The sequence below is a fragment of the Miniopterus schreibersii genome (genome assembly GCF_964146895.1).
Source record: "Miniopterus schreibersii genome assembly, chromosome: 18".
Classification (NCBI taxonomy): Eukaryota; Metazoa; Chordata; class Mammalia; order Chiroptera; family Miniopteridae; genus Miniopterus; species Miniopterus schreibersii.
In genome coordinates, this window is record NC_138121.1 from 25,937,884 (window position 1) to 26,080,730 (window position 142,847).

The window sequence follows — 142,847 nt, forward strand, 5'->3', positions numbered from 1 at the left end:
AGAGCTTCTGAGGCCTACAGGGCTAGATTTGCTTTCCTGCCTCTTTGATCATATGCAGCTTAAAGCGATGCACTTTTGTGCCTGTCAGCTTTCCAGTGAATGCCCACCCTTCACACCTGAGATTAGTGAGTGGGCCCTTCTAGGGTATGATGCAGTGACATGAAATTTATTCTGTTTTTGTAAAGGTATTAATTAACTTTGCAATGAGTAAACATTGATTTTCTAGGAAGACATCCCTGTTTCTATGGCTTCAAGTGTTCCCTGCCACTGAGGGGCCCTACCTCCCAGTGAGAGAAGCAAAGATTCCCACGGAGCTCTCCGCCCAGGGCTCGTAACCTGGAGCATGTCCATGGGTGTTGGCACCAGTGACTCACAGCAGCATCCTCTGTGGCCAGCCTTGGGGTCCTCCTGCTTGTCGCCTCCCTCAGCATCTCCTATGGCTTTTCTGTCTCCCCTCTCCTCTTTGGGACATCGCTTCTCCTTTGGTTTAGGGCTTGGCATGTATTCTTTTTAAGATGTTCACAGTGGCTAAGACATAGGGCTTCCTACAGCCCTGGCTGGTGTGGCTCAGTTGGTTGGAGCGTTGTCCCATGGACCAAAAGGTTGTGGGTTTGATTCCCAGTCAGGGCACATACCCAATGTTAGACAGACATGAGCAGAGCAAGGACAATGGGCCAGGTACAGAAACTCACCAGGGCAGAAAGCCCCAGATGTCTAGCAAGGGGCAAAACTGGGAAAACAAGAACCTTGTCCCCAGGGTAACCTATGCTCCCCTAGCATATCGCGCTGGTCATGCAGTTTAGACTTCCTGAGTGTTTCCTCCCTAAAGATAACATCTAGGCCTCAGTTGTATTTCAGCTCCAGGCCCAGATAAGCAGCAAAACCATACAAATGACACAGTGGCAGACTTAGGACCAGCTGCATTGACTCAGGACCCCTGCCCTGGCACCGACCAATCAGTGGAGCCCATGACCCTGAAAGAGCACACCTGGAAAGCTGATGAATAGTCTATTGAGACACTCCCCTGAGACCTCCTGTAAGATTTCCAGGACAAAGGACCCAGTGCACACTCTCCCACAGGGGAGCATGCTAGCGCCATTCCCTTCCCCCTTTCTTCTAAGGGACCCCACAAGACTTGCAACCAGGGGAACAGTGGGCAGCAGCAGCTTGTCCTGGGGTTACCCCCTGAACCTGTCTCCAAGGCCCTTCTCTCTCTGACTTCTCAGTGAGCCAAAGCAGCCCAGCCTGGGCTCTCCTGTTGCTTCTATGCCCTTCCGTGTTTCACTGTCCTAATTGTATTTTTGCTGCCATCATGGACCCAATACCCTTTGACTCAGTGCCATGTAGCCCTTCCCTTTGGGTATCCTCATCTCCCATCCCCTTTTCCTTAAATAAATTCAATTTTTCTTCATTCACTTTCTGAGATGGCTGTTTAGCCTGCCTGTGCACCACCAACCTTAACCTTTAACCCAAGTTGTGGCACCTGCTGGAGGCAACTGATCAATGTTTCTCTTACATTGATGTTTCTCTACCCCCCCAAAAAAATCAATTTTAAAAAATGTGTAAGCCCTAGCCAGTTTGGCTCAGTGGTTAGAGCATCGGCCCAAGGACTAAAGGGTCCCGGGTTTGATCCCAGCCAAGGGCACATGCCTCAGTTGGAGGCTCGATCCCCTGCCCGGTCAGGGTGCACGTAGGAGGCAACCGGTCTATGTGTCTCTCTCACATCGATGTCTCTCTCTCTCTTTCCCCCTTCCACTCTGAAAACCAATGGAAAAAATATCCTTGGGTGAGGATTAAAAATAAATAAAAATTTTAAAAAGAAAGTTTAAAATTACAAAACGGCTTCCTACAGACCAGCCCACTTCTGAGCTCTTTACAGGCATTTGGCCCTCCCAGCGCCACGAGCACTTTGCACAGAGTGCAGCTGGGGAACGGGCGCCGGCTTCAGTCGGCTGGAGGGCCTCACGCCACTGTGTGCAGTTGCTCACCCTGCGTCCCTGCGCCTGCCTGCTCGCCACGTTCAGCTCCTGGTAAACTGGAATGGCAGACGGGCTGGTGGGTATTCAGAGAAACGAAGGGAAAATCTGGATGAACCCTCAGTGCTTGTAGCGTTCTTAAACCAAAAACAACAAAGTAATGAAATGATTAAAAACTGGGCGCAGAGGCCACACAGCCTGTGTTCCAAACTCACTCTGCACCAGTCAGCCACGTGGCCTGGGGGAGGTAGCCCAGTGTCTGGGAAATGGCTGGGGCCTGCCACTCCAGTTGGGACAGGTTTAGGCAAGATAATGGGTGTGATCTGTTAGTACAGTGTTGGGGCCCAGTGAGCCCTGGAAATTGGTGGATCCTTTGGTGTCATCACAGGGCCTGGGGTTAGGGCCTCGTTTGTGGTAACTCCCCTTTTGAATTTCCACCTTTTACTTGCCTTGACCTTTGACCTTGCTTGCCTGTTCCCTCATTTGAATTCTTGGCATCTTGTTAGTTCTGGATGTTTCTGTGCAATTTGGACAGCTGGGCTTTGTCTCCTGCCTAGTCGGGGGCCAACAGAGTAGAGAGATGTTTGCTGCTGGCTGACTTTCCACTAAAAATAGGTGTGTCTGGGTAGTGGACAGCCCTGTCAAGGACCGCCGCCGGGAGCCATCCTGAATAGCTCAGTGGAAAAGTTCATTGCTCCCACTGTCTTCCTTTGATTCAGACGCACAACCGAGGGCTGGCCGCACACACATACCTTGTATTTTTCTGTCACTACCCTTCTTCACAGCTATAATGGGAATTTTATTAAAAACTAAAAGCCACCAGTGCACAGGACAAACAAACCAGTCGAAGACTGGTCCAACCTAAGATTTGTATCCAATGGAAGATTTGGAGCAGCCTAAGATTTGTTTTGAAAGAAATAGAAATACAAAACTTCAACTCACCCACATTACAACTAAGAACGAAGCTTATACTTCATTTAATAAATACAGCAAAGAACTTAACGCTGTGCTTTAATTCTGTTTCATGACCAGTTACGGGCACAGAAAGGGTGAGGCTGCGGGAAGGTAAAGGAGATGGAGGAGAAAGGGAGGGACGGGGCCCAGAGGAGAGCTTCGGTCCAACCTGGTCCTCCCAGGGAGGCAGCACAAACCGTGACAAGGCATCGGTGCACCAGGCTGGTCGTGGGCGCCACCAGCCACTGAGCACCTTCCTTAGCACTAACCCTCTAATCTCTACGGAGTAGTTGTATCTCTTCTGGAAACAGTATACTCTGCAGTTTTGAAGGTCTCAGTAACTTCGATACGGTTTGCGTGTTAGAAATTCATTTTGGAAATTTGGAGCTGTCCGTCTCCTTGGCCCGCTCAATGCTCACAGGCTGGCGGGTTGCCTTACCTCTTGGGTTAAGTCCCCAGTGCTTGAAGGTTGCACTGTAAACCCACGTTGATGCCGAGTTCTGAGTCTTGTCCTTCTGAAACCAAATCTACTTCAGTGTTTTGTTCCTGCTAGTCCTAAAAGCTACAGTATATAATATGGATCAAAGGGCAAATAAAATTCACTGGAAAAAATAGGGTAAATAGACAGTTCTCCATGGCTTGGCTCAGAGCCTCAGAGCTCACTCTTCCTGGCGCCACTGCAAGATATCGTGGCAGGGTCTGGCCAGGGCGTCACTTCCATGCAGTCCTGGATGGAGTTAAGTCGTGGCTCAGAACTTGAGCACAAGCCAGCTGACCTCCTGGCCCACTGAGCGGGTGACCCACTGGGTCTTTGAACACCCCGCAATGCTGACCCCCTCCCTACCCCCCAGCAGGTTTGCGGTCGATTGAGCAAGAAGTGGTGGACCTGGACCTGCCCCGTTTTCATGGAAATGATGAGCTCTCAGAGCTGGAGGTGCCAGAGCACTAAAACCCGGGGTAGGCGGGGGCCGTAAACTCTAGATGCTGTGTGCTCTCGCTCTCGCTGTGACGGCAGTGGTTTGGAAAATACTGTGAAAAAGCAAAGCGGCTACCATGAGTCTGCATGTTCATATGGTTCATATTTGACTTGGAAGACCTGAAAACCAAACCCTTTAATTTCCCTTGAGTCAAAGTGATACATTGACTAAAATGTCTCGTCCCACTAAAGTGGGAGCCACGGCGAGCAGATGATGTAAAACAACCGGGAGCCATGACTGTGCTGGAGCTCGGGGCTGGGCTTGGGCTCAGGGGCGGAGGTTCGACTTACATACGGCAAAGTGCGCAAATCCTAACTGTTCAGCTCAGTAGGTTTTGCATATTTACACATGTATGTAAATGTATAGAACATTTCCAGCACCCTGGGGGCCCCCTGAGCTCCCTCCCTATCACTACCCCCATCCCTGAGGGTGACCAGTACCTGGCATCTATTACACATCAGTTTCTCACCCTCAGCACCGTGGACGTCTAGGGCCAATAGTTCCATGTGCTGAGGGCTGTTCTGTGCATTGTAGGATGTTAGCAGCATCCTTGGCCTCGACCCGCTGGATGCTGGTTGCACCCCCCCATCCAGTTGTGACAACCCAAAATGACTCCATACATTGACAAATGTCTCCTGGGAGACCAAACCACCCCTGGTTCAGAACCACTGCCATAGATCATTTTGACTGTGTGGGACTTCGGATGAATGACACCATGCAGGATGCACTCTGCATATCTTTCACGCAGCGTTATTTCTCTGGAATTCACCCACGTGGTGATTTGTCCCGGTAGTTTTTCTTTTTCATTGCCGAGTGGTATTCCATTATATGAATAGACTACAGTGTATTGATGTGTTGTTTTGTTGATGGACACTGTCATTTCCAGTTGGAGGTATTATGATTGTAAAGCTATGAAAGTTCTTCCGCTTGTCTTCAGTGCACGTGTGCCCTTGAAAACTCTGTCACACAGTTTTCCAAAGTAGCTGTACCTGTTTCCATTCCCACGAGCCAGGGGAGGGGATACCGTCATGGAGCTCTGCTCAGGAGTGTAAACGCACTGCAGGATGAATGCAGTCCTGTTGATGTTCTCCAAGTCACAAGAAGGGGATGCAAGCTCACAGAAATATATCCAGAGTTTGCCAGTTTTAATAGTGTATCCACTAATAAATTATTCTCAAAATGATAAAACTCAACAGCTGATTAATCTCACAGCTCCACCTTTCATAGTTCAGAACTATGTAAATCCCTTTTCTTCCCCATTAGCATTTATTAAATTCCAGGCAGGTAACATTGCATCTTTGCACAGTATCTTCCTAATCCTCACCAGAATCTTGGGGGGGGGGGGCGTGATTGGTCCCTCATTTATAAACAAGAAAACCGAAACTTAGCTAGTAGTTTGCAAAGTCACCATGTTTTATCCACCATGGCATACATCCCCTCTCCCCTAATTTGCTCCCATTTTTACAACGTCTGTGAGATGTGCAGAAACTGGTGCCCACATTTTCTGGAGGAAGTTTGTGTGAGTGACAGGTGCATGGGGCAGGAACCGTGATCCTGGTCTCCCGGTCGCGCCCTCTGGCCTGCCACTCCTCACCTGCTGCCCAGCAAGGGCTACGCAGCCCCAATCAGGGCCTGAAGCTTTACCTGCTGATTCATCTCGCAGCTCCCCCTTTCATTTCAGTCACGTATTTGCCGCCTTGAAACCAATTCCCAGAGCCCAGGACAGAAAAACAAAGTAAATACTCTTGTCCAAAACATTACCATGGTTGTCTCTGTAGGTTGGTGGTTTTTCCAATTTTCTTATTTGTGTATTCCAAGTTTTCTACAATGGGCATTTTTTATTTTCTATATTTTAGAAGTATTTTCTCCTCTGTGTCTTCCCTGCTTGGTAGTGCCAGCCTAAGGTAGCTGCTGTAGCCCCCACCAAGGGGGCTCCCTAAGGCCCACCGTTTGGTCATGTAGCAGCTGAAGGAATGGGCTTATCTTGATTCCAATAACTGGGGGACACGTCTGCCGAGCCTGTTCCCTCTTGGAATTCAAATGCCGGTTTGAGAATGTGAGATTCAGTTGCATGCAACCGAAACGCAAGCATCTAATTCCAATTTTAAAATACAGAGAGCGCAACCCACCGTGGCATCGTGCGTCATTCCATCGGGGTGAGCTCATCACAGACAGATCCTAAACCTAAGGTTTAAATTATCTTTTAAATATGTACGGGTTTCCAACTTCTGGGAAAATATGCCTGGGAAAAATGACTTTGGGGTTTCATCAAACACTTGGGAAATAATCTGAAAATATTTTTCCAAACCCTGAATAGTTCCAGCCTGAATCCTAATTGATACTTAATAACTATGTCTATAGGGACTTGCTCAGTCTGCTTTTATTGCTGTACATAGTAAAGGAGACCTCTCTCTGTGCTGAGTTTATACTGGTGCAAGTGGGTATCACCAGTAACCATGCTCCGTCCAATCTGTCTCCACCATCACAAAACAGCCTTTTCTATTTTCCCCTCGCGGAAATACTTGCCCCAAGTCCGCTATTAATCTTTATCAGAATCAGATCTCGGGGCAATTTCAAGTGTATTTATTCATTCATTAGACCGTTATTGAGCATCGACTCAGTGCCAGGTGTTTCTTATAGTTGCAGGCAGATCAAAAATGAAAGGAGGCGAGAATTTTGACAACTCCAACCGAGTTCACAGTCCATTGGAGGGAGCAGGACCCGGGTACAGGAATAATGTGAGTGCTTGAGTTACAGAACAAACAAAACATAGACGTCATGCGCAAGTTTTGTTAGATTTATACCTAAGTATTTCATCCTGGGGGAGCTGTTGTAACCAGTATTATTTTTCAATTTTCAGTTATCAATTGCTTATTGCCTGTAGATAGAAATATGATTGACTTCTGTATGTTGACCTTGTATCCTGAGACCTGGCTAAATTCATTATTGCTATAAGCTGCTTTTACAGGCTCCTTAAGATTTTCTACACAGACAATGATTTATGCAAATAAGGACAGTACTCTTTCTTCCTTTTCAGTCCTAATGCCTATAAATTCTTTGTCTTGCAACATTTCACTGGCTGGGTATTTCAATAAAACGTGGTATTGGAATGGTAAGAATGTATACACTTGCCTTGTTTCTGATCCTAAGGGAAGGCATTTGGTTTCGCACCATTAAGTAGAATGCTAGCTGTGGAATTTTTATAGCTATCCTCTATCACATGAAGAAATTTCCCTTCTCGGTTTTTCGTTTTTGTTTCCTCTTTATCCAAGGACATATTTTTATTGATTTTAGAGAGAGAGGGAGGGAGAGAAGCATCGATGTGAGAGGGAAACGTCTATCAGTTGCCTCCCGCACACACCGCTTCTGGGGATCGAACCCACAACCTAGGTATGTGCCCTGGCCGGGGAATTGAACCTGAAACCTTTGGTGTATGGGAAGATGCTCCAGCCAACTGAGCCACCGAGCCAGGGCGCTTCTAATCTCAGTTTTTTTGAGAGTTTTTATCATGAATGGTGTGGACTTTGGTCACATGTTTTTCCGTACCAATTAATTCGATCATGTTTTTTTCTTCTTTTATTCTATTAATACGGTGGATGCTGGTGATTGATTTCTTGAATACTCCACCAGCCTTGCATTCCTGGGGTAAACTCCATTTAGACCTGGTGTATTTTTTTATAGAGAGCTGGATTCAATTTGCTAGCACTTGTTGAGGATTTTCGGGCCTATGTTCATGTTGTACTCTGGTCCGTACACATTTCTTGTATCGTCTTCATATGGTTTGGGTCTCAGAATAATACTGGCCTCAGAAAATGAATTGGTAAGTATTCCACCCCCCTTTTATTTTCTGAGAGACACTGTGTAGGGTTGATGTTATCTCTTCTTTAGATATTCGGAAGAATTCACCAGCAAAACTATCTGGGCCTGAGGATTTTGGGTGTGTGTGTGGGGGGGAGGGGGCTGGTTTTAAAATATAAGTTCAGTTTCTTTCATAGATAAAGGACTGTGGGACCATCTCTTTCATCTTGGGTGAATTTTGGTCATCTGGCTTTTCAGGAATAGTTCTAATTCAGTAAGTTGTCGAGTTTATGTGTGTAGAGATGCTCAGAGCATTCCCTCATTACCCTTCTAGTGTCTGCGTGGGCTGTCTCTGGTGACAGCTCCCTCTCAGTTTTGCTTGTCAAATTTTATTGCTCTTTTTAAAGTTCCAGATTCTTGTTTCATTGACTTTTCTCTGTTTTTCTGTTTTCAGTGTCATTGATTTTTGCCTTTCATCTTTATTATTTCCTTTCTTCTGCTTGTTTTGGGTTTATTTTAATCTTACGTGAAAGACTAAGGTTGGTGGTGCACAGGCAGGCTAAATAGCCATCTCAGACAGTGAATAAAGAAAAATTGAATTTATTTAAGGAAAAGGGGATGGGAGATGGGGATACCCAAAGGGAAGGGCTACAGAGCACTGAGTCAAAGGGTATTGGGTCCATGATGGCAGGAAAAATACATTCAAGACAGTGAAACAAGGAAGGGCGTAGAAGCAACAGGAGAGGCCAGGCTGGGCTGCTTTGGCTCACTGGGAAGTCAGAGAAAAGGGGGCCTTGGAGACAGGTTCAGATGCTTAGCCAGGCCAAGCTGCCACTGCCCATTGCTCCCCTGGTTGCAAGTCTCATGGGGACTTCTCGGAGGGAAAAGGGGGAAGGGTCAGGGAAGTGTCTCAATAGACTATTCATCAGCTTTCCAGGTGTGCTCTTTCAGGATCATGGGCTCCACTGATTGGTCGGTGCCAGGGCAGGGGTCCTGAGTCAATGCAGCTGGTCCTGAGGCCACCACTGTGTCACTTGTCTGGCTTTGCTGCTTATCTGGGCCTGGAGCTGAAATACAACTGAGGCCTAGATGTTATCTTTCGGGAGGAAATGCTCAGGGGATCTAAACTGCATGACCAGCGATATGCTAGGGGAGCATAGGTTACCCTGGGGACAAGGTTCTTGTTTTCCCAGTTTTGCCCCTTGCTAGGCATCTGGGGTTTCCTGCCCTGGTGAGTCTCCGTACCCGGGTTTCTGTACCTGGCCCACCTAACGTTATGATTCTGGGTTCACAAAGTGGGATTGTGGGTTAAGGTGTAATCGAGAGATACCTTTTCTTCTTTTAATGTTTTTCAAGTGCTGTCAATTTCCCTCAAACCATGGCTTCAGCTGCATCTCGCCGATTTTGATAGTTGGTATTTTCATGGTCAGTTCAAAACCATTTTTGAAAATTGTTTGAGACTCTCATGCACGTGCAGCTCAGAGATGAGCCTGGGAGTGTGGATGCCACTCCCCGGGGTCACTTTCTTGAGCGCCTCCCCCTCCTCATCTTCCCTAATGGGTCCTCCTTCCCCCTTCAGTGGCCAGAGGGTAGGGCCCTGGTGCCCTGCCCTGTTCTCCCCGCCACCATCTGCCTTGAGGACCAAGTGGTGGAGGACAGTGGGGAAAAGCGACAGGGACCCACTCGTTCTTGGGGCCCCACATTTTCTGATCAGAAAAGAGTGTGTTCATCTTTGGAGTTTCAGGCGCCTGCCCAACTTATCTCCCTGCTGCGTCTGCATGGGGCTGGCACGGGAGCAAGTGGAAAACACAGCGAAGGGAAAATAACCCAGGGCATCCCCCACTCTGACTCTTCAGAATCTCCCCTTAGTGTTACCTGGTCCAGAAGCGGGTCTTGTTGGAGCTCGCTCTGCCTCGCTTGGTGCACAGTTCCTACCTGGCTGCCTGTGACTCCAGGCCAGGAGACAGTGGCGGGCGGCAGCTCAGCAGCACTGCCCGGGTGCCCTGTTCCTGCCTGCCTGTCTGCCCCCATGTACTCCTCAGAGTTCAGGAGCTGCTCCCTGCAAGCCTTCGGGGTTGTAGCTGCACTCAGTGGGCGAGCCAGGAAGGGCCGTGCTCTTCCATCTGGAGAACCCACACCTGTGCAGGTTTATTTTTTATTTTTTTTATGTATCTTCATTGATTTCAGAGAGAGGAAGGGAGAGGGAGAGAGAGAGAAACACCAATGATGAGAGTCATTGATCGGCTGCCTCCTGCACGCCCCCCTGCTGAGGATTGAGCCTGCAACCGGGGCATGTGTCCTGACCTCTATCTCCTGGATCACATAGGTCAGTGCTCAGCTGCGCCACACCAGGGGCCGCAGGTTTATTTTTAATAACAATAACCTGTGGGAGCCCGTGGATCTCTCAGCGCATCCTGGCGTCAATCACATTTAAACTGCCAAAGCCATTTTTCTTTACAAAAGTGCAAGTTTCCACCCTGACTTCAGCTTTTCTGGGCTCACATGTGTTCCTCAGCTTGACTCCACATTTTGCGTGTTGAGCTGAGTTTTGTTCTGCTCCTCACTGGAAAAGTGGAGACGGTCCGAGTGGGAGAGTTCTCAGGGAGCTCGTCAAGTCCTGTCCTTTTACAAATGGAGAAACCAAGGTGCAAGGAGGAAAAGGGTGGCAGAGCTGAGCGTCTCACCTGGATCTCCTTCCTCCCAGGGCCGAGCTGGTATGAGAGTGGGCAGTGGGGTGCGTGAACCCCAGCTGACCCGAAGGACTCTTTGAAGGGTGCTTGGGGTCTTGGCTCATGGCAAAGAATGTGACTCATCTAGGGAGGGAGTGTGCTTGGGTCAAGTGCACACAGCCAAGAGTCTATATTTTAAAAACGAATAATTAGAGCTACCATTTATTTAACACTGACCGTTAAACACCAGTTACTAAGCACTTCGTAATCCTTTCATTTCTCTCTCCACGGCCCTATGAGCTAGATCATGCTTACCACCTGCATTTATAGATGAGTGAGGCCCAGAGAAGGGAAGTGACTTTCCCGAGAGCACACAACAAGGAAGTGGTATGGCAAAGATTTGAACCCAGGCCCATTTTACAGTGTGTTTTAGCCGGAATAAACTGAAAAATACAATTCTGAAGACACGCCTTCCAGGTAATGATGTGCTTTCGGAATTCCAGTCTCCTGCTGATCACAACTTCTCCAACAAATAACCAGCCGGCCAGTCACTGTGTCAGCCGGTGCTCCTCACAGGGACCTCATCAAGTGGCGAAGTAGTCAGTGCTCACTCAGATGACTTTAACTTATTGGCGGGAAGTGTTAGCAAAGAACAGTTACCCTTGAAACATTTGTACGTTTATGGTGTTCTGTTTTGATTAAGAATTCTGGGAAGCCGGAGCCGTCTTTCTGCGAAGAGAGCTGCCATTTCCCTGCCAAAGCTGGCTCCTTGTACAGATGGAGCAAGATCACGTCACCCGTGGGGACTTTATGACCTTCTCTTCCGCTGCCCTGTTCCAGTCTGGGTCAGTGAAACTGACTCAGAGGTCCGAATTCTTGCCTCTTCCTTAGGGCTTGTGAGGAGGTGGAATCTCCCCAACTTCTTCCTCATTTCGATTAATCTCAGAAACAGGCCACAGTGGGGCTGCCCTGGGACCCCATTCAGACCGTGGGTTACACCGAAACCGTGTCATCCCTGTCGTGGCTGGCACACTCGCATAGCTGCAAGCGGCCGATTTGGTAGTGGTCTTCAGTTAATAAACAGGTAGCAACAGGCTCGTCTGCCTTCAATTCGCAATGAGGACAGACCATTCGGCTACAGGTGTGCACTTTTGTTGTTGTTAATCTTTGCCCAATGATATTTTTCCCCCTTGATTTTTAGTGAGAGTCGGAGAGAGGGAGGGAGGGAGGAAGAGAGAGAGAGAGAATCATCGATGTGACAGAGACACATCGATTGGTTGTGATCAGTTGGCTCCCACCCATGCCCCAACCGGGGCCTGGAGTTGACCCCCAACCCAGGTGTGTGCCCTTGACCGGTAATCAAACCTGAGACCCTTTGGTTCGAGGGCCGATGCTCTGCCACTTAGCCACATCGGCCAGGGCGGGAGTCCACTGTTTAACAGGTATGTTCCTTCTGCTCCAAGTTCCCAGGATGCCTGGCTCTTTCAAGTCACTTGGCAGCCACTGTCCTACTTTGACGGTGCCTTAAGCTGGGGAAAGGGCTGGGCAGCTCCTCCTCTCTGCTCTACAGGATTCCCCGTCAGATGCTTCTCCCTCATGCCTTTGTACCTTTTCAAAAACAATTGACCCTCTATGTGTGGGTCTATTTCTAGACTCTATATTCTGTTTTATTGATCTGTTTGTCTCTCTTGATAACAGTACCACAGGATCTTGTTATTTTATAAAAGCAACCTTAAACAGGAATGTAAATCTAACTACTTTTTTTTTTTCCAAATTTTGTTTTGTCTATTTTATATTCTTTGTATTTCCATTTGTATTTTAGGACCTGCTTGTTAATTTCTACCAAAAAAAAAAAAAAAAAAGATTGCTGGGGATTTTGATTAAGGTTGCATTTGACATATAGATCAATTTGGAGAGATCCTCAAATTATGGTTCATGAATACAGTGTATTTTCTCTATTTATTTAGGTCTGTAATTGCTTTCAGCAACATTTGTAGTTTTTAATGTATAGGCCTTTCTCATCTTCTGTCAGAGTAAACCTATGTATTTCAAATTTTGTATGCTGTTGTAAATAATATTTTTTAAATTTCACTTTTTACTTTTTAGTGTATAGAAACACAATTGATTTTTGTATTTGACCTTGTATCTTGCAGTCTTGCTACACTTGTTAGTTCAAGTGTAGCATTTCATAGATTTTGTAGATTCCATAGGATTTTCTACATAGGTGATCATGTTGTCCGTAAATAAGGAGTTTTACTTCTCTCTTTCCAATTTGGATGCCTTTTACTTCTTTTTCTTGCCTTATTACACTAGCTAGCACCTCCATTACAGTGTTGAATAGTAGTGGTGAACTGGACATGCTGACCTGGTTCCAGATGTTAGGTGGAAACATTGAGTCTTTTACTGTTTATTATGATATTAGATGTAGACTTCTATAAGTGCCCTTTATTATGCTGAGATGGTTTCCTTCTATTTGTAGTTTACTGAGAGTTTCTATCATGCTGAATGTCAAATTTTGTCAAATGCTCAATCTATTGAAATGATCACCTGATTTTTCTTCTTTAGTTTGTTGATATGAATTACATTGATAGATTTTAATAAGTCTTTAACTTGGGATGATTTTAGATTTTACAGAAAAGTTGAAAGAGTGCAGCGAGTCCCACTGTACTTTTTGGATTATAATCCAATGCTATATAATTTGGCTTTTCACATCATTTCAGCTTTAGTCATAATGTCTTTGAGATTGTTCCTGGGTCCCTTTTGGACATGCCCTTACCCTCCCTACCCCCCCCCCCCCTTTCTGCCACTGCAGTATGCTCTAAGCTCAGCTTGTTTTTTCTCTATCCCAGCCATAGAATTAACCATTTCTCCAAGGAGCCCTGGTTCCTTTTATTGGAGAATGGTATATGGAAACCTAGGTCTGGGTGCTGGGAGGGCTCTTGTTCTATATTGCTGGATGTGGTTTGCTAATATTTTGCCGAGGTTTTTCAAACCTATTCTTATGCGAGACATTGGTCTGCAGTATTCTTTTTTTCTTGTAATATCCTTCTCTAGTTTTGGTATCAAGGTAATGCTGCCTTCATAAATGAGTTGGGAAGTGATTCTTCCCCTTGTGTCTTCTGACAGAGTTGGTATTAGAATTGGTATGATTTCTTCCTCAAAGGTTTTGTTTAATTTAGCAGTGAGCCATGAGAGTCATGAGTTTTCTTTATAGAAAGGGTTTTAACTACGAACTTAGTTGCTTTAAGCACTAGGGGACTATTAAGGTTATCTATTTCTTAAATGATCTTTGGTAGTTTGGTCTTTCAAGGAATTCATTCATCTCATCTAAGCTATCAAGTTTATTGGCATAAAATTGTCCACATGATTCTCTTACTATCCTTTTAATGTTTTTAGGATCTCTAGTAATGTTCTGTCTTTCCTTACATTGGTCTTTCTTTTCACTTAAAAAAAAAATCTTTTCACATTTTATCTTAATTAGTCTGAATAGAAATGTATCCATTTTATTGAGATTTTCAAAGAACCAGCTTTTGGCTTTATTGGTTTTCTCTATTATTATTTTGCTTTCAATTTCATAAATGTTATTTCATTTTTTTCTTACTCTAAATTTAACTTTGTCTTCATTTTCTAGTTTTATAAGGTAGAAACTACGATAATTAATTTGAGACCTTTTTTTACATATAAATATTTAACATCAATTTCAAAGTGCTGTTTTACTTGCTTGCCACAAATTTTCACGTGTTATGTTTTAATTTTCATTCAGTTAATATACTTTATATTTTCTCTTATGATTTCTTCATTGACCCATTAGTTAATTTCCAAGTGTTTGGAGATTTAAAAGATTTTTTTATTGATTTTTTTTTTTTAAATTTCATTGCAGTCACGCAACATATTTGGTAAGATTTCGGTCTTTTAAAATTTGTTGAGATACAGATTTTGAGGTAGATTATGATCTATCTTAGTGAATACTTTATGTTCTCAAAAAATGTGCATCTGCTATGATATGTGGAATGTTCTTAAAATGTTAATTAGGGTTGATTAGTTGGTAACTGTTTAAGCTTTCTATAATCTTTCTATTTTCTGTCTACTTGTTCCATCAATTAGCACAAGAGGAGTATTGAAATTTCTAACTATGGCTTGGATTGATCTATTTTTCCTTTCCGTTGTGTATGTTTTTGCTTTATGTATTTTAAAGGTCTATTATTTGGCACATGCACATTTAGGAATTTTATATATTCTTGATGAATTGGCCTTTTTATCATTATGATAAGTTCCTCTTTATCCCTGGAAATGTTCCTTGTTCTGAAGTCTACTTTGGTACTAATATCAACACTATAGCTTTCTTTTGATTTGTGTGTGTTGGATGGTATACATTTTTCCATCCCTTTACCTTTAACCTATCTATATTTTTATATCTAAGACAGTTGAGCCTTGCCTTTTTATACCATCTGACAACCTCTGCTTTTGAGTGTTTAGGCCAATTTCATTTAATATCAATATAGCTGAGTTAAAACCTAGCATTTTGCTATTTGTTTTCAATTTTTCTTATCTCTTCTTTGTTGTGTGTGTCCCCCCCCCCCCCCCATTTTTCTTGTCTTCTTTTAGATTAATTGCACAGCTTGTCTTGTCACGGGAAAGGAACTGGGACTGAGGCAGTTCTGCCCCAGCACAGTCTGGAATGTGTGGGTTTTTGACTTTGTGCAGGAAAGATTTCATGATACAAGTCCAGGTGATTTTGAGTGTACATTTATTAAAGCTGGGGACAGGGAAACAAAGGGAGGGCTTAAGATAGAAGAGGCAAGATCATAGCAACAGGAGTGAGCCTAGGGGAGGCTGCCTTGGCCCTTTAGAAAGAAAGTCCCAGATGCAGAAGAAGTGAGCCAGCTGGGCTGCATGGACTCAGAAAACAAGTTACAAAGGCAAAAAGAGGGCCCTTGGAGACAGGTTCAGGGGGTTAACCTGGGGTGAGCTTCTGCTGCGTGCTGCTCCCCTGGTTGCAAGTCTCCTGGGAACCTTTAGAACTTAGGAGAAAGAAAACAAAGATACATGCCTGAGGAAAGAAGGGGGACGGAGGTGTGGTGTGCTCAAGAGAGTGCACACTGGGTCCTTTGTCTTAAAGGTTTTTAACCTGTTTTCTAAAGGCAGGAATTTTAGAGGAGATCTCAGGGGAGGATCTCAATAGAATATCTGTCAGCTTTCCAGGTGTGTCCTTTCATATGCTCATTCATCAAAATGACCATATAGGGTCAGGGTCATTCTCAGTTTCACCTCCAAAGAATGTAACTGAAGAGGGACTGGGACTGAGGCGGGCCTGCCCCAGCATGGTCTGGAATGTGTAAACTATTTGCTCCTAAGTGTCCTTGGTTAGGGAAGATAAGACCTTGTGATTTATTATCTGGCTGTAAATTGCTCAGCTCTTGAACTATCTGTCTCAGTTTTCCTCATTCCACTTGTCAAGGAATTTTCCTAGCTTCTTAGTATCCTGCCTTAATCTGATTCCAGTTTATCTTTATTATTTGCTTGCAGGTATTTAAAAAGTGAAAATTTCCTTAGGGATGTATAGAAAGTAGAGGTTTTTCCTAAAATAATGAGAGCAATCACAGGATGACTCGTTAAGGAAAAGGTCTATCTCTGTTTACCATTAGGAAGGAGAATAAACCTACACCAGAAGCTGAGTGCAATTTATTCCCAAAGTTCACAATTGTGTTGTTTATTATTTGAATCATCAAAGGAGTAACGTGGAGAGTCCTAAAAATTTGGGAGAAATGAGGTAATGGGCTAAAAGCCCAGCCATCTGGAATGACGTGCTCACCTCTGCTCCCCTTTCCTATGGTTCCCCTTTCTTCCCTCATGCTAAGCTTCTCTCTCTGGAGATGCATATTTCCTGCCAAAGGACACCTCCCTTTAACTAGGATTTCCAGTTATCTTTGTTAAGTACAGTTCTTGGGTTAGCTTGCATGTCTCTCCAGTATACCAATTTTAGGTAGTATTTTGTTGGGGGGCTAACAGTGTGCAAGGCACTATCCTCAGAGCCTTACCTCCATTCGTTCATTCATTCCTCCCCATGACACTGTGAAGTTCACATTATTATTAGCTCTACTTTATTTTTTAAAAATTTATCTTTATTGTTGAAAGTATTACAGATGTCCCTCTTTTCTCTCCCAATTAGCCCCACTTTATAGTCGATGAAACTGAAGCTTGGGCCTTTAAGGAAGCTGCTGGAATTCAAGCTGGGCTGCCCAGCGATCAGAACCCATGCTCTCAACCCCTAAGCTGTCCCAGAGAAGTCTGACATGCTTGAATCTACTATTTCTGTCTTTTCTTCCCCGTGGCTGAAGTGAACGTACATTTTTGCACAAGACCTTCTGAAACATCTTCCCCTTCAGATGAGACAGAAGGAATGAGACATTGTCTGTGTCTAATAGATGCTCCTCATAAAATGAGGTGGTGAAAACATTGTAACAGTTAGCTATTGCCACAGTGATGCTGAGTAACAAACCACCTATAACTGACTCCCATGTTTGCAGGTCAGCTGGAGGTGAGGGGGGTGGGTGTGAGGGTTACCTGATTTATGCCAGGTTCAGCTGGGCTGGCCTCCAAGCTGCAGGTTGGGTCCAATTCTATTCTTCACATCTCCGTTCTGTGCCCAGTCCTCTGAGTGTGACCTGGCCATGGCAAAAGCCCATTGGCCAAACCCAGTCACATGTCCAAAGTCAAGAGGTAGGAAGTACTCTCTGCCCGCCAGGAGGCCGTGGGAAGCCCCAAGGCCATTGGACGTAGAACAGTCTTCTAGCAGAGTGAAGAATTGGGACCAATAATTCAATTTAGCACATCCATTTTGACAAGTGAATAAATTAATTTGCATGATAAATGCAAGAATCAAGGAAACGAGATGCTGCTAATGAAGACAGAGATATAAGCAACTATGACCTGCCAACCACACATCATCTCAGAGGAGGCAGCGTTTGTTCTGGGTCTTGAAAGGTGGGGTGGAGTTCCCCAGATTTGGGGGCAGGGGTAGAGGATGTGCAAAGGCCCAGGGGCACAAAAGGCTCCTGTGAGTTCAGAGGGCAGTGAGGCTGACACATAAGGTGGGTGGGGCAGGGAGTTGGGGGCAGGAGAGGGAGCTGACCCCAGAAAGCAGCCAGTAATGAAGCTAATGAGGTGTCTTGGCCAAGCTTGCATTTTCAGATGATTTTTCTGGCTGCAAAGTGGAGAGCAGAGAGTAGGCACAATAGTAACTATCATTTGTAGGTTTTAAAGTAAGTAAGCACTTAAGATGCCTAATTGCATTTGAATCTCACAACCACCTATTGAAATAAGTGTTATTTTTAGCATACAGATCAATGCATTTTTTTAAATATTGAAGTATTTCCTCATTGGTCAAGCTTGATGAGCTGGAGGTTTCAATGTGCTCTCCTGTGGGGGAAGGGAAGGGTCCAGAGCAACCTTAGCATGTTTCATGATTCCATTAATGGGACATTCTAGAACTGGCAAGGCAAAGCAGGGGGAGGGGGAGTGGGAGGTGTGTGGAAAGTGAGGGAGGAGTGAGGGTCCACCGGGGAGGGTGTGAGGTGGTGGAAACATTCTATAGAGTGATTGTGGCTGAGCCGGTGCAGATGTCTGTCAGAGCTCATGAGGCCATGTGTACTTTATCGTATAAAAAGTCCACCAGCCACCGGAAGGCTGATTTAAAAACGGCTCTGAAGCCTCCTGCTGGTGAGGTCGGGTCAGTGTGGGTGTCATTAGTCAATGGAAGAGGGTTGTGTTTTTACAACACATGTATGTGCTTTGCTCTTGGATTTCAGGGTATGTGACCTTTTCCCGTATCTGTCCTAGGGGCACTAGGGATGCTTGGCAAGAGCTAAGCAAAAGGGGAGTTCGAGTTTAGCTTTGAGAGTTCTTATTGAGGTGATAGCCCAAAGTACAAAAGGGTTTTCTAAATTCCTTTAGCTCTTAATTATGCATCAAGAGTTAAGCCTATTGTACTTGACCTTCAAGCCGATTATCAGCCAGAGGGGAAGTAAAATTCAGTGCTTCATGAAAGGGGCATCCTTGCAACACAAGAAGGCAGGAAATCCTTCCATCCCAGCTCCAGCCTGGTGAGGGGGTTGATGGAGATTAAAGAGGTGTGTGTAGGGGAACATTTCCTGCGCTGCCCCCTTGCATCTGAATCCTGGAGTTGAGGGAGGGAGCGGAAGGGCTGAGAGCCACCCCCCAATGCCATGTGGAGGGGAGACCCCCATGCATGGTCCAGCTCCAATGTGGGTGGCACAGAAGCCCAGGCTGCTGGTGTGGGCTCGTTAGGAGAGAAAGACCAGAGTGAGCCTGAGCTTGATATGGGGGTGGGATGGGGGCCACTGAAATGATGTTTCCAAGCACTGACCCCCAGAACCTGTGACTGTGACCTTGTCTGGAAAAACATTCTGCAGATGTGACCAAGTAGCAGACCTCAAGACGAATCATCTTGGTTTACCTGGGTGATTTCTAAATGCAATGACAAGTGTCCTTATAAGAAGAGGAGAAGGCCATGTGAGGACTGAGGCCTCGAGGAATGCCTAGCGCCACCAGGAGCTGAAAGAGGCAGGAAGGATTTCCCCCCAAACCCTTTGGAGGGAGTGTGGCCCTGCCGACACCTTGATTTTGGACTTCAGGTCTCTACAGCTCAGAGAAAATAAATTCCTGTTGTCTTAAGACCCCAGTTTGTGGTCATTTGGAAACTAATTTTGGTTCCTGTGTCTTGTAAAGGGATCTGGGGTACAGTGGGTTCCCCTCACCTAGCAAAAATCATGCAGACCTTAAACTTTCCTCCCCATTACGAGGCATCTTAGGAAGGGGAGAGTGGACGGAGACACAGCCGTGGGAGGCTCCAGACGGCATATGCGTGGGCTAGTGACCTGAGACTTTTCAAATGAGCAGAGATGATGTCAAGTGAGAAACTGAGACACTGCTTATTGTCAAGTTTAAGTGAAGCACCGCTCCCCCCACCACCTCCCAACCGCCCTGTTACAGAAAAGAAACAGACATCCCTGAGTAGATGTGGGTGTAAAAGGTAGCTGCTGTCCGTGGAAATGAGAAATGCCTGCAGGAGGAGGACAGCTCAGGGGGACACCAGGATGCGTTGGGCTCCCCTGATGGTGGCAAGACAGCTGCTGCCCCCAAGGACACTGCAGGGTCAGAGCACTGGAGGTGCCCTGACGGCCGCTCAAGTTGAAATACCCTCCCGAGGGGACACGTGTGGACCCCAGACCATGCATTCTGAGACTGGCTACTGTCCAATTTGTGCATCTGGAAAGTGTTACTTGATTGCTTGAAAAATAATCAGGATGAACCCAGGGCATTTCTGGTAAAGAGGCTGTAAGGAGGGGCCTCTTGGAGCCAGATGACTCAGGGCTGTGCCGAGCGCTGTGTGGTCTGTGAGCCCCGGCTGCCTGGAAGCGTCCAAGCGCTTTGTCTGATTCACAGCGGTTTCCCCTTTGAGGGGCAGCGCGGGAGCCTGTGGCCCAGCTCTGTAGCCACCCCCATGCCCTTTTGCAGAGACAACTAATCGTGGATCCGTGGTAGTGCCCTGGGACTGATGTAACAAGTGAAACAACCTTAGAGGTTCAAGGAGAGAATACATTGCTTTGCCTTTTTCTAATTTTTTAAAATAGACTTTTAGAGAGAGAGGAAGGGAGAGGGAGAGAGGAAAAGAAACATCGATGTGAGAGAGAGACATCTATTGGCTGCCTCCTGCACAACCCCTGCTGGGGATCGAGCCTGCGACCTGGGCATGTGCCCTGACCAGGAATGGAAACGTCAGCCTTTCGGTGCACGGAACAATGCCCAACCAACTGAGCCACACCAGCCAAGGCTCTGCCTTTTTCAGCTTCTAGGGGCCACCTGCATTTGTTGGCTCGTCACCTGTTCCTACATCGTCAAAGTGCATCACTCCAACCTCTGCTTCTGTCATCATATCACCTTCTCTGACTCTGGTCCCCCCCCCCGCCTTCCTCTTATAAGGACCCTTGTGATCACATGGGACCCAGAAGATAATTCAGGGTAATATCCTCATTTCAAGATCCTTAACTTAATCACATTAGCAGAGTCCCTTTTACAATGCATAGAAGGTTGAATAGTGTCTTCCCCCAAGTTCATGTCCACTTGGACCCTCAGAAAGTGACCTTATTTGGAAATAGGGTCTTTATAGTTGTAATCAAGTTCATGTCATACTGGATTAGGGGGGGTCCTAATTAGCCACTGGTATCTTTGTAGAAAGAGGGAAATTTGCACACAGACACCCAGGGAAGATAGTCAAGTAAAGACAGGGGCAGAGATTGAAGTGATGTGGCCGCAAGCCAAGGAATGCCAACAATGCTGGCAACCACCGGAGGCCGAGAGAGGCATGGAGCCAATTCTTTTCTAGAGCCTTCGGAGGGAGCAAGGCCCTGTTGACTCCTAGATTTTGGAATTCCGGCCTCTAGAGCTGTGAGAGCATAAGTTTCTGTTGTGTTAAGCCACCCCATTTGTGCCCTAGGAAACTAATGTATTATGTGAAGTTCCAGGGATTAGGATGTGGACATCTATGGGGGCTGTTATTCAGCTTACCCCCATGAGGGAAAACCATCCTGGGAGGACTGGAAGTACTGGAGACTGTGATGTGGGAGGAGGCCTGGTTGGGGCTTTGAACCCCAGCCCAACACCTAGCTGTGTACACAGCACAGGGGGAGGTTGGACAGCCCCTCTGGGCTTCAGTTTCTTCACCAGTGAGGGGAACAAAAATAGCACATACCCCTGCAGAAAGCCTGAGGGTTGGCTGGGAAAGCTACATGGGCTTGGCATATTGTAAGTTTTTATTGAACAGATATTGAATGAGTGCCAGGAGGCCCATTTTGGCCCTTGAGGAAAGGAAATGGTTGCCTCTCCGGAGGTGACAAAGCAGGGGTGGAACTGAGGTCAGTGCGAATTTCCAACCAAAGGCGTGGAGAAGGCGGAGGCAGCCCTGGGGCTGAGCTGCTAGGAAGCTGTATCAGCTTGCTAGGGCTGCCATAACTAAGCATGGGGGGCTCGAATTAGAGATTTGTCTTCCTGTTCTAGAGATAAGAAGTCCAAGATACAAATGTCTGCAGGGTTGGTTCTTCTGAGGCCTCTCTCCTTGGCCTGTAGCCCACCGTTTTGTGGCTGTGTCCTTACATGGTCTTCCCTGGGTGCATATCTGTGTCCTAATCTCTTCTTATATGGACACCAGTTGTATTGGATTAGTACTCAACCTGATAACCTCATTTGACCTTAATCACCTTTTTTAAAGACCTTTTTACAAATACGGTCATATTCTGAGGTGTTGGGGGTTAGGACTTCAAAACAGGAATTTGGGGGACACCATTCAGCCCATGACAGACGTACAGAAGTACAGAATATTCTCAGGATTTTTCACTAGACAGTTAGCTGTTTGGAGGGCAATGCATGGCCTTCTCTCCCTGACAAGGTTTATCGTTACATGCCCAGATCTGTTAGTTAGCCTTCGCTGTGGAACAAAGTATCCCAAACTGTAGGGGCTTCAAACAGCGGCTGTTATTCTCATGGTCTCTGGGGTGGCAGCCTGGTGGTCCCTCTGTGGTCTTGCCAGGGCTCACTCATGCAGCTTTACTAGGGCTGAGGGTCCAGGCTGCCCCAGGCAGTTGGTGTGACTGTCAGCTCACGCATCATAGTTTGCCGCCATGTGTCCTCTTGTCCTCCACTAGGCTAGACTAAGCTTCTCTACAGCATCTTGTCTCTGGATTTGAGAGAGTGAGAGCAGAAACTGCAGACCTCTTGAGTCCCAAGCTTGGAACAGGTGCCCCATCACTTCTACCATAATCTATTGGCCAAAGCAAATCAAATGACCAACCCAGGTACAAGAAGGCAGAGAAATAGATTCCACCTCTTGACAAGACAAGGGGCAAAGTCACATTGCAAAAGGGTGGGGACACAGAGGATTCACTGGGAGCCATTATCAGAATGATTTACCACATTGTTATTACTCCTCTGAAAAGACATTTTCGGCCTTGGCTTGGGTTGAAAGCAGGACCCAGTGAGAAACAGACCCCAGTCACTCAGTGGAACACAATGATCTGGAGTATGTGCATGCAAAATGAGGCCATTCTTGCAATTGTCCCGGGTCAAAGCACCCGCTAAGACTTGCACATCTACAGGTTTCATGAATTCACTTATTCACAGCCAGAGCCTGCCAATGACTCCGGGAGGTCTGTCTTCTATTAGGGACCAGTATTGCCTATTTAACAGGAACACTGAAGCCACCCCATGGTTTGAAAACAAACATCTCCATTTATCTTGGTTTACTCAAGAAGGAAGACACGGTCCTGGTGTGCTCTATTTAATAGGTCACTGGGTATTTATGACTTTTGTTGCTGTTGTTGAGCAGTTTCTTGGGAGCTGGAGAGGATTCTGTTCCAGTCAGCAAACACTTGGTGAGCGCGGCTGTGTGCCCAGCACTGACGTAAAAACAAGGAACTGATTGATCGTTCCTGTTCCTATTACCTGTGGCTGCACAAGAAATCACCCCAAAATTTATTGGCTTAGCACAACAGCAATGATTTCTTTTGCTCGCATATCAGCTGGGTCTGGAGGACCCATTCCGGATGGCGCACTCTCATAACTGCAAGTTGGTGCTGGCTGTTGGCTCCTCTCCACGCGGCAGCTTGGGCTTCCTCACAGCATGGTGGTGGGCTTCCAAGAGCAAGTGTCCCAAGAGGAAGAAGTGGGATCTGCCAGTTTCTTAAGGCCTCGCCCAGTGTCACTTCCACCATATTCTTGGCCATGCAGTTCAGAGTCAAAGGAATAGTGTCTTCCCAAAGCTCATTTCCACCTGGAACCTCCGAATGTGTCCTTATTTGGAAATAGGGACTTGAAGATGGAATAAGTTAAGATGAGGTCATACTGAATCAGGGTGGCCCCTAATCCAGTGTGACTGGTGTCCCTATAATAAGAGGATGCAGGAACGGATCAGAAGATGGAAGAGGCAGCAAGGATCCTCTCTATAGGCTCCAGAGGGTATTGTGAGAACAAATTTGTGTTGTGTTTGGCCCCCCAGTTTGTGGTGATTGGCTCCAACAGCTCCAGGGCACTAATACTCTCATTTACCCTGATTTTCAAACTTGGAGTACAAACGATACCTATTTGGTTGCTTTCTGGGTGGGGGTGATTAGGGAGAGTGTCCCTAGGTGGTAATGCTTGTCAGGGACAGTATTTATAGAGACAGGAGAGGGGAGAACTTGGAGAACAAAGACGGAAGTGACGATACAGAATTCTCAACAGTTAACTCCTCTACTACAACAGCACTGTGAGGTGGGCCTGGCATTATTCCCATCTTACAGAGGAAGAGACTGAGGGGCAGAGAAGTCAAGGCGCTTGTCCACGGTCTCAGCCAGGTAGTGATGGAGCTTGGATTCAAGGCCCAACGGGATCTGGAAGCTCGGTGCCATGAGGAGATGTGTGAGGGTCCCTCTCCAGCAGAACAGGTGGGCGCTGTGATACCCTTGCTGGGGGCTGGAGGGGCGACCAGTTTGCATTCTGCCAGGCCTCCCCTCTCCCAGGCTGGCATGGAGGGGTACAGTTCATGCCCTAGAACATCTTCCCAGGCTGACAGAAAGGTTTAGAATCTCCTGGAAACACCATGCCCTGGGTGTGAAACCCAGGGCCCAGCCTTCTCTGGAAAAGCCCGATTGTCATCCAGGGAGAAAACGATCACTGTGGCAGCATTTGCCAAAAGAGCTGGATTTTCTGAGGAATTCCCAGCCATGGTCATCAGTGCCCTGTGACTCCTATGCTCGGTTATTGGAGAAAGGAGAGGGGGCAGAAACCCTGGTGATGGTGGGAACCCAGGCATGTTTGGGCGTGGGTTTGGGCTGTTCTGGGTTAATGATTTCAAAGAGTGTGAGTAAGGAGTCTCTTATGAAATTGTGAAATGGAGAATCCCCATTTTGTTTTTATTATTATTGATTTTTTAGAGAGAGAAGAAGCGCGAGAGAGAAACACCAACGTGAGAGAGAAACATCTATCAGCTGCCTCCTGAGTACCCCCTACTGGGGATCGAGCGCAAAACTTAAGCATGTGCCCCGACTGGGAATTGAACTGGTGACCTTTTGATGCATGGGATGACCTCAAACAGCTGAACCACACCGGCCAGGGTGGAGCCTCCCATTTTTTAAAGATATAATCATGCTTCCATTTTGCCATTTCCCCCCCCAAAATGAAGAGGTGCCAGATTCAAAGGAGAGAAAACTAAGAAACAATAACAAAGCATTTTTTATCTGACATCAGATCCGGGGCAGGATTAGCTACTATGAGGAACAAAAACCACACCCCTCCTTCCCACCTAAATAGGGGTAGAAATTTATTTCTCGTTTACATAAAATAAGTCTGATCTAGGTAGTGGGACTGATATAAAGACCTCCAGTGTCACGAACTTAGGTGCCAACATTTATGGCTTCTGTTCCCAAGGTGCCTCGTGGTTCAAGGTGGCTGCTGCATTCCAGCCGTCATACCCTTATTCCACGCAGGAAGGAAGAAGGAGAACAACGGGAGGCGAATCCCTCGCATCCTTTAGGAAGACTTCCTTGAAGCCACGCACAACTCTTTGGCTGAAATGTAGCTCAGTGGACAGGAGAAGCTACGAGCCAGTCTGTCCGGGAAGTATAGTCTTGTAGCTGAGTGACGAAGAGGTACTCAATTAGAATTCAAGAATCTGTCTGTTCTTAAAGAAAAGAGATAAGGTATCAGGAGGCAACTTGAGCAATCAGTGCCACTGCCGGGGAGTTTTGTGCCAGAAGGGATCTAGCACTGCGATGGAGGATCGGGAAGCTGGCATTACTGTCCCGGGCGGGCACAACCGTGTAGTCCCAGGTGTTGATGATTTGGCATCACTTTTTATAAACGTTCCCTTGGCTGAGTAGGAAGGATTTGCAAGCATCCCAGGATAATTGTTTATACTTCAAAGCCATAGAAGCATTTCCATCCCAAGTCCTGTGACAAGCTCCCTGAGTGTCCCAGTACTTTCTAACCAGAGAATTCAACAGGATACCCTTCTGACCACCCCATGGCCTCAACAGGTATCCCTCACTAGGTGACAGCTCACAGTTGGAATTCAGGCCTCGAATGGATTCAGAGAGAGAGAGGTACAGACCTGTATCAGACCTATTAACATCTAATAAACAAATCACAAAATTGTTCCAATCTCAGGTTTTGGAGTCTACTGGGTTCACACCCTCTGTAACCTTTGCTGTGCGATCCTGGGTAACTTATGCGTGTGAACCTCAGTTTTCTTCTTGGTGTGATGGGGGTGCAATAGATTCCACCTTGCAGCACTGGCATGAGGAAGGGATGCAGGATTCCTGTCGAGTGCTCAGTAGACGATAGACTTGGAGTCCCTAGGTCCCTCCTGCGTGCTCGGGGTTCACCAGGGTGCCGAGAGGAAGGGAGCTGTTCTGGGGGCTACGGATGACCATCCTTTTTAGTGCCAGGAGCTGTCTCAAAAACATTCATTCCAGCTCTCCACCACAGGCCACCCTCCCCACGGATGCCCACGATGTGGAAGGCTTGCCTTTGGCGGGGTCCCAGCTCTCTCCCTCCAGGTTAAAGTCCGCATTGCTAAGCGGGCTTCACTCAGGGCTCTCACCTCCCGCTCTGACCTCTGCTTGCACACGGGGGTTCAGGCTTCCAGTCTTTGCATTTGCTGCCCTTTGCCTAGAGAGCCCAGGCCTGCCTCCTGAGCTTTCGTCTAGATCCATCTCTTTCGTCTGGCTCTCTGCCTAGCCCCCTTTCCTTGGGGCGGCTGCTCCAACCGCTCACAGGCTCCTGCTGCCCTGGCCCCTGGGTGAGCCGGGTGAGCCCATCCTGAGGCCCCGTTCCCCTCCCACAGGTTTGTGGCAATGGCTGGGTATCTTGCGTTGGGTTCCCCACAACAGACTCTTAGACAGGATGTTGAGTGCAAGTAGTTTTTTGGGGGAGATGATCCCAGAAAATACCAGGAGACGGGTAAGGAGTCAATAAAGAATGGCTGTGACCAGCTACCACTGTGGTCCCTGCAGTGTAGTCTCGGGGAGCCAGTGTTTTCTCGCCTGAGAGGTGAGGGAGCTGGGGTATCTGTACTGCAGTTCTTATTAAATTACTGGGGGACGCCCTAGCTGGTTTTGCTCAGTGGTTAGGGCATCGGCCTGCAGACTGAAGGGTCCCTGGTTCAATTCCAGCCAAGGGCACGCACCTCAGTTGCAGGCTCGGCCCCTTTCGGGGTGCATGTGGGATGCAACCACTCGGTGTCTCTCTCTCACATCGATGTTTCTCTCTTTCTCCCTTCCACTCTCTCTGAAAAGCAATGGGAAAAATATCGGGCAAGGATTAAAAAATAATAATAAAAATTTTGGGGAGGGAATGCTGCTCCAAGGGGTGTAATTCCATGTTGATTTGACCTGCCAGGAACTCCCGTGCCCAGAAGAAGCTCTGAGGCAAAGGAACGCTTGTGCTGGCAGCTGGAAGTGAGGCTGGCATGCACCGAGGTCGTCATGGTTGGAGGACCAGGACGGGGCATGATGGCATCTGCCAGGGTGGGCATGTGGCCTGAGCCAGGCCAGTCATGTCTTTCCCTGGGATTTTATTCCTCAATTTGTAGCCAGCTGGGAGGTGCCAGCCTGTTGAGCCACAGAGCTGGCAGGGTTGAATCGGAGCCACCAGCGGCCACCTCCTCTACTTCTCGGAGAAACAGGAGGGAGCCCGGCAGAGCCGGAGAGGAGCCGGGAGGTCAGGGGAGGGGAAGGAGGGCGGGTGACCATCTCACTTGAGGTCCGGGACCCAGGCGTGCCTGCAGCTCCTCTCCTGGCTTCCCACTTACAGAAGCCAAGGCATTGCCTCTTTTTCCCCTTCAGCCCGTCCTAGTTAAGTTTCTGTAACAAACAACAAAAGAACCCTGGTTCATGCACTGGCCCTGCATCAGCCTGGGCCTCAGCCCGCCCCTCGGTCCAGACACCGCCTCTCCTGGGCTCCTCGGAGGCCTCTAGGTGTCTCTGTTATTGCACTTAGCGCAGAGGACGGGATTCGTCGTTCACCCAGGGGCCCTCCATTAAAGGCTTTGTCTCATGTCTGCCTTAGTCGTCTCTTTTTTCCAGAATGCCCTGTCCAAAGAAAGTCTTCAGTAAATGCCACCAAATAGAATAAAAAATGAACTCCAGCATTCATTTATTTTAAAAAATCTATTTACATTTTCTGTTTGCATTACTTCTTGTTGGGTAACTTGAGTTGGACAAATTTGCTCTTCACTGTTGGATGAAGAATTCCTTTAATTTGCCCTAAACTACCTCTCTCAAACTTTAAGGGGGCGCCCATCATATTCTGGGACTTGGTGTCCATTTTTCCTACATGAGTCATATTTTTTATATAGTTAAATAATCCCACAGCTAAGCCTTAGCTTACCAAACCCTCCTTGTAAAAAGCCTTCCTCTCTTTATATGGCTGTTTAGACCTTATCAGTTCTCTCCTATTTTTCTCCTATACTTGTCCGCATATTCTGTGGCATGTAGTAGATGCTCGTTAAATATCCAGTGGATAGATGAATGAATGCACATGTATCCCAGGAGAATAGAGTGACTCCTGGGAGCTTCTCCCCAGTCCTCAGGGTCCTTGTCTTAGTTTTGGTTCCCAGAAGCAGACCCTGACCTGAGGATGTCAGGGCAGGTGGTGTATTTGAGACGTGCAAGGATATAGAGAACGGGGGTGGGTTACTGAGATAGGACGAGAAGGAACCTGATAAACTTTGCTTCATTAAGCCAGCTACCACGTGGCTGACTAGAGCATTTTTCTGGGAAACACCCACCTCTGAAGCTTTTCAGCTGAGAGATGGGACCTAGGTTTTTATACCCCCAACCCTGTTAGCTGTTGTTAGCTGATGCCCCAGAGGGTGTTAAATCCTAGGCACTTTGGGGCCACCATGCTTGTGGGCTAAGTGGGTTCAGACAGCTCAGGGGCAAGTCAGGTGGGTGGGCACAGAAATGGTTGGGGATTCTAGGGACATGAATGGGACACTGATAAAGTTTGCTTCAGCCTTACAGGTTGACTTTTTACCTCAAGCTACTGTCCCCCTGAATCCTGGGCCTTTTGCTGGCTGTACCCACAGACTTTTTGCTGTGGATCACCCCCATCCACCTGGCCTCTGGGCATGTCCGCCCAGCGTACAGTGCCTCACCATCACGTTCATGTCGCTTTGGTCTCATTTGATTGACCAGGGGCAGACCTCTCTTCTCACAGGGCCCATTAGATTCTCTTGTTAGGAAGTTAGAACTGGGATACGGCTGGGCACAGCCTGAGCCGATGCCCGCAACAAGGGAGATGTGAGCCCTCCTGCTGGTGGGACGGTCATGTCCACAGGGAATAGGCGAGGCCTGGTTGCAGGGTGAGAAGGAAGGGGCCTCTATATTGAGAGGGAAAATATACATGGTACTGCCAGGATGCCAGGCACCCTTCCAGGACTAATTCTAGTTCTTCTTTGATTTTATTTTATATTTTATTATTTTATTTTAATTTTTCTCTTCCTCTTGGTTCCTCTTTCTAAGCCATGCCCATCGCAAAATGATGCCTCCGTATCTCCTTGGCTCAAATTCTTAATGGTCTTTGGCGCCAAATTGAGGCTTAGTGACACTCTGCAGCTGCTGAGTGGGCGTGTCAGGAACAAACAAGGATGTGGAACTCCCTGGCCAAGGCTCTTGATGTCCAGTTTAAGAGACTCCAGTGAAAACAAGTGGTGAAGATGTTGGTGTGAGTTCAAGATCCTTCGGCCCTGTGACAACCGCACTGATAGGAAAGGAAGACCTTGGTCTTTGTGTCAAATGATTCAACCTTCGGACCACCTGACGCAGCCCCACCATTCTGTGCTCACGACATGTGTGGTCCTACCATTGGCCCACCTTGGTTCTGAGAGAGCAATTGACAGAGGGGTGGAACTTCTCCAGAATGTCATGACCAGGCCCACATGTTTCTTTTTTCAGGTTGGGCTTCATTACGGTTCTTCAGAAGGACCTTTTCCCTTGTCTCAAACTCTCCATTACTTAACTCCTGCCTGGATAGCACACAGGATCCTTTGCCGGGATTTCCAAGGATATCCGTGGCTGGTCGTTTGCCACAAAGACTCTTGGGTGCATCTTGGTCCTTTCCCATTCAGGACCTCCCAGGAGCTGATGTTGCCCATGACACACCATCTTATTCAAAGGGAAATGTTAATTTTTGGAAATTTTTTTGAAATCTAAGATTACATAATGATGGAAAAGTTGATCAAAGTTAAACTTTTCTGTCTCTTTACTCTGTTGGCTCTATTAACAATAAAATTAACTAATATGTGCTATGTGCAAGTGTTATTCTAATTTTTCTAATTATTTTCTATATATAAACTATTTAATATTTTAATAACAGCCCTAGGGGAGAAAGAGGCCATTGTCATCACCTCCATTTTATAGATGGGGAGCTAAGCACAAGGCCAACAGCTTGGAAGTGGAGGAGCCAGGAATGGAACCCAGCCTGGCTGGTTCCAGACAATGGCACCAACCAGCAAGCTACTGACTCATTCTGCCCCTAGGGTCATCAGCCTGGGAGGCAGTTGTCATTCAGAGAGGTCAGGTCACTTGAACAGCTGGTGTCTGGTGGAGTTAGGATTCAAACTCACTGGTTCAGACCAGGAGTGAAGAAAGTCTGGCCCTTGGGCCATATACTGCTGGTGAAATCCTTTGGTCTGGCCCTGCCAAGGCAACTGCAGGTGGGGCTCAAAATTCAATAAATCTTGGAGCTTTTTTCATAGCTAATTTTAAGCTGATAATTTTGTATGGCCCTTAGAATGATGTTATAAATATCCAATGGCCCTTGGCAGAAAAAAGGTTCCCCACCCCTGGTCTAGATGCAAACATGGTGCTTCTTCCACTGGACTAACTTAGCCCCCTATGAAGGATGAATTGTCTTTCATTGAGTGCTCGGGGCCAGGCACTGAGCTATGCATTTTTACGTATCTTTTTTGTAAAAAAATATGTATTTTTTTTATTTCAGAGAGAGGAAGGGAGAGGGGGAGAGAGAGAGATAGAAACATCAATGATGAGAGAGTAATTGATCGGCTGCCTCCTGCATGCCCCCCAGTGGGGATTGAGCCCGCAACCTCAGCATGTGCCCTGACTGGAAATTGAACCGGGATCTCCTGGATCATAGGTGGATGCTCAATCACTGAGCCATGCCGGCCGGACTGTTTTTACATATCTTGTCTGCAAATTCTTTCATCTCTACCTGTTGAGAAGTGTGTTCTATGTCCTTTCTTCTTGACCCTAGGAAGATTCTGTGATTTGACCAAGGGTATCGCAGAGTGAGACTATGACTTCCAATGACAGGTCATAAAAGGTCATGCACCTTCTGCCTGGTTTTCTTGGGAGGCTTGCTCTGGGTGAAGTAAAAAGTCTGGCTGCCCTGAGACTGTCTTCCTGGAAAGGCCACATGGAGGCACTTCAGTTGACAGCCCCAGCTGAGCTCCCACCACATGGGTGAACCAGCTTGGGTGTCCAGCTCAGTCCAGCCTTCAGATGCCTGCAGCCCCAGCCAACACCTGACTGCAACCACATGAGAGACCTCCAAGGAAGGTCCTCCAACCGGGCCTGTCTCAGATACCTGATCTACGAAATCATGAGCAAAATAGAGTGGTTGTTTGAAGCCACTGTTTTGGGATAATTTGTTACACAGCAGTAGTAACCATAACATCCCATTTGGGAAATGTTAGCCCAATGGGTTCACACTACAGCAAACCTGAATACCCTAATCCCTTCAGGTCACCTGGTTTTAGAGGCCAAGGTCATGGGCTCTGGGCTTGGACTGCCTGAGTTGGAGTCCTAAGCCCATCACTCAGTAGCCAAGTGACCCTGGGCAAGTATCTTCATCTGCCTGAGACTCAGTTTTCCCATCTATAAAACAAGGCCAACAATAGCTCATTGGGTTGTGAGAGGTTCATAGGCCGATGCTGGTGAACCCCCAAGTACAGCGCCTGGCATACGTAAGTGCTCGCTGGAAGTCAGCAGGCAGGTGGGCACAGTCAGATGCTAGGCCAGGGAGGCTCAGTGGGGTAGACAGAAGCAGTGGGGCAGGTAAGGAGAAGACCACAGAAGGAGAGGAAAGCAGAGACTGAGGGAGAGGAGGGGAAGAGGATCTGGAAGGTTCTGTTGTGTGCAGGGTGCTGGAGCAGTGGCTGCCGGTCAGTGGGAATTGGGAGCCTGTCTGGGCACCGACATTGTTTAGGTGCCCTCAGGTAGCAGCTCTGCCAACAGTGCCCTGGAATGCTTGGGCCAAGAAGAGTGTCTGATGACCTATCCTGGATCAGCAAGGGGCCTGCAGAGTTGCCATAAAAAGCATCATTAAGGAGGTGGAGGTCGGGGCAAGAGCTGTGAACATTTCAGTATTAACAACCCTCACCCCCCACACAGATGCTGGGCCCATTAGAAATTAGACTCTGTGTAGCTTTCCTTCCCTTCTGCTGGACTGGGGACCCAGTTTATTCCACTTTCCTGTACCCAAGGTTTAATGGTACACAAAGTGGTGGTAGCTTAGTGGGCAAGGGCATGAGTTCAAATCCTGGTTCCTCCACTCAGGAGCTGTGTGTACTGGGGAAAGCTACTTACACTCTCTGTGCCCAGTTTCCTGATCATTACAGGACCAGCCTCAGAGGATTGTTGTGGGTGGACAGGATGCTGTGTATGGGGCTGGGTATCTGAGAGGCATCTGTAATACAAGGATTGCCCTTTGTCAAAGTGGGGACTGTTGTTCTGGAACAAGGTGGATCACCCCTAAATACATCAATGCTTGGAACAAAGCCCAGTACATAGGTGCTTCATAAGTATTTAAATCTTGATCAAGAGTTTCTGGCTTTCTGAATCCATGTCACATATGCCCCACCAGTCACCCAGGGATCTTCTTCCCTCATCCCTGCCCCAGGTGCTCTCCACCTTGATTGCCCTAGATGCTCTGACCCGCCTGGGTGCCCCAGGCCCTGAGGTCCCAGAGGGGTCTTGCCTGATCCCGCTCACCACTGCCCAGCACAGGGCCTGGTGCAGAGTGATTCAGCGGGAGTGGGTGAAGGAATGAGCGATGAATGAGCTGATTCCGATGCCTTCATGCAGCGGGAGGACAGGCTCCTCCTTGGCGCACAGTAGGGCCACACTATATGCCTAAGTAGGAAACACAGGAAGCCCTTTAGCTCCTCCAGTCTTGTTTCTTCACCTACCAGCAAGGGCCTTGGGCTTACATGTTTCAAAGGCTGTTTCTTCTGGCTCTAAATGGTTTTGTTACCGATACTCAGTGCCTGTGGGCAAAATGTAGTAAGAGCAAGGTTTGAACTTGTGCAGCTGCCCACCAAGCTACGGGACTCTCTTCTCCAGGCCTCAGTTGCCCGGTCTGTGAAATGGGATCGTTTCCGTCTCATTGGATTCTGGTGAACGTATATTTGGATAGTGAAGGTAAAGGCGCTTAGCCTGGCATGGACACATGTTTTCACTGCTCTCATCCACAGTGTCCAGTGTCATCTCCTAGTCGTCCTTTCTTCATCCATACATTGGGAAGAGAGAACGAGAGGGAGGGAGGGAGGGAAAGAGATCGAGAGAGAGAGGGACAGAGAGAGGGACAGAGACATTGATATGAAGTCAGGATGGCATGAGCGAAGCTTTCTGCCCATGTGCAGAGGATGGAGATAAATTTAGCAAGCGTGTATTCTGCGCCACAGTTTACGGAGCCCACGCCCTTCCCGATTTTATGTCGTACAATCCCGGGAGGTCACCTCCCTATTGCCATTTTCCAGCTGAGCCGCAGAGGGACTGGACTTGGTAAATTTGCAAACCCCCGGTGGAAAGTGCCTGGCACCGCGCCGGGTGCCTAGTAAGCGCTCAAGGGAACCGATACTTTTATGGTCACGATGAGGAAACAGCGCGTCGTCTTCTCACCCGGAGTTCATAGGATGCGGGTGGTCCTGGGCGCTCGGGGGCTCGCGGGGCGGGGCGGGGCCTGAGGGGCGGGGCGGGGCCGGGGCCGCTACCCTGCCGCCCTATCAGCTCCCGCGCCCCCCGGGGGCGTGGCCTCCGGGCTACTGACAACATATAAGAAGCGGAGCGCGGGGCCGGGGATCCACTGCCGCGCTCGGCCGCCGGGTTCTCAGGTTCTCGCTCGCGCTGCGGCCGGTCCGTCCCGAGTCCCGCTGTGCTCGCGCCGCCGCCGCCGCCGCCGCCGCCGCCGCCTCTGCACGACGCAGGAGACCCCTACGGGCCGGTGATTGGAGCCTCTGCGGCGGTAAGTGTGACTTAGACTCCTTTCCTCTCTGCCAGCCTTGGTCCATGCCCGTCATCTCCCAGGAGTGGAAGTAGCCAGGGCAGATGCCCGCTCTTAGGGCTCGCTGTGCGCAAGCACCAAACGGAGCGCCTCCCCGCGTCCCAGAACCGGGCTCAGCCGCTTGCCGCTGGAGAAACTGAGGCACGTCCAGGGCAAGTCAGTTGCCCAAGACCACAGGCAGGACGGGAGGGAGCCGGGACGCAGAGGCGGGCTGAGTGCAGACCCGGGCTCCTGGAGGCTGCGTGCTCCTTGCCCGCCCGCGCGATCCCCTAGCATCTGCTGCCTTCCTGTGCGGGCACCGGGCGTCCGTCAGTGGAAAGCCCATAGTGTGGATGTGGCAGGAGTTTGAATGTGCCTACCCACATGAGGATGGCTGGGGGTGATGCCAACGGTGTGCGCATCTTGCTCCAACAGTTTACAGGACCACGTCCTATCTTTATGTTGTTTCATTTGCAACAAACCTCACAGTAGCCTTCCTCTTCTCATATTTCAGATGAAGACGCGGGGGGATTAGGGAGGCGAAGTGAGTTGTCCAGGCAGGGCCAGGGCTGAAATCCAGCTCTATCTGCGTCCAAAGCTCCAGAGGGCCGCGGGATGTGTCCAGGCCTGGGGCATGTCAGAGTTCTTGCAGGTTCAGGAGCGGGTTCCTGGGTATCTTCAGCCAGAGTGGGCACCTGCATAAACTCCTTGCGTGGAGAGAATTCTGCTGGGAGCTGAGGGCTTGGTTCTGCCGTCCTGGGGCGATGGGCTGCCCTAGATGGATAGAACCAGAGCCAGCGCCTCATGTGGGGCAGACCCAGAGACTCCCTTGCCAAGTGCTAGGCTAGTAGACAGGCCAGAAAGGGCTTAGCTGATGCCTACTCATTGAAGTCTGACTTGAATTGGGCATCTTTTAGCCAAAAGGTAGATTGCTGCTCTGGTCGAGAGAAGCAACTGGAGGGCCTGTGCAAATACCCAACTTGCCTTGCAACCTAGAGTGGGTTTGTGAGTTTTTACCTTGAGCATCTGGGCCCCTCGGATTATGGAAGAATAGGGTGAGCTACCTTTCCCAGCTGGGTCAGGGCATCTAGGGTCTAGACTTTGACAGGTGAGAGACCAGGGTCCTGCAGAAAAAGATGAGGGGCAGGTGGCCTTCCCCAAATAGTCTGAGAGGGGACTTTCCAGGGCTTTGCGTTTTGTGCACCTGCTTTTCTGCTTCTGCCTCTGATCTGGCTGTTTCCACATGGGGGAGGAGCAGAAGGTGTGGGAGCTGTACAACTGGTGTGGCAGGTATGAGACCCTGGGCCATGCACTTAACCTGAATTATCATCTCTGCGGCACACCTGGGCAGCAGGCCTCTTGATCCCCATTTCACAGATGGGAAAACCGAGGCTCAAAGAGGTGCATGCCAAGGTCCCCTAGCTGGTGTGCCATGCTGTCACCTGCTGTCACCTCCAGGTCTGTCTGGCTGCAGACCCTACACTTAATTGCTGGGTCCTGCCTAGCCCCTAACTCCATCCCCTGGGCCTGACCTTCATACAAGGCGTTGTTACGTCTGAGGTGTTGTTTTGCCTGGGAGGGGGTCCAGGTAAAACCGCTGTCAGCAGAGCTGATCACAGGCCCCAGGACCCCGACAGTGCACCCTAGCAAGAGGATGGAGAGGGCCAGTTTGCTTTTTACAGAGCCTCTTAGGATGTAGGAGTTGGGATAATAAGAATAACACGTATAATCACACCAGCCCGACATTTACCCAGCACTCCGGGCCAGCCATGCCCAGGGTTTTTTTTACATGGATGATCTCACTGACTATTTTATGAGGTGGGCACCGGCCCATCCCCCTTTTTACAAGTAGGAAATTGGAAGCTTGGAGCGGTTAAGGCATGTACCCAGCATGACAGAGCCAAGGCAGAGGAGAGCTGCCATCCTGGCTGGGGCCTGCCGCAGATCCTGGAAGAAAGTGCTCATCCAGTGCTGAGCCCCTCGGCTGTCACGGCAGAGTTCGCTGCTAGTCAAGGCCTCTCCTACCACATGGGATCGAGGTCCCTGGCCTGGGTTAGGGGTGGGTCTGGAAAGGGGATGCACTGACACAAGGGGGCTTGGACTCCACTCTGCCGGCAGGTACTGGTATCAATGCAGGGAGCCCGGCCCCAGGACTCAGATCAATACTGGCTCCCAAGGTCCTGCTTCCAGACTGGAGAGAAGAGCTGGCTGGCTAGGGGCAGGAATGGAGCCCCTGCACAAAAGCATGAGGCCTCTGAGAGCCCCCACATGCCGTTCCTCCCTCAAAGACCCCACGTTAGTTCTCTAGCCTTAAGTCAGTTGCATTTGAAAACTGGCTTTTAGAGGCAGGACCCCCAACGCTGACCCCTCTGGCCTGTGGGAGTTGGAACATTTCTTTTCTCTGTCACCAGTGTAATTTACTATGTATGGGAGGTGCCTCTGTGTCTGCTTGCTCCCAACCTAGGAGGCTTTTTTTTTTCTTTTTTCTTTTGCAAACTCACTAGTTTTTGATCAGTCCCAGATGTGCAAAACCCAGCATCGCTCAAAGGGGCTGATGGCTTGTCAAGAAAGGAAACTACAACACAGGCGTCATTTCATTTCATCTTCAGCTCATTGAGCTGAATAGATTCTCAGACCTTCCTGGGACAGGGATCTGGAGCCCCTCATAAAGTCCTAAATGAAACATGCTTTGTTCTGGAGCAGGGAGGCTCGATCAGGTCTGGGAGGCGGTTGGTAGCGCCAGCCATGCCCTTTTTTCTTTTCTTTCCTTCCTTCTTTCTTTTTTTCTCTTTCTTTCTTTCCTTGAATAAAAAATTGTTTTATTGTGGTAAAATATACATAAACACAAAATTTACCATTTTAACTATTTTAAAGTGGACAGTGCAGTGATAGTACATTCGAAATGTTGTGTAACCATCACCACAGTCTAATTCCAGAACAAAGGAGGCCCCATAGCCATTATTAGCAGTCACTCCGCTTTCTTTCCTCCCTAGCCCCTGGCAACTACTAGTCTACCTTCTGTTTCTACGGATTTACTATTCTTGACATTTCACATAAATGGAATCGTACATATGTGGCTTTCTGTGACTGGCTTCTTTCACTTGGTATGACGTTGTCATGGTTCCCCATGTTGTAGCGTGTCAGTGCTCCATTCCTTTTTTACGGGTGAGTAATATTCCTCCGTGTGCATAGACCACATTTGGCTTATCCATTCTTCCACCAGTGGAAGTCTGGGATGTTTCCACATTTTGGTTATTGTGAATGATGCTGCTATTAACATTTGTGTACATGTTTTTCTTTAAAAGCCTATTTTCGATTGTTTGGGCCTACACCCAGGAGTGGAATTACCGGGGTCACATTAACCTATTGAGGAACCATGTTCTCTTTTCTTGACTCCCTTCTTGAAGAAGCATCAGCTCAGGTCATCTCATGTCAGAATTGGTCAAGGTCCTGTGCATAGGTGCAGGGAAATCTGGCATCTGAGTGTTTTGGGGGAGGTGCTGGCATTCCACCCAGGATCACAGTAGCAACTGGCTTTGTACCCCAGTCTGTGCAACTGTGGGCACTCGCAGACAGACACCCCCCTTTCAAGGCTGAGGGCAGATTGTCTCTCGCGGTTCAGCCTGAAGGAGATTTATCTTCTCCGTTGTCTCAAGTGCTGTGTCAGCTTAGACAGAAACCACAGATTCAGGGGGAAAAGGAGAGGATTATGCAACTTCTGGGTCATCATTTTAAAAATATTATAAATTATGAAATGCCACATTTTCAATAGGAATTTCTGGAATGCGTCCCATTGTGAGTGCAGAATGGCAATATCCCGGCAGGAAAAATAATTGAGCTTCCATTTCTTTAATATGTTTTTAAAAAAATTGATTTTAGAGAGAGGGAGAGGGAGAGAGGAAGAGAGAGAAACATCGATGTGAGAGAGAAACATCGATCTGTTCCCTCTCACACGCACCCCAACCGGGGACGAAACCCACAACCTGGGCATGTGCCCTGACCAGGAATCGAGCCAGTGACCTTTCCATGCACGAGACGATGCTCAGCCCACTGAGCCACACTGGCCAGGGCTTGAGCTTCCATTTCACTTGCAGTCAAATAGTTTTCTGGAATTGACCTGCCCTAGCGTTCTTTCCGACTGGAAAAAACCTACCCAGAGCCCTCTAGGAGTGGCTGCTGGCATCCAGCTGGCATCTGCTGAGACTGACTTGATAAGAGGCGGAGAAATCCTAGATCAAAGAGGTAGCATCCTCTGGCAGGGAGAGGTGATAGTGGGTGGGAGTGTTGTCGAGGGTGCACCAAGTGTGTGTGTGCGCAAAGGCCCTGAGGCAGGAAGGGGCCTGGCACCCATGGAGAAAGGCAAGAAGTTCCCTGTGGCTGGAGTTCAGGGTCAGATTCAGGAGCAGTAAGGTCTGCCTTGCAGGTGGGGTGAGCTCTGCTGAGTTAGGATCCCCTGCTATGGGCTGCGGGGCATAGGAGTGTAACAGGGTGATGTTTTTCACTTGAGAACAGATCATCGTGAAATGAGTAGCGTCTCCCAAATTGTGGGGAGCCCATCCGTGCTGATCCTCTAGGTAACTGAGCGTTGGCACAGACCCAGTAGCAAAGCTCACCAATCCAGGAGCTGTGCCTTCCTCCTTCTGCTTATAGCGAGGCCCATGTTTCAGGTGGTCCCTCAGTCCCTAATGCCCGCCCCCCATCTCCCTTTACAACAAAGAGAGCATTCTCTACTACAGAGTCTCTGGCCAGTAGCGGGGCCCAGCTGGGAGGTCCTCACTTTGCTCTGTTTTCATTGTGCTTAGTTTTATTTCTGCTTCCATTCAAGGCAGAAGCCATCAAGTTCCCTGCAAATGGTGGTGATGGGAAGTTACCTTTGATAAGTAAAAATTTCTGAACCCTCAAAGTGGGCCAACTTGAATAAAAATAAAAATATGTACTCATACAAGCGGATGGTGAAGCCAGACAAGATTGGGGAGGGGGTGTGCCAAGGATTGAAGTTTGGCAAATCCTGGATTAAGCCGGGACGTGAGGAGATTGGAGAGGCTGTTATAATCTGGAGCAGTGGTTCTCAAAGTGGGGTCCCACTCAAGCTGGGGTGGGGTACAGCAGCACCTGGAAACTCATTAAAATGCAGATTCTCGGGCCCCTCCCCAGATCTCCTAAATCAGAAGCTATGGGGGTGGGACTGGCAATCTGTGTTTTAATGAGGCTGCCAACACTTTCTGGTATAGACTCAAATGTGAGACCTACTGCCCTAGAAAGCCCATGAAGACTTTGCCCTGGGGCCGGGCATAGATAGGATGGTGGGGGGGACTGGTTAGTGGGTAGATGGGAAGCTGTGTGTGTGGAAGGTTCTGCTTACAGGACTTGGTGTGGCCAGAGAGAAGTCACATGGCGAGAATGCAGTGAGTGGCTTGGGAGCTACAGTGACTGCCAGACTCAAAGCCCCTTGAAAACAAGTTGTTGGAGTATCTCTGAGTCTTTTTCCTGGAAGAATGCTCCACTTGTTGGCACTCCTGCTCTGGGGCCTGAGCACGTGCCCTGAGGATTCCAGCATCTTCCCTCTGAGCATATTTAGTGTCCCTGTGTGTCCAGGAGCTCGCGAAGGACATTTGTTTGTAACCCCGAAACGTCCCCTCTGGAAAAATGAGTTGTTTCCAGGATGACATTTAAAATATATCTGCCCGTACATGTATTATCCCCTCTCTCCTCCTGCCCCAAACCGGCTTCCAACACAGCCAGTCTGTTCTCCCGGGCAGAAGCACCAGGCTGCTGAAAACTCTGTTTATTCCCAGAAACCTTCAAGACCTGGGCTTCGCTGGGACTGGAGATATTTTCAGCTTTGGCATTGCTGGACAAAGTGCCCTCTCAGACGTGGGATGAACTGGGCCCTGTCTGGGAGAGGTGGTGTCTGGTCCAAGTGGGAGGCCCGGGCCAGCCGCAGGGCTTTATCTGGGCTCCGACAAGTAAGTTCACTTTGAAGCGCTGTCCTGCTGGAGACCAGACTCCAGACTTGTCTCAGCTCTGACTCCTGGGGAGAGTCCTTCAGGATTCTCTCTTGCATAACGGTGTTCCCTTCGCAGCCACTCTGGCATGGTCCATCCTTCACACAGAAGCCAGAGAGAGGGCTGCACCCTCAGACCAGTGGATGAACTTTTTCCAAGTGCATATGTGCGCAGTAGGACCCCAGACCAAGCTGCAGGCCTGACCAGTCCCCCTGCCCCCTCCATGGTAACCATTTATGGACTCCTAATGGCATGGGTTGGCTTGCCTGCTTTTGAACTCTACATAAACGGCACCATGCGTGTTTAATCACTGGAATCTGGCTTCTTTTGTTCAGCGTTACATCTGCGAGCTTTGTCTACCTCGTTGCATGCTCACTGGCTTTCAAAGCATAAACCAGACCCTAGCGCTGTCAGCTTCATCCCCCCACTGCCACGTTTGTCTTTGCTTTTAGAGTAAGATCGAGACTCCTTGTCGTGGCCTTCAAGGCCCCTGGCCACCTGTCCCTACCTGCCTCTGTGACCCCATTTGTCCCTCTTTCCACTGGCTTTGCACCTGTCCTGGGTCATGCTGAGACAATGACCGCCCCTAAGCCTCTGTCCTCACTGTTCCTGCTGCCTGGAGTTCCCTCTCCTTGAGATCTCGGCAGGACCCCACTGTTCGTCCTGGCCAGGGTGGTCCCTCCCCAACCTCTGCTCAATTCCCCATCCCATTCCCAGGGCAGCTTTCCTCATGCCTTTTGTCTTTATGTAGTTGCTGCTGTGTCCCCTCCCCTTCCCAAGAGTGGAATGTCTTGTTCCCTTGCATATCTCAAGGACTCCGTGGCCACCCGAGGGTTGGCCCTGGGGATTTTCGTCCACAGAGCCGTGTGGAAACTCCGTAGCCTGATGCTATAGAATGCCTGAGCTTGTGTCTTTGAACTTGTTTCATACCCAGTGGCCATGACACACCCTGGCAGATGCCACCCAGTGCCAGTGAATCATGCATTTCAGGGTTGGGCCAGGTGCTGCCAGCCCTGAAGCCTGGGGCAGAGGTGATCTGGGTGCCTGAATTCACCCAGGAGGACAAGGGGAAGAAACAGTCATTAACCATCGCTAGGTCGTAGGACTTTGCTGCTGGGTTTTTAAGAACCACTATTTTAGTAATCTTCGCATCCTTCCTCATCCAGCCGTGGGGGAAATTCGGGGTCTCATTGTGCTCATGAGGAATTGGAGGTAAAGGGTCCTTCCGGGCAGCTCTATGTGGTGGAGTCAGGATTCGAACCTGGGTCCGACCCAATGTCCATGCTTTTCCACGCGCCTCTGCCAGTCCTCGATGTCTTGTCCCTTGGAGATGGCGGCTTCCTGCTGTTTATCTGAAGCTTTGCTGAGAGCGTTGCTCCCAAGGAAACAACCTCACACCTGCAAGAAAAGAGAAAGGGGCCCCAGGAGTGTGGCTGGGTAATTTAAGACCATATTAATTTATTATCCAGTCACTTTAGAGTGCCTTCTCTGATACATTCTCTTGGCTTTTGTTGAATGCACCTGGTTTTTAGTTGTTGTTTTTTTGCACGAAGTAGATTAAGTGTCTGTTGAATGAGGTTTTCTTCTGTTTTTGTCCAGAGTTTTGTATATTCTCTGTGTAGTACTTAAAAAAACTGAATGGGTTTATATATTGTACTTGTTCTATATATAAAACTATATATATATATATATATATATATATATATATATATATATCTCCCATAAGGACTTATCTTTTGCCAAGAGGACAGGGGAAAGAAAGTGCCTGTGGGTGGGGGTTTCTTAGCCGAGTGGACTGCTGGCCCTCCGTCCTTGGTTGTGGGGAACCCAGGGGGCCCTGCTTCCTCCCTGCCCAGCCCTAATCCTGTGGAGCAGGGTTTAAGGAAAACCAACCAGATCGCCTGCTCCTCCCCCCAGTGTCTGGTACTGACCCAGACGCTCTTCCTGAGAGGTTCTGCCCAGGGCTGGGATCTGCCCAAGACGTGCCTGCTGGGGAGTCCTTCCCTCCTCCCAGCCACCGCTTCATTCCTGGGATTTCTGGGTGGTTTGTGGTACGGCTCTGGCCTCGCTCATACGTCGAGTTCTTTGTGCCTTTGGGGTTAGCTGCTGTCCTATGGGTGGGGTGTCTCACTGAATGTGTCTGGCTGACATGGGGCTGGAGGTCAGCACTGCCCTGACATTTTGGGGAGCCACTGCCTGGATGAGCCAGGCTCGGTAAGCAGATGGAGTGTGAGAGATGCATGGGCACTGGGCACCGCCCACAGGCATTCTGTGTGCTGGCGGGCAAGTTGCTTATCCGTTTTGAGTCTCAGTCTCCCCATCTGTGTGAGAGGGCTCATAATCACAGTGACCCCATTAGTCTGTGGAGAGCATGAATATGAGATGCTGGGACTAGAAGCCAGCTGCTTCATCCACCCTCATCAGGCCTTGGCCGGGTTATTGGTGATGACTGTTCATGGAGCATTGACTCCCCGTTGGGGTTTGAAGTTGAACAAGGCTCAGTGCCAGCCAGTGGTGTGCTGGGGCCGGCTCCCTAGATAAAGTTTCAGAAAGATCATGAGCCAGTTAAACAACCATCATTAAACGTTGAATTATATAAACTTACAGTTAAGTAAGTCATTTAAAACAAAGGTAATAAATACTCAAAACTCATCATGTCCTAATTTTTTACTTCACTTCACTATTATCTCTGCTCTCGATGTTATTGGCATGCTAGTACAAGCCTTTCCAGAAACCCCATGTTCAGTACCTCATGTTGCTTTCTTGAAATCGGCCATGGTGGGAGTATTTATACCAGGGCAATTGACAAACACTACAAGTCCAGCACACCACTGATTTCAGCCTTCAAAAAAGCACATAGTCTAGGTGGAGAGACAAATAGTATGAACAGATGCAGTGCAGGCTGGTGAGTTCTGGGACATCCAGGGGCCACTTCATTCAGCTAAGACTGAGCCCTGCAAGGAGACAAAGCTCCATGGCAGCTGTGGCATCTGAACTGGGTTGTTGTCATCAGCATGATGGGTCCTGACCAGTTGGTCAGCATTAATGCCATAGACCTTATTGGCGACATCTTGACACCTGCTTCCCCAGAAGGTGGGGAAAATTGGCTGCGGCTCAAGGCATATGCAGAGTCAAGTGTGTTTTAAATTTAGGGGAGGTTCTCCCCTCTGCCCCACAACCATCAGACATTTAACAGGATGTTTTAAAGTTAGACTTTGCCTCAAGGCAGAGGTGGGGCTCTGAAATACTTCACTGCACTCCTCATTATTAATGCCAGCCTTCCAAGAATCCCTCCAAACAGTGCGTCTATGGGGCACTGAGCAGCAGAATCGTATTATAAGAGCTAACACTGTTGGCTGTGTACTTCATAGCTGACATGGCCATGTTCATTCTCTCCTTCATTCCTCACTCCATAGCTCATCCCTGGACCCTAACCTGCCCTGCCCCCGGCCCAGGCTGGGCAGATTAATCCCTGCTCATTGGCAAAGAACTCAGCTGAAGAGTTGCTGCCTCCCTGAAGCCTCCTGAAGTTTAATCACACCTGTAGGCCTGCTGGTCTTGTTCACCGATGTCTGACAAGTCTTATAATTCCCCTCTACCTTATAGATGCGGACACTGGAGCCCAGAGAAGCTTCATGCCATGTCCAAGGTCACACAGCTAATGAGGGGCAGTGCCAGACATTGAACCCAGGTCTCTGGTCCCCGAGATCCCAAGCTTCAGGCCACATGAAGAAGCCAACCTCATGTGTATTGTTTATATGGCTCTTCTGATCTTGGGAGGAGGAGAGCCACAAATCCATTCCATAAATATTTATTGACCATCAACTTGGCAGACATTGGTGGTTCATCTGTAAATAAGCCGACAGGTCTGTAGGCTCGAGATTAAGCAGTGACCCTGGAGTTGAGTCTTAAGCAAGGAGCAGGAATTAATCTGCCTAGCCTGGGCCGGCGGAGGGGGCCGGTTGGGGGTCATAGAATGAGCTGTGGGAACAGCATGTGCAAAAGCAGAGAGCTTGGCACAGCCTCGGAGCTGACGGCTGACAGGCTCAGTCCTAAGATTCATCTTCCTGGCAGACTTTCCTAAACACAGACAAAGGCAGTGGGCTAGATGACGCATCAGACCTAAACAAATCATGTTCCTTTTCTCTCGCTCTCTCCTGAGGACTGAATTGGTGGTGGCATCGCCCAGGAGGTCACCACCAAGGAGACCTCTTACTAGATTGGGAACACGAGGATCTGTGGACTTCTGTGTACCCACAGAGCCTTGGCCAGGCTGGAGGGGGTGTTGCAATGTGTTGAAAGTTCTCCAGGCTTTCAGAAAGCTTGATTTGAAGTCTTGGTTCCACTAGCTACACAACCTCCCAAATACCAGGCAGTGTCTCCTGGACTGAGTTGTATTTTCTGTAAAATGGGTGGAAAACAGCCATCTCCCTGGCAGAGAGCAGATGCTCTTGCAAGCTTCAGGCCACACTGCAGGAATTTGACTCCCATGGCTTTCACTCGCCAGGCTTGGGTCTCCTTGTTGACCCTGGGGTTTGAAAGCCTTGTTGGTCTCTCCCCACCTCTCCAGTGGCCTGATTTCTGGTATGTTCCCTTGAGACTTCGGTGTCTTTATCGTATCTGTGGTCTGCTTAATCATGCCCGCAGATCTCTGGGCTTGCTTTTGCAACTTTGGCGGAGTTAGAACAACTTCTTCCGGAGAGCATTCCTGCTGTATTGCAGAGCAGGTCTCAAGTTGTTGGTATGAGGCCAGGGTGAGTGAGAGCTGAAGAGGGCTTCTCTAGAAAATGCCTTTGGAGGTGCCTGCCGCTCACACCACTTTGGCAACCCTAGGAGAATTGGGGGCTTGGGGTGGGACAGGGGTACAGAGCCAAAGAGTGTGGGCCTCACTGTCCAGGTACCAAAGTGTGAGCTCCTTCAGGATGGTAGGGAAACAGCTGGGACCTCAGCAGCTAGAGTGCTCTACAGAGAGTACCCATCAATGCCTGGGGTCAGAGGTCAGCTGGTGACATTTGAATCAAAAGAGCATCGGCAGATGGAGGTTGGCAGTGTGTCAAGTCCAATGATAGGGGCATGTTTTGGTGAAATGTCACCATGATGTAAAGGTTTCAGTCCCCTGGGGGGTGACGCATTGGTGCCTTCTCATCAACAGCGCCACTATCTGACTTGGGGGGGGCAGGCCTCAACTCCACTGAGCCCAGCAGTCTGCCCAGGAGGCAGAGGGGGGTAAGGAGGGTTGAAGAGGGAGATGGGATTGTTGGTGGAGGCTCCTCTGCTGCCTGGGTGGTGACAGGAAATCCATGAGGTGGCAGTAAGAAAGGACTCTGGGGTCAGATGGAGCTGTGTTCCAATGCCGGTTTTCTGCTGGTTAGTTGTATCATCTTGCGTGGATTCTTTAAACACCAGAGGCCTCAGTCTCCTCATCTGTAAAATGGGATAGTGGAACCCAAACTCTGAGTCATTGGGAGGTGAATTTAGAAATTCAACATCTGGCACACAATAGGTCTCCCTCAGTGTAATCCCCCTGCCAGCCTCCCTGGAGGGAGCATGTCCTCATCATTGGAAAGCTCCAATCAGCCTTGGACAGTGTATATGTCTCATTTGTAAAAAGTTTTTTGTTGGTTTTTTTTTTAAATTGTAAATGGAAAAGGGACTGAAGTGCTTTGGCCCTAAGTTCTGATTGAGCTGTTTGGGCAGCAGAGGCCAAATGGTAAGAACAAGCCAAGGGTGCTGGCATTGCCTGTGAAGTGAGCTGTCACTGCCAGGTTCCAGCTGAATCCTTGCCTCGGCCTCCTGATTTGCCTCTCTGTTCCCACCTTGCTTCCTTCCATATAGCGGCCAGCAGGATATTTGGAGCATGATCCTTCCATCCACTTATCTGATGCACATACCAGTTTGGTGGCACTGCCATAACCAAGGACCTCAGACTGGGTGGTTTAAAGAATAGACCTTTACTGCCTCCCAGTTCTGGAGGCTGGAAGTCTGAGATCAAGGTGTCAGCAGAGCTGGTTCCTTCTGAGGCCTCTCTCCTTGGCTTGTAGATAGCCATCTTCTCCCTGTGTCCTCTGTGTGTGTCTGTGTCCTAATCTCCTCTTCTTATAAGGACACCCGTTGTATTGGATTAGGGCCCACCTTGACGACCTCATTTAACTTAATCACATCTTTAAAGGCCCAATCTCCAAATACAGTCACATTCTGAGATGCTGGGGGTTGGGGCTTCTACATTTGAATTTAGGAGAGACACAACCCAGCCTAGAACCCTGTGCTTATTGCCCTGTGCCAGCACCATGCTGGACTCTGGGAATGCAGGCATGAGTGAGACATCAGCCCTGTTATGGGTACAGTTCTGCTTAAATCTTCAGTGTTCTCCTGCTGCCCAAACTTAGCAGGAGCACCAAGATCTGGGCCTTGTCCCTCTCCAGCATGGTCCCAGTCAGGCCAGACCACTTGAGCCCCAGTCAGGCCAGACCACTTTCAGACCCAACAGTACGCCGCCCAGCATGGTGCCACGAATGGCAGGACCCAGGGCAAGCCTGATTTCCCAGGCCAGCGATTGGCGCAAAGCAGAGACGGCTTGAAGAAACCCTTCCTCTTATCTCCTTTCACTTGTGTTTTCTTCCCAAAGGAAGGTTTCAGGAAACCCCATGGTTCTCCCAACTCTAAAGCTCCACCTGAGGCTCTATCAGTTCTCTTTGGAACCTTCGTGGGAAGCAGCAGCCTGTAGGCCCTGGGCTGGGGCCCTTTCATATTCATAGTGAAGGGGGCTTGTGGAGTCTTATGGGATAAGGTTGCACTTGTTCAGGGGATCATCCCAGAAGGATGCACATGGGACTTGTAGTTGTTTCATTGCCCTTTCATGTGTTGGCATTTTGCTTTGTTTTAAAGTCCAAGGGATAGGATGTGTTCACCATCTAGATCTGGCCTTGGAGGACTCTTGCCCTCTTTGGTTACAACCTTGCAGTTTCTGCCAACTCAGCCTGTCCACCTAAAGTGAACAGAGATTGACACTTCCATATTTGCTTGAGATTTTAAAGTAGAAATAACATATTAAAGATAAAGATGAAGCCCCTCACATGCTCCTTCCCAGTCCCATTGCCCTTACCCTAGAGCCAACCACCACCATGAACTTGGTCTGATTCAGCCCTGGTTTTACTGTACAAACACACGCACACATGCATACACACACATTATAGAACACATGTTATATAACATGCATGCACACATAACACATGTACACAAACACAAACGTACAGCTATGTGTATGTATGTGTATATATGTATATATAACATATACATATAGATGTTTGTATGTACATACACATGTATATCCAAAAATATACAAAATATGATTTATGTTTTAAAATTTATATAAGTAGTACAATTAGCATAATATTCTACAACTTGCTTTTTTAACCCAACACGGTATTTGAGTTTCACTTATGCTGACACTCACATAGCTCTGGTTCATTCCTTTGACCTGCTGCATAATATCCTACCCCATGGCTACCCCACAGTTTATTACTGATTACTCCTACTGATAGCTGTTTGAGTTGTGCCCATTGGCAGTTTAAACCAAACCCAGGCATTAGTCTGGTTGAGTCACAGTTGAGTTGTATAAGCAGTTCCTGTTTCTGCGGGTGCCCTGCCCCTCCAGCAGCTTTAGCGTAGAGTAAAGCAAATGAGTACTGTCACGATGCCAGAGGGGACGCCTTGTGATGTCAATCCTCACTGTCACTTCGTCTCAAATCTTAGTCCAGCGTCAGTGTGTTTTGGCATCTCTCTCAGCCTGGCCTTCTGCAGCTGGGAAATGTTCTTATATGGTGGCGTGACTAACCTGAGACATCAGGGACCCCGACTGCATTACTGGGTTTGAGTCCCAGTGAGGCGAGCGAGCACGCAGAAGTCCTCCCCGCAGTCCCTGGGGCTCTGCCCCAAAGGGAACTCCGACGAGGGAGGCCACATGTGACTCACGCCAAAGAGAGCCAGGCCTCCCCTCCGGATGGTGGTTATTTTTATCTGAAGTTCGGGCTTGGTCAGGACCCTGGAGAGTTTCCAGGGTCGGAGTGGGAACTGCCTCTTTCCCACAGCTCCTGGCCTCTGCTCTGCCTCCTGGGATTCCCGGCTCTGCCCTTCAGCCTCGGCTCGTCCCCTCCCTGCCCCACCCTATGTCTTGTCCCTGAGGATGTCCTCCTCTGGCTACGGTCTTTCGGTCCCAGCCAGCTTGACTGCGGGTGAAGAGCAGAGGAGTCTTGCTGAGAGAATGGAGCCCCCCAGGAGCCCGAGCGGGTCAGCACTGAGGCACGGCCGTTGCCCTTCCTACCCAGGGAGCCCCTCCTCTAGCTCCCTGTGATGTCTTAAGTCAGCCCTGTCCCACTGAGTAGGGGCTGTGGCTTTCCTCGCCTATCTCCCCAGCCCAGCTGGGAGCCCCTTGAGGCCAGGGCCATCTTCATGTCCCGAGGTCTAGCACCAAATAGGTGCCCAATAAAAACCACTGGGTGACTGACTGAGTACCCATGTGAACCACTAACCAAGCAGCCGAAAGGATAATGCCTGGCAGTGCCTGGAGCAGGCAGGAGCTGGGGAGGGGAGGCCACGTGCTCGGTTGTTGAGCGGGTTTACCAGGCAGGCTCGGGGATAAGAGTGGGGTACACAGCACCCCTTGGAGGTCCTCTGTCATTTCCTCTGAGGATCACGTTGACAGGGGACTTGTGGGCAGAGCACTCAGCTGGGTCCCTGGCTGGGGCTGGGTGACGTGGTGGAGTGTGTGACGACTGTGTGGGTGGGGCCAGTGGAAGGGCCATGACAAGAGGAGCCTTGTGCAATGCAGGGTTTGGGGCTGCCTGTTAACCACATTGGTAAACTGAGTCTGACTTCACAGGGACCAGGAAGCTTGCTACTAACTTTGGTTCAGGGCAAATCCTTTGGTGATGTGAAATGACCTTATCAATCTCCTTTGGAAGCAGGAGACAGAGCTTAACTCAGGCTGTAGACCCACCTGAATGAGTAGAAATGCTGACTCAACATTAGAAAAGATGGTGACAAGAGAACCTGGGTCCAGGAGAGACTGTGCCAGGATGTCCCATGTGGAGGCCGGGCAGCCTGCCCTGCTGGAAACCCTTTGCTTGAATCCCAGCTCCACCACTTCCTGTCTGAGGGACTCAGGTTGTTTAGCTCCTGTGAGCCTCAGTTTCCACATCTGCAAAGTGGGGAGAATACTACCTGCGCCATTCCCCGCTTGAGCCAACACTGTAGCTGGTTTGATACTGACTGGCTGTTTCTCCGGCCGCCCTCTGCTTCCTTTCAGGTCTCTCGAGCCCCCAGCTCTGCCTCCGGAGCCCGGCTGCCCCATCTTGCCGCAGGAGAGGAGCCATGAGCTGCGTCCTGAACGGCCTCTTCCCCTTGGGGCTGGTGCTGCTGGTCTGTGGCTCCCAAGGCTTTTTCCTGCCCAACGTCACACACTTAGAGAAGCTGCTCAGCAAATACCAGCAGCATGAGCCCCACCCCCGGGCCCGCCGGGCCATCCCCAGGTCTGACCAGGAGGAGATCCTCATGCTGCACAATAAACTGCGGGGCCAGGTGTACCCCCCGGCCTCCAACATGGAGTACATGGTGAGTGCTGGCGCCCCACCCGGGCGGGCGGCCGGGCTCTGTCTGTTTTGTCCCCAGTCACTGGGTGTGTGGCAGGCTTGGGGTCTCGGGCCACAGAGGGTCCCCTGCCTCTGTTCTTGATGCCTTGCCAAAACAGCACCCATGGGTGCCCCAGCAGAGGCTGTCTCATTGCCAGCTCCTTGTGTCACCTCTCAAGCTCAGCCCATGTCCCCGCCCTGAGTCTTTCCTCAGGCCTCTGGAAGGCAGAGCTGGGAGGGCCTCAGGGCTGGGCTGTGGCAGGGTCAGTCCCAGCTCTGCCACCTCCTGCATGTGTGACCTGAGCCTCAGTTTCCACTTTGAGCACCCCTTCCTGCCATGGTTCCCGTGACAGCTGAGTGCAGACCCTGCGCCTGGGGCTGTGGTGTTGCTGTGGCTACGGTGCCAGCTGGCCTTCCTCCAGCCCTCCAACTGCACCTTCTCCGTCTGAGGAGAGTGTGGCCCAGTCTATGAGTTACGGTGCCTGTTGGAAAGGAGAAGGGGGAGGAGGGACAGTGTGGGGGGGTCCCTCTGAATCTGGAGAAACCCACACTTAGGAGCAGAAGGGACGACAGCTCTCCCCGTCCAGGTCCCCCGCCCCGCCTTCACGCTCGCGTTTCCATTCCTGTCAGTACCATCCCCCATTCCCCCAGCCCTAGGAAGTAGGTGCCGTGATTTTGCCCATTTAATAGATTAGGAACTGAGGCCCAAGGTCACACAGTTGGCAGTGACAGAGCCAGATGCCGTCTGAGTCCAGCCGACTCCAGGGCCTGTGCTCTCAGCCACCACTCTGTGTCCAGTTAAGCACCTCGCGCCACCCCCACCAGCTACCGCGTGTTTTCCACCCGGTCTCCCCACCCTGTTCCCGTCTCGCCTTGATTAGTGGGAGAGCCTCAGCCCCGGGGGTTCCACCGGCCATCCGGCCATCTTGCCCTCTGGCTCATTCTGAATCCTGCCATCCGTCATGTTAAGCTCCTAAATCTTCACTTTCTTCCAACCTTCCTCCTGCTCAGGAGCCTCTAGGGCCCTCTGTGCCCAGGATGAAGCCCACATGCTTCTTGCCTGGCATCCGAGGCTTCTATCGGGAGCCCTGTCTGTCTTGATGACTTGTCTCCCTCCTTCCTCTTTGGCCAGAGGGGTCTGCTGGGTGTCCTCCGAAGATGCCGTGTGTGTGACAGCCACAGCCCCTCCCTCCCGAGAACACTTCCCCTTGTCACTTTCTTTATTCAACTGCTCCGAAGCCCTCACCCTATGCCACGCTCCTCTCCTTCCCCTGGACTCAGCTGTCACTTTGCATGTTGCCTTGTGCCTTGAAGTTGGTAGCGCTCGTGGTTGGGGACCGTCCCGTGTGCCTGTGAGCCCCTCACTGTCAATGTCTGTGCGCACATGAGGTGACCCATCACCAGCCATAGGGCAGATGAATGGGTCACCGGTCTGGGCAGAGCCCTGCGAGCAAGACTTTGGGAATTCGTTACATTCTTTTTTCCCTTAAGGAAATCATCCAGGCATTTATTCCAGGGCTGTGCTAATTTTAGGAGGAAGAGTGGGCACCCTTTCAAAATGCATGGGACAGCTGGTACAGACCTCAGGGTCAGAGATGTAGGAAATTGGGGGGGTTTCTTTGGGGCTTTGGAAACAGACTCCTCCCTCATCCTTCCCTGGACCTGTTGGTTTGGTCCCCACGGGGAAAGGACTCTGCGCCTCTCTCTGGGTGGGTCACCCTGCATCCTGAGCCATTCCCACCCCAAGGTCCCGAGTGGTGCCCACCAAGGAGTAGGTATTTTCCTCAGTTCTTCAGAGGGACACGGGCTAGTTGGAGGGCAGGTATTCAACTGGGAAAGCACAGGCTGAGTGGGAGGTGAGGGGGCAGGTGGGGACTGAGGGGCTCAGTGAGGGCTGCCATGAGCTGGGGAACTGGGCTTCATTGTGTGTGCATTCATTCATTCATTCATTCACGCCTGCATTCATTCATTCACGTCTGCATTCTTCTGGGTGGTAGTCGAGACGTGTAACAGTGCCGTGGAAAGGACACTGATCAATAGTGTCGGTTGTAAACAGCTCACCACACAGCCAGATCCGTGACTACCAGCCCTGCACCCCTTTGTTCGGGGAACATTGTTTTGAGGTCCTACTATGTGGTGGGCATGGCTGGAGCTGCGAAGGGCATGGCTGGAGAGGCGAGGGTAGACCAGGGTGACAATTCTCAGCCTCAAATGGAGGGAGGGGAGATCTGGTTTCTTGTTTGACTGTGTCCCGTTGCAGACTAGACATCAGGCCTGCATGTCTCTAGTCAGAATGTCAAAAGCCTTAAACCCCCAGAGATCCTGCCTGGCCTGGCCTTCTTTGCCTAACTCAATCTTTGCCCTCCCTGCTCTCCTCCCCTACTTTGAACTGTCGGAAATGTTTTGGACTCAGACCAATGGCAAGCAAGGTTCACATTGCTCTTGAACCATGGCACAGAATGAATAGTGAGCTTCTGAAAAGCCAGTGACCCTTGGAGTGGGATCAGCGCCTGCCCAGGCTCCCATTGTCCTCTCTGGATACGGGGAGGGGCCTTAGCTGGCTACTTCCAGAGGGATCGAGATGCATGTACAAGCTACTCTCATCCCCACTGCTCACCTCTCCCCTGCTTGGAGACGAATGAATCACTGACTTGGTTCAGGTGTTCTATTTGGGGGGGTGACCCATGAGTCCAGAAGACAGGAAGGAGGAAGTCCAACTTCAGAGTCCACTGTGGGGGTCCCATGGTGGGAACCGGATCTGCCAGGATCTGCTGAGTAAAGGGAGCAGCAGGTGGCTCACCCTCCTGAAGGCGAGAGGTGGGTGCATTTATGCACAGGCCTGTCCCCCATTGGCTGAGAGTGGCCCCAGGGAGGGTTGACCCCCCCCATTCAGGCTTTGCTTGGACATTGGGGAGAGATCCCAGGCAGAAGCAGCTCAATGGGAGGTGGGTCAGGGGTGTGAGGCGGGTCCCCAGGGGCTCTCCCCTAGGGCAGGACTTGCCCAGGATGTTGAGGAATTCCTGATCTCCAGCCTGGGGTCTCAGTTGGTTTAACCAGCCTCCTATTCCTGGACAGGTCCCAGGGCTCTGCCCAGACAGCCTTTCAGTGGGCACCTACTGTGTGCCAAGTGCTGGGGCTACCCAGAGCAATGGATGGCCCCTGCCTGCCCGTGAGCTGGAGCATCTGCCCAGTGACTCTGGGAGGAGGCATCGTGGCAGCTGGTTCGCAGCGATCGCGGAGGGCCGCCTCGCGTCTGTTCCTCCACAGGAGAGAAATGACCCCACTTGCTTTGTTCTCTGTGTTCTTTCCCAGGGAGTTATGTGTGTTCCCTGGGCCAGCTGGGAGGCAGGACCGGCTGCCGAGCCTGTCTTGATTCTTTGGCCCAGCCCCCTGCCCCAGCCCCCCTGATTTAGGGTGGGCCATGATGCCAGAGGGGAGCAGGGCTGGGCAAGTTGAAGGCATGTCTTGCTACTTTTTTAGAAAATATAATAGTAAAATATATATAACACAAAATTTAACATTTTAACCGTTTTTAAATGCACAGTTCAGTAGCATTAAGTACATTCACATTGTGCAACCATCACCGCCATCCATCTCCAGGACTTACTCATCCGCCCATTTCACAGGTGAAGAGACTGAGGCTGAGAGGAGAAGGGACTTACCCAAGGTCACCGGCAAGTTAGAGGTGGAGCAGGAGCTCTGAGGACAGCCCTGGATCCAGGCTCCTCTGAGTCCTTTGCTGACCCTTCTCTTCCCACTTGCTGAGTTAGGAACTCATGTGAGATATGGACGCAACCCAGGGACGCAGGAGCTAACACTGGCCTGTGGGTTCACCCGGAGCCACTGCGGGAGGCGTCGCAGCATTTTTGGTTCTTACATCCACCCCTGACTCTGAAGGTGCCTGTTTCTCCTCCCCTACAGACCTGGGATGAAGAGCTGGCGAAGTCTGCGGCGGCCTGGGCCCACGAGTGCATCTGGGAGCATGGGCCTACCAGTCTGCTGGTGTCCATTGGGCAGAACCTGGGCGTCCACTGGGGCAGGTAAGACTGAGGTGGTCCCCCCCTTACTTGTGAATTGGCCACCAGGGCTGAGCACCTACTGTGTGCCTGGCTTGGTGCTTGCTGTCCATTATCGAATGTAGCCCTCATGATCACCCACTAAGAGAGAGAGAGAGAGACCACCTGTGTCATTTACGGGCGGGGAAACGGAGGCTCTGTGTGTGCCCAGTAATTGGCAAAATGGAGGTGAGCCTGGTTGCTGACTCCAGACACTGATCATCGGACTCAGGGTCTCTAGAGTGGATTTTCCATTCCATCTCCTTGAAAGGATCCTTGAGTCTGTTGCAGCTGGCCAGGAAGGAGCTGGCTGGGCAAGCTGGGAAGAAGGGAATGCTCGCTCCTTTAGTGGCGGGTCAGTCCTGTCTTCTCTGCCCCAGCATGTCTGGGTCCTGCTCTTTAAGGCCCAGCCAGGTTTTACCTTGTGGGCAGGTGTCCCTCACTTCCCCCCTTGTCTGGCCACAGAGGGGCTCGCTCATACCACTGAACCTCCGAGGCCTCCTGGCCTGGCAGCACCTTTGTCCCCTTGCCCATGGGAGGCACTTGACAATGGTCCATTCAGTGTCATTCCCTGGCTTTCCCCAAAGTCAACTGGGCCACATACCGGGCACCTAGCCCAGCTGAAAGTCCCCTGCAGGCTGGGGCCTGGTTTCATCAGAGAAAGTGCAGAAAATGTCTTTTGACCTATTAAGACTTACTGAGCCACCATCACAATGCTATGCCCACTGTCCTCTGAACCTGGACCCAGCAAGTGGCCAGGGTCTCAGGGTCCACTTTCATTTTGTCCTATTCATCGAAAAGTTGGACTGGACTTGAAGCATCCCCTCAAAATGCGGGCCAGGGTTTGCTAGACTTTAACCCAGACATTTCCCAGCTCTTGAAGTTCAGGAGTTTAATTTGGCCATGAGCAGCTACACTCTCCTTTAGGGCAGCTCCTATTCAGGACAAAACCTGGGCCCATGTCACGATGGATCTAGAGAGACGTGACTTCATGGGAGCAAATCAACAGAGTATTTTTTCCTCTGGTGGATTCTGCTTTTTATAAAATCAGGCTACGATAGCACTGAATGAAATGTCTGCAGGGGAGGAAATCCATCATTCCACTCCCTACTTCAGCTCCTTTCATTTTCTGGGCTCCTGTGTAGCCTTTGGCCGTCAGCCGGCATATTTTTACGTAGTTGTAACTGTGGCCAAGACCGCTTTTAATTCATTTTTTTCCCTTCTCATACAATACCAGACAATTTTTCTATTACATATTTGTCATGGTGATCATCTCATAAAGGCCGCCTATGGGCTATCAAGTAGACAGGCCAAAATTTAGCCATTCCATTTAAAAAAAAAAATTTTTTTAAATTGATTTTTAGAGAAAGAGGAAGGGAGAGGGAGAGAAACATCGATGTGTGAGAGAAACATTGATCAGCTGCCTCCTGCACGCCCCCAACCTGGGATCGAACCCACAACCGGGACATGTGCCCTGTCAGTGAATTGAACCAGCGACCTTTCAGTGCATGGGATGGCGCCCAACCCACTGAGCCACACTGGCCAGGGCAGCTAGTCCATTCTTGTAGACTTGCTTCTTCTGTTGTTGTTGGCTTGTTTGAATTATTTTATCAGGGTAACTCTGAGGAGTGGGATTGATGGGTCAAAGTACACCAAGGTCTTCCCCCTTCTGGTAAATGCTACTAACTTGCTTTCCCAAAGAGCCCTTCGTTCGCAAGGCCCCTGCAGCACCCGCCTGGCTGAGGCTCTGGGGACGGATGGAGTGGGGGGTGTCCTCTCACTCCGCAGCTCGGTGGCTGTGTGTTTCTTCGCCCAGGCTGGCTCCAGGAAGCAGGCCGTTTCCCAGGCCACGGCACTGACCGCTGCCACTCGCTCTGGCTTCTGACAGTAATTGTTACAAGACCTCTAACTGCCCATCTCACCACAGCACTCTTAGAAATGGCCAGTCCCCCTCGCCTCCTTTCTCTTTACTGAAACCGCTTTGTTTACACTCACTGGTGTCGGTGACCTGGGATTTGCATCCAGTTTATTTTCTTTCCTAAGAAAATAACCAGTGCCAGCCTGGTGGATGGGGCCAAGGCGAGGGGCAGCGGCCACCAACGATGATGACCTTGGGCCCTCCTCATTGCTGGGGCAAGGCAAGCTAGTAAGAAATACCAAATAGGAAGTTTTCACAAGGGTTTGCACACTGACCGCAGAGCTCTGCCTACCTACTGGCTTCTGTGCCCTGAATGAATTTTCTGCCTCGCATTTGAGTCCCTGGTTCCCCCCAGGCAGCCAAGGAACAAAGCCGGTCATGACCATCCATTGGCAGCTGGTGGGGGCCCATCTGTGTGGCCCCCCTGTAGGCAGCTACTCCCCAGCTTCCAGACCCTCCCCTGCCACGGTGGGTGTCCCATCTGTGCATCACCTGTTCAACTATTTACTCAATATTTTTTTCTATATTGGCTTTAAATGTCTTAAATCAAGTTTTGTCTTAAGCAATAATATCTGTGAAATATGGGATTCTTGGGCTGCACGTGTTTTCCCAAATGTACACGAAAATAAATACATAATTGTCAACATAAAAAATGACTCGTTTGGGGGCCTGGTAAAAGTTTTCTGAACACACAGGTGGCATGTGGGCCATCTGAGGGACACTCTTGGAACCCAGGTAAGCCCCTCGCTGATTTGGGTAGTAGCATTTTTTAACAGTAAGCGTTTTGGGGCTAGTTCCCTGAAGGAGCCCCCTCCTTCAGTGTATCCCCTGGGTGGTGGTGGTGCCAGCTACGGTCTCCATTGTTGGGTGTGTGGTGGCCAGAGCCTAACAAGCTGATCTGTCCCTGCAGGTATCGCTCTCCTGGGTTCCACGTGCAGTCCTGGTATGACGAGGTGAAGGACTACACCTACCCCTACCCCCACGAGTGCAACCCCTGGTGCCCAGAGAGGTGCTCTGGGGCCATGTGCACCCACTACACACAGGTAACACGGAGGACTGGCCTTGAGCCCAGCCCATCGTCCCCAAACCCCCTCAGCTGGCGCTGCAGGACTGTTGCCGGGTCGGAAAAGCTCTACTGTTGCCTTAATTTTTTTCTTTAATTTGGTGCTATTTGGAGTATAGCTGGTGGACTGAGCGGTTTCCCAAGTAGAACACCGAGACTGAGCACTAGAAACTTTTATGGCACTTTTACACGCTGGGGCACTGTCCTTGCACGTGGTTTGTTTGTTCAGCTTTTTGTTTTGTTTATTTTAGATCCTCAGTGGGTCGGGGGGCAATCTGGCCCTTCACCCCTTCACCACCTACCCCGTTAAGCAGCACCCTGTAGAGCCAGGCCAGATTATGTCGCCCTGGTGTACCTTGCCCCTTGAGCTCTGACGCATGGATGTCGTCTTTTCAGATAGTTTGGGCCACCACCAACAAGGTTGGCTGTGCTGTGAACACCTGCCGGAGGATGAACGTCTGGGGGGACATTTGGGAGAATGCGGTCTACCTCGTCTGCAATTACTCCCCAAAGTAAGACCAAGTGGGCGCGGCTCTATGGGTTGGGGTGCTTTTCCAGCTCTGGAGGACACAACTAAAGCTGTCTTCACCAGCGAAGTCTTCATTATTTCACATAACAAGGGGGCTAGAGGTTGGTGCATCCGGGTTGGCTTGACTGGTCAGCAGTGTCAACCAGGACTCAGGCTCCTTTTGACTTCCTGCTGTACCGTCCTCTCCTCATGGTGCAAAGATGGCTGCAAAGCACCGGGCATCACGTCTTCCCAAGCAGAAGGAAGGGGTGTGGTAGAAAAGAGCCCTCTCCTCAGGTCTTTCTCCCCCCTGGCGACTTTCTCCCTGGGTCATTGGCTAGGACTAGACCAGCTGCAGACAGGGGGGAAACAAGATTGCCCCAATTGGCTTTGACCAACGGAATTGCCCCAGTTGACTTTGCGAGTCTCTTCTGGGACCACCTGGACAAATCAGAAGCAGGAATAGCTGTTTCCTGGGCAACCATGGGGGTCTGCCATAGCAATATTACTATTATTTTTTTCTGAAAATATGCAACAGATAGCACTCTATAAAACAGGTATTCACGTTAGAATGAGTTTTTTCATCTTTCTATTTCCCCCTCTCAGAAGGGACCACATCAGGTATTGTAGCCCCCCTTCTTCCTTACACAGCCTGTGTCATCCGTGTGTCATTTATCCCTTGATTCATTTCACCTTGGTTGCTCATCCGACAAACATGTGCTAGTTCTCAGAGAACTGCTCACCCAGTTCACGGCCTGCCGTTTGCGCGCCAGCCACCACCCCAGCCCCATGCCCTGCACATTGTGGGCCTTCGAGGTGTATTTGCTCAGTGACTGAATGAGATGGGAATGAAATGGGAAATGGGCCAGGAGTGGCCGAGGGTGTGATGAAGGGGCAATCGCTGAGGTTGGGAGGACAATAGAGCCCTCCTTCAACCATCCGGCACACCTGTGGTGGCAGTGTCTCAGCAGCCCACAGGGAGAAGGGGCATTATGTCATTGATGGGGACGGATGCAGCCCATGGAGGAGCAATAAACTGGTCTGAGGTGGAATTTCTGGCAGAGTGGCAGGTGGGAAGTGAGGAATAATTCGGTTTGGGTCTATATAAAAAATACCCTATCAAAAATACAATCCTTCCCTTCTTTAGCCCCCACTCTTTTTCTTGAAAAATGAAAAACCCATGAGGATAAAATACACTAATCTTAAGTGTACAGCTCAATAAAATTTCACACCTATATACACGTATTTGTCTGCTCGGGCTGCCGTAACAAAATACCAGAAACTGGGCGCTTAAATAATAGACATTTATTTCTCATAGTTCTGGAGGCTGGAAGTGCCCGGTCAAGGTTCAGCAGGGCCAGTTTCTAGTGAGGACTCTCCCTGGCTTGTAGATGGCTGCCTTTTCCTTGCGTCCTCACATGGTGTTGCCTGGTGCCTGCACTGAGAGAGAGGCAGAGAGAGAGCTTGTTGGTGTCTCTTCTTATAAAGACACTAATCCCATCCAGGGCCCCACCCTTCTGACTGCATTTAACCTTCTATTACACCCTTCGAGGCCCCATCTCCACATATAGCCACAAGAAGGGTTAGAGCTTCAGCGTATGAATTTGGGGGCATACACATGATTCATTCCATTATATATATACCCATGTAACTACCACCTGGTCAAAATAGAGAATATTTCCAGTGCCCCAGGATGCCCCCTAGAGTGGCCACTATTCTCACCTCTCTCCCCATCTGCCAGTCTGTCTGGTGGGGACCCTCATATGAATGGACCTAATAGATAAGCCCTCATGTGCCGTCTTCCTCTCAACACCATGTCTATGAGAGTTGTCTGTGGTATTGTGAGTTCAATGGGTCATTCTTTTTTATTGCTGTGTAGTATTCCACAGCCTCTTCAAACGTTTGAGCCCCTGGCCTTGCAGCAGACGGTAGCTAAGAGGGTGGGCCCCGGGGTAGTGTCTGGGCTCAGTGCCTTTTGGGCGGGAGTGGGGGTGTGTGTCTTGTACTTTCACGACCTTGTGCCTTAGGAGAGGACACTTACTTCGTGGGGCTGTTGGAAGAGTAGAGAGATTGTCCATGGACAGGGCGTTGGTGCAGAGCCTGGCGCCCAGCCAGCCTTCCATAAATGCTAACTTGAGTGTTCCTCCTGGAGCATTAGAGGTGTGGTTTGTCTTCAAGGAAATGTGGAACCCTAGGTAGGCTGGCGATCTCAGCTGGGGGAGAGGGATGAACCTATCTGGGGCTCCAAATAGTCTGAAGAAACTTACTGAGCCTACCCAGCGACAGGACAGGTTCTGAGGCCCCCTCGGCCTGCCTGGCAAGGGCCATTTGGAGGAGTCATTCCGAAGGCCCCCATGAGTCCCTAGCCAGCCTTGCATGTCCGAGCAGAGGTAGGTCAGCTGAGTGGGGGCTGTGGCATGGTGAGGACACTATCATTAGTCATCTGTGATGTGCGAGGACAGACGCGATGAGCGTGTTATAATGGGCCCCCCGCCCTCCATCCCCAGACCTGATGCCCACACGGCCCTGGGTGATGCCATCCCGCTATTTTGAGCCCTCAGAGGTTAAACAGAGAGTGTGTTTTTCGCAGTTTGTCTTACGGCCAACACTAGCAGGGCCTCTCCCTGGCCTCCCTGGAAAGCTGTCAGAAACATCACCTGGGCAAGCTTGTTGGTTTAGGAAGTGCTCAGAGTGTGTGGCCTTCATCCTGAGCCGAGCCCGGGTCTGAGATGTCCACACAGTCACTCACTTCATCCTTACAGCAGCCTCCTGCCGTCACCCCCATTACGGAGCAGACATGCTGAGGGCTAGGCAAAGTTGGGGTCACCCAGCTGGCAAGGCTGGGGTCCAACCTAGGGTATCTGCACTTTATCACTCAGCTGGAGGAGGAAGGGGCCAAACGTGGCTTAGCAGCAGGCCCGAATCTCTTTCCTGGGAGAACAAATAGATGACTGGGCGATCACATAGGAAATTTCTAGAACAAATTAGAGACTGGTCCCTAGTCACTCATGGCTCCAGTTTATGTTGCCAAAGACCCAGGTGCTTGAGACGGACTTGGGAATCCCACTCATCACCTGCTACCTGCCCCCTGGAGAAATCTCACCACGTAGCCTCCAGTTTTCCTGCCCTGGGAGCTTCAGAGGGGGGTGGATGGTGCCTGGGATGCTCAGAGGGACCTTAGTCCCAGCCCCAAGAGCAGAGTGTGGTCAGAGGCTCTGAACCCCACAGCCTGGGTTCACATCTTGCTGTGTGACCTCAGGCAAGTCACTGAGCCTCTCTGAGCCTCAGTTTCTTCCTGTGCAAAAGAGTTGAATTCCAGCATGTCCGTCCTGGGGTGTTGGAAGGATGGAGTGACCTGGGCTGGGTGTGTGGTCCAAACACGAGGTACTCCATGAACACAATGATTTCTATGCATTTGAAAAATGGCTTAAAAGGGGGGTGCTGACAGCTTTCCAGTACAAAGGCGCTGGGGCTGGGTAGGGGTGGACAGTGTTCAGAGTTGTGTGAGGGGAACAACAGGGGTACATGTGGGGCCAATGGGGTGTTGGCACACACACTAAAGTCACGGGAGGGGACATGTAGGTCTCAACTGGGGTTCTAGAATTCTTCCGACTCCCTGCCCTCAGGAGGGGCCCAGGGCAGCTCCTCTTTCCCTTTACATGGCAACCACGGCCCTCCTCCCCGAATGTGTTGAGCCGCGAGGGGGGCCAGGAAAGGCGTGACCCTGACAGTGTTTCTGGTCTGTCTTCAGGGGGAACTGGATTGGAGAGGCCCCGTACAAAACCGGCCGGCCCTGCTCCGAGTGCCCGCCCAGCTACGGAGGTGGCTGCAAGAACAACTTGTGTTACCGAGGTAGGAAATGACTTTAAAACCGTGAGTCACAGAGCAGCTTGCGCAAACCACAGGACCTGGAGAAGTAAACAATGGAGCCCAAGGTGCCCCCTCCCCAGCCCTGTAGCAGCCGCCCTCAGCTCTCCCCTTCCTCCCCCCTCCTTTCCTCCACCTCTTGCAGAAGAAGACTTGGGGTTCAGCCCCCAGTTCCCTGGGGACCCATGGCTGGCCTGGGACGTCCCCCCAGTGAGCATCTCCCATGGCCAGATTCCGAGCTGGACCTTGAATGCAGCCTCCACTCCAACACCCCCCGTCCTTATTTGTTGGTGCTCACGATCTGATACAGGAAAACAAACAAGGAGTTAAAAACGAACCACCAGACAGATGTCCCCTGTGAGCTACAGACCAGGCAGGGTTGTCCCTCCAGGGTATCCTTCCCGTCCTGGCCCCCACCGACCACCCACCCACTTCCCCAGCTTGTTCAGCCCTCGCTGGCTTGTCGTAAACATTTCTGTTTCCCTTCCTCTGGCAAACCTGGAGCTTTCAAAGGCTGTGTCATCTCCAGCCCCTCCACCATTTGTTTATTGTCACCACTCAGAAGGTTTCCACTCACCCCGCTACTGTAAATAACGCACATTTTTCATGCCTAAAGTGTTTCTCACATTTTGGAATATTTCCTCGGGCCCGTCCCAGAAGAGGCAGAGCTGGGCCAAGGGGGCCTATCCTTGTTTTTGTAATTAAGATGAGTTTTTTCACGTGGCTCCATCCACAGGCTTTGTGATGGCTCAGAGGGGGGCTGGGCGTGTGGGGGAGCCATCCTCTGCGCCAGGCCCTCCCTGACGGAGGGGACATGGGGTCAGTCCTGTGGGCTCTAAGGTGAAGAAACAGGTGGCTAGGGTGGGGGTCCTAGGCCCTCTCAGGGGCCCAGGTGCTCTGCTGTCCTGGCCACCTGTTCACTGCTGATTCTGCCCACTGGGGAAGAAGAGAGGGGACAGGAGAAGGAACAACCAGGTTTTGAGGCTGGTGCTCAAACCACGAGATCACTCTACCCATCAACAAAATGGGTGTGATAACATCATTCTTTCATAATGTATCTCAGGCTCAAATGAGAATTCATGCATTTGGTATAAATTTATTGAGCACCTGCTGTATGCCAGGACGTTGCTGGTGATATTAATGGGGATAACTCTGGGGACCTGAGAGTTATGGGCCTGCCCTCATGAAACTGAGGTCCAGCGGGGTCATGGCCATGAGAAGCGATTCTCATCTTCCAAGAGATGAGACTGGATGTCAAGGAGTTTATAGCAGGAACATCGGCTGTTGTCTAATGGGGTCAGGGAGGGCTTCCCTGAGCAGGTGCCCTTAAGGAAGAAGACGTAGCCTAGTCATGAGAAAAGGGAAAGGTGTTTCCAGCAGGGGGAACAGCATGTGCAAAGGCCTGGAGGCATGAGGCAGCATGGTCACGAGAGGAAGACAGAAAGCCCTGCACATTGTGCAGATCCTGGCAGTGTCTGCCACGCAGTAGGGCCTCTGTAAGCACTTTTTTTGCTTTTTAATCTCTGTTTGTTAGTTTATTTTGTTCATTAGATTCCACATATAAGTGAAATTATGTGGTATTTGTCTTTTTCTGACTAGCTTATTTCACTTAGCATAATACTCTAAAAAGGATAAGATTTCTTTCTTTTTTATGGCCAAGTAGTATTCCATTCTGTATGCACCACAGCTTTTTAATCCACTCATCTACTGATAGACACTTGGGCTGTTTCCAAATCTTGGCTATTATAAATAACCCTGCAATGAACCTAGGGGTGCATATATTCTTTCAAATTAGTGTATCTGGTTTCTTTGGATATATTCCCAGAAGTGGGATCACTGGGTCAAAAGGCAGCTCCATTTTTAATTTTTTGAGGACCCTCCATACTGCCTTCCGCAGTGGCTGCCCCAGTCTGCATTCCCACCAGCAGTGCCCTAGGGCTCCCCTTTCTCCACACCCTCACCAGCTCTTGTTGTTTGTTGATTTATTGACGGTAGCCATTCTGATGTGTGAGGTGATATATCATTGTGGTTTTAATTTGCATTTCTCTGATGATTAGTGATGTTGAGCAACTTTTCATACGTCAGCTCTCATCTCCGTTGTCCTATTCATGCACGTCCTGTGGCTGCTCTCCAGTTACCCAGGGGGGGTTAAGTTTCTATCAGACTTGGGGACTGGATGCCCATTTGGGTTCCCCCAAACCTCCCATTGTGAGGGGTGTGCATGGCCCAGAGCTGTCCGGGTTAAGGCAGAGCAGGGTCATGTTTACTGTCCCAGGCTGTGTGTACTCAGGCATACTCCTTTCCTTCTAGGAGCCTCAGTTTTCCCATCAGTGATAACATAGTCCTGTAAATTTCAACCAAAGCAAAGCAGAGAGTTGCTATTTGCCTTTGCTTGAGTGGCCTTCTCAAAGGTGAATTGATGCACATCTCTGCGGGGGACCCCTTTGTACCTTTACAGCATGCACCCCTGTCCCCCTTGGATGTCTGTGGACTAGAGTTGGAAACCCTTGCCTCCTGCTCACTCACAGTTAAAGCAATGAAAAGGATGTGAGTTGCTAGCACAACTTGCACATAGTCGGTGCTTTATAAACAGCTGGTTAGCTCCTTGAAGAAGTGAGAGGTATCGCTACACTTATACCTGCATGGGGTCCTTCATCACCTGGTGAGGAATATTGGTCCTCTCCCACCTGGGGGTTTTATCCATCTCTGGAACCTGGCAGATTCCTTCTCCTCCTCAGAAACACAGCTCTGGTGTCACACCTCCTCCAGGGAGCCTTCCCTGACTACGCAGACAGGCAGTTTCCCTGCCTTTCTGCTCTTACTGCAGCCACACTCTCCTTGAACCTTGACCACCTGTAGTTATAACCGCCGGTTCACCCCAGGGCCTCCAGGGGTATGGAGCAGGTGTGTTCTGCATGTCGTCCCAATATAATACCCCCCAGACCCACAGAGAGTCATTTTCCAAGCACAAATACAGATGAAGATACCTTAGATACTGGTTTACCCATCCAATGAAGCCTCTGTACTTGTTTCTTTATTTCTGGTGGAAAATATCCAACTTCACTAGGCAGGTGTGCCAGCTTTCTCAGCTAACCATGCAGAAAGTCTCCTGTAAAGTGACTGATCTGCATAAGCTACTTAATAAGCGGGCGTGGCCAGGCCGGGCCTGCAAAGGAGCTGGAGCTGGGAGAAGAATAGACCATAGGAGAGGTTTGCATCCCTCCGGCCTTGCCAGGTGTGGTGATAAAGGGTGTGGACTTCTGGGAAAGGCAGTCTGACTCTCAGCTATGTGATCTTGGGCAGGTCACTTAGCCTCTCTGAGCCTCGGTTTCTCTGTCTGAGAAATGAGGCTCATTGTGTCTCTTAGGGCAAGGAGAAGATGTTGTGAGAATGTATTGGGGAAGGTCGGTGTTCAAGAAGCATTAGCTGTGAGCTTTGTTATCACTTATAGAGCCAAGAGGGAATCTGCAGAATGATGTAAGCAATGCTGAGTGCCCCCAAGACCCCCGGCCCAGAACTGGACAGTGCGCACAGTAACCTTGCCATGAACTTGGGCATGGAATTTCCCCAGACCTGCACCAGTCCACACAGGGGATCTTAATTAGGATGTGCTCAAATAGGGCCAGTCCTCTGGGCAAGCATTCCACTTTTCATGTGTGTGTCTGAGGGCGAGGACTGTCTGCCCATTTTCTTAAATAGTGAGCCCTCAAATGCTTTAGACTGCTTTACCAAACTATATTCGGCTAAATAAAGCCACGATTATGAGGTATAAAAATCCTAAAGGCCAGTGGAAGAAAACCCGGCTTATTCCAGAGACAGCTCTGGCTTTCAGTGAAGGGCAAACCTGAGTGGCCACATTGACGGGAAGGCAGACCAGAGACGGCTGATCGTGCCAAATGGCGTTGCAAACCTAGTGTCTTCGTAAAGATTTCACCTAATAGCTTTTGGCTACAAACGATGCTTTCAGAATTCCCTTCCTAAATGTCTTTAAATTTCACTGGGAATATTTTTCCCCCAAAGGAATCCAAAGACAGAATTCTTTGGCGGTTTTGGTTATCTTTCATTGAGCAAATTTTGTTGAGCAACTATTATGTGCTGGAAGCTGGGTCTCCAGTGAGCTGTGAAACAGGCTAGTTTCAGGCCTCAGGGAGCTTACAGCGGGTAGGAGAGGCAAGTGGTGGTGAAATCACAGCTGGGAGCTAGCACCGGAGGCCCATGAGCTCTGGCAGAACGGACTTGGGACTCAAGCTTGCAGGTCCCCTCCCTGCTTACATCCTGTCCATTCTCTCAGGACTAGGTTTGTCTGGGGTGATGATTATGCAAAAGGGAATTGGCCTGTGAAACAGAAGCAAAGAATTCCAGCCTTGAAAAGCACTGAAGAACCATTTAGCTGCCCGTCATCTGAGTGTTTGTCTTGTATAGACACAAAAACTTGGTCTGCCCTTTGGAGAAGAAAGGTCCTTGCCCTTAAGGAGAAGTCGCAAGGAGGCTGGGGGGCTGATGAACACTTACTTGATGGGACTTGAATTTTAATCCAATGACCCAAAGGGGTCTACAAAGGTGCTTCACTCCTCCTCCTTGAAATGGTTCTTACCCAAACACATTTCTGTCATTTCTTTCATAGAGGAGAGCAGGAGGCAGGGGTTTTCAACTTGGTCCACAGGCATCTAAGGGGGGCAGGGGGGCATGCTATAAAGGTGCAAAGGAGTCCCCTACAGAGATGTGCATTGATTCATCTTTGAGAAGGCCACTCAAGCAAATGCAAAGAGCAATTCTCTGCTTTGCTTTGGCTGAAATTTACTGCTCGGTATCCTGGTGGCCCGATTACAGATTCTGGTCAGCAGTTAATTGTTGTCTTTGGTGATGAAATCAAGAAGATAAATGAACTGGTGTTTATAAGAAATGCAGCCCGGCTGGGCGTGGCTCAGCGGTTGAGCGTTGACCTAGGATCCAGGCGATCAGGGTTCGATTCCCGGTCAGGGCACATACCCACGTTGCGGGCTCAGTCCCCATTGGGGGGCGTGCAGGAGGCAGCCAATCAGTGACTCTCTCATCATTGATGTTTCTGTCTCTCTCTCTCCCTCTCGTTTCCTCTCTCTGAAATCAGTAAAGATATATTTTAAAAAAAGAAAAAAGAAATGCAATTTGTTCGGTTAATTAAAATGTCTTAAAATGTGGGGGTCATGATCGTTATTGGAGAAATAATATCTATATGGGTGGCGAAAAGATTGGGACCCAATGTGCTAACTTTCTTTTAAACCAGGAGTCAGGTCTCTGGCTTATTCTGCCTGATGGTTCCAATGTTACTGGGTAGCAAAGCTTCAGGGCCGAGAAAGGAGTTGAGTTTGGTTAAGTGATGTTGACTCACAGGGGTAGAGAAGGAAGCAGGATGTGCTGGTGATGAAAACTTGGGGCCAGAGGGACCTCAGGAGAGGCAGCTATGGTTTGGAGTCAGATGTGCTTCCTTGGGCAAATGGTGGTGCAGGAGGAGGTGGGACAAGCAACCATTATGATAATCCAGGTGTGGGCGCTGGGGCCTCTCGCCCCTGCTCAGCCCAGCTGCTCTCGGGTCCAAAGCACACACAGCGAGCAGAGCCTGTGCATCGCACCTTGGCTGGTAGAATTCCACCTGGCCAGGCCTGTTCTGAAATGTAGCTTTCTTTCTGCCACTGAAATGATTCTTTGTTAAACGAAACCCAAACAAGTTTAGGTTCCAAGGGTTTTTTGCAAAGTGCATTTTTGTCGAATCTCAGCATTTTTTTTCTTTCCCCTTCGTCTTCACGATGAAGAAGAGACTTACGTCCAAAAACCTGAAACAGACGAGATGAATGAGGTGGAGACAGCTCCTGTTCCTGAAGAGAAACACAACTGGGTGCAGCCGAGGGTCATCAGACCCAAGAAAGTGTCCACCGTGAACTACATGAGTGAGTCAGGCTCCCTCTCTGTCCTGTGGCCGCCTCTGGAAGGGGGCAGTTTTCTCTGGGGGGTGTGTGGAGGAGGAGAGCTGGGGGGTTGAGAGTTCTCCAAGTTTGCAAACGGCGGGAGCAGGGCTGTGTGCAGCTTGCAAGAGTACAACCCTAAGACTTTCCTAAAAAATGATAATTTTAACTCTTTTCAAAAGTGAGACTTATAGGAGCTGTGCTTGAGTGTCGGTCCCCGCCCCACCCCCCACCCCAGGCAGGTATTTTAAGGTTAGACCTTTTCCTTCCAAAGGGGACCTGGGCTGAAACTGGGTTCCTCCTGGAAGCGCCGGGCCCCCTAAGGGAGAGCGCAGAGGGCGCAGGGTGGGGGGCTAGCTCCTGGGAGCTCCAGCCCTCCTTCACCGCACCAGCTCTGCGACTCGGGCATCGCTCGACTCTCTGAGACTTAATTTGCTCATCCATAAAATGGGGCAATAAAACGAGGTGCTCTGAGGAGTATTTGCAGTACCGTGGGCCCCGGTGTCAGCGGGGATCTCCCTGTGCTTTGAGATCATCAAGTTGCCTCAGACGGCCCCCTTGGGCGGGAAGTTAAGTGTTTCCCCCCAGACTTCTGGAAGCCCCCAGAACACCCCTGCTCGCCTGTTTTGCACTTTCCCCTCCCCTGGTTCCCAGTGCACCTCACCTCCCACGGCTTTTCCTTTCTGATTTCCCTGACACTGCCCTTGGGCACCTGTGCACACGGCGCCTTTCCTGGAGGTTCGGGGCTCTGAAGGGGCACCTTCTTACAGACACGGCACCAGGCACCAGGCACGGGCTGTCTGTCTGCTGTTCTTGTTTTCGCTGATTCTCCCCTAAGCCTTAAACAGTGTAAAACTGGACTGACCCCTGAGTAGGGCCCATCTTGCTCAGAAACCATGCCCTCTTGCTCAACTACTTTCTCCCCACCCCCACCAGTCACTCTATGGTCTTGGGCTTCAAGGGCCTTTCCCTGGACTTTCTGTTTGGTCATCCTGTGGCTTCTTTGACCAGGAAATAGGCTGATATTCTTTCCTGTCCAGCAGTTTAAAATGGCTCCTTTGGTTTTTTTAAAATAATGTAAAATTATAACGTCTTTTTGTCCAACTGTAACTCTACTCCAAGATTTCTATGCATCCCTATAAAATAAACGAAAAAGGAGAGCTTGGCAAAGTCATCTTGGCTATGGGGGAGATGACTCCAGTGGGGACGCCTGGGGCTCCACTTCCAGGCTGGATAAGGCTGATAAGGCCTGTTCTCCAGAGCCGTGGGCGTCTCTGGGGCACTCAGCATGTGCCATGCTCCCTTCCAAGGTCACATGTGCTCTTTCACTTAACGCTCATGGAAACTGTACCCCTATACTTATACCCATTGTTCACATGTGGAAATGGAACCTCAGAGAGGGGAAGTAACACGTCCAAGGTGAAACGACTACTATAAAGCGGTGGATCTGGGATTTGAACCTCACCACTGAGGCCTGCAGCCATTGGGCAATGTTCCTGCTCTCGAATGGCATGGGTTCCAGAAGGTTCCTCAGAGTGGGGGGTGGGGTCTTCTAACTCAGGCTCATCCCCTTGATTCTTCCAGTGATGTATATTTCTGCATTTCTCTCCTAGCCCAAGTTGTCAGGTGTGACACCAAAATGAAGGACAAGTGCAAAGGGTCCACGTGCAACAGGTGGGTCTGGGCAGGATCCCTCTCTCACCGCTCCCTACAGCTCTTTGAAGCACCTGCTGTGGGTTATGGGTCACGTCATGATCAGCCAGTTGTTGGCCACCCAAACCAAGCTGTGTAGAAACTCACCAAAAAATGGTACTTTCTGCTTTTAGCAACAATGGTGTGCACCAAAGGTTCAGTGGGGAGGTAACACAGCTTGCTTTGTGTCATAAATCAGACTGACAGAGTTCCCTCTGAATGCCACCCTTTATTAAGAGCATGGCTCACAAAGATGATTCATTTCTGTCAACCTTAACCAGAGTTCCTCAGCCTTGGCACTACTGACATTTAGGGCCAGGTAATCCTTTGTGGTGGAGGCTGTTCTATGCAGTGCAGGAAGCTGAACAGCACACCTGGCCTCCACCCACTAGATGCCAGGAACACCTCCCTAGTCATGATCACCAAAAAATTCTCCAGAAATTGCCAATGTTCCCTGAGGGGTAAGATCACCCCTAATGGATAACCTTTGACCTTCAGGGTTGGCCCAAGCTCTGGGTCTTCTCCTGCCTGGACATATATTCCAGTTAAGTGTTTCATCCCTAGTGGGGAGGAGGTGCTCAAATTACAGATGCTCTGCATTATTGTCTGAAAAGGAATTTCCAAGCTGCAGAAGTGCCAGATTTGTACATAGCAGATGTGCTACAGACATGACCATCTTGACCCACATTTTTGCACAGCTGGGGGCTCCATTGCACCTGTCTGTGTGAGGGGGTCACAGGGTGGCCCAGAGCTCTGTGCACGGAGATCAGGGCCGGGCCGTGTTAGGACATGTGTGGGCTGGCAGCTCCTTGGCCATCGATGGACCACAAGCCTGCTTCCGAATCTAAGTAGCCTGCTTCCCAATGGGCCCCACTGGAGGAAGGCTGCCAGTGGAGCCCCGGGTAGATGAATGAATTCATCCAGCTGATGGAGTCATTGAGTACTGTCCATTCGGATGCTGAAGAACGTCTGCCAAGAACGAGTTTGGTTTTGGCAGGGCAGCCGCTGGGCTGCACTTTCTGGCAGCGAACGGCCAACAGGTGCAGCGGCCTCATGCAGAAGCTCAGGTTCACGGTTGGGAAGCCACGTCCTTGGTAGAGGGTCTTTACTCGGCTTCCTATGGACTCTGGCACTCATTCGTCTAAAGCCGAATTGCGTCATTTAAAGCACATGCTAAAAGGAGAAGGCAGCGGGTCCTATTTTATGCCACAGGGATTTGGAATTTGGTTCACTAGATGCTTGGCTCAGCCTTTGGCAGGAGTGTGAGGAAACAGGCTTTGAGCAACCCAGGATGAGGTCGTTCGCGAGGCTCAGGCATCGTCCCATGAGCAGCTGGTGACAGGCCAGCAAGTGCTGCGAAAGTCAGCAGCCCATTTGTTGGTGAGATGAGTGAGATGTGGCAATGATGGTGGTGCAATGTCTGTCCCCTGCACAATGTTGGGGACATTTGCACATCTCTGTGCGTGCTGGGTAGATTGGGCAGAAAGCACGCGGCATCTGGAAGGGATCTCCACTCTGCAAACTCATGGGTCTAGGATGTTGGGAATGCTCTTGAGTTGTCCCTTTGTGATGATGTGACTTGCTGTCCTGCAAGCTCATTATGAGAGCCTGAGTACTCAATGGGGAAAAATTAAAAGGTCTAAAAAATATTCCGATGCGAGGCAGCATCTAAAGAGTTCCAGGGTCCAGGGCAGATGGGACCCTCCCCGGGCAGGGAGAAGGCAAGGGTCCATCCGCACCAAGACTGTTTGAGACCTCCAGGCAAGAAACATAGCTCGCCCCCACCTGCGAACACCAGACTGTCCCCAGTGTCTTGCCGAGAAGCTGTCCCACCATCTGCTTTCTGTCCCTGGTGCATTTGCAAAAAATATTACTTACTGGGCTCATTTTCTGCCTTTAAAAGGTATTCTTGTTCATTGTAAGTAATTCAGGAAAACAACCACAAAACAAAGTATAAAGAAAAAAGTAAGTGTCCAGAACCTCCTCAGTATCAGCAGCGATCTGACAGAGCTCCAGTCTTTTTCCATGCGCTCATTCAGCTAATACTGCTTACGTGATCTTAGGCATGGTTTTCGCACCAGTTTCCAAAGTCAGTAAATATTCTTCAGAAAAGTTCATTCCTAGGGGCTCTGTACCACTCTGACGCATGCTACACAAAAATGTTCCGTGGTTCCTTTGACACCTGCTGGCTTAGTTCCAGTTTTTCACAATTATAAGCAGTTAGAATAACATGTAGGTCTTACTTTCTGACTTTTCCTTTGGAATTTACACCTGAAGGGAAATTCAAGAATGAACAGACATAAGGCTTTCTGGAAAGGTCAATTTATACTTTTTCGTGAACATGAGCACCATCATCGAGTTTTATTCTAGTAAAAATCCCCTCCAATTTGACACCCAGAACTGGCACTTCCTTTCAACGTGTACTTCTCTGATGACTGGTGTCTGGGGAATTTTTTTTTTTTTTTTCTTTAGTGTTTGGGTGCCACTTGTCTGTCTTCTGTGAATTGTGTGTCTAGTCACGTCTCTGCCTTAAAACACAAAACTTCAGCACATGAAAATAGTCCTTAAGAAGGTCAACTGAATCTGTCATTGTGTTCATGTGACTATAAACTTCAGCCTGGGGGGATTGTGACTTGCCAGGAAACAATGGATCCTGCATCCCTGAAGCTTTTCTGTGTGTAATAATAGAGCTGTTGAAGGAAAAGAAATGATAATTGCATGGTGGTGCTGAGTCATGTTTACCTGTGAAAATCGTTTCCCATCTTTCCCGTCAGGTACCAGTGCCCAGCAGGCTGCCTGAGCAACAGGGCGAAGGTCTTCGGAACTCTCTTTTATGAAAGTGTAAGTGTGGCCAGCGTTTCTTTAACTGGCTCCTGTGGAATGCTGTTGTGTGTTTTTAAAGAAAGTTGGTGGTTTTCACATGGAAAGGTTTCCCTTCCCCTCCTTCGCCCAACCTTACGTTTGTAGAGATGATCAGTGAGTACTCGTGGGCTCACAAACTTGTGAAGCCACTTCGGGGACACTGAGGCCAGCCCTCGGGAAGCCCAGTCTCCGTTTTAGACGCAGCATTAATATGCTCCACTGCTTGTCGCTGCTTAGTTTGTGATGCACCTCAGATGGCTTTTTAAAATAAGCAACCCCAGGAACAAAGACGGGCTCTAGGGAGAGGCAAGAGTCAGAGGTGGCGCCCGACTTCTTGGCTTGTTGTGGGTTGAAGACAAACGCCTTGGGTACCGCTGACAAAGATGACCTCGGGTGGACTCACGGTGTCTCCCTCCCCTCAGTCGTCCAGCATATGCCGCGCTGCCATTCACTACGGGGTCCTGGACAACAGCGGAGGCCTGGTGGACATCACCAGGAACGGGAGGGTCCCCTTTTTCGTCAAGTCTAAAAGAAATGGCATGGAGTCTTTGAGGTAACTATTCTGTGATCAGGGTTCCTTAAAACTTTTTCTGGTTATAAAAGTATTGTTGAAACTTTGAAAAGTACTGAACAATAAAAAGAACCGGGGGAAGATAGAGCTGACTTAATCCCACAACGCAGAAATTGCCCCAGAGGCAGTTCAGCATCTTTTATCCCAGTGGTGCTCTCGTTCTCCGGGCCCCCCTCTTTCTCTCTCTCTCTCTAATCTGGCTGACTTCTGCCTTGTCTTCCTTCGTTGTCCCCTTGTCTTCAGACACATTGTCATTAGCAGTTGATGGTTTCTTTGAGTTGATGGGCTAACTGGATTAGCACTTTTTCTTCCTTCCTAAGAACGAGGCTTTGCATTTCTTAAACGTGCTGACTTTTTTTTGCAAGATAATGTTTCTCGCGTAAGGTATGTGGCTGGTTGAAGGGCCAGACAGTCCTTGGCTATTCTGACTTTCTGGGGAGCAGTGAGGAGGCCGTGTGTTGACCTGTATGGAATCAGAGGCTAGAGTGACCTGGGACCTTAGAGCCCAATGGGGGGGGGTCATAGGGTCAAAGAGACCTGGCTCTGCTTCTTCCCTGTGCATGATCTTGGGCGGTTTCTTCACCCCTTTGTAAATGAGGTTTGTAGTAGGACCCGGGGCTGACACCCAGCTAACCCACGATGGCACAGCATGGCAGGCCCACCCCAGGGTCTGGGACAAAGAAAGCACTGAGCAGATGCTGCCGTGACTGTCTCAAGGTAGTGTGTGCCGTCCAAACTGTGAGGCCACTCTGAATATTTCCAAAAGGACATGAGTGATTCCCCCCGGGAGGTCCGGCTCTTCAGGTCGCGTCGAGTGTTCCTTCTCTGCCTTAGCTAAGGACCTAGGGGTTATGTAAACTGAAAAAAAAAAGAGCAAGGAATTGTAAACCAAAGCAAAGAGGATTCTCCCGGAGACACCTGTTGAGTGACCTCAGTAGCGGCCATGACCAGGCTCGGGACAGGCAGGACGGAGCTGCGGGCTTGGCCAGATTCAGATCCTGCGTCGCCTGGGACACTTGTCCTGGAGCCACTTCTAGCCCCGTTCAATGCCCAGCTTTGCACCTAGAGCAGGTTCCTCACGTTTTAGAATTGAGGGAACCCGCGAACATCGACATAAAGCAAATTAAAGCTTTGTTTGCACTAAAATCTAACTGAAACGTAGCATTTCTTTCCATTATGGATGTTGGTTCCAAACCAAAGCAGGTTAGCAGGGCCGGCGACTCTCTCGCTGCTGGAAATGGATTTGCCACGGACATCTCGGAACAGTCTCCGCCGTGCTTACCCTGAAATGACAGTAGTGAGAAGACCCACCTCTAGATTGTTTCTAATGCATTCATGAAGATGCGTGGCTATTACTCTCGTGCTAATTTGTTGTCATATTTTGATAATGATATTAATAATAACCAATTTTAGTCTTTTCCATTTATCATATGTTTTTAAAATGTTCACTCTGAGAAGGGGTCCATAGACTCCATCAGGCTGCCAGAGGGGTTGTTGGCACAAAGAAGTTAATGAGCTGTGCCCTAAAAGTTCTCATTCTAGATCCTGCTCAAGGGCTTTTGGGCTGGTGGGAGACAAATAGGAAAATGTAAATTCGAGGCTGTAAATAAAATAAACATGGGAGCAAGTGTGCATGTGGAGAAGCCATTCTGTTGGCATTTACCTACTGTTTCCTTTTGTAGCAAATACAAGGCATCCAGCTCATTCACGGTGTCAAAAGTAAAAGGTAAGCTGCTGGTCTTTTCCATGTGACCGTAATACATGGGTTACCTTGGGTTTCCCTGAAATTTCATTCCCTTTAGTTGTTGATTGAATGTTTATCATGCGTGCTAACATGGCTGTTCTCAGGAATCGCTTCTCTAGTTCCTAAACATATCTGAACTTGGCATTGGCTCTAGAGAGCTAAATCAGAAACACAGGCCTGGCGTTCCAGTTGACTGTCACAGAAATACCAACACCTGGGTCTAGAGTAGCTAATAGGTTGCGTAGGGGGTGTCACTTTCTGTTGATTGATGGTGGCCAACCCGGAGCATTGTGTGGAGATGGATGCTGAGGCCTCCTTCTGGGCGCAGCAGGAAACAGAGCTTGATAGATTAGTGACATCTGCCATGGACAAGAGAGGGAAACATGGGGTATGTTTGTTTGGTAGGATGGGATGCATCCATGGGATAGTCGCTACCTCCTTCATACAAATGCTGCCGGCGGCTGCTTATATAAATAAAGTTTTATAGGCACACAACCGTGCCCATTCATTTATGCATCGTCTATGGCTGGTTTCTTTGCAGCATAGATCATAGGGTCCACAAAGCTGGAAATATTGACTCTCTGGGCTTTTAAGAAAGAGTTTACCCAGCTCTGGACTACGTGAGGACATGCTGTCAGGCACAACAGGTGGTCAGGATTAGATCCACTTTCTTACATCTGTTGTTTAAAACGGACATAAGACTTTGAAGAAAAGAGTCACCGGCCTCCTCTGAAACAGCTCTAGGCTGGGAGTTGGAAACCTAGGTTCTCATCCCTGTGCTGCAAAGTCTCAGCTTTTGTGAGCCTCATTTTCTTCATCTGTAAAATTAGAATAATACCTGCCATGAGGATCCAACATGATAAAGTAGGGGAAAGTTTTCAAAATCGAAAAGCACTATGCAAACGTCAAGTACGGTCTATCCATGGAAAAGCTATTGCCGGCAGTAGCATCCTTGACCAGTAGACACACTCAGGCGTGGGTCTTGTCTCGTCCCTTGAGTGGTCTCAGGTGGAGTGCCAGGCGGGGCTGGACACCTGCTGGGTTCTCACCCCAGCTCTATTGGAGGGCTCGCTGAACCCCTAGGACCCAGCTGTCTGAGGCCCAGCCTTGCCCGTGACCTGACCCTTTCCCGATGGCTCCTTTTCACAGTGCAAGACCTGGACTGCTACACCACCGTCGCTCAGCTCTGCCCATATGAGAAGCCGGGGACCCACTGCCCAAGGTAAGGCTCACTGGCATCTGGTTTTGCAAACACGGGTGCTGAGAGAAGAAGGTGCCCTGCCGGGTTGGGGGTCATCTCCCGGCAGTGTAGTACAATGGAGTTCCGGATATGGCCCTTGTATGTGTCCACCCAGGAGGTCAGTCCATTCATGCTCAAAGTCAAGGGCCCACTCGACCTTCCCTGAGACCGCCGGTTCTCAGACCTGGTTGCATATTGCAATAGTCTGAGGGGCATTTAAAGCACAAATTCCCGGGGACCCTGCCCTGACCACTGAAAGCTGAATCTCCAGGAGTGGCCCAGCAGACTAGCCTCTTTAGCCACTACTGGGTGAGCCTGCTGAGCAGCTCGTCCCTGGAACCCTGTTCTGGGGACTTAACTGAGAAATGGCTCTGTCCACTTGATGTTGCCTCCGCTCACTGGGCAGAGTACTTACACTCATAGAAATGACTTCGTTTGCCACACAGCTCCTCCCAAGCCCCTCAGATAGACCTCGAGATTTGTCATTTTGGCCTCTTAGATCAGTCTAGAACTCTGCAAGCTGTGTGCTGTGTATCCCATTTAAATCAGCTCATTGATTCTTTTACTTGAGCTGTGATATTTTCTATGGTTCACTTTAGAAATAGCTTATTAAAACCCAGTTTTTGAGGTATAATTTGCACACAATAAAATTCCCCCATTATAGCTTTACAATTCGGTGAGTTCTGACAAATGCACACACTTTTGCAGCCGTGGACACAATCAAAATGATAGAGAGTGTTTTCATCACCCTAGAAAGTTCCCTGTGGTCAGTCCCTCCCCCTCCGCCTCCCCCCCACATCTCCACAAACCACAGATCTACTTTCTGTCACTCTGATTTTGCCTTTTCTAGAACTTCACATGAACGGAACTGCCACAGTATGCAGACTTCTGCGTTGGGCTCCTTTCTCGCTGCATGCTTTTGAGATTCGTTCAAGCTGTTGAACATATCTGGTTTATTCTCTCCTGTCACCCTGTGCTGTTCCATTCTGCAGATGTGCCACAGTTTAAGGACTGGGTTTTACATGCACCTTCTAAACCTTAAGGCTGGTTTCGGAGGAGAATGTATCATAACAGAACAAAGAGTGTCCTCGGAGCATTTGTGCCTGAAGTACCCACTAGGGCCTCTCAGAAGCTGGGTGACGTAGCATCCTACGAACCCTCCTCCTGGGCCTGGAAGCTTGTGGATTCTCTCAAGGGAAAGACTGACCTTAAAACCAATAGCTGGAGCCCGGCTGGTGTGGCTCAGTGGTTGAGCGTTGACGCATGAACCAGGAGGTCACTGTTCTGCTCCATTCAGGGCACATGCCCGGGTTGCGGGCTCGATCCTTAGCAGGGGGCGTGCAGGAGGCAGCCAATCGATGATTCTCTCTCATCATTGATGTTTCTATTTCTCTCTCCCTCTCCCTTCCTCTCTCTGAAATCAATAACATTTTTTTTTAAAAAAGAATGTTTTTTAAAAACACACACATACACAAAAACTAATAGGTGGAGTCCCCTGAGGTGTGAGCAGAGAATAGCCCCGGGAGGGAGCTGGGGAGGGAGAGGAGACTGGAGACTGCGCCAGGGGCTCTCACTCCTCCCCTTGCTACTCGCCTGCACCTGGAGGCTTTCTCACGGGCTCCAGCCACGGCCACCACCCGCCACCGCCACCACGCTGACCCTCCCCCTGCCGCTGGGTGTTCAAGGGAGGGTAACAGCCTTTTAGTAGATTCCTCCAAGTATTAGAGAGAAGGTGAAGGAAATGACTTCAACAAGAACAAACGCACACACAAAAAAAACTTGACATAGTGCAAGTATGCAAAATATAGGCTTTGACCTGTCATTCTAGAAAGTCTAGGGAAGAATGCTCCGACCTAAACTGTTTTCTTTTTCTAAATCTCTCCCACACACATTCTCTCTCCGCCTGCCCACGCCTGCCCCCCTCCCCGAACCATCTCAGCCTCTCCCTCCCTCCGCCTGGCTCCCTTCCCTCCTGCAATCCTGCTGTCCTGGGGCCAGGTGGCCTCCAGGCACCATTTTGGTTTCTGGGTTCCTGGGTCCCAGCCCCGGTGCACTGTTCCAGGTAAAGACAAAAGGCCTTTTCGTAAGTCAAGTTCCTGCCTTTCCCCGGGCCCACCCATTTCCAGTTCGAGGCGGCTCCTCTCCTGTACCGAAGGCTGGAGGCAGGGATGCGGTGGCTGACATAGCGGTGATCTAACCCTGTCCGCCTCAGGTTATCAGTGCCCCCTCCCTGGAATATTTCGTGACTCACTGAGGTGAGGGCCCTCCACCCTTTCCTCCCCCACACAGGGAAGTGACCTTTTAAAAAGCCCATTGATTATAATCTCCGTAATGCACCCTCAGCACGAACTGGCCGACACCCAACAATGGGAGGTACCACCGTCTACAGTCCCACACTCACCTCCCTTAGATCTACTCCTTCACCGTGTTTGTGTGTGTCTTCTCGTATAGGGTTTTACAAATCTATATGAACTATTTAAGAGGAGGAAAAACATTTTCACCACTGCTAGAGTGGGAGAAGTATATATATATATTTTTCCCCCAAGGATATGTTTATTGTTTTAGAGAGAGGGGAAGCGAGAGAGAGAGAGAGACATCAGTGTGAGAGAGAAAGATCCATTGGTTGCCTCCTGTACACCCCCCCGACGGGGATTGAACCTTCAACCTTTTGGTGTACGGGACAGTGCTCCAACCAACTGAGCCACCGGGCCAGGGCTATATTTTTTTCTTAAAGAGTAAACAGTATGGTAGTTTCCTTTCATCTAAGAACTTAACTCTCGAAATTAAAATAAAGAGGGCCAGCTGCTTCTCAAGCAGTTTTGTTTACTGCTGATCATAACCGTCACACAAACGCTTCTTGTTTTTCAGAGTTCATTGTCCAGCAAACTGCAGAGACGAGCCACCCTACTGGGCCCCTGTGATTGGAACCAACATCTACGCAGACGTGAGTAGCTGGCATTTCCAGTGACCACCTCTCAAAGTCTGTTAAGACCTCAGAAACCACGTTCCAAGGTCTGGATACCAGAAGCCCGAGATCTCATTTCTGGGCCTCCGGCTAAATTTAGACCAGTCATTTCTGCAACCATTGCCCTAATTTCCCATTTTTAGAGCTATTTGTACCACTGCCTCTGTCTGCTTATGAATACAGATGCAGGTGTGCCTCATCTTACGCAAACATTTTCATAGTTTGGTAAATTGAATCCTGCTTCCCCGCTGACACACATTTTTAATGGGAAGGCTTTCGTGCGTCACATACTTCATTTCCCTAGATATTTAGTGACCTTTCCAGCTCTCCTGATGCATTTAGAGATACTGGTCCACTCTACTCACTGCATTTCTTTTAGGCTATCGTACACTTAGCTATGAGCACCCAGAAGAAATTACAAACTATACTAATCTTCTTGTTAATAACCACTCTTATTATATTGGAGCCTGTTCTTCCAGATTTCCCTCCTACCTTCAGCAAGGAAGCTTTAGCCTTTTTTCTTAAGGAAAACCTTCAGAACATAGCCTGTTCCCTCCAGCTGCCCAGGGTTTAGGGACATGGTGACCCAGAAGACATGAATACGGTCACTGCTCTGCCCTCTGGCCTGTGTGATCTTGCCAAGGCATTAATCTCACTGTTAAATGAGCCAACTGGGGTTTTCTAGTCCAGGGAATCTTGTAGATCTAAATTTCCATGATTAGATTAGCATCACTCATCCCCAGCTAGGATCTTTACTCAACTTTTTCTCATCTTCATTTTTGTGGTCATCTCTCACACACCATCACTATCTTTGCCTCCATCTGCCTTCTTTTTTTCCGGATTCCTGTAAATGTGAGGACACTGAGTTCTATAAGGTCAAAATACCCTAATGGCTAATGTTTTCTTCCCACCTTTTTTTTTTCTTTCTCTTTAAATTAGTAATTTTCCCCCCTCAAAAACTGCTTAGCCAAAATTGAGTTCTAGAAGTTTAATAAAGGGGTAAAATTATATATATATATAAAATTGTTACACTAAATGTTTGAACCAAAGTCTGCTGTTAAAAGACAGGGACTTTGATTTTTAAGTTATTTAAAAATAAAGGAATGGGCCAAGTGATTCCAGCCAAATACAAAGAAGTGAACAAATAAAGTAGGAGTGGCAATATTTCTATTTTATAAAATGGAATGGAAGGTTAAGCATACTAAGTGGGACAACACAATTAATTATGCAATGACACAAAAGTATCATATCTACGAAGATATGAAAACTAAATCTATATGCACCAAACAACATAGCAGCTAAACATATAAAACAACCCCACTCAGAAAAAAAGGTTAGAAATCCAAGAATTTGATGAAAATTTAGTAATAACATAAAACTGCCTTTCACTCTGTATTAGGTTCTTTAAAAACACCATCTCTAGGTTTTGTTACTCTCATGTGACAGAGAAGGAGAGTCAGGCGCAGAATGACCTGCCCCAAGTCACACAAAGGCGATTGCCACGAGGGTGTGGCTTGCCTTAGGCTGTGTTCACTCCGTGCTCTATTGTGGCTTGCCTGAATGTGCCTGCACCCATAATTACACTGATGGTAACAGGCGTGTGGGTGAAAACCTGAGTGAAGTCTTTAGCTTTTCCTCTAGAGATTTGAGATTTTGGAACCACGGAGCTCATTGGACAGGGCTTGCATATGATAAGGCTCCAATTAATGTTTGTTGAAGAATTAAATAACTGAAGATACTACAGTAGTCGATACTTAAGCAGCTCTTCAGAAAGTAAAAGAAGGAAGGAGGGAAGGGAGAAGAAAAAGAGAGGAGGCAGGGGAGGAGAGGGAAGGAGGAAAGCTACCTCTGTTTCAGAGGTTCTTTTCTGGCCTTGGTTTCTAGGTCACTCTGTATTCTGGGAAATGATGATGTCTTTTGGAAAATGTCTGTTTAGCTAAGAGATTTATTTTAGGAGCGTTGTCTCCAGATCTTCGAAGGGCTTAATAGCGCTGCAGTCCCTGCCTGCTCACCCAGAGTGCATTACTTGGCAGACCCCTCACTTTGTGGTGAGTTGCAAGGCAGGAGAAGCAACAGGGTGTAGCCCAAAGAGCAAAGTCTGGGCCAGAAGACAGGAGTTCAAGCCCCACCTGTGACCTTTACCAGCTGAGGGCTGATGGGCAAGCCCCACACCCCACAGCAAACCTCAGTTTTCTTATCCGTCCTCTCCGTCTCCCTTAGTGGCTGGATCAGTTCTCATACTTGCGCATGCATCAGAATCCCCGGAGGGCTTGTTCAAACAGATTTCCGGGCCCCACCCCCAGCATTCCTGACTCAGTAGGTCTGGGGTAGAGCCAGAGAGTCCCCAGTGATGTTCATGCCACTGGTCTGGGACTGCACTTAGAGGGCCACCGGGTTAGAGATGACAGTCCCTTGAGAATTTCCAACAATGATGGTAGTGACAGTGATGATGATGGTGGTGGTATTGGTCTTGTTACCTAATATCTATTGGAGCACTTACTATGTGCAAGCCTGCATTCAGCTGTTGATCTTACTGAATCTTCACAATAGCCCTTTTATGAGGCAGCCCCTGGAGCGCTTGCTGGCTCTGCTCTCTGCCAGCTGAGTGATTGTGGGCAGGCCACGTAACCTCCCTGAACCTCAGTCCGCCTATCAGTAACACCTACGCTGCGGGGGTTTGGGGAGATTACTATATTAATGCATGTGAAACCCTTGGAACAGGGTCTACTTTAGTAATGCAAAAAAATGTTAGCTGCGATGATCCCCACTTTATATTAGAAAATAGAGGCCCTGGACTTGAAATAATCATCCAAGGCCACACAGGCAACACGTGGCAGAGGAAGGATTGGTGTCCAGTCTCCCTGGGACCAGATCTCTGCTGATAACAGTTGTTAGTAAATATTCAGATATTTGTGTTACGTGGGGCCCTGAGAAGAGAAAATGGGCAACCTCTGCTTTTACGGAAGCTCAGTGAGAAGAGGGGTGTGAGAGAAAAGGGGCGACAAAAGGGAAGAAAAGCGTTTGCCCAGTGTCAGGGGTTAAGGGTGTGCGTGTTGATAACAGACGGACACTGGGCCTATCGCGTGAGAAAGATCTGGCCGTGGGTATGAGGTTTGCGTAGGCAGGGCCCATGGCTTCATGTTATCACAAAAAACTTCTGTGCCACTGACATCCAGAAATCCTCCGGGACCAGCAGGCAAAGGACTGTCACAGAGGGCACAGAACCAAAGGACACCGCCTCTTGGCAACAGTTAGGAGCATGCAGCTCCCCGGGCAGGGCCTGCAGAAGGGCCAGTTAGGGACACCAGAGGCACTAGTCCCTCCTGGAAATAGTCCCAGGGCCCCACTTCTGGTAACTTGGTCAGCAGAGTGAGCAACACCGGGGGAGAAAGAGAAAAATGCCAGTTCCGCCCGCCCGTGAGAACAGTAAGGGCACTTGTGCTCACTCACAAGCTCACCCCACTGAGAGTGAATTTAGAGGAATTCGAAAATGGTCACTTCATTTCATGTCTCCCTGCTTCTCTGTGAGGTGGCTGTACATGGATTGCTGCTTAATCTTTCTAGGGCACAAACCTTTTTGAGAACTGGAAAGTTATGGACCCTTTCTCTGAAAGGGGGGCTAAGGGGATAGGCTTCCTGGTGCAGGCAGGGTGACCAACTGTCCGGGTTTGCCTGCGACTGAGGGGTTTCCTATGTTCAGCACTAACCCCAGGAAAGTTCTTGATGACCCTGTAGGCTCCCAGAGTTCTGCCTACAACTTCAGGGCCTCACAGGACCCCCTGGAGGCCACTTCAGGCTAAGGAACCCTGCCCTGGCTCGTTTATTTATTGAAGAAGTCTAGATGTGTTGTGCAGGATTTAAGAAACCGGCCTTCAGCTCTGGCCGGTTTTGCTCAGTGGTTAGAGCGTCGGCCTGTGGACTGAAGGGTCACGGGTTCAATTCCAGCCAAGGACACGTACCTGGGTTGCAGGCTCAATCCTTGGCCCTGGTCGGGGTGTGTTCGGGAGGCAATCAATCAATGTGTCTCTCTCACATCAATGTTTCTCTCTCTCTCTCTCTCTCTCTCTTCTGCTCTCTCTAAAAACAATGGAGAAAATATCTTCAGGTAAGGATTAAAAAAAAGAAAGAAAGAAACTGGCCTTCAGTTAAACCCAGGTAAATCAGTCGTAGAAAGCAAGAGATCCAGTTCTCCAGCCTTTAGCACAAATGTGCGAGTGGGCTCCGGGGCTCTCTACCTTTTTAACAGCAACATTAACTTTCCAGGGAACAGGCAGTGAGGGGGCTTCTGCTGTGAAGCATTTTTCTTCTCGTGCAAAGCCGGCAACTTCTCTGGAATGACCTGGTTCTTGAAGGACGAGGCGCTAGCTGAAGGGCAGGTCTGAAGGGCATGTCCCTTGAGAGGGCACGCTGCAGTTTTTGAACAGGCCACGGGCTCTGAGCGGTAACAAGCTCAGTGATATTTCAAATTCTCAAAGAGCCCACATTAATCCATTCTCTCATGTCTGGTGCTAGGAACCCGCTAGAGGGGTCGCTTGTCCCGTTCAAAGGACAGTTCAGGGCACGTCTTCCAAACACAGATGGGCCAGGGACAGTGGTAGGGACAGTGGTAAGGACAGGGGACAAAGGAACTTGGAGGGCTGTGCCAGGGACAGAGGCTGGCTGACCACTCTTGGGGGTGCACTGATTACCTCCAATTCTCTTCTAGGCTTGGGTGTAGCGTTCTCTGTCTCTGTCTCTCTGTCTCTGTCTCTCTGTCCTCTCCCTTCCTCTCCCTCTCTCCCTCCCTCCCTCTCTCTCTTATTGTGGTAAGCTATACATAACAGAAAAATTTCCCTCTTAACCACGTGTGAGTGTACAGTTCGGTAGTGCTGAGCACATTCACGTCGGCGGGCCATAGATGTCCAGCTTGGCACCTTGCGAATCCGAAACTGTACCCGTTGAGCAGCGACTCCCCCTTGCCCCTGCCCAGCCCCCGGGACCGCCCTTCCACTTTCTGCTTCTGTGAAGCCGACTCCTTTTGGTGCCTCCTGTGGGTAGAATCACCCCGGGCTTGTCGTGTTCACTCCCTTGCTCTCTTCATGAAGGCGGTGCCGGCTTGGTTAACCAGGGGTTGGGACCCTAGTCGCCCCGTGGGTGATTACTGGGTCCCTGGTAACTGTTCAGAGGGGTGGCAGGAAGAGACAACAAAGCCCGGACCCGCCCTGCTGCCGAGTGACCCACACCTTGGCGGTGTTGAAGTTTCCCCGCTCAGGACATGGTTGGCAGAGGCCTCTGTCCCCCACGCCATGCACCGCACAGGATGGCATGAAGCCCAGCTCACCCGGCCCAGTCTACCCCGTCCGCCCTCCACACGCACGGCGTCCGCAGGCCGAGCCCGTGGTGGCCACAGGCCTCTAGGTTGTGAGTGAAGGCAGGACTGGAGTCAGCCGTCCTACCCTGTAGCTATTGGGTCTTTTTATCTTTTTTTTATTCCTCTCCCAAGGATATTTTCCTCCCATTGATTTTTAGAGAGAGTGGGAGGGAGGGAGGAGGGAGAGAGAAACATCAATGTGAGAGACACATCGATTAGTTGCCTCCCGCTCGCTGCCTGACCAGGGCCCGGGGATCAAACCGCAACCAAGGTACATGCCCTTGACCAGGGATCGAACCCCAGACCCTTCGGTCCGTGGGGTGACCCTCTAACCATTGAGCGAAACCGGCCAAGGCCGTCTTAAAGTTGGCAAATTGCTGAGCTAGACTGAGCAGCTGACTCAGTCAGCCTGGTGGAGGGTATCATAGACGTCGCTGGAGCCATTTTCTGGGTGACTATTTTCTACAATCAGATATTGCTCACTTTCCAAAAGTTTGCATAATGTTTAAAATACTGAGTATTGCCCTAGCTGGTTGTCTCAGTGGTTAGAGCAAGGGCCCAGGGTTTGATCCTGGCCAAAGGCAGGTACCTCGGTTGCAGGCTCGGTCCCCATCCCTGAGTCAGGGCACGTGTGGGAGGCAGCCAGTCCATGTGTCTCTCACATCGATGTTTCTCTCTCTCTTTCCTTTCCACTCTCTCTGAAAAGTAATGGAAAAAATAACCTCGGGTGAGGATTAAAAATAAAAATAATAATTTTAAAATGCTGAGTATTGAGCTTCAGCCCAGAGCAACTGAATTCGGTGGGGTTGGGAGGGGTAGAGGGACCTAGGCATTGCGATCTTGTAAAGATGCTGCGGGTGGCCTGAGTTGCCGTGAAGATTGGAGCCCACTGCCGAGGCGAGTGTGGGGTTTTAGCACAGGTCAGATCAGAGGATCGTAGAAGAGGCATGAGGGTGTTACCTGCCTGGTTCTTAACCTTGAGTGTGCATCAGAATCCCTCAGCCCTTGTCCAGGGAGGTTCTGAATCTGTGAGGCCCAGGAGCCTGCATCTTTAGCAAACAACAGCCACCCCACCCCTGCTTGAAGCCCAGTGGCTCCCTTGGCACCTAGAATAAATCCAGATTCCCGCTGTGGTCCTCACAGCCCCATGTGACTGGCCCCTGCTCATCTCTCCCACCTCTCCTGCCACATTCTGCCTGGCTCAGCCACCCGGTCCTCTTTCTGTACCTTGGACAGGACCCCAGGGCCCTTGCACAAGCTGCTTCCTCTGCCTGGGATGTCTAGAGATATTCCCATGGCTGTGGCTGGTTCCTTTTTGTCACTCAGCTCTACGTACAAGTGTCATATCAAGCACAATCTTCACTGATTAGCTGTCCTAATATTGCCCCCTCCACTTAGTGATTTTATCTCATGATCTGGTTTTATTGTTTCATAGCCCGAGTTACTTGTTTTTATATTTGTTTACTTGTTTGTTTCCCTTCACTCTGTGAAGGCAAAGTCTTCATTTTGTCCCCTGTGGAATCGCCTGCATCTGGGACAGTGCCCAGCACATAGTAGCTGCTCAGAAAATATTTGTTGAATGAATGAGTGAATGAATGATGCCAGGGCTCTGTGGAGAGACCACTGAGGAATCAAGGTGGCGATGGTCGTTTCCTCGGGGTTGACATGGCCAACAGCCCACCAACCTGGCCACCAAGCAGAAGGTTGACCCCCAGCAGGAGGCCGACCTTCACCCAGGAGCCTGACCTCCTTGACATTGACCACGCTCTTCCTGTGCTTTCAGACTTCGAGCATCTGTAAGACCGCCGTGCACGCGGGAGTCCTCAGGAACGAGAGTGGGGGCTACGTGGATGTGATGCCTGTCGATAAAAAGAAGACATACGTGGGCTCACTCAGGAACGGCGTCCAGTCTGAAAGGTAGGGATGTGTTCTCCAACTCTCGGCACCCAAGGCCAGCAGGGATGGCCCCGGGGGGCCTGGCGGGAGGGCCCAAGATGGTGCCCTTTAAAATGAAACCTGGGCAGGCTGCGTTAATTCTTACCAGAACACCCAGAAGAAGCCTGTTCTCTCCTCTTCCTTTCTCTCTTCAAAGTAAGAAAGTTTTTCTTTCTATTACTACTGCATGATTTCTTAGAAAATTTAGAAACATCAGAGTCCATAGAAAAACAATCATCACCTGTCAACTGGGGGCGTTACAGTGCCTCTGGTCCGTTTTCTATGCATGTGTGTGTCCCTGCCTCCCCCTGCCCCACAAAACAGTGGGATCAAACTCTAGTGACACAGGGGTTATGTATGGATCCAAAATAATGTAGTTACATATTGTAACATAAATGAAAGCGGAGAGTCTGGAGACTCTGTTTCTTACCAGTTTTGTGACCTTGAACAAGCCGCTTGATTTCTTTGAGTCTTGGTTTTCTCACCTGTGACATGGGGATAGCAATAGTCTCTACCTCATAGGGTTGTTGGGGGGATTAATTGAGATGATGCCCGGCTCTTTCTATAAGGACACCAGTCATATTGGGTCAGGGCCCACCCTAATGACCTCACTTTAATTTAATTACGTCTTTAGAGGCCCTATCTCCAAGTCCAGTCCCATTCTGAGGGTTCTAGGAGTTGGGACTTCAGTATGTGAACTGGGGAGGGGGCACAATTCAGCCCATAACAGAGGGAAATGCTGAAGACTTTACATTTGAGGGTCCTTCTTTAGAAAAGGCATATAAATAAAAACAAGACAGGCCAAAGCCCCTTGAAGCTTAAGCTCTCAAGCTCCATGGAGCCTGGCGCAGGCCCGCACCCTCCTGGAGCGCTCTGAGCCCCGCACGGTGCTGTACGTGAAGACCTTGCAGAATCTAATGACTCACGCATTTCTTCCCAGGGGCCCCGGCACGTCACTGCCATCAGCCCGGGAACAGCTAGAGCTAGCTGCTCATGCAATTTCTTCCTCAACATTTGCAACCTTTGTTTGGGAAAAGCCTAATGAAGGGAAATTCCGTTGATTTAATGGGAGGGAAATGAAGCAGCTGATGAGATGGAATTTCCTGGCCGGGCTGGGAAGAAATCCCAGGACACCAGTCTATTGCGCTCTGTAAGAGAAACAGTTGTGGTAGGTCGGCCTTTGTTCTCTGCCTGTCCTATCCTGCGGACGCCACAGCGGCTCCCCAGGGCTGTGACAAGGGCTTATGATGCAGCCTCCACAGGTGGGTGTTGGGGGAGGGCAGGGGACCAAAAGGAGGTTTTCCCCTTGTTTAGATGGGACCGCAGCAACTCTCGTCACAGAGCCCAGGGCTGAGAAATTCCCCCGGAGCCTGTTCCCATTAGGGATTGTGGGAATCAATCTGGGGCCAGAGAGTGGCTCTGTCCCCGATGTCTGCTGGGACCCTAGAGTGGTCACAGCCGGCCTCAAGGGAGATGTGGACACTGGCCATAGGCAACCAACCCATTTACAGCAAACTGCTTTCTAAATATAGGGAATCCTTCAGTCAAACCAACCAACCAAAGTCTCCTTAGCAGAATTGTGGGCACACGGCCAGAAGCTGGTTCTGCTTCGGAGTGATGTTGGTTTAGGCAATGGCTTTTTTCTAGAAGAGGATTTCCTGAAAGTTTTGAAAGGTGATCATGCAGAATTGGGACAGCGTAAGGGGACAGGCACCTTCTCTCTCTCACGCGTGCCCTGGAGTACAGCAGAGGAAGGAAAGGGCATCGGGAAGAGCTTTTGATGTTGGGACAGGCCTGTGTCCAAATATTCTCAGGAAGAAGATGGATATCTGGATGAATATCAGTTCAGGACTTTTTCTTAGACCAGAACCACTTTTTAAGACAGGTTTCACAAGGAGATTGGGAAATATACCGACAATGACATGGACAACTCCTCAGTTCCTCCCAGGACAGATCACCCTGCTCCTGGAACTGCCAGCTGCCCTCTGGCTTTAGTCCAGTCTGTGCTGTGTGGTGCCAGATGGCCATCAGTCCTCCCTGGGTACTTTTCACTGGTGGGGGGAGCCCTAGCTTTGCAGCTCCTCGTGGATCTGGAGGCCCTGCCTCCCGAGGGGCTCCCACTGTGACCTGGGTTAGCCAATGCCATCTTCAGGGATGGCATGGCCACAGCCCATCCATGTAGGATAATGTTTAGAAAGGGGTCCCAGAGCCTCGAAAGACCTGAGTCCACATCCCAGCTGCGCCTGGTACAGGTGTTCCATTTGGGGCAACTTGTGGCCCCTCTCAGAGCCTTGGTTCCCTCTGTAGTGGGAAAAACCTTAGCGATCCCCTGGGGTTACTGCAAGGAATGGATGGGTGAGGTGACATCCTAAAGGACCGAGGCAGCGTCTGCTGTAGTGAGCGTGTGTGCTGGGCAGACAGCTGGCACGGGGTGAGTGTTAGCTCCTGGGGCAGGGCGAGCGGCCATCAGAAGGCTGGGAATCATTAACCAGGGCTGAGATGGGGACACCACCTGAGGCTACAGACACATTTCCCAGAGCACCCTTGTCACAGCTCGTCAGGGAGATCAGAGGATCCTCATGAACTGAGTCAATCAAAGGGAACTTCCCAGAGCTTCCCAGGCCAACTCAGTTCCTCTCCAGCTCTACGGGGAATTGTGTTGGTCCCCCCCCATTCCTCCCTCCCTCCCTCCCTCCCTCCCTCCCTTCCTTCCTTTCTTCCTTCCTTCTTTTTAAAATAAGATTAGAGAAACTTCAAAAACTACTGCAACTAATTTTAAGAAATTACTATCACTGAGACTGCAACACCCAGAAAGAACCACTATGCACATTTTGCTATGTTTTCTTCCAAACACCTTATTTTTAATTTTTTATAAAATGGGACCATAGTGTCTGTATTGTTCTGTTAATTGTTCTTTGCAGTCAGCCACAGGTTGTGAATGTCTTTCCAAGGCAGGTTTGATGTAGCCACACCATCGCTTCAGCGGCTGCACACTATTGTCTTGTGTGGACAGACCATTGTTTCCTTACCCAGTGGATGGGCATCTGTGTTGTTTCCTCTTTTTTTTTTTTTTACTGCAATAACACTGCAAAGAACATCTTTGCACAAGCCCGTGTGCTTTACTGACAGTTTCTTTAGGGAGCTTCCTTTTGGTAGAATAGCCACAGCCGCCAAATTGATCTCTTTGTACAATGCACAGTATCTCTCTCCTGTTTAAACCCTGCCCCCAGGGGCTTTCCATTCAACGAGAACAAGCTCCCTTCCCCTTACCAAGCAAGGTCACGCCAGCTGCCAGCCCTGCCCACTTCTGCACCCTCTCTTGGTGCATTGCTCCTCATTACAGTATTTCACCTCACTAGCCTTCTATTACTTGAACATGCCAAGATCATTCTTACCTCAGGGCCTTTGTTCATGCTTTACCCAGCCCTGGACAGCTCCTATATATTCCCATGGCTGGGTGCCCCTTGCCATTCAGACCTACACACAAATGCCACCTCCCCAAGTAAGCCTTCTTCTACCACTGAGTCTACAGTCACCTTCCTCCTCCCGGGTCTGATGGGATCCCATTGCTCTGGGTTTTATTTTCCTCCCAGGACCCACCACTCTCTGAAATTATTGCATACACATATTTTTTGTTAATCCCATATCCCCAACACCCAACCCAGTGCCCGGCACATAGTAGGCACTCAGTAAATCCTGGTGAATGAAGGACAAATTGCTGAGTTCAGCAATTTGTTCAGAACTGATTGAGGAATTTTTAATACCCTTTATGAAAATTGTTTAATACTCTTAATTAAAATTGTTAAATACCTTTTATGAAAATTGCCCAGAAATGCTGTGCCAATTACACTCCCTTCATATATGTATGGGAGCTACAAACTTATCCAAAAACAGAATCAGAGGGCAAGATTTAGAAAAATAGGTTATTTTATAATTTCTCAAATCACACTTGTTTCAAATATGCACAACTGTCAACTTACCTAGAGAGACTGGTGCTTAGTGTATATGTTTGAGGCGTGAACAAATGGACCCACTAAAGGTTTTTTGAGCAACCCAGAAGTGGAGGATTCTTGGCCTGAGGCAGTGCATGGGCTGACACCTGGCATTGTCACATTGACGCCTCCAGCAGTCAGCACAGTGTTTGATATGTTAATAAACACACACCCAGTTCAATGGGCCTGCTCTTGCCTCTGAGGTGGATGAGTTGTTCAGTGAGGCTACTTGGTAGGTCCAGACAAGACATCCAGGTACCTTGGAGTACCTGTCCGGACCACAGCCTGAATGGCCCCCTTGTCCCTGGGCTGTTTGGGGCCCTGGGAATGGGAGAACCCCCTGCCCCATCCATAGAATTTGCAGTAGGAAGTCAGAGGAGACTCAAACCCTGTTCATTTTCCCCAGTGTGGTTTGCCCACCATGTTGAAGAGCCAAGTGCCTTGTGGCTCTGGGTGATTCTCCCAGACTATTCATTGGGCAAAGAATCCAGGGGAATCTTGCAGCCCAGAGGCCTGAGGAAGGCCCTGGAATCTGAGCTCTCTAGAAACCAGAAGGGCAGCCGGGGTAACCCCAGCCCCTGCATGGCCAGTCTCCTTCCATGTGGTCCGGTGGGGACAGCTGGCTCTGAGGCCACAGGGCCAAGCATTCTGCTATTTCTGGGCTCTTGGCCTTTCCTCACAGCTCCATCTCGCCAAGGGCTCCTATCTGATCCGCGTTTCAAAAGTTCAATTCCAGGGTAGCCAAAAGCCTGAAGCTGCCACGGGGAAAGGGGGAAAAAAGAGGAATTCCCAGCAGCCTGTCCCCCGAGGATTCCTGACTTCCAAGCTGTCTGAGAGGGCAAGGCCAGCTGTCTAGTCCGGCAGTTTTCAATCTAGAAGGGGGACTCTAAGGAAATCATGCTTAAACCGTGGCTGGGCTTTCATCTTACACCCAAACTCATTCGTAATGAGCAAAATGTAAATTAAAACTGTATTTGGATGCCATTCCCCAGTTTAGATTGGCTGAGAACAGAAAGCTAGATGATCTGCTGTGCTGGCAAGCCTGCGGGTTAAACAGGGTGCCTCCCGCATGGTTGATGGGAGCTGTCAATTGGTACAACCTTTATGGAGGGCAATTTGGCAGGCTCCCCAAATTACAAATGCCCACATCTTTTGATCCAACAATTTCACCTCTAGGAGCCTATCCCCAGGCACTCCCATACCTATGCAAAAAGTCATGGACAAGGTTGTCCTCCCTAGCACTGTTTGCAAAAACAAAAGATTAAAAATAACTAAAAATCTATAAAAAGGACTCAGTTAACTATATTATGATACTTTAATAGAATAGAATACTATGCAGTTGAATAAAAAGCTTGGGAAAGCTCTCTATGTACAGACAGCCACTAACGATGGCTGTCAGGCGGATAATAACAAATGGTGGCGGGGGTGTGAAGACACTGGGACCCCTCATGCATTGCTGGTGGGAATGTAAAATGGTGCAGCCACTGTGGAAAACAGCTTGGCAGTTTTTTAAGAAATCGAACAGGCCATTTAACATGCAACCCAGCAATTCTGCACCTAGGTATCCACACAAAAGAATTGAAAGAAAAAGCCCATACAAACACTTGTGCACAAATGTTCATAGCAGCATTATTTATAATAGCCGAAGGTGGAAAGAATCTAAATGTCTATCAACTGAAGCATGGATAAATAAATATGGTAAATCCATATCATGGAATATTATTTAGCAATAAAAAAGGAATGAAGTACCAGTCATGCTACAACATTGATGAACCTCAAAAACCTTATGCTAGGTGAAATAAGCCAGCCACAAAAGGCCACATAGTGTAGGATTCTATTCACATGAAATGTCCAGAATAGGCAAATCCATAGAGACAGACGTTGCCAGAGGCTGGGAGGAGGGGAACTGATTATAAATGGGCATGAAAGATCTTCTCAGGGGTGATTGTGGTGATTTAAAACTGGATTGTGGAGGTGAACGCATAATCTCTTTGCCTGCAAAATGGGATACTTAATGGTACCTACCTGGGGAGGAAGGTAAAAAGGCATATACAAAGTACTTTGCACAGGGCTCGGCATAAAATCTGAGCGCAATTGTGTGCCCCTTTGAATAACAGCAGCACTTTCATTGTTGTTATAATGCCATCCTATTAATCGGTCAGCCAGATGGCCACTATTTGGGTTGACAGGTGTTAGCAAAAACCAGGCAGGAGTCTTGGAGGGTGAATTCAATTCAGACAGACTGGGGCCAGTAAATCCCAGAGTTAAAAGAAAATAACTTAACAGCCCTGACCTAGATTCAGACCCAGGCAAAGAGAACAGAATTTGCCAGCTGTTCTTGGCTGGGGCAGACTCTGTTTCCAGCAGCTGTGGGGAAGTGTCCCTCGGCCGTGGTTCTTCCATGGCGGGGACACGAGGGGCGCCCAGCTCTCCCTTCCCAGCTCAAGTCACTGTAGAAATCTGCCTTCTACAGATAACATGCCCTCTCCCTTCTTTTGCAGCTTGAATACCCCTCAGGATGGAAAGGCCTTCCGGATCTTTGCTGTCAGGCCGTGAACTTCCAGTGCTGGGGAGAAGGGGGGTCTTCCAGAGGGCTTCTGGGTTTTGCTTTTTATTTTTATTTTATCATTTGGGGGTGGGCTGGGGATACGGAGTGGCAAGAAACTTCTTTTGAGTGGTGTTCAGTGTCACATCCTTTGTGCCTTTGTCTCATCTCTGCACCGTGGAGAAACAGCATCCTCCCAGGCCTGGCCGAACAACTGGTGACTGGTCCTGCTGAGGCTTGATGGCCACCATCCGGTGCCCCCTCTGCACAACAGTCACCCAAGGTGGTCCTTCCTATGTGTTCTTTGGTGGGAGGAGAGAGGATTCCCACGGAGAGAGCACCAGACTCGGAGATCCCAGGGTGAGGCCGTCAGGGGTGCAGGAAAAGGCATACTGAGCACACCCAGGGGGAGTTTCAGGAATGGGGTAGAAGGTAGTTATTTAAAAAAAAAATTAAAAGCACAGTCCGTTCCTACCGATGGAGAAAAATGAGTTTAATGTTTGCTGGTCAGACAAATGGGCCAGAACAGGGGGCTGGGGAAGTGAGACACAGGCTCTGCCCTGGCACCTGTCCTAGCTGGTGTCCTGCCACGAGCAGGCTGGTTCTATATACAGCAGTGCTGGTTTATTTAGAGTTCAGTAGTAACTCCAGAGATTTATCTTGTCTTTGTCCTTCCCTTCGTCCACGTGGCCGTCTGTCTGCTGCCGTGACATTTGGTCTCATTGAGGACTAATGAACCAGGATTCTTTCTTTACCCCCTACCCATTGTGGCTCACATGCCAGCCCAGACTAGTTTATGTGTCATAGTTCACACCAGGGTCTTTGCTTTGCAAGCCATTCTGTTTGAAGCCCACTTTTTTTTCTTTTTTTTTTAAACTCCTAGTCTCTGTTGGTTTCACAAAGGTGTCTAAGAACAGCCAAAGAAGAGCTGTTTGGTTGCTGCTTTTTAAAAATGACAATTAAACATGCAGATTCACCTTCTTTCAGATGACCTATTTTTTAGCAGTGGGAGGAATAGATTCCTTAGTACCTTCTTCACCGAGGTTAGCAGCTCTGGGAAGAGGAACAGCCTGTGGTTATGAAATCGTCCTGCGGCGTAATAACCACAAGAGAGAGTAACACTCTAGAAGGATTCCTCTTCCTGTTTTTGTGGAACAACTCTTGCCAAATGTTCCTCAGGCTCCGAGGAGTGTGGTGCTCTCTGGCTTCCATCACTTTATAAAAGTTCTTCATAAGCCCAGACCAAAACCCACAGTGAAATAAAATACCCCTTTGTAAATAGCATTTCTTTATAGAAGGTAAAATTCCACCCTCCAGCACCAGGCTGGCCAATAGATCACTTTTGTGAACACCAGTTTCAAATTTGATTTCACTCCCCATCAAAATATTTCAAAGGCGTAGGAGTCAGCAGGAAAGGAAACAACAAAACAGCAAAAACACAACTGGTGCATTGTGGAGTGCGTTCTTAATTAATACAAAACCGGAAGGTAAATAGCTCCTCCCCTTCCCCCTTTAGGGGGTTTGTATAAGTAATGAAGCTCTTCACTTGACAGAAGTGAAATTAGTGGGGCCGTGTTTTTGCTGTGTGCATTGTGGACTTGTAGTAATTCATAGGTTCTGACTATTCAACCCCAAATGTCAGAGTGAAAGCATTTGGTCAGCCTGTCAGATATTGTGTCTGGTTATCTGCAAAGATCTGAGTACTTGGACACTTCTGGCTATTCTGTGGCTGTGGCTGTGTGTGCTCTGTCCAGCCTGCCAGGTTGGGCTTTTAGAATTAGTGACAGCCCAGGGGACTTCCAGTGGGTTTGCTTTTGAAGCCTCCTGCCCGAGGCAGAATCTGAAGCTTCCAGAGTGAGTAGACCGCATCATTTTAGGTTACGTTCCCGGGTTCCCAGATGTCTCATTAAGCAGGCCCATCGGATGAACAGCATAGAAAGGCCTCACCCAGAGCCAGATCTTGTGTCGTTTTCATCCTCAAGAACATTTTGAAACTGGAACCATTTTTCTTCTGTAAATGAAAACTAAGAGTACAAATTATAAGCCCTGGAAACCAGGGACCACCTCTAATTTTGTGTTTAACAGCGCCCATTGTGACATCGGCGCTTAACCCATAAAAAGATGGTGAATCAGGCCAACAGTGTTTCTGGGTCTCCTGCCCCTGTGATGAAAAGTTTCAGTTTCTTCCAGATTTCTGTCCCACGTGTTCTGAGATGTCATATTGTCTGTAGGCTCACTCAGCCCGCAGCTTACATGTGTGCTTTTTTTCTATGAAAAATGATGTATTTTACTACTTCCAATGTACAAACGTTTACTGTAAAAAAATATTTTGTGCTTTGCATGAACAGGGACCACGTTGCTGTTGTTTCAATAAAACTGGTTTGATTTCTAAAACATTTCTGTGATGTATCTTTTATGGACAAATCTGAACAGTTTGTGGAGTCCAACGTTTGAAACCCCCTCGCAGGCTGTCACCTATTTTGTTTAAGGAACGTGGCGTGGAGATGCTAATTACTGCGGTATTTCTGGAACCTCTGGGGACCTCCACCTGCTAAACGGGAAGAGATGGCACTTAGAGTATGCGGATCACACGGGGTGGGGTGCACTCGGCAAAATGCGGATTCTGGTCCAGCAGGCGTGCATTGGGGCCTCCTGGTGACGCTGACACTGCTCGTCCCCTAGTCCTACTCTGAGTGGTGAGTGGCGACAGGCTCAACCTCATTCTGTCCCTGTCTTAATCAGCTTGGGCTGCCATAACAAAAGACCACAGACTCGGGGGCTTAAACAACGGAATTATATTTCTCCCAGTTCTGGAGGCTGGAAGTCCAAGATCAAGGTGCCAGCAGGGCTGGTTTCCCCTGAGGCCTCCCTCCTTGGCTTGTAGATGGCCACCTTCTTGATTGTATTCCTTTCTCTGTACGTACATCCCTGTCGTCTCTTCGTATAAGGACACCAGTCCTGCTGGATCAGGGTCCCACTTATGACCCCATTTAACCTTAATCACCTCCTTAAAGGCCCCATCTGCAAATACAGTCAAATTGGGGGTTAGGGTTTTAACATGTGGACTTGGGGAGGGGGGACGCAATTCAGTCTATAACAGTCACCTTCTTCCCAGGCATCACCGTTTCATGGGATTGCAGTCATGTGTCCCCGTGTGCTCCAACGCCCACGAGTGACTATGGGGGCACCTGGCAGACCTTTCTCCTCTCGCCATCAGTGCTCTGCCGTTGCTTTCACAGTCCCTCTATTTATGACAAATGCTGCTCTTTTTCAGTGATGGTGGGGAAGCTTTCCTCCTTAATAAATATGGCTAAGGCTTTTTAGATGGTAATTTAAAAATATTAAGTAACCAGTTGTGTGTACGGATTGCCAAAATCACGAGACTGGATAATAATGACTAATGTTTGGGAAACACTGGTTTCTGACAAAAGCGTGGCCAAGTTCATAGAAAGGGCCCCCCACTGGCAGGTCCCCCAGGGCACTGGAGAGCTTCCCAGTCCAGTCCTCCTCCCTCAGGACCTGCAGCCTTCCTCAGCCTTCCCGTTCTGATACCCTGGATGCCACCACCTGTGCCCCAGCTACTCATCCCCAGACCTCCAGCATGTGTATTTTAGTGGCTGCTGGGGGAGGCAGGGGGGAGGAAGAGAGGGGCTGGTGTTTCCTTTTTGCAGAATTTATCTGAGATGAGGCAAAGGCCTGCAAGAGTTGTGTAACTTCAGGTTAAATGCTTAGTACCTCGAGCCCAAACCACACTGCTTGGGGACCCGCTGACAGGGTGCTCCCACACACGGTGACACAGGGACAGAGAACGCAGACTTGGGAGGCCTCTCACCAGCTGCAGGGCTTCAGACAAGTCAACTTGCCTCTTTGGGCCTCTGGCTGGTCATCTATAAAATGGAAATTTATCACAGCCACCTCCTAGCTGTGTAAATTAGGTGAGGTGTAGATAGAAGTGCTCCTAGTGCATGTTCAGGTGACGGTAATTATTTGCCCGGTTGGAACGCTTTTGGCTGCAGGTAACAGAAACCCCGTTGAATGGCCCCAGGACTTGATAGAAATGCAGATTCTCGGGCCTCTGCCCAGACTACTGAGGCAGAGCCTCTGGAGGTCGCCCAGCACCCTGAGTGTTAACAGGCCTCGGGGGGGATTCTGGCACTTGTTCCAGTGGGAGAAGCATCACTCTAAAGACACCCAGATATCTCAGCGCAGGAGTCCGAGGGAGACGATTCAGGAGCATCGGCTCAGTGCGGTCAGGACACCCCAGCGACATCTCTACAAACCTCTCCCCACTCCTTTGTGGTTGTGACAGTGCCATGCCACACACTGTTCCCACACACTGAATCTGAGACAGGAAGGGTGGGAAGAAAATCTTTGCTGGTCTCACACTGCAGGCCTGTTTTTAAGTCCCTTTCATCATAAATGGGCCACGTGTCTATTCCCAGATCCATCACAAGCAATTGTTGAAAGAACAGGAATGTTTAGAGTAGAAAGAGGAAGCCCAGGGCGGGGGGCATGAGAGCTGTCTTTAAATACATAAGATGAGCTCTCGTAGGAGGCGGCGTGATGTAAGTTAAGAGAAGGGACTCAGACATGCCTGAGTTTGAATCCCAGCTCAGCTCTTTACCGGCTGTGTGATGCTGGACAAGTTGCTGAACCTCTCTGAGCACCAGTGTCCTCCACAAAAGGGTGGTAATAACAGTGTCTACTCTACAGGGTGGTTATGTGGACTAAATGAGGTCAAACCTGAGAGGTGCTCAGTACTTGGCATGCGCACACAGCTGCCACAGACGGTTACTCTCATTGTTTTCCAATGCCAATGGGAGCGTGCCACAGGGGCACAGATTCCTACCAAGTACAGTAAATGACCTTATTGGAGTAGGCAGTAGATGGGCATGGACAGAGTAGGAACGATGGGCCGGGTGCAGAGGGTTACCAGGGTGGAGAGCCCGGGGTGCCTGGCAGTGGGCGAAACTACAAGCCCTGGCAAGACCACTCCCTTAAGTATTAACTCTGGAGATGACATCTAGGCCTCAGCTGTGTTTCAGCTCCGGGCCGGGAGAAGCAGCGAAACCAGGCAGAGTGAAGCCGGGGCTGACATCAGGACCAGCTGCACTGACTAATGACCCCCGCCCCTGGCTCCCAGCAATCAGTGGAGACCACGATTCTGAGGAGACACGCCTGGAAAGCTGATGAATATTCTATTGAGATCTTCCCCTGAGACCTCGGATAGAAGCCCTCAGGGTGGAGGACCCAGCAAGGCTCTCTCTATGGAGCAGGTTCGTGCCTTTTCCTACCCCCTTCTTTCCCCAGGGTGTTGTGTTCTCCCCCCCTCTTGTCTTTCCCCCCTCTCCCCTTCTCCCCCTCCCCCCCTCTTCTAAGCTCCAACGGCTCTTTTTTACTATAACTTGTTTCCTGAGCCCATTTCTTCTACGGCTCACTTCTTCTACCTCTGTGACTTTCTAAATAAACTTTTTATTATAATTTGTCTTAGCCAAAACTCAAGAACTGTGGTGGCTGAATGGAGGGTAATACGTGATGCCACTTTTCCGCCACTAACATGATAATTGGCAGAACTATCCAAAGCTGAAATGGTCCATGTAAATAGGGAATGAGCTTCCCATCCCTGGAAGGATTCAAGCAGAAGGTGGAAGAACCTTGGACTAGATCTACTTTGAGTCCTTCCCCATCAGCCCTGCCCAGAGGGGCCTGGAAACCCAGGGCAGGGGTGACATGGAGCTATTGAATCCTGGATCCTCGAGCCGAGGCAACTTCATTCTATAAAAGAAAAAAAAAATAAGCCCCGCAGCTATGTAGGTGGTCCCGAAATCGTTATTTTTTATTGGGTTGATTTTTGTTTGTTCGTTTATCCACCTTCCTTCCAATTTTTCACCCCAAGCCAAAACCTGTCCTAGACTGCCACTGGGGCTTAAAAAATCTTTTAGACCCTTAAATAAATAAAGCTGGTGCCAAAGGCCCAGGTTTTGAAAACCTCATGACATTCCTTTTACTCTTTCATCTTGGCCAATTGAACTGGTAGCAGCCTTCAGCCAGGAGCGGGGAGACGGGCCCTTAAACCAATTCCCTCTGTCAGCGCCTGGCCTGGCTCCGAGGCGGCAGAGCGCCTCCCCGTGTGCCTGGCTGCCACCGCGCTGGCGCTCCCGGCTCACCTGCTTTCACCTCCGTCCCCGCTCCTGGCGGGGGCCCCAAGGGCATTTCCTCTCCAGCCCACTGCCCCCGCCTGACACAGGAAGGCGGCAAAGAGGTTCACTCGCGCCAAGTGCCTACTGTGTGCCAGGAGGGGCGCCAAGCATATGCTATCTCATTCAAGAAGCACGCACCTCCTTCAAGCCCTTCCTTTTTCAACGGTAAATGTCAACTATAATTCAGGTGCCATTTGATTTTATTTGTCAAAGTGCCAGTTAGAAATTCATGTAGTCGTATGTAACAGAGACACCCCCCCCACCCCCACCCCCCGTGGTCGGTGGGAGGCCCAGGCGGACGGTGCTGGGAAGGCCCCAGGGACCTGATTCCTTCCCACTTCTGCTCTGCCACCCTCCACAGGGCGTGTGTCCTCACGGGGGAAGGCGACGGCCTGCTTCACCTCCAGCCCGCCACAGACGTTCTGGAAAAGGGGACGTTCTGGTGAAAGGCGAAGGAACATGGCAGCTCCTTCTGTCCCTTGGATTTCAGGAAATTTTTCAAGTCTAGAATGTCCGATTGTTTTCTTTCTAATTTTCTGCAAAAGTTCTCACATTTATTTTGAAGATATTTTCCTTTTGGACTTCAGCATAGATATATATCAACTAATTCTTATACCTAGGTCATGTGGGGTCAGTCACTGTTGATATTTTTTGGTGTGTGTGTGTGCAGGAGTTGGTAAACTTTTTCCTCTCTCCACATTGGAGTTTGGTCCAGAGCCTCTTAGTGTCTTATCCCAGTTTTTCCTTTTCAGTCTCTCATGGTTTATACCTTTGAAATTGTCCCAATATGATCTGAAGGGCAGGAGAGGAACCTGGGGCCAGTGGGTTTGAGTTCAAATCCCAGCTCTAGCACTTATGATCTGGAAACCTTGGATGGGTTTCTCGACCTCTCTGTGCCTCAGTTTCCTCATCTAAAAAGTGGGGATAATAGTAGCAGCTACTTCATAGAATTGTCATGAGGCTCCAACAAATGAATATAGTTTTTTTAAAAAGCATTCGGAAGCCTGACACGTAATAAGTGCTATATACACAGTGGTTGGCACAGCTCCTAATACCCTTATTCTGGCTCTGCGCTGGGGGAAGAGAGACCGCAGAAGAACAGCAAGAACAAAGGGAGAAATGTTAGCTTTCGAGTCTCTAAACAGACTTTTTCGTTTGCTTTAACTTTTCATTTTGACATAATTTCCGACTGACAGAAGAGTTGCAAGAATAATATAATGAATTCCCATACACCTCCATTCAGATGCCTCAGACATTAACTCTTCCGGCCTTTACTTGATGATATTCTTTCTTTTCTAAATTATTTAAGAGGAAGTTGCAGATCTGAGACCCCCTTTATCTCTAAATACTCTAGTGTTTAGAAACCTAAGGACATTCTCTTGGTAAGAAGGAGACATTTTCTGGAATAATTATCTCCATCAGGAAATGAACATGGATGCATTAGACGATCTAACCTGCAGACCTACTCAGAGTTTGCCGTCTGTCCCAGGAATGCCTGTTATGGCAAAAGAAAATCTCAGGTCACGAATAGCATTAAGTTTTCAGGTCTTTTTAGTGCCCTTCAAGCTCCTCTCTCTGTCCTGCTTTTATGATGTTGACATTTTTGGAAAACATTACTGTCCAAATATTTTGTAGAATGTCCCTCAAACCCAGTTTATCGAGTGTTCCTTCACGATCAGATTCAGGTTCCACGTCTCTGGCAGGACTCTCACTCGGGCGACACTGCGTGCGCCCCACAGCAGGGGGCACGTGCCCATTCGCCCTGGTGCTGCTGAGGTCAATTTTGACCACATGCTGAGGTGGTGTCTGCCAGATTTCTCCACTGTGAGCTTCCTATATTTTTTGGTAATAAATAATTGCCTTATGGAGAGAGAGATTGAGAATATGTAAATATTGTAAATATCCAACACCTCATAAAAGCTTTGCTCACAGGTTTTAGCCTCTATTGATGATTCTTGGCTTAGCAAATATTTTATCATGGCTGCCAAGGGGTGACTTTTCTAATTCCATTATGCCTCCCACATTTATTAGTCATGAGCCTATAAGGAAAAGTTTTCCCTTCTTCCCTATTCATTTATTTACTCATGCACACGTAGTTTATATTTTATAAATATATATTACATACTTATATACAATTTATATAATATATATTACTTATATATTATATGCATACACATACATATTAATGTGGGTTCATTAATTCTTGTTCTAGGCAGTAGATTACAACGCTTTACTATCATTTTCTGGTTTGATGCTCACATCAGCCTAGATTTGAGCAATGGGAGCTCCTTCCAGCTGTCTCCTGTGTGCTCAATGTTGACATGGCCCCATCAGTTTTGGCACAACTTTCTGGCACAACAAGATGTTCCCGGCTCATCTTGTACTTTCCTTGTCCCAGTCTTGGAATCAACCATTTCTCCAAGGAGCCCTAGTTCCTTTTAGTGGAAATTCTATCTAAATAGACATAAAACTCTCTGGCAGAGAAAATAGATTGAGGGAAAAGATGCCTGTGTCTCAAAATCCAAATCTCATGGAAGGCACAGATTTTGGAAGAGTCTGGTTCTTCCCCCCGGGCCAAGGCTCTCTGGACAGTGGGTGAGCAGAAGCCTAAACTCGGGTGCTGTTAACAGTCTGAGGGGCTCCTGGATTTCATAGGGTGGAGCCCTTCCTACTGTAGAAGCTCAGAGTGTCTGACACTTGCTTCCCCAGATTTCCTTGCAGCTAGGGTGCAGGCATGGGACATGTTTCTGTGAGGCTGAGCTGGGAGCCCCTGATGCCAGGAAGCTTGTGTCCAGACTTCTCTCGGAAGAGCAGTGGGGGTTTCAAGGGTAGCAAGTAGAGGAGCCAGATTTAGACAATAAAATAATAAAAATAGAATATTGTATGGAACATATACTTACTAAAATATTACTCATTGTTTATCTGCGATTCAAGTTGAACCGGGTCTCCTGTGTTTTCTCTGGCAACCCTAGCTAACCGGAGAGCTCAGACTCCCACCCCAGGGGGCTGCGTTAACAAACTGCGTTCCCCAGGGCTCACCCACCCAGCAGGCGGCTCCCACCGTACCATTCTATGCTATGATCTCGGGCATCGTTTCTGGCTGCAGAACCTTCCTGCCTGGTCCTCCAGCCCTCCCTGAGATCCTGTGGGATCCTCAATGTCCTTGTTACAAATCTCTTTTCTGCTTACATGACTGCAGGGTGCTGGGAAGGGTTGCCCGTGTCCATGTCTGGCTGTACTGAAATCAGGTGGGGATGAAGGGAGGAAGCTCCCAGATCAGTTCCGAGAAACTGGAGGGTAGAAGGGACTTGTTCCCCACGTTTTTCAAGAATTGGCAGAATTCCCCAGACTGAAGCCATCCATCCATCCATCCATCCATCCATCCATCCATCCATCCATCATCCATTCACCTATTCTCCATCCGTTCCTCCATCTGGCATTTATTGAGTACCTACTGAAAAACAAAAAAACAGACACAAGTGTGTCTGCTCCCATGCTAAACTCACATTCATATGGGGGAGGCAGGCAGGAAACAAACAAACGTGCCACACACATTATCAGGAAAAGAAACCAGAAGAGGGAGGGGGGATGCCAGAAGCTGAGGCTCTTGGTGTTTTAAGTCAGGTGGTCAGGGAAGGTGAGGTGAGGATCGCTGAGAAGGCAATGTTTAAAAAAGGGGAGATGAAAGTGAGGGAGGAGCAGGGTGGGTGTCAGAGGGAGGAGAGCTCCAGGTGGAGGAACAGCAAGCTCCAAGGGGCTGAGACAGGAGTGTGCTTGGCCTGGGGCCCCAGGGGAGCTGCAGGAAGGAGGGAGCAGAGCAGAGCGCCAGCTGAGGCCTGAGGCCCGAGAGCTGGCAGGCAGGTCAGAGATGGCATCAGGCTGTGGGAAGGGCTTGGGCATTGACTCCAGGGAACTGGGGAGCCCTGGGAGGGTTCTGAGCCGAAGAGAGATGGGCCCTGACTTCCATTTTTAGAGGAATGCCACCTTAAGGGGGCGGGAGATGGAGAATCCATTGAATTCACTGATTTAAACTTGAAACAAGAAAACCCAGGATGCTTTTTTCTGAATGACCAGTTTTAGTCGGCCAAGTTCATTAGGGATGGGGGATGGGCAGGACTTAAGAGCTAACGGTCAAGGTTTATTACAGAAAAATAAAGATGCATCTTTTCTTGCACACCTGAGCATGTGGCTCAAAAATTCAGGCATCCTCTTATTGAATCCTCACTACAAGCCCACAGGCAGGTGTTGATATCCCCATTTACAGGTGAGGAAACTGAGGCCCAATGAAGCCAAGCACCTTGCCCAGGTCCCCCAGCCACAGATCCCATCCCAGGCCTGTCTGACCCTGAGCTGACCCCCAGGTCTGCCTTCCCTGTGGAGTTCCTTTCTTTTTCAAGCTTCCTTTCAGCTTAAATTGCCTCTGGCTTGCTTTTGCATTCTGTGGGACTTTGAAAATCAAGGTGGAAATGACCAAGAGCCTGGCCTGCCCTTCCACCTGCCTGCACAGCACCACCCTCCCTATTGGGGTTGGTCCCGCCCTGGACAAATGGGTCGATTGAGATGGAAACATGGGCTGATGGGCGTGGACACATGCTAACTGGTTTTGCCCCAAAATAAGATGGATTTGTCATGCAGGGGGGTGTGGGCACAAGTGTTCAAGGCCCAGGCCGGGTCTGCAAGGAATGTCTTCCTGCCCTGGCAGGCTTGGTGGCCCGAGCAGGCGTGGAGCCGGTGTGATGGTCAAAATCTACCTTCCCTGGCTCCCAGGGCCACTGGCATGACCTGCCCACTTCCGGAGGAGGCTGGCCAAGCCCTGAGACGTCTGATCCCAAATGGAAAATTGAAACCACGCTGCTTCGTCACTACAGCCATTTGTCACTGGACAAAGGACACACAAAAAACAGCTTAATTTAAACCATATTGCCACCCTCCTCCCGTCCGTCTTTCCCCAGCTCACTTCTGGAAGGTAACACCGGATGTGCAATGTCAAAATGCAGGGGAGGCCCCATTTGCCAGCCCCGACTGCGCCCAGCCTGCTAAAACTTTGTGCCTTCCTTCACGGTAACCCCACGACATAACTCTCATTCTGCCTGTTCATCAGATAAGAAAACCGAAGCTTGAATTAAATCATGTGGCCAAGGTAATGTAGGCAAGAGGCAGAACCCAACCCCGGCCACGGCTTCCCGTCGACCTAGCAGCCCTTTGTGAACTTGGCGGTTATGCTGGGGACACAGCGCCCTCCCTGACACGGCACCAGATGCACAGAGAGGACCCAAAGCCTGCGCCGTGGCCCAGCCGCAGCCCTGACTTGCTAAGTGTGGTCAGTCATTGAGTCCCTCTCTGAGCCCCCGTGGGAGACTTACCTGCCTCAGAGACTTGGCACATGGCTGTTGGGTGCTGGAATAGGCTTCACCCCAGACAGTGGGAGCTCACTGATATTCCTCTCACCATCTCACAAACCCCTGCACCTCTACCTTCCAAGGATGTCCTACCGCAGGTCCTTAAGCTTTCATCACCAGCCCCACCCTGGACTCTTTAATCCCCAGCATCATCCCCAGGAGCCCACAGGTTAGAGTCCTGGCCTGGTCCCTTCTAGCTGTGTGACCTTGGGCAAGTGCCCTGACCTCTCTGTGCCTCCACTTCCTTATCTATACAAGGAGGACAATTACAGTACCTATCTCACAGAGTAGTTATGAAGAGTCAGTGAGATAGTGTGTGTAAAGTGCTTAAAACAGCACCTCGAGTGCTTAATAAAGACTGATTAATAATAATGCAATAGCAAAGAGAACTGCATATGTGTTTGCTAATATCACAATAATAGGACAGTTATAAAAATAGCTGAGCAGCGAGTGCTTGTACAGTAACACTTTGATGAATGAACGAGTGAGTGAAGGAACACAAGACTGACCAGGCTAACACTGGGGACAGGCACGTGGAAGCCGGTCCCCATCCCAGGGGTCAGGAGCTGTGGGCTGCAGGCTGGGATGTGTGTGGTTGTAAACTCAGGTCCACAGGAGGGAAAGGAGTGAAGTGTGATTTCCCAGGCAAGGAACCCAGGAGCCAGAGCAGCAGACGGCTTCCTGCTCCACTCTCCCAGCCCTGAGAGAAGGGGACTTAGTTCTGTGACTCCCGCTTCCTGATTGTCACCCTGGCCCCCCTGTTCAATGATGGGTCTGAAATAGGGAAGGTAGTCAAGGGGCGTCACTTTTCCCGGTGAGTTTTCTGGCACAAGGTGACCAAGCCTGTTTGGGTCGGGGTCTTGGAAGGCAGCTGACAAAGTCCCTTACCTGGTGTCCTGGGCTTAGGAAACTAGCTCTTGTGTCACCCTCCCCAGCTCCGTGTGTGTGTGTGTGCACGCACATGTGTGTGCTTATGTGAAGGGAGAGCCCAAGGGAAAGGAATGGGGGGCTTGTTGGGGGGAAGAAGCATGAATACGTTTCATGTGACTGAGCCACTGTGCCCAGAATTAGTGAGACACAAGCTGCATCTTTAAGATTGTGTGATTGAAACCAGATGGCCACCTGTTCCAAAAATGCTCCTATTTTACATGTGCCAGGCACTGTCTCAGCTCTTTATAAATATTAACTTGTTAATCCTCATAACAACCCCACCAGGTAAGTACCATTAGTATCCCCATTTCACAGATGAGGAAACTGAGGCACAGAGAGGGGAAGTGATTCACAGGCTGGACAGAGCGGAGCTGGGATCTGAGCCTGAGCAGTCGGGTCAGACTGCACGCTCCTAACTGCTGGGCCACGTCACCCTCAGAGGGAGTCCGTGACATAGAAAAAAAGTGTAGGTCACGGTCACACTTGAGGGCCACATGACAGGGCGTGATCCCATGTGGGGACATCCATTTCATAATACACAAAATTCTCCAAAGCTGACTCAGAATGGTTTTCATCGTTCCCAACTCATGGGTCAAAACAAGAAGCACCCTCTTCAAAAACAAGTCAGGAAAGACCAAGGCTGAGAAACTGTTGCAGATTAAAAGAAATGAGAGGGATGTGAGAACCGCTCCAACTGGATCCTGGACGCAGGGCAGCAAGAGCGGCCCGCGAGCTTCCCTGGGGCGAGCGAGGAAGCTTGCAAAGGGACTGCGAGTGAGGTGATAGTGGCGCAGAGTATTACACTATACTAAATGTAAAATCTCCTGATTTGGATCATCTACTATAGTTAGGTAAAAGAAAGCTCTATTCCTAGGAAATAAACAGTGCAATATTGAGGGTTCAAGGGACCGATGTCTGCAATTTACATACATATATTTACATATAATATATTACACCTGAAAGCGTGTATAGAAAAAGTGACAAAGCGAATGGGGCCAAAAGTAAGTGACTGGAGAATCTAGGTGAAAAGTACGCAGGAACTCCTTATATTCTTGCGGATTTTTTGTAAGTTTGAGATTATACCAAAATAAAGAGTCACCAAAAAATTATTAAAAGTAAGTAGCGCCGAACCCGGGGCAATGCTGAAACACACCTGTGCCTTCTCAGTCCCCCCGTGGCTGCTGGAAATGATCACCGGCAGGTGGGCGCGCACTGCCCGGATGGAGAGGCCGCAGGCGCCCCCAACACCCTCCCCTCCTCCTCCCAGCTCCCGCGATGCCGAAAACACCCGCTGTGTGTCAGGCACTGGAGTTGACCCCGGTGGCTCAATGACCAATGAGACACAGACCTGCCCCTGCCCTCAGGGACCCCACAGACACAGAACGGGAATGACAAAGATGAAGAGGGTCCGAGGGAGAGGCGCAAGGGGCTGTGGGAACCCACTTGGTCTGGGGCAAGGTGGGAGTTGGGAAGGCATCCAGGTGGAGATGGTTTATGTCAAGGCCTGAAGGAAGAAGAGAAAAGCTAGGGGGAGAGGAAAGGAGGCGAGATGGCGTCCAGCAAATCTGTGAGTGAGGTAGCGTTAGCCCATTTTACAGGTGGGAAAACTGAGGCTCCACGTGTGTAATCTGCTTCCCAGTCTTCTACCAGCCGGAGCTGCCTGGCTATACGGCGAGCAGGGGAGCGCCGCAGGCACCGCCAAGCAGGTAAGGAATCGGCGTGAGGGAGGCCCCGCTCTGCCCCTTATGAGCCCTGTGATCTTGAGTCTAGACCTCCATGTTCTTGTCTCTTAAATACAGTCCTTAAATAAAGAAAAATAAAGAAAAAAGGATGCCCAAGGCTTTGGCTCGGTGCTGGACAAACTTTATAACGAGGGCAGCGAGGCTGATCCCCTCCGCCATCCTCTCCATTTGCGGCCCAGCTGCTGAGGAATGGAGTCCAAATCTTACTGTTCGGCCAACTCCTTTCCTTCCAGACTGTGTGGGTTTGTTTCTCCTCTTGGTGCTCGCCAAAAGCAGGAGGAACAAACCCCGCCACCTGTCACTTGAGTAGGAGACTTATTATTTTAACCGAAAGGACACCGGTTGCAGCAGGAAAGCCCAGAGGTGTCAGCAGCGATGGGTCCCAGCTTGGGGTGACCTCAGACTCTCCACATTTCATCCCACAGCAACCCCTTCCTGTGTCGTTTCTGCACTGGCTCCAGGGGCTGTGACAACCCTAAAGTATAGTCCAGGAGACGGAGTTTACAGGCTGGCACCTGGAAGATCCCAACCGTCTGATTGGGCTGCACCCCTGGCCTCAGCTTACCGGGCGGCTGTCTTTCCAAATGGGCCCAGGAGGCTCACTCGTGGATAACGGCAGGCAGGGATCAGTATAGTTATGTGACAACCGCATCCCCAAACTCCAGGGAGCAAGGAGAGGGGACATCAGGGGGCTGGGCCTTCCACCCCCGGGAGGCCAGGAGTGCAGACGACCCACCGGGATTTTCAGAGGAATGCTGCCTCTGGTCTCCTTTTTTTGCTGAGCTATTTTCTCACAAATTCTTTAGACTAAGAACTAGATGTGTTTCCCTGATAAAACCCGAGCGATCGTGCGATCTCGGCGTGAGGACGGTGGACGCCCCAAAATGTTGTGGGTGCGTAGACTGGCGCTGCGCTAGGCGGTGGCATGGCCTCCGTCCCAACAGAGAGGCAAGGGTGTCGGCTTAGTGAAACCGGGCCAGGTGGCATCCGTCAGTCCAGGTAACCCCAGGTCAGCAATGGCCCCACAATGCGCGTTACAGCGCGGCTCTGACGCTGTGTTTATGGACCTGCGGCGACAGCGTTCTCATTCGTTCCAGCCACGAGTGTGGTTTCAGACTGAGTGCCGGGCAGAGTGGTTCCCAGAGGCGCCGTGATTTGGGGGAGGGCAGACGGTGGGCCCACAGACACCTGCGAGAATGGCAGGCAGTGGCCTGTGGCGCCGTGAGGCGGGGTGTTGGTGGGGGCAAGTCAGGGAGGCTTCCTGAGGGAGGAATCTGGTCTTGATCCTAGAAGCAATGGGCTACGACCCCTGAGGTTTTAACCAAGGCGTGATGCGATCAGACCTGCATTTTGGAAGCTTGTTCCAGTGACACTGTGAAAATGGATCGAGGGGGTCTGGAGTGGAAGGTGGAAACCAGGGCGTCGCAGCCTAACCCTGCGAGGCCTTCAGCCAATTATTTCTAAAGTGCTTCCCTCTGCATCTGCCCTGGTGGCAGCGTGGGGTGGCAGCTGTGGGGCATCAGAGAAGTGGGTGGCACCGCGGACAGGACTTGGTGGTACGTGGGCTTTGGGGGAGGAAGGAGGCAGGGTCGGAGTCGTCTCCAGGGTGTCTGGCTTAGTGGAACTGGACCAGGCGGCGTCCGTCAGTCCAGGTAACTCTAGGTCAGGAAAAGAGGGAGAAAGAACGATCTTTGTCATAGTAAGTTAGACAACGTAAAATGTAATCTGCGGTGTGATATTATCTGTGTTTTAAAATGTGCAGAGAGAAGACTGAAAGAAATTCACTAAAGGCTGACAGAGGTCCTCTCTGAGCACGGGCTTTTCCTCTTCCTACATTCCTCCATGTCCCAAATATGCATTAATGATCACGTACTAATACTATGGTTAGGGAAAAACCGCACTTGAAAAAATACACGTTTGATCCATTCCATGCCTCTTGTGGAGATAAGTTTTCAGTTTTTTTCCAGAGAATAACTCTGGCTGGTCAGAGCGGGGAGAGGGAACTCCAGGCACTGGGGCTCGATGGCCCTTGGCTTCACCCCACCCATTTCCACTAGGGTTTGAAAGCCAAGCTCAGCCCTCTCTGAAGGAGATTTTTGCTCCCCTTATTAAATCTGGGATTGCGAATTATGTTCTGAATTCTAAACATTAATTGTAAATTTCTTTTCTAAAGTCTCATGGTGTATTTTCTCCCTTCCGCCTAAAGAAACGTGCAAAGCAAACCACAGCTTGAAGTGGTTGACCTTTTCCTGTAGCACTTGGGCCTCTCAAAAAACAAGAGGTGTTCCCTCTGGCTTCAAAAGCTGGAGAGACGCTCTGTTTTGTTTCATTCCTGGCCCCAGGAAGATAGGATTTGGGTAGGGACAAACTGCTTTGAAGAAACCTCCAGCATAAATCCTGCCTGTTTGCTTGGAAAGGACAGAAGATTGGCTGAGATCCTTTGAAAACGTGAGCCCGAGAGACCGGGCATGGCGTGGTGGTTCAGGGGAAGAAGGCGCCGCATTCCAGAGGCGATAACCGGGGAGGGGAGGGTGGCCGGCCTCTGCCACCTCCAGCCAGGGCCTTCGAAGGGGCCTCCCTCTGCCTCTGAGTGGGCTCAGCAGCGCTGCGGCCCGGGAAGGCCCTGACCCCTGCGGCCGTGGTTCTGCGAAGCGTAGGGCTTTTAGCTGAGTCCCTGCTCCGACAGCCCGGAGTCGGTGACAGGCCTGAGAGACGACTGTCCCCCCTGAAGGAATTTGGAGAACAAAGTTCTTCTGCCCTGACAAAAGAGTAAGACGAGTAACAATAATGACAGTAGCAACACAAACGGTGACGGTAATACAAACAGAAAAGGTAACAGTAGTAATATGGTAGTAATAGTAGCGATAACGATAGTATTAATGGTACCAGTGATAGCAATAGCAGTAATAATAGTACTAATCACAGTAATAATGATATAGTACTAATAGTGGTGATAATAGTAATAGTAGCAGTGGCCGTGGCAATCACAGTAATAACTGTAGTAGTAGCAATAGTAGTAGTAATAATACTAGCAATAGTAATAATAATGATAGTACTGATGGCAGTAATAATAGTAGTAGTGGTGGTAATCATGACAATACTGGTAATAATATTGATAGCAGTAGTAATAATAGTAGTAATAGTAAGAGCGTAGTAATAATAGTAACAGCCATCATGGTGGTCGTAGTAGTAATCATAGCAGTAATATTAATCATAGTAATGATAGTAGTAGGCATAGCAATATTACTACTACCAGTAATAGCAGCTTCCATTTCTTATTCACCATGTCCCCAACACTGTCATAAGCACTTGATAGAAATGAACACATGAATTCCCACAACACCTAGAAGGCAGGTACTGTTATTACTATCCTTGGTTTGCAGATGAAACTGAGGCACAAGGCTTGTGACTGATCCAAAGTCACCCAGCTATTAAGACGGGGGCCAGGATTTAAACCCAAACCGATGTCACTTTACACACCAGTGTGCCCCTTCATCCAAACCAGCCAACCTCCAAGCAGCCACCCAGGAGAATCACTGGGAACATCCTGCCCACCTCCAGGGGCTTGGATCCGATCAGTCTGAAGGGGGCATGGGTTTGGTTAGCTTTGGTTCTATACTTGGGGCTCTGTGTGTGACTCTAATGCACAGCCAGGGCTAAAGATCCCGCGCCACACAGTGGTCCTCCCACGAGGGCATCAGAACCCTGAAGGGCTGGTACAGCTCGCCACTCATCCAGGAGGCTGGGCCGGGCCACGAAGCTGCACTTCTGCTAAGTCCCAGTGATACTAATGCTGCTGGTCCAGGGAGCCACGATGAGCCCCCTGCTCTGTACAGACCCTTCCTCCTGGTAGAAACCCTGTTCATGTACATGTTCATTCAACAAACATCTTCTGAGCACCTACTATGTGCTAAGCCCTAGAGTGGGCACTGTGGGTGAGAAAGCAAACAGATGGCCCCGCCCTAGCAGAGGTAATGTCCCCCTCCTCTGCTCTGCCAGCCTTGACAACACTTTGGGGGGCTGGGGGGACACTCGAGGAATAAGAGAAGGTCCATGTTGCCAGGACTGGCCTGGAGGTGCCACCCCAGGCCCATCCCCCCAGCCCAGTGTTTGCCCTCAGCCCCATCACCCAAACTTCCCCTTGGAAACAGTTACATAAGTGTTCCTTGTGGCCCAGTCACTTCCAGATGGCCCTGTGGCCCACCCCATCAGCTGCTCCAGGGATGCCGGCCGCAGCCACTTTCCTGGGTCCCGGAATTCCCAGAGCAGCCCAACACGAAGCAGCTGCTGAAACTGCTGGGAAGCCAAGCATGCGAGTACAAACGTCAGCCCAACAACAGGCTCTGTGTGTTCCTGGCCCTTCCACACAGCAGCTGGCCCAGGGCAGAGCTGGCTCCTTGTGACCCCAAACATCTGGCCCACAGCACAAGGAAGGCACATTAGTGACCTCCCCTCAGCCAGAGCAGTCTGCCCGCCTGGTGATGAGGCTCCTCCCACCTGCTCTCAAGTCATCCTCACGGCCATATCCAGGGACAAAGGGGGTCTCAGACCTCCAGGTCCATCAGAATCACCTGGAAATCTGGTTTAAAATGTCCATTTGGGGGCCCCACCCAGAGTTGAATCCATAGGTCTGGGAGTGGGCCTAGGGATTTTCATTTTTTACAAGGTCCCTAGGCAATTTAGATGCAGGGGTTCCTCGGGCCACACTTTGAGAAACACTAAGACAGATGTTATATTCTCATTTATATGACATATGATGTATACATAAGTGAAGATATCTATTTTGTAGCTATATATGTATATATATTTTAACATAGGTAGGTAGATTATTTAGATATATAGTTATAAATATATTGATATATATTATATGAGTTTCCTAGGGCTGCCATATCAAATTACCACAAACTGGGTGGCTTAAAACAATGGAAGTATATTCTCCCATAGTCTGCAGGTTCTAGGAGGATATTCTTCCTGCCCCTTCCAGCTCCTGATGGCCCCAGGTGGTCCTTGGCTTGTGGCCACCTCACTTCAATCTCTGCCTCCGATGTCACACGGCCTCTCCTCTGTGTCTGTGTCTTCTTCTTGCCTGTCTTTTATAAGCACACATGTCCTTAGAGTGAGGGCCCACATGGATGATCCAGGGCGATCTCCTCATGAGATCCTTAACTTAATTCCATCTGCAAAGACTCTGTTTCCAAATCAGTCCACTTTCGCAGGTTCAGGAGGTCAGGATGTGGACCTACCTTTTCAAGGCCACCATTCACCCCACTACGTATTTTTTTCCTTGCAAATTGGCCTTCAAGCAAAAGGGCAGAGAAAGAAACTGAGTTCAAGTCCACCCCAGGGGTGGAGCCTCAGGCTGTGTCCCTGGGCCCCTCTCTAAAGTGGGCAGGCTCTGCATTACAGCCAGCAAAGCAGCTGATCAAACGGATTTTTCTTAGAGATCACACGCTTCCAGTTGGCGTCTGCCTGTCAGCACCTATAATCTGCACCCCTCAGTCTCCCTCCCTCCTGGCCTCTCCTTTCCTGTCCCCTCTGACAGCTGACCCTGGGCCTCTTTCCCTCTTCTTGGACCCACCCTCCCTCGGAGAGCTCACCCCCTCCCTGGTTTTAGATGCATTGATGTGCAGTAACCCCACACCCAGCTTCAACTCTTCTGGGTTTCAAGTCCATGGAGCCAGCTGGCCACTGGCCTCTCCACTCAGCGTCTCCCAGTCACTTCAGAGTAACAGTTGTGAAGGTAGCAAGCCCTTAGCCTGTCTGAGCTTATCACCTTATCCGTAAAATAAGGAAATGGCAACTGGCATTGGAGGGCGGCTATAAAGGAGCAGGAAGCTCCAGCACTAATGCTTAGCACAGGGTGAGTGCTCAGAGTCAGAGGTTAATGTCTTGCAAGGAAGATGCAAACTGCACGTCCAGTCCCTCCAGGGAGGGTGCGCCTGGGCCTGGAAGCAGGGCGAGGCCAGGTTCTCCCACTTTCCTCTCTGGCCCATAAAACTTAAAGCCAAGGGCAAAAACCTTCCAGCTCTTTAGCGATATGAGCTTCGGGATTTAAATGCAAATCTCCCCTGGAGAGGAAATCAAGGACTTGGACTTACTCTTGCTAAAGTACAAATGACTGATAGCAGACCAGTTCCCAAGATAGAGTAAGTATAAAGAGCCTGGCCTTGGGGTCCCTGGTGTAGTACCACCCCCAGCTTCAGGCAGCAATCAAGGGGAGCCTCCCGAAGGAGGCGGTGCAGAATTGCCCACCACTAGGGGGCAGCAGAGCACCAGAGATCAATGTATAAATGGAGGGGTCTGAATTCATACCTCGATAAGCTGTAAAACTCCTCCCTGACCCGTCTAGTAGGCAGCCCCTCTTCTTTCTTCCAACTGAATGCCTGCTCCATCCGCGCATCCTGCGTAGAAGGCCAGGGGGAGGTCCTGGAAGGTCCCATGTGAAGCTGGAATCATTTCTTACATGTAGTTTCGCCCAAGTAGAGACTGAAGCACTTTGAATGTTACTCAAGGAAGGGGTCCTAAGGAGCAGCCCCGATCGTGCAGACTTCTTGATGAACCTTGAGAACATGGTGCAAGGGAAGTAAGCCAGCCACAAAGACCGCACACCGTAGGGTGCCACGTATATGAAATACCCAGAACAGTAAATCGACAGAGACAGAGAGTAGATTAGTGGGTGTTGGGGCCGGGCTGGGGTTGGGGGGATTGGGCTGCTGATGAAGGGTGCCAGTTACTTTGGGGGAGTGATTAAGTGTTCTAAAATTGATTGCACTGATGGCTGCGTGACTCTGAATATGCTAAAAGTAAACAGGCCATCGACTCGTGTACTTATTTACTTTTTTACCCTCGCTGGAGGTTATGTTTTTATTGATTTTAGAGGGAGAGGAAGGAAGAGAGAGAGAGTGAAACATCGATTGGTTGCCTCCCATATGCGTCTCGAATGGGGATTGAACTCACAACCCGGATATGTGCCCTGGTCAGAAATCAAACCCGTGACCCTTTGGTGCACAGGATTATGCTTCGACTAAGCTACACTGGCCAGGGCTGAATTGTGCACTTTAAATGGGTGAATTGTGTGGAGTGTGAATTATATCACAAAAGAGCTGCAAAAAAAAAAAAGTCATGTTTTCTCATGAGATGCCCTGAAGTTATTTTTATTGCTAATGGGGGAGGGGAGGAATGGCCTATGAACATTTTAACTTTTTGAAAATTGACCCCTAAGCAAAAAAGGTAGAAAAGAGACTTGAGTTTAAGTACAATTCCAAGTTAGAGGCTCTGTCTTAGGGCCCCTCGTTCAAGGCCAGGCCTTGCTAACACAGAAAAACAAAGCAGCCCCTCAGATTGTGGGTTGTATTTTTTAAAGGCTGCAGACTTTCCAGTTAGATTTTGTTTGTAAACATCATGCAGACTTTGAGGTGGGTTAAGCTCCTAGGATCTTCTGGGGCTTGAGGCTAATTTAGCATCAGAAAAATTCCAGCATCTCCACGCAGACAGCCAGGCTCCGAATCCACAGCCGTCCTTGAAGACGGCAGCCAGGGAGGCTGGCCGGGGCCTTATCTCCAGGAGGAAATGTGCCTACCCTGCTCCACATATGTGTCCAGCAGAAGAGGGCTCAGGCAGACTTTCAGCGGGCGAGGCGGCCCCACCTCCCCAGACAGACAGAAGGTCACCCTCCCTTCCTTGTTGGAAGAGAGTCACGCAGGGAACAGATGGGCCTTCTGAACACTGAGGGCCTGAAGGATTCTGTATTCTCGACCTTCCCCATCATCCAGGCTCTCTTACAGGGCCTTCAGGTTTGCAGGGACGGGGGTCCTCAGGTCCCATGGCCTGACCCCTGGCCACCTGTACAGACTACAGACTGCAGACTACAGACCACAGACTACAGACTACAGACTACAGCCTCGTTGACAGCCCTGCCACTTCTCCCAGCTCCTTTGCACCCCTGGACCTTTGCACAGGCTGGTGTCAAAAAGTTCCACCAGGTTCCAGCTTCATTCCCTCGGGCAAGTCACTCCCTCCAGGGCCTGGAATCCCCATTTGTAGTTTAGGAACTCCCTGGGGCTGTTTGTGAAGACCCCTGAGATAAAGCACGCCACCAGAGTCCGAGACTCTAGACACAGGGTGGACTCCCACCTCCAGATTGCTCCTGCTCCGGGGTAAGCCTGCTAACAGTCCGCTCATCCTTCAGTCTATAGCTCCCCTCCTACCCTTCCCCCCGGAACCTTCCAGAATGCCCAGGCACTCCTGGGTTACAATGGTCTGGTGGGCTATTTGCTTTTTGGCCCCACCACTCCTGGAGAGCTGGGCTCGCATTGTGGTCGCCTCTGCGCCCCCTCCCCAGCCTGGCCCATTGCAGGCTCCCTACCAAAGTGTTTAACAGAGTGAGTTAGTTACCAAAATGCTCTCTCTTCCATTATCTCATTTGGTCCTCAGTGGTACCTGGAGGGGTTTGCTTATATCTGGGAAAACGAAAAAGCAGTATCTCAAACAAAAAGTTACAAAAATGATAATCTTCCTCAGTTCATTCAGTCCCGTATAATTAATCTTTGTTTATCCTGATCATTTGCCAGCAAGTACTTCAGGAATCCAGTTATTCCTTAGAGTTCTATAAATCTTCAACCAGTTTAAAGGTATGGTGTGAAAATTTATTCTCAGAAAACTCTTTTAGAATAAGTCAGAGTTATTTCTGTGGATCTTTCCCGAGATGAAACATATTTGCCAAAGCACCAGAATTTAACAATGACTGTCTATAAATGACAAAAAAAAAAAACAAACACTTAAAATGACATGGCTATGGATCTGATTATAATGCAGTTGACAACGAACTTTGCTTTTCTGTAACATATAATTTTTAAAGCTAATAATTCTAATTACAAATGAAATTGTATCGGAACTTTGTAGACTCTTGGAGTTTTTTATAAAACCTCTAAAACATTTACTTTAGTAATAATAACACATGTATACAAATGCAACATAATTATTTCTTCATTTGGCAAATCTTCCCGTGCCATTTTATTATATCAAGTTGGCTAATTAGTTTAAACTTTCTCTTTTATAAAGAGAGGGAGAATAAATCCAGGGGCCCGCTGGGATCACCCAAAGCCATTTCCAGGTTAAGAAAAAAGCTTTCCCTTTAGAATTTAAACCCCGGGAAGTTCATCAATCTTACTTGACCAAAAAGATTGTGTATCGTTTTGAAACAATATTAAATGATTCACTTACTCCATGTGACAATGAAAAGTATTAAACGTAGATGTAGGTTAGTTCTGAGGATTGAGAAGATTGTTTTCTTAAGTCCTCAAGCACCTGTTTAAGACACTATAGCACAGAACTTTTTTTTTTTTAAATATATATATTTTTTTATTTCAGAGAGAGGAAGGGAGAGGGAGAGAAAGAGAGAAACATCGATGAGAGGGAAACATCCACCCTGCACGCCCCCGACTGGGGAGGGAGCCCGCAACCCGGGCACCTGCCCTGACCGGGAATCGAACCGGCGACCTCCTGGTGCACACACAGGTCGATGCCCAACCAACTGAGCCAATCTTGGCTTTCTAGGCAGATACAGGAGAAACTTTCCCCCCACTGGCTGAAAACTAGCTAAATTATGGTTTTGCATCAGTTTATTTTTGATACTTAGATTCATTTACTTAGTTACATTTATTCCAACCTTCTTTGGCTTAACTATATACGAAATTCCTTCAACATTTCTCTTCATGAATCCTCTACAACTTTCCTTGTCCCTTTTTGTTTTGTTTTCATTCAGAAATAGCCAACTTTAGGACAAAACTATTTTCCTTCCATTTCCTTCAAATGTATCTCCACACCTCATACCTTTCCTTACCAAAAACACACAGTTTCTTTCCATCTCAGATGGAATCCTTCACTTTCAGAAACCTTAATTCCTAGTGACAATTAAAAAAGTAATACAATTAGTATTCTTTAGATTGGAAACTTATAAATACATTTCAGAACCTTTAGAGACGTAGGCTCTTTCATTGGCAAATATATTTGCAAATTTTATAAATGTATATTTAATAAAGTACAAGACATATTCATTAACAGATCCAAATCTCTCTTTTAGCTTTTATGTGATAAGAAACCGAAAGTTGATAAATTTAGATTAATCTATTAATGTTTTAGAACAACATGTTGTTTTAAAATATTTAGATATTCAATAATTTTTATCATTTGACTTATCTTAGTAAAACTCTAAAGTTTCAAGTTACCAACAGATTTTTGGAAAACTATGTTTAAGCATACACACACACACACACAAATTATTACTGAAAAGTTTTATCAAAACCTTTCATTTTATTTCTATCTATTTATTAATTCTTAGTGACACTATAAGATTCCAAAGTCAATTACTACCCAAGCTATTTTCTTGACAGATTTTGTAACAAAGAGAACAAGAACTTATTCTGTAAACCCAGGTAAAACAAAAATACCATATTTAATGTGAAGAACTCGAAAAGGCACGTCTATTTAACCAAACCAAACAAAATAACTTTCACATAAAACATTTTCCTAGATTATGTGACCCTGAAAAGCATTTGTGTTCATTCCTGCTACATTTCCTAAATTATAGAAGCATTTAATTCCTTTAAGCGAATAAAATATTATAAACCAGTAGTATCATCCGGAGGTAGAAAACACAGACAGACACAGAGATCACACATAAATAGAATTAGTAATATTTGTAGCTAAGACAAGATTTTTCATTTGCCCTTTACAACTTTTAAGGAGGCTGGAGAAGTTGGGGGGTGGGTGTCAGGCCAAAAAGGGGTCTTTTCGGACCACGGAAGGCCCGGTCGGTGGAAGTCAGGGTTCAGACGCCACACTCAGAGCAGAACCCACGGGACTGATGAGGAGCCCCGGGCCCTGTGACCGTGTTTTCAAACGAGAAGGACCCAGCTAAGCTAAGCAGGGTGTTTATTTCCGTGTTCGTTTTCCCTGGCTGCTGTAACCAACTGTCACAAACGTAACAGTTTAAAGCAACATAAATGTATTCTCTTACAGTTCTGGAGGCCCAAGTCCAAAATGAGCCTTACAGGCTAAAGCCAAGGTGCTGACAGGGCTGCGTTCCTTCTGGAGGCTCCAGGGAGGATCTGTTTCCTCGCCTTTTCCAATTTCTAGAGGCCATCTGCTTTCCTTGGCTCACGGCCCCTTCCCTTGTCTTCAACATGCATCACTCCAACCCCTGCCTCTGTCATCACATCTTCTCCGACTCCGGCCCTCCTGGTCCTCCTCATAGGGACCCTGGTGACGACACCGGGCCCACCCAGATCATCCAGGATAATCTCCCCATCTCAAGGTCCTCAGCTGAATCACATCTGCAAAGTCCCTTTTGTCATCTAAGGGAACATATTCACAAGTTCTGGGGCTTGGAACATGGACTTCTTCGGGCTCCCCCTGGAGGGAAATGAGGAGCAGGTTTTGTTTTGCCTGTTTAACGAAGGCAAAACCACATTTTTTTTTTGTTTCTATGTGCTGGGGTTCTACATAGATTAACTTGTAAAGCGGAGAGATCTGGAAGTCCTGAATCTGGGCCATGCCTCCTCTACTGATGACTTCAGGGGTGCCGGGGGCCGCAGGTGTGAGGCGCGGAGGCGGCTGCCAGAGGCGTGTGCCCGAAACCCCAGCTCTCTCCCGGGCGTCCACGCTTGCGAATCCTCCAGTTTCCTTTGGAGGAAGCCACGGCCATGGATGGAAAGGCCTGGAGTCTCATATCAAGGTGCATTTGAGACCATTATTTTTCCTTTGTGTGGTTTTTAGATCATTTTATTGATTTATTTGGATGTTTACTATGTGCCAGGGCACACGGCCCGGACCATGCTCCGCACCCGCCCTCACTGTGGGCATATCCAGGGAAGAGATTCCAGGCGAAGGGCACGACCAGTCAGAGGTGCTGGCGGGAGTGTCTGTGGAGCATCGTGGCTGGTAAATCAGAGGAGGCAGCAGGAAGGACGCTGAGGGGGGGAGGCCGTCGCAGGCTTCTGAGGGTGGCGGGCCTGGCGTAGCAGATGCTGGTGGAGGCCCCTTGCCCACGTCTCCTTTAAACTTCCCCTTGCGGTTCATGCCAATAGGTTCTTACCCGCAGTGCCCTGCCCAAGGGTGTTCTCTGGCTGCAGAAGCAAAGTTGGCCTGCACCAGGAGCCCCCAGAAGGACCAGAGAGTAGGGTGACCAACGCGTGCCAGTTTGCCCAGGACATTCCTGGCTTTAGCACTGTAAGTCCCACTGTCCAGAAAACCCCTCAGTCCCAGGCAGACTGGGGTGAACGGGCACCTTGAGGAGCAAGGAAGGACAAGCCTGGGTGTAAGCCCCGGGTCCTGCCCCTCTCATGGGAAACTCTGAGGCGCGCTCCAAGTCCTCGCCCGGGGTCCCCAGCAGGCCCCACTCGGGACCGCTCTTTAACATCCTTCCCTGCACCTCCCTTCCACACTCCCTCACTCGTGCTTCCTGGGAGCAGCTCCCCCCTAAAATCCTGTCTCAGGTTCTGTGTCTGGAAGACCCAACCTAAAACACAGGCAGAAGAGCTTATGAATATGTGAGGGACTGAGCCACCCCTCTGAGCTGCCCATGACTTGCTGGGAAGATTCTTGGAATTTGGGGGGTGTCCGTCCTGGGCCCCTCTCCCGGGCCTGTGATAAGCTGGCCTTGAGCTAAGAAGCCGGAGCCATGGGGTACCTGCCAGGCACTTAGGTCATCCCAGCCGCTCTGCCATGGCTGCCTCCCCCTCTAACCCTGCATCGGCGCCTCCCCAACAGGAGGCAGCCAAGGTCATAGCCAAGGGTGAGCGGTCTGTGTCCTCAGGCAGCAGCCTGGGTCACTGCCGGGAACCCTGGGCTGGGAGGCAGCCCCGTGCCCATTGCCAGGCTCTCGGAGGCCCAGTCAGCATCCCTGTGCTGACTCTGGCCTGCCTGCTCGGCCGTGGCTTGGTGTGGAGCCCAGGGGCTGACACTGCCTGCTGGCCTGGCCTGCACTTGCTCCCTCTCTCCTTCGCTTGGCTCTGCCGGTGCTGACCTCAAATCATTTTCTTGGCCTCCGGCCCCTGGCCTCTCTCGCCCTATTGCCACTGGGTGCCCAGATGTGCTGATGAACTTACCAGGGCGACGGCTGCCCTTCCCTGTGCTCTGACCTGTAGGGGCCTTGGCGGAGCTGGCAGGCTTGGGCCGGTGGAGACTTCTTGAGCCAGCCTGGTGGCCCCGGCTGCTCTGGGCTAAGGCCAGGGGGGCTCTCCTTACATCGCATCCCACAGATGGTGGCCGCTGGGGCCCAGCTCCGCTGTGCAGAGCGTCAACGAGCTGTCTGGTGCTGTGCAAGTGGCGGGTGACCCTGCCCCCCTGCAGCCCCCTCCCCACGCTCATGACAAAATCCAAACCTTCTTCCAGACTGCCCAGCCCCGACACACATGCAAGAAAACCGCCCTTTCTCCCTCTGATGAGCTTTCCAGAAACCCCTTGCCCAGCCCCTGAATTTCATCCTGCCTCACTATCAGCTCATGGAAAGTTTTTTTGTGTTTTTTTTCCTCCAACTAACTTCACAGAATTGGCTAAATAAGACCAAAAAAACCTTTTTGGTCAAGGCCATGAAAAAATGACTTGATTGTGAGGTTGGAAAACCACTTTTTCTTAAGGAGGGTCCCTCTTCTTTCAGAGGAAAAGATTCTTTTAGATTCAAAAGACAAGTGTAGTGGACTGTGAGCCCTTGAACAAATGAATCCCTGTCTTTTCCTGAACCTGACGGTGTCCTCTGTGATAAGTCGCTTCCACGTCTAAAACTTGGATCCGGGCGTTATCAGTTCCCATTGGAGCCCATGCAGTACAGACCGACGCATTAGGCATAGTGAGGAAAAGTCCTTCGTGCTTCAAAATGTTTCTATTTTATAACAATACTAACTGCTAGCATTGCAAGTGTTTACAGTGGACCTGCCCAATCTCAGTTAATGCTCACAACCTTCCTGTGAGGTGGTCCAACTACTGTCCCCATTTTATAGATCAGGAAACAGTGGCTCAGGAAGGTTGAGTAGCTTGCCCAAGGACACACAGCAGGGCTCAAGCCTAGATCTCTCCGAGGGCCAGCAGTGCCCTGGGTGACTCATTCCACGTCTGAAGATTCTTCTAGTATCAGCATTTATTTTACTCTTCTGTCTTCCTGTGGGTTTTGTTGTTGCAAATCAAACCCAGTTGTTGTTGTTTTGATTGAGTTAGGTCCTGGTCAGACCTCCCCGGAGCAGGAAAAGATGTATTTCCAGAATAAATGGAAAACATTTACACAATAGTTGTCGAACGCTTTAGCAGGAAATAAATCATATAGAATAACGCTTGAGAAGCTGAAATGAATCTGTGTGGGCAGTTGGGTTTAACCCCCAAATTGGTTCCAGCCTTTTAAAAACATTTTCTCCTTTTTTCATATTTGTTTGTTTCAACTTTTTTTTTTTTTCTTGCTCAAATTTTCCAGACCTGGCTTTCCGAGAGGCTGTTGATGAGTCAAACCGTTCTGTTTATGTAAATGCTAACAAGGGCACCCTGCTTCCCGGTTATCTTCATTTAGGCAAAGTCACCAAAGTGGGGGTTGTCTAAATGTGAATAGTTCGCTGGGGTTCCCTGCCCCGGGGCTCCAGATTTGGGGTCCTCTCATAGAGAGGACACAGGTCATTCCATCAGCCTGAGCTCCTCCAAGCCCTTCCCTGTCAAGGGTCCCACCCCAGACCTCCTGAGTCAGCAGTGCCCTGGAATCTGCTTTTAGATGCATGCTTGCATTTTTGGTCTGCTGCTCTCTGTTTTTAAAAAATAAATAAATATATATTTATTGATTTCAGAGAGAGGAAGGGAGAGGGGGAGAGAGAGAGAAATATCAATGATCAAAGAGTCATTGAGCGGCTGCCTCCTGCACGTCCCCGACTGGGGATCGAGCTCACAACCCAGGCATGTGCCCTGACCAGGAATCGAACCCCGATCTCCTGGACCCTAGGAGATGCTCAGCCGCTGAGCCACGCCCGGCCAGACTCCCCTGCTCTCCTGAAGAAAACCTAGCCAGACAGAACCCCGTACCACAGATCCTAGAGCACAGGGACCTGGGGCTTCAGCTTAAGTTCATTCACCCAGGGGAGAGCCCTCTAGAATGATGCAGGATCCCTGCAGCCCCCGCCCGGCCCAGTGGGCGGCTATGCCGACCCCCAGCGGCAAACCTCTGAAGGTTTAAGCGCCGCTGAAGAGCTGTGAAGAGGGTCCCTCTGCAGCCTTCACAGTCGCTTCAACTTCGACAAGCAGCTTTTGCTTGTTTCTACTTTCTCCTTTAAACCATCAAAAATATATCTCAGAAAAGTTGGGAATCCTGTCATCCATGTGTTTCTAACACATTTGCAAGAGGAGAGAGAAAACAGATGGAGTCAAGAAAAACCCTTTATCAGGGGTTTTCTGTGGTCCATCCACTTATTCAATAAATTCTTCACTGAGTTTCTACCATGTATGAGGCATGGACGCAGACATGAGCCAGACAGACACCCCCCTGCCTGCCCTGGGTTGACAGCCAGGGAGACAAACCATGTGATTTATTATTTAATCGGGGGCGCCGAGAGCCCGCAAGAGGCTCTGATCCAGTTTAAGATGGTAGGGAATGTGCCTGTGAAATCTGAAGAGGGAGGGTACGGTGGGGACCGGAGGGGGCTGGGCGAGCGTTGCAGACAAAGGCGTCGGAGCAGGGGAGGCCCCACGGTGGGAAGGGGCTTGAGGCATGCTAGGAAATGAAGCAAGCCCGGGGTCTGGGGAGAGAGCCTGAGATAAGGCCCCTTGCACCACACAAAAGTTTCCAGAACACCTGCCCACCTTCTCCATGTCTGGCCTCATATCGGACAACACCCAAGCTAGATGTGCCCCTCAGCTGCCCCTCCAGCCGTCAGATGTGACATTCCTAAGGTGCTCTGGTCCCCATCAGCTTGGCCTGCGGGAGAGGCCTCTCCCCCGCACACTCAGCACCCCGGGCAGCCTTCCCTCAGCCCCGAGGGCAGTCAGCGGAGATTGGGAAATAGGGTAACATTTTCCAGATGTCAGTGGCAAATCCGGGCCTGGCTTCTAAGAGGGACTGTTTGCTGGGCTTTCTGAGGTTTACAAACAGCAGGATAAGGGTCCCTGCCCCCCTCTCATGAGGTCCTGTGTGTGTGTGAGGAGGCAAGGGGCTGGGGATGCCCACCTGGCCTCACCTGCGGTCACACGGCAGCCCCCAGGGCTGGTGATGGGGGCCCTTGGGCCTGAGGACGCTGGCCTTTGAGGACGCGGGGCTTGTCTGAGAGCCGCTTGCCACCCTCAGGCCCTGGCACCCTTGCCAGTGCAGGGAGCAGCCCGCCGCCTTCCCTGCCCACACCCGGGCACGTAGACGGCTCCTCACCTCCCCGCAGCCACCCCGATGCGGTCGCCCGGGGCCTGCTCTGCCCGGGCCCCTTTCCTGATGAGTGGCTTACCCGTGACCCTGACTGTGAAGGGAACAGGGACGCCTTATTCCGTGGCCGCCGATCCCTCGGGTCCTCACGCAGCGAGCTGGGGCTGCAGCTGAGGCTTGCTCTCTGTGGGTCCCCAGCCCCCGGGGTCGTTTCAAGGAGGGGGCCCGTAAAATGTATTTCTGAACAGTATGTATGTAGGTAGTGAGGGGCTCACAGGGTAAAGGAAAGCAGGTGAATTTTGAAATCAGGCAGATGTGACCTACCCCCAATTACCCTGAGCCGAACCTCTCTTTCTCCCCCTAATGGGGAGAATTGTTCCCCCCGACGGTTGTTGGTAGGAGGATTAGGTAAAGTTCAGCCGACCCGGCAGGCGCACCCCAATAGTGTAAAGATCATCTCTGGTAATCACTGTCGTCGTGTGCACAGGGCCCAGCGTGTCACTGGCCTATCCCGGGGCTATCAGGGACCACTGGTGCCCCAGCCTACAGAAGGGGAAGTCGAGGCACAGGGAAGTCCCGTGCTAGTGAGTGGCACAGATAGCCAAGTCCATCTGACCCGGGGCCCAAGTTCATAGCCCTGCGATGCACCCCAAAACACGCCACAGTGGTTACCTTTGTCCACTCACCCACCTTCTTAAATAGGGGTTTGCGTAATAATAAATATGGCTCAGGCTAGTGCCACCCCGGGGGCTCAGGGTTAATGAAAATGCCACCCACTCTGATCCCCAGTGGTCTCTTTAACTTCTGGGTATTTTCCGGAGCAAGAATGGGCTCTGTCTGACACCCAAGTGGTGAGATCCCAGCCCCCAAAGAGAAATGGACAGAGGAAAACCCAACAAACTCCAGGGAGGTTGCCCTTCAGTTGGAGCAAGCACAGGGGATTCCAGGGCGTGCCTTTGACACGAGCACAGCCCCCCCCCCACGAGGACCCCCAACCCCACGTGGGCCCCTTCTCACACCCGCACAGACACGTCCACCGGTCCGCGGGCAGGCCTGGCTAAAGTGCCAGCCGTCTGACACTGGGGCTCAGCCCCCGGCATGTGGTGGGGAGACATGGTTTCAGATGACGGGACACGTCACCTGTTTTTCCAGATAGATGTTCTCAGCATGTCCTCCCTCTGACTCATTTGTGGGAGATGCTCACGTGAGCAGCCCCCGGGAGGCTCCCCTGCACCACAGACCCGACACGCAAACAGCTTGTCGCTCTTCTTCCAGAAGCTTCTGGGGGCCTTGGTGTTCCAGACGCTGATGAGTCTCACCGCTCACCTATCCTCCAGAAGCTGGGGCATCTCTACCCTTTCCTCTCCCGCTGAGCCCACCACTCAGGGGGTGCCAGCCACCTGAACTCTCTGCACACCTTAAGTTCCTCTCGAGCCCCGCCCTCTGCCTGCATCCCTTCTCTGATCCACTGCGGCAGCTCCAGCTGGTCTCTCAGAGTTCAGTCTGGCCCACTGTGGTGTTTTTTGTTTTTGATTTTTAAAATAATTTATGGAGGTGAACTCACCTAACATAAACCTAACCATTTTGAAGTGATCCATTCAGTGGCATTTAGCACATTCCCAGTGTGATGCAATCGCCACCTCTATCTAGTCCTAAAACCCTGTACCCATTAAGCAGTCGGTCCCTATTTCCATCTCCCCCCAGCCCCTGGCAGCCACCAACCTACCTTCTGTCTCCATGGGTTTTCCTATGCTGGACATTTCATATAAATGGAGTCACACAGTACGTGACCCTTTGTGTCCGGCTGCTTTCACGTGGCACAGGATTTTCAAGGTTGACCCATGCTGTAGCGTGTCTCGGTGCCTTGTTCCTTTTATGACCAAATAATATCCCATTATATGCATAGAAACGTCTCAGTTTTCCATTTATCGGTTGATGGACACTTGGGTCCTTTCCACCTTTTTGCTGCTGTGAACGGTGCTGCCGTGAGCATGAATGCACAAGTACTTGTGTGGGTCCCTGTTGTGATTCTCTGGGTTTATACCTAGGAGGGGGATACCTGGGTCATCAGGTGACTCTGTGTTTAACTTTCGGAGGAACCCACAAATGCCTGCACACTCTCTGACCTCCTCCTTTTAAAGGGTGGAGGCTAATTCCTTACCCCTTCAGCGTGGGCCAGACTCACTAAGTCTCACTCCTAACCAGTAGAGTGTGGTGGAAACTGTGCTGTGCCACCTCAAAGGGCAGGTCCTGGGAAGGACAGCCTCTGCCTGGCTCTCCCTCTCTTGGGCCATTCACTCAGGGGAAGCCAGCCACAGTGCCATGAGGACACTCAAGCAGCCTGTGATGAGGGACTGAGGCCTCCAGCCAACAACCAGCACTGCATGGCAACCGTGTGAGTGGATCCTCTATCTGCAATGAAACCTTCGGGACTGCGTCTTGACCCCAAGAAACCCAAACCAGAACTTCCCCTCTGGGCCATTCCCAAATACCTGGTCCACAGAGACCATAAGAGATAATAAATCTTTACAAATAAGGGTTGGAGTGATTTGTTACACAGCAATAGCTGACTAATACACCCATCACCCACCTCCATCCATTCTCCCCACAGCAGCTAGAATGATCCTTTCCTGGATGAAACACCCATGTCATGCTGAGAGAAATGAAATGAATGAATAAATAAATATAAACGAGGGAGAAGAGAAAACTGTCTTTGAAACAAAGCTTCTCTTTGCCAATTATCTATCTGCCAACTAATCTATTTTCCAACTAACAAATATGTTCAGAATGATGGCGTTAGATCATCAATGGATGCTGAAAACTAGTGAGTGATGGTTTTTGGAGGAACAGGATATTTATTGTCTCAAAGTATTTCTGCACAGATTATTTATTAGTGACAAGGGGGAAAATAGTAACTTTTCAGTGGCGGAAACAGACACAAGCGTATTAAGTGATCAAAACTAACACCCACAACTTCCTAGTCGTCCTTTTTAGCCCCTGCCGCCATCCAGCATGCGTGGCCCCACCCCCGGGGGTACCCCTCAGGCTCCTCAGGGAGCTCTCCCAGCAGAACGGGGGCTGATCCCTGGGGGAAAGGACAATTTCCAGTGTGGAACAAGGGGTGTGGGCTGCAGGACGACTTCGGCAGGCCCCGGAGGGACCTGGGACTCTGCACAGAAGACTCACCTGGGCTCAAGGTGGGCCTGTGCCAGCACCGGCTGTGAGTCTTCTCATCACATCTGTCTTTATGTTGCACATCTGGGGCAATACCACTCGTTCATAGATGCAGCTACACCCATCTGCCTGTCATTTGTAGAAGAAAAAAAACAACTCCAACATATTTTGGACCAGAAGCATAGTGACTTTCTTTTTTTGTAGGTAGACATTTAAAAGTCATAGTGAAAAGGGACATCTGTAATACTTTAAACAAAACAAACAAAAAAATAAAATAAATAAATAAAAATTAAAATTAAAAATAATAAAAGTCATAGTGATTTTCTGTTCATGAGAGAGAAATTTCCTGTACACTCACTGTTTTAAAGAGACCTCCTCAAGAGTTGACGCTGAGGAATCAATTTTTCTCTAAGGCTAATAAACTTTAAAAATTAAAAAAATTAAGATCATGCAAATTGAAACAAGCCGACATCATGCGTCTCTGGGTAAGATGCGCTCAGAAGGACGTAACATCCTGCCTGCGCGATTCCCACCCCGAATGCAGAAACTCAGTCTACCTGTGAGACAGACCCAAAGCGAGGGACATTCTACAAAATAACTGGCCCATGCACCTCAAAAATGTCATCACCATGGGAGACCAAAAAAATCCACAAAAACCAAAACCAAAAGGCCAAGTGGCTATTCCAATGAAAGGAGTCTAAAGAGACGCGACTAGTGCACTTGATGATCCTGAATCGGGTTTTAGGTGAGAAAGACAGAGAGCGATAAACGACAACACTGGGACAGTTGATGATACTGGGATACGAACTAGATGAGACGATGAACTGGAACTAGAATGAATTAGATCTTAGAACTGTATCAATGTATTCCCTGAGTTTGATCTTTCCACGGTGGTGATGTGAGAAAGCACTCTTGTTCTCAGGAAGAAAACACCAGAGTATTTTTTAAACCACTTTACTGAGGTGTGATTGACACTCAAAAACCTGCAGCCCCGGCTGGTGTGGCTCCGTTGGTTGGGGGTCATCCCGGGCACCAAAAGGCTGCTGGTTCGACTCCCGGTCAGGACACATGCCCAGGTTGTGGGCTCGATCCCCGGTAGGGGGCATGGAGGAGGCAGACTATCGATGTTCTGGTGTCACATAAATGTATCTCTCTCTCTCTCTCCCTCCCTCTCTTTAAAAATCAATTTAAAACTCTTAAAAAAAAAAAAAAATAGCTGTACATGCTCAATGTATACAACCTGATGAGTTTTGGAGTTAAGTGCACACCTGTGAAACCATCACCCCACTATGTGCCCAAAACATATCCATCACCTCCGAAAGTTTTCCCCTGCTCCCTTTATTTTTTAATTTTTGTGTGTGATAAGAACACCTAACATAAGACCTATCCTCTTAGCCAGTTGTTAAGTACACAATACAGTATTGTCCACTACAGGCTCTATGCTGTGCAGTAGCCACGGGCCCTTGGACCGCTCTCTGCTTCTGTGAGTTTGGGATTCATCCTGTAAGAAGAATCATGTAGTATTTGTCCTTCTGGGTCTGGCTTATGTTATTTAATTTAGCATAATATCCTGCAGGTTCCGTCCATGCTGTGGCAATGGTAGGATTTCCTTTATCCTTAAGGCCGAAGCCTTCGTGACGGTCCATTGTGTGGTCAGGCCACATTTACTTTGTCCGTCCATCCACCGTGGACACTTACGTTGCTTCCATCACGTTGAAGTATTTGTGGGTAAGAGGGTCTGATGGCTGTGACTCACTCTCATGTGGTGGAGAGAAGACGTCAGCGTGTAAGTCTACACGGAGAGAGAGAGCACGGACGATGACTTTGCACAGGGCAAAATCTAAACGATTGGTGAGCCTGCAAAAAGAGTGCATGGGAGTTTTGTGTACTATGCTTGCAACTTTCCTGTGAGTGTGAAAGTCTATCAAAATTAAACGTTACCAATAAAAACAAAACAAAACATTTATTGCTGGTCAAACCAAATAAGCCTTTCGGTTGAGGTGAGCCCATGACCCGCCAATGTTCACTATCTGGACCAGGCTGTAACCTCCATGGGCAGACCCTGTGTCGGATTTCCCACCTGAGCGCCCCCAGCATGGAGCACAGCATCCCTCTGGCATCACATGGATCCTTGTAACCCATCCAGGGTTCAGAGAGAACCTGGAAGCAGGTGGGACAAAGAGGAGGCTTCTGCAACAGCCCAGAGAATGGAATCGGGTAAGCTCGAGCCTTCTTGATGTTCCTCAGGCACACCAGGCACAGCGCTGCCCCGGGCCCTTTGCACCTGCTGTGCCCACTGCCTGGAATACCCTTCCCCCGTGAGCTTATTTACTCGCCTCCTTCTCAGTGAGACCTTTCTTCCCTGGCAACCGAAGCTACAAGTTCAGCGGCACCCCCCTTCCTTCCTTATTTGCTCTCTTCTGCACACTTTCAAAATTTCTTTTTACTTATTTTTTGTTGCCCATCTCCCCCATGAAAACGTAAGATCTGCAAGGGCAGGATCTTTTGTTGTCGCTTTTTACTCACCATTGAATCACTGGTGCCTAGCAGAGTACCTGGGACATGGTAGGCACTTAATAAATATTCAGCAAAAGAAAAAAAACAGGGGAGAGAGATGGAGGGAGGGAGGGAGGGAGGGAGGGAGGGAGGGAGGGAGGGAGGGAGGGAGGGAGGGAGGGAAGAAGGGAGACATTACACAGCTCGTCTCCTCCTTCGTCAGCCCCATTTGGGGGTCCCCCCAATTCCTAGTGCCACGCAGGAGCCAGTCTCCGCTTTGGGTCAGCTTCACACAGACCGAGGCTGTCGTCCTGGGAGAGACTTGGCTTCTCTCCAAGGACCAAGTCTCCTTATCAAAGCTGATTGACGTTTCCACTTAAAAAGCCACTGTCCAGCTCTGGAGGCGCGGAGCACGCTTCCTGCGGTGCTTGCTCAGCTGGGGCCTGGGCTGGGCCAGCTCTGGCGTTTCATCCTACACGAATGTTTAAACGACCCCCTGCCCTGGCCCACCTGCCATCTGTAAGGCACACACAGGCACACATGCGTGGACATTCCCAGCACCTAGAATAGTGCCCAGCCCACAGTCAGTACTCAGTAAATATCTACTTAGGAAATGAAGAAATTACTAAGCTAATCATGTGCTCACTGTGCTAAGTGCTGGAGGAAACCCTAAAAACACTGTCCTTAGGTCAGAGCCCCCCCCCCCACCCCGCCAGGCACAGGGTCAGCCTGTACCACCGAGAAAGGACTCACAGATCCATCGCCCTAGGACATGGTGCTCACTTATCATTTACTTTTTATTTGATACTTAGGAAAAGAGCTCTTTTTTGACTCATTTCTACATAGAGTCTTATTGTAATACACTGTTGAGCATGCACAAAAAAGAAGATATAAGTGAAATAAATGGGTTACAAAATCTCCTAAAGGTCTTCACTTGCAGAGACCAGCTCTTCTGAATCACTTCTGGACTCAGCATGAATGAGGTCACTGTTTTTACTGTCACCAAGAGCACAGGTGAGTGAAGCCAAATAGGTTTTGTTTGTTTGTTTTGATTTTAAAATATATTTTTATTGATTTTAGAAAGAGAGGAAGGGAGAGGGAGGGAGAGATAGAAATGTCGACGAGAGAGAAACATCACCGATCAGTTGCTTCCTGCACACCCCCTACTGAGGGTCCAGCCTGAAGCCCGGGTATGTGCCCTGACTGGGAATCGAACCAGTGACCTCTTGGTGCATGGGGCGATGCTCAACCACTGGGCCACACCAGCCAGGCGCCATATAGGTTTTTAAACCCACTTCACGATTTACCTAGTTCATCAAATAGGAGAGCCCACTGCATGTGAGCCGCACCCTGTCTTCAGAAAACGGGGAGGAGTTCGGGATAGACGTGTTCCTTAGTCCTGGAAGAGAGAGGGAAGGCTGCCTAGAGGACTTCTGACGCCCATATCTGACTTGTCACCCCCTTCAACCCCTCTGCACAGCCATTTGATTTCGTTCCCAGCTATCTGACTCCGTGCTATGTGTTCTGACGCCGGCGGTTTGGATGTTTGCACGGCACAGAGCACGACAGCGATGTCAGGATTGCTGCCCATGGGACGTTGGTGTAAAATTTGTAAACCAATTAACAGACGCTCAGGAGCCCCAGCTGAAGGAGCAGCTGTCCTCTCAGCCGTGGCCAGGCACGGTGCCGGCGGGTGTCCCCGGCAATTAGAAGGCTAGCCGGGCCAGTGGCACGTCTCTGCGGCTCACAGCTCCTTGGCTGGCAGTGTGTAGGAAGAGCGCCGCGTCCCCACCACAAGGGGCAGAAGGTGCAATCCTACCAAGTGCCCAGAGAGTGAGATCCAGGAACATTTGGTGACTGGCACGCTGACATCTCCGACAGGTAGCGTGTCCACGGGCATTGTGTGGGCCTGGGAGTCAGCAGTGAACAGGCTGGGTCAGGGAGCACTAAGGGTCTAGCTGGGGAGACCGTGGGAAGATGTAACCCCAGCAGGTGTGTGTGGAAGGCCTGCCTTTGGGGCTGGGCTGGTGTTTAAGATAAAGCCTGAAGGATGACCAGCAGTTCTGTAGGCAAATGAATGAGCGTCGAGTGGACTAACCTTCTTAGAAGTGGGCAGAGCGGTTGCAAAAGCCCCGTGGTCACAGGAAGTGCCAGGTTTTCTAGGAACTGTGAGAAAGCCATCATCGCCGGAGCAGGGAGCATGGAGAGCGAGACAAAGCTGCAAAGGTCAAATCAGTCACGACCTGGTAATCAGGGTGGACGGCTTATCCTGTGGGAACCACGGAAGGGTTTTCACGAGGGGAGTGGAGTGCTCATGTGGCGTTGGGCAGTGCCCTCTGGTGGTTATGTGGAGAATGGTACCTTCAGTGCTCATGGCAGGGCCAGGCTGTAGAAACTGAGACCAGAACCTGGGGGGGGGGGGTTGGTTCTAAGCGTTCGCAGCAGTGCCTGCAGATACAGTCCTGCCCCATTGCTGCTGGAGGACACAGCTCTCAGGGCCCAGCCTCCCAGGTGGCTTGCTTGCCACCAAGCCACACTCTCCAGGAGCCAGCAGAGAACAAGCCAGCTCTGCTATGTGGAGCTGATCCAGATAGCAAAGGGCTGGTTGGCCTGGGTTCTCCCCAGGGGGGGCCTGGCCTGGGTCTGACTTCAGACGTTGAGCACGGGGAGGGGAGGGATCCTGATTGTCTTCCCTTAACCATCCTGGAGGGACTTTTAATCTCCGACCCTGGATGAGTGTGTGCATAGTTTACTGGTTAGACAGACAGCCAACCAGCAGAGACGCAACAGCAACTCAGATCCTCCCCATTACCGATGGCAGATACACCCCAGGCGGCAGGAGAAGGGGATCTGGTGGCAGCTGCCGGACCCTCCCTCACACGCCTGTGGCCTGTGTCTGCTTGAAAAGGCAAATGCTTATCACAAATCCCCTGCAAGTGGTTAGTCACGGCTCGGGCACTTCTCCAAGTCCAGCCTCCAGCAAGAGACTTTTATCAGCTGTGTTTTTTCATTTTCCTCATTTCAGAGAGAATGAGCTGAGCCAGCTGAACTTTTTGGAATGAGAGATGTTTTTCCTCCTTTGCTTTCAGAAAGTATGACATGTGCCAGTATAACAGTGCCAAAGGGGGTTCGGGGTCTCGAGTCATCCTCTCACCCTTGAACCCCGATGTTTCTTCCCAATTACAAGTATCTTCAGTTTCTACAAAGTTTTGCTCCTGTTAACATGCCGTTCCTTGCTGGCTACTGGCTTTACTTCTAGAGGGAAAGAATACTATAAAGTAGCTCATAATTTTTTTGGGGGGGTGGCCCCCCAGCACCCCTTCTGCTATCACAACCAGGCCATGGAATGAGGCTTAGTGCTGAGAGGACAAGATCGGATATGAAGGGGCAAACACTCAGCTTTGAGCACCACGCTAACCTTTCTGAGGGTTGTTAAGTCCTTGGTGAGACTGGTCTTGAAATCCAGTCTTACAGTGTGAATAAAAGCTCCGAAAATTTGTGTTCTCGTGAAGAGCCGCACATGGAGACTGACCTTGGCAGGAATCAGAGAAGGGGGGATGCAAGATGCAGCTGAGGGGGAGCACGCAGAGAGGAAGCGCTGGGGAGAGGGGCAAAGGGAAGAGATGAGAGCCTGCTGCAGGCCTCCGCGTGGAGAGATGGAGACCGGGTAGCCTGTCCCCACTCCCCCAAGTGGGCCTGGAAAGATGGCCCATGGCAGAGAACCTCAATGTGGGCCCATGTAGCCATCGGGGTCCATCCCAGGAAACAGACACCCCTCTGAGCATTTCTACGGAGGGAACTGAACATGTGCATGGGTTATGCATGTGACAAAACAGCTCAGAAGCCAAACAGAACTGGAAGTCACCTCTTGAGCTCAGCTACTGCGGGAAGCTGCCTCCCATTCTGGAGCTGAAGGGACAGGAGGAGGAATTGCAAGGGCCAGCTGGGGGAGGAAGCTAGAGCACAGAGGCCTAGCCGGTGGAAGGAGAGCCATGGAGGACACAAGTGGCCACCTGAAATGTAGCTGGAAGGGGAGGAGGGAGCACCCGGTTTCTCCCCCTCTGCCTCCTTTTGACCTTGTCTAGTTGACCCAGGCACTTGGGAAATGCAACTGTTGGGGGTAGGCCCAACTATGATGCAGAGAAAGGGAAGGGCCAGTAGGGAATCTGAAGGCAAAGAGGCCTTGGCCCCCACCACCTGGCAGATGGGAGAGCACGTTTGCTTCCTGTGGCTTCAGTGCCTCAGTGGGGAATGGGGAATGTGGCTGAGGGGACAGATTGGCAAGCTCATGGCAGAGTGGGGATGAGGTCACCACTGTAGGGAGCAAAGTGACCCTGATTGGGGATCACAGAACAGCCAAGTTGGGAGTGATCAAAATAATATCTGGATTCAAAGAGTTCCAACATCCCAGATAATGTAATGCAAGTAGCAGAGGACAACTCGGCTCTAAGGGCAACAAAACCCTGGTGTGAAAGCCAGAGAACAGTGCGAATAGAATGATTTTGTGAAATGTGATAGTAGAAATTAGCCATATTTCTAAAGGAATATCTAATATGATTTTAAATATGTATGTGTAAATTAATACATTAAATATTATAATTTTTTTAAAAACAAGTGCAAATAATGATGCACTCGTTTTTGCACATCCGAGCCATCTGTAAATTTCTACAACCCAATGCACTGGTTGAGGAATGCCTGCCCATGCCACAGTTGTGGTCTCTTTGGCAGCTGTGTTTTTTTTCCTGCAAACTGAGCATCTGCTTCTTCATTCTGCATTTTAACTTCTTTTGGGGGTTAGGGCTCACTTCTTACCTGGAGTGGAGTTAAAATCCCATCTCCCAGTTTGCAGAAACATAGTGCACTAGTGAAGAGCATGCTAGCTGCTGTAACAAACAAATCTCCACTTTTCAGTGACTTCACACAAAGTTTGTTTTCCGCTCAATAGTGCCAAGCAGGTGTTAAGCGTGTGGCTTTTTTAGAGGGCAACTGAGGAACCAGGTTCTTCCCGTCTGTGGCTCTGCCACCCCCCAGGAGCTCTGCTTCCAGCTGGTGGACAGAGCAGGGAGGAGCAGGTGTGGGAGGTGTTTAAGTGAAGCACAATCGCACCCAGATTCCATTGGCCAGAATTCAGTCACATGGCCACACCTGCCACAAGGGATGCTGGGAAATGTAGTTCAGCTCTGTGCTTAGGAGGAAGAGGAAGTGGGTCTGGTGAACAACCAGCCAATCTCCCCACATCCAGACCCCATGAGGCTGCCTGTGCAAGGCCATTAGCCATCCCCCGGCAGAGGGAGCTTGTTGATATCCTGCCCTGGGAACTTTGTTCCCGTGTCCTCAGGGCCACAAGGCCACTCTCACTTCAGCCCTCCCTATACCTAAAACAGGACTGTCTTGAAGCCCATTTATCCATTCAGTTAGCAAATATCTGCAGTGCAGGGTAAGACACGGTTCCCGTCCTCTGGGGGCTTTCTGGGTCCCTGGGGCCAATAGCCCCAGGAAGAGAGGACTGCGGAGTGGGGCTGACCTCGGAAACCCACGCCGGGCACCCGTGGAGCAGGACGTTGCTTCCGAGCTTCAGCTGAAGGCCCACAGAGGAGGTCGGCTCGAGAAAAAGCCTCTCAGCATTCTCTCCAGGGCTGCCCGCCGTCTCTCTCCAGGGCTCCCCGAGGGTGGCCAGACCTCTGACCCTCACCCCCGTCAGCGCATCCCACCTCTCAAAGCGGGGCCCGGGCTCGGTGAGCTGTCACTGTGTGCAGGTGGGTTATGCACGCTAATCATGCATGTGGTTGTGAGTCACTGGCGTACAGTCGGGTTTCTCACCCTCAGTCCTTCTGACCGCTGGGGCCGGTAACTCTTCGTGGTGTGTGTGGAGGGGGGGGGGGGGCTGCTTCTGCACATCCCGACCTCTATCCATCAGATGCTATTACCCCCACTCTGAGTTGTGACAACCAAAAATGTCTCTAGGCCTTGTCAAATGTTCCCTGGATGGCAAAATCGTCCCCAGTTGAGAATCATTGGCCGAAATCAGTGCTGCTCACACCTGATTACATATTTGAATCACCTGAAAAGCTATAGAAAATTACCAATCCGGACCCAGCCAGTCCACTCCTAGGTACGTGCCTGAAATATACGAGTGCCTAAGTTCACAAAAGACTGTAGGACAATGCTCCTATCAGCTTTATTAAGCTAATAACCAGGAGCAGCCCAGATGTCCATCAGTAGGAGAACAGATGGGCAAACTACAATATATTGATGGGATAATACTCGTCAATAAAGAAAAGGCCAACAGCATGCATGACTCTCACTGATACGGAGTTTAGCAGAAGGAGCCTCACACAAGAGTACACTTTGAGTGATTCCGTGTCTATGAAGTTCTAGGACTGGAAAACTAATCTGTGATAGAGGTCGGGAGAGAGGTTGTCTCTGGGGAGGGTATTGACTGGAAGCCCGGGGTGCTGGGAGTTTCTATCCCCACCTATGGGGTGGCGCATGGGTGTATATATAACAATTCATTAAGATTTATACATACGTATATCTGTATGTAAGTTACTCCTTGTATTAGTTTCCTGTGACTACTGTAATGAATTACCATAAACTTGATGGTTTAAAAGGACAGAAATTTATTCTCTCACAGTTTTGGAGGCCAGAAATGTGAACTCAAGGTGTCAGCAAGGCCACGCTCTTGCTGATGACTCTAGGGCAGAATCCTTCCTTCTCTCAGCTTCTGGTGGCTCACAGTGTTCCTTGACTTAAGGCCACATCACTCCTCTCTCTGCCCCTGAGCAGACCCCACAGGTTAAGGGCTCAGTCCCACAGGATGGTCCCCGCTTCAGATGCCAGTCACAAGTAGATGGTCACCAGGTTACCCACACTTCTGTCTAATGAAGCTGTAAATCAAGGGTTCCTACAACACCCTCCTCGGGTTCAATAATTTGCTATACCAGCTGACAGAACTCAGGGAAACCCTTTCCTTACATTTACTGTTTTTTTATAAAGGACACAAATGAACAGTCAGATGAAGGTGTACCCAGGGTGAGGTCTGGAAGGGTGCCAAGTGCGGAATTGCTGTCCCCATGGAGCTTGGGGTGCACCACTCTCCCGGAGCCTATGTTTCACCAGAAGGTCTCTGAACTCCTTATTTTAAGGTTTTTTATGGAGGTTCCATTACGTAGGCACCATTGATTCAATCATTGCGCATTGGAGATTAGCTCACTCTCCGGGAGCTCCTCTCCCCTTCTACCTGGAGGTCAGCGATGGGGCTGCAAGTTCCAGCCCTCCTGACATAGTTGGTTCCTCTGGCCACCAGTCCCTGTCCTGAGCCATCTAGGGGACCATCTATTAGCATAAGCTCAGGTGTGGTTGAAAGGGCTTGTTAAGAATAGCCCTCTCACCCCTATCAAGAAATTATGAGTTTTAGGAGCTCTTGTGCCAGGAACCCAGGACAAAGGCCAAATACATATTTCTTATTCTGTCACAATATCCCAGTATAGGATGTGTTGCCACGGTAAACTGGAACGATTTAAAGTCAGAAGACCCACCTTTAAACCCCAGCCCTGTCGCTTATTGGCTGAATGAAGGTGACCAAGTGCCCCATCCCACCCTGTGGGAATGCCAGAATCAGTGGGAGAATTCGTGAGATGACATCTGTCCTCGTAAACCTGTTGAAATCTGAAACAGATGCATTTCTTGCGTGCGAAAGCATCCCACAGTGACTTCACGGACAAATCAAATAAAGTCAGAAGATGCTGGGTGTTACGCAAGTGGGGCCTACGTGCAGCCTCAGTGTAGGCCCCACATGTGGTCCCTGCACGTGTGCAGAGCTTGCGAAAGAGTCGAGCGCACTCTTTGAAGGAGCCGAGGAGGAGCCCTGAGGAATCTCAGCTGGGGTTGTGTGATAGACTAGGCCCCTGGAGCAAGGGAGCTGTAAAACCCTTTCTTTTTTTTTTAAATCCCCACCCTAGGACATTTTTTTCCATTACTTTTCAGGGTGGAAGAGGGGAGAGAGAGAGAGAGAAACATTGATGTGAGAGAGACACATCGATTGGTTGCCTCCTGCATGCACCCCGACCTGAGCAGGGGATCGAGCCTGCAACCGAGGCACGTGCCCGTGGCCAGAATCGAACCCGGGACCCTTCAGTCCACAGGCTGATGCTCTAGCCCCTGAGCCAAATTGGCCAGGGCTGTAAAACCCTTCCTTAAGATGAAGGTGATGTCCTAAGCCAGGTCACTTTGCCTTCATAACAGTATCCTGGTGCTGTTTAATTTGATGGGGCAAAACAAACAGAAAATAAACACCAAACAACAACAAAAACCCCGTTCTCAGGAGAGCGTGAAGTCCGATGGTCTTTCTCCAAGAAGCCCTGCTTGGATTGGGATTTCAGGCAGGTTTGCGGGGGAAGAAAAGGGCCTGGTCCCATGGAAATTTCCTAGTAGGATTTATTTTGAAGCAAAGGTTTGGCAGTCCTGGCCCCGTCTCCTTGGCTAGACAGTGCCTCTTTGAAGAGAGTCGAAAAAACAGCGGAAGGCTGGGAAATGGCCCTTGAAGGAGCTGGTTTTAGTGGAATCCTCTTCTTCCAAAAAGAACTGCCGAAGACCAGCCCAGGCACCCCTTGCTTTATGGAACTCAACCTAACTCACCTGCAGTCAGCAGAATAGCGCCCCCAGAGATGTCCTCGCCCTAATTCCCAGAACTTACCCAGATGTCACCTGACATGGCAAAAGGGGCTTTGCAGATGTAGTTGAGTTAAGGACCTTGTGATGTGAGATGATCCTGAGTCATCCAGGTGGGTCCAATGTCATCACATGAGTTCTTAAAATCAGAGACCCTTTCCCAGCTGTGGCCACGGAGAGACGTGACAATGGAAAAAGAATTGGAGAGATGCGACGTTGCCAGCTCTGAAGATGGAGGAAGGGGCCATGAGCCAAGGAATATGGGCTGCTGCTAGAAGCTGGAAAGGGCAAGGAATAGATTCTACCTTAGAACTTCCAGAAGGAAGGCAGTCCTGCCAACACCTTGATTTAGCCCAGTGAGGCCCATGTTAGACTTCTGACCTCCAGAACTGTAAGATAATAAATGTGTGGTGTTTAACCTACTAAATGTGTGGAAATTTATTACAGCAGCAATAGAAAATCAATGCATCACCTTTCTTGAGCACCTACTATGTGCCCATTCCTGGGATGGAATCCCTAATGCTCATGGCCATCTGTGACATTGAGCTTGTGATTCCATTTTACAGATGAGGAAATTCAGGCTTTGTGAACTGAACTGAGCATGGATGGGACCCTTGGCTGACTCCAGGATGCCCTGAGCGTCTGGCTGCTCACAGGTAAGATGGGCGTGTAACCACTCCCAGGGTGACATGGTGGGATGTGAGTGTGCATGCAGCGGGTGGCAGGTGTTTAGTCAGTATTACTCCTCTCACCCCTTTTCCCGAATACCAGGTGTCGTGGCTGCTAAGCGGGTGATATTTTCTTCCCGATGCCACTAAAAAACCATTATGAAATCAGCCCTGGCCTGTGTGGCTCACTTGGTTGAGCACTGTCCTGTGCACCAAAAGGTCACCAGTTCTGTTCTCAGTCAGGGCACATGCCCAGGTTGCAGATTCGATTCCCAGTCAGGGTACATACCCAGGTTGCGGGTTTGACTCCCCATCAGGGTGTGTGCCAACCGATCACTGTTTCTCTCTCACATCGATGTTTCTCACTCTCTCTCAAATCAATAAAAACAATTTTTAAAAAATCATTACAAAATTAACTCTGGGTTCCCGTGGGCAGAAACCTCCCCCAGTGGATGCTACTTTGGTGGGAAAAAGGCCACGAGGCCCCCACTGGCAGAACTAGGAGGCAGGGCCCTGGCCCCTCACTTCAGCCCTGACTGATTGCTGTGTGGCCTCTGGCTGGTCACCGCACCTCTCTGTGAGGAAGTGTGCTGTTTGGGTTTGAGTGTTCTCAAGTCCCCCTGCTGTACCAACCTCCAGGGAACCCAGGAGCTAACTCTGGTCCCCACGCAGAGGACTGACTGGGCTGATGGCTGCTGTAGTATCTGCTCACATGGCCTGGGAGGTCACACAGAGGCCGTCACACCAAGGCCAGGCTCTCCTGCCACCTAAAAGGCCAAGGCGTGGACTTTTTCCTGCCGTGAATTCTTGCTCTTACTTCTCCCCTTTGCCCGGGCCTGGCTCCTGGACTGGGGATGAGACTTTGAGCTCCATCCCCAGAAGGAATCTCAGGTCATGGCCCAGCCCTGGCCTGGCACTGAAGCCCTACGTCCCGGCCTGGCTTTGCCAGAGGGCAGCTGGCTGACCTCAGGCCGGCCACTCCTTGGAAGGGAACATGTGGAACTTATGGCTGTGAGGGAGGGTGGGTCTCGGCTGTCCCTGGTGGTCCCTCCTCAAAAGAAAAAAGCCAGGAGGGAATTGTCCCTAAGCTAAGCCTTTCTCACATTTTGCTGTCAACATGGGAAGAACATGAATGGAAGGGGAGGCCATAATGCTGCCCACTTAACAGGTTGCATTGTGTCCCTGAAAAAGATATGTTCAAGGCCTAACCCCCAAACCTGTAAATATGACCTTATTTTGAACTAGGGTCTTTGCAGAAGAAAATAACTTAAGTGAGATCATGCTGGATTAGGGTCGCCCTAAATTCAATGCCTTGTGTCCTTATGAGAAAAGAGGAATTTAGACATAGACATATGAAGAGATGCCCATGTGGTGATGGAGGCAGAGGTTGGAGTGATGTGTCTACAAGCCAAGGATTACTGGCAACCCCAGAAGCTGGGGTGGCAAGACAGAGTCTCCCCCTAGAGCCTTCGGAAAGAGCGTGGCCCTGCCCACGCCTTGATGTTAGACTTCTGGCCTCTAGAACTGTAAGTTTCTGCTGCTTTAAGACCCCCAGTTTGTTGCACTTGGTAATGGCAGCCCCAAGACACTCACATACCCACTGGCTCCGTTTCCCAGTAGTCAACACTTTGAAAAAACATGAGAAAACCAGCAGATGTGCCTCCAAGCTAAACATATCCAAGTTCAAGGACTGGCGTTTATTCATAGGGAGATGAAGCTGTTCTTTTATAAAGGAATGATGGTCCATGATATTCCACTTCACAGATGGGAAAACCGAGACTGGGCTGTGCACCTTGCCCAAGCAATTCCTCAGCAATTCAGTCCCACCTGCTTCCCAGTCTGGCCAGCTCTGGGGAAGCAGAGCAGCTTTCTCTTTGCCCAGATGTTGGACCGAGTCCCTTGAATTCCCGGCAACAGGGAGAGGTCCACAAGAAATTTCAAAGCTCAAATTAGGGCAGTTTTCTGTGGCTCTGTAACCTGCTCCATGGCGAGCTTGAGAAGTGACTGTGGTGCGGTGGCTGGTCAGTGACTCCAGCCTGGGCCACACGCCTCTTTTTCATGAGCATAAAGTGCCCTTGGCCCTGTCGAAACAAACAGGCTCCAGGCCTGAGGCCGTGGTCTCAGGAACCTCCCCATCCAGCGACCTCTCCTGCACTGTGCAGACCCTGTTTGCTGGCAGTGCCCACTGGTGGTGCCCCCTCCCAGGAAGGGCCCAGACCAGGCATATCCATCCTGCCTCTCCCTAGAACACCCAGAAACATGCCTGCTGCCGGGAAGGCCCCGTGGGGATTGGGGTGGGGCAGGGGCCCAGGGGCACCCGCCAACAGGACCACCTTTGAGTCTAGAACCCCATGTTTCAGAAGGGGATACTGAGGCCCCAAGAGGAAGAGTGACTTGCTGAGGTCCGAATGTTTACCTCCCATGTCTACAAGGAGGCAGGAGTGTCTGCAGGGCATGGGGTGGGTGCGTAGGAAGTTGGGTAGCGAATGGAATGTAAGATCCCTGGCCTGGGCAAGGGTGCTGGGAGATGCCCTTGGGCAGAGGGGGTTGAGGCCCATTCTGGGAGTCGGAGCTTTCTTCTGGAAACACAGGGGACTGTAGCTTGGGTGTTCTGGGGTCAGCTTAGAGTTTAGGTCCAACTTACACTGCAGGATGGATTCCCGCGTCGCGGTCCACATACGCTCACCTCCTGAAAGCCTGTCTGGTAACTGGCGGGCTCTCCCCACTGACGGCCTCTCTGCTGTTCGGTTTCTCAGGATAAACACCCAGAGGTCATCCTCGATGCCTTGTTTTCTCAAATCTCACGTCCAAACCCTAAGTTGTCTGTTACTCCACCTTCAAAATGCAGCCCGAGTGCAGCCACTTCTACCCCAATGGGCTCTACCTGGTCCGAGCCCCTGTCACCTCTCGTCCGGACGGTCAGTGGCAGCCCCACTGCTGTCCCTGTGAGCTCCCCCTCACCCCTACGGTCTGTCCCAGCGCAGCAGGCGGAAGGACGCCTGGACAGTGACATCCGTTGGCTCCTGTGCCTTCCCTGCTCAGAAGCCTCTGAGGTCTTTCCATCTGTACTGGGGCAAAGCGTCCCCCCCAAACTTACTTCCATCTATAGCTTGTGTGACCTTCTTTGGAAATAAGGGCTTTGCAGATGTAATCAAGGTAAATGAGGTCATACTCGAGTAGGGTGGGCTCTAATCCAAAGACTTATAAGAAGAGGGATATTTGGACACAGCAAAACACACAGACATGAAGGAACAACAAACGTGTGATGACGGAGGCAGAGGTTGGAGTGAGGCAGCCAGAGCCAAGGAACACCTGGGGCCACCGGGCCCTGGCAGAGGCAGGGAGGGTCCTCCCCTACAGCCTTCAGATGGAGCGTGGCCCAGCTCACACCTTGATTTTGGACTTCTGGCCTCCCGAACGTGAGAAAATAAATGTCTCCCGTTTTACGCCACCCAGTTTGCAGTAATTTGTTACAGCAGTCCCAGGACATAAATACAGGGGCCCAACACAGTGCAGAAACACTGCCTCCTCTATCTGCCTGTGGAAACTTGCGATGCCTGTCACATAGCAAAGGCTCTGAGAAGTCCTGTAGGGAAGAGCATGAGAGCATCTGCGTGCACCTACCCTGTAACCGCCTATGGGATACACTTTGGGAAATGTTGGCCAGAAAAGCCCTAAGGCCCCCTCCAGATTAAAAAATTCTGTGGCTTTGGAGTTGGAAGCCTCACTGTGAAATAAATAGAAATTTGTATGCATAATTAGATGCTATTTTGAAAAAATGCTCTTCCGTTTTGGGGGACGTGAAATCAGATTAGGGGGTAACAGTTGCTCTAGTTAACCAATCAGATGTGAGCTCTGTTGGCCATATGGGAGCTTCGGTCAGTTGATGTGCAAATGAAAACAATTGTGTTGTGCAGGATGATTTCCTTGGTCTGTGTTCCTGGAGGTGGAGTTGCTGAGTCAAAGCCTTTGCTTTTTTTAAGACGTGATTCATGGTGCCAAATTGCTCTGCAGGAAGTTGTATAGATTTAAACTCTCACCAACTCAGACTGGTGGTGCCCACCCCCCCATTGATGCCAGCAGTAGGCATTCTCATGTATGACATCTGTAAACTGTCCTGTGTGTTTTGACCATAAAGGTAAATAAGAGTTTTTATTGAGTTATCTGAGTTTCCATTGAATCGTGCCCAGAGCAGCCTGGCCACTCGCCATTCACAGCCAACAGAGGACTTGCCAATGGCCAGGCAGCGGTGCCCTGAGGTCAGGCCGAACTGAGGAAACAGCGGGCCTCACTCGGATTTGGCCCCAAATGTTAAACTCTGAAAAAGAGACGATTCAGTGTCACAGGATCCTTCCCCAGGGGCAGAGCTGGATGGAGTGAAGAGGTTGGGGTTTGCAGTCAGGAAAACACGGGTTTGTCCTGGCTTGGCCCCGTTCTAGCTCGGGGACCTTGGCAACTCACAGGACCTCTTTGTGCCTCAGTTTCCTCAGCTTCGATATGGGGGAGCCACAGCCCCCACCGCTCTGAGTTGTAATGAAGATGAAGCTCTCTCTGCTATCTCTGTGAGATGGGCTTTGCCCACGGACCCTGGTGGGAGCCAGGATTCCCACAGCCCAGGCAAGAGGCATCGTGAAGTGTGGTCCAGCCACCAGAAAGGCAGAGGAAGGAATTTGGACTTTTACTCGCATTTCTCTAAAACATTGAAAGGGATCCACCCCTTGATCCACAATTGTGCTTCTCAAACTCCTGCTTCCGTCCTCCTGGCTGCTCTGAGGTCCCACCGTGACTCCAGGTCCCTCCTGCATTCACCCCAACATCCCCCCAACATCCAGCTCTCATTTCATTTTCCCTCTTGCCCCCTCCTCTCATCTCAACTTTACTCTTGTCAGGAAAATGAGCCTCCTCTCTCCAGTTTCGCTCTTTCTCTCATGGCCTCATCCAGCATCTAGATGCTCACAACTCACAGCGAGGGGGGCTTCCCTGGTGCCCTCCTGCCTCTGCAGGTGCTGTTTCCACCTGCCTGTCCCCCAACTCTGCCCAAGATGTGGAAACAGTCTGGAGAAAACAGAGCTCTGGAAGGCAGGGAGGGGGAAGCCCACAGAGACAAACGATGCTTTAATTGGGGGGCGTCACACAAATACACGCGCATGTGGGGGTCACTGCCTAACTAGCCACCAGCTCCCCTCGCCTTCCATCGGCTTCTCCTGTTTTCGCTGAAGCCCTTCGTGAACATGCTCTTTTCTACCCCAGCAGAGGTGACGGAGGGTCAATTATACCCTGAATGCTGCGGCCCCAGCCTTGGGCGGGGCAGGAGTGGGAGGTGGGGGCTAGTCCCCTGCTTTGGGGGGGCCTGGTGTGCGCGCTTGTTCAGCGGGTGGCTCTTTCTCCAGCCTGGTTCCTCCCATTGTCAAAGGGCCTTGGTTGGTCCCCGGCCGTGGTGCTCACACAGTGTGTCCGGGTGGAAGGCCCCCAGAGGGTTCTCTCTTTCTCCTTCCCCCTCCTTCCCGCTGAGCCTCACCCGACTCCCTAAGATCCGGAGCACACCCTGCTCTTGGGCGCCTGCCTCCAGCCCTGACGGGAGGGTGGGAGCAGGGTTGGGGATGGG

General features: G+C 49.8%; 1 protein-coding gene across 1 annotated transcript; it reads left to right on the forward strand.

Moving 5' to 3' along the window:
- The first annotated feature begins 33,545 nt into the window (after positions 1–33,545).
- On the forward strand, positions 33,546–93,979 carry CRISPLD2 (cysteine rich secretory protein LCCL domain containing 2). Its single transcript, XM_081118185.1, has 15 exons — positions 33,546–33,690; positions 49,018–49,322; positions 53,261–53,379; positions 56,223–56,355; positions 56,772–56,887; positions 60,635–60,735; positions 66,540–66,674; positions 68,303–68,363; positions 71,156–71,222; positions 71,666–71,796; positions 73,497–73,540; positions 74,708–74,780; positions 77,667–77,742; positions 84,897–85,030; positions 91,542–93,979. Exons 2-15 carry the CDS (start codon positions 49,083–49,085, stop codon positions 91,594–91,596), a joined length of 1,485 nt encoding a protein of 494 aa, XP_080974311.1. The 5' UTR covers positions 33,546–33,690; positions 49,018–49,082; the 3' UTR covers positions 91,597–93,979.
- Positions 93,980–142,847: the final 48,868 nt, after the last annotated feature.

Excerpts from the sequence above, each read along its gene's own strand:
- CRISPLD2 (XM_081118185.1), top strand. The coding sequence starts at position 49,083 with ATGAGCTGCGTCCTGAACGGCCTCTTCCCCTTGGGGCTGGTGCTGCTG. Across the intron at positions 56,356-56,771 it reads TGTGCACCCACTACACACAG|ATAGTTTGGGCCACCACCAA; the intron begins GTAACACGGAGG and ends TCGTCTTTTCAG. Across the intron at positions 73,541-74,707 it reads CACGGTGTCAAAAGTAAAAG|TGCAAGACCTGGACTGCTAC; the intron begins GTAAGCTGCTGG and ends TCCTTTTCACAG.